This window comes from Xenopus laevis, chromosome 2S (genome assembly GCF_017654675.1).
Source record: "Xenopus laevis strain J_2021 chromosome 2S, Xenopus_laevis_v10.1, whole genome shotgun sequence".
Taxonomy (NCBI): Eukaryota; Metazoa; Chordata; class Amphibia; order Anura; family Pipidae; genus Xenopus; species Xenopus laevis.
In genome coordinates, this window is record NC_054374.1 from 167,813,913 (window position 1) to 167,923,721 (window position 109,809).

The 109,809-nt window shown below is 42.0% G+C and overlaps 5 protein-coding genes and 1 pseudogene across 5 annotated transcripts; 3 read left to right on the forward strand and 3 right to left on the reverse strand.

The window, feature by feature from the left end:
- The first annotated feature begins 4,191 nt into the window (after nt 1-4,191).
- On the forward strand, nt 4,192-5,205 carry or51e1.S (olfactory receptor family 51 subfamily E member 1 S homeolog). The gene has a single exon (XM_018248763.2). It carries the CDS (start codon nt 4,229-4,231, stop codon nt 5,189-5,191), a length of 963 nt encoding a protein of 320 aa, XP_018104252.1. The 5' UTR covers nt 4,192-4,228; the 3' UTR covers nt 5,192-5,205.
- Nucleotides 5,206-6,221: 1,016 nt separating this feature from the next.
- On the forward strand, nt 6,222-11,588 carry LOC121400813 (annotated as a pseudogene).
- Nucleotides 11,589-23,363: 11,775 nt separating this feature from the next.
- LOC108709058 (olfactory receptor 51E2) lies at nt 23,364-24,429 on the forward strand. Its single transcript, XM_018248688.2, has one exon. The coding sequence runs from the start codon at nt 23,395-23,397 to the stop codon at nt 24,337-24,339; it is 945 nt and encodes a 314-aa protein (XP_018104177.1). The 5' UTR covers nt 23,364-23,394; the 3' UTR covers nt 24,340-24,429.
- Nucleotides 24,430-40,571: 16,142 nt separating this feature from the next.
- LOC108709158 (E3 ubiquitin-protein ligase Midline-1) lies at nt 40,572-48,508 on the reverse strand. Its single transcript, XM_018248764.2, has 3 exons — nt 48,298-48,508; nt 47,015-47,129; nt 40,572-42,387 (listed from the first exon to the last, which is right to left on the reverse strand). The coding sequence occupies exon 3, from the start codon at nt 42,383-42,385 to the stop codon at nt 40,712-40,714; it is 1,674 nt and encodes a 557-aa protein (XP_018104253.1). The 5' UTR covers nt 42,386-42,387; nt 47,015-47,129; nt 48,298-48,508; the 3' UTR covers nt 40,572-40,711.
- An 18,707-nt stretch (nt 48,509-67,215) lies between these two features.
- On the reverse strand, nt 67,216-78,875 carry rrm1.S (ribonucleotide reductase M1 S homeolog). Its single transcript, XM_041584677.1, has 19 exons — nt 78,689-78,875; nt 76,827-76,915; nt 75,835-76,012; nt 75,176-75,276; nt 74,944-75,003; nt 74,229-74,268; nt 73,827-73,989; nt 73,155-73,296; nt 72,679-72,762; nt 72,366-72,527; nt 71,854-71,933; nt 71,289-71,490; nt 70,804-70,953; nt 70,417-70,638; nt 70,206-70,282; nt 69,645-69,780; nt 69,428-69,523; nt 67,959-68,147; nt 67,216-67,675 (listed from the first exon to the last, which is right to left on the reverse strand). Exons 1-19 carry the CDS (start codon nt 78,705-78,707, stop codon nt 67,475-67,477), a joined length of 2,391 nt encoding a protein of 796 aa, XP_041440611.1. The 5' UTR covers nt 78,708-78,875; the 3' UTR covers nt 67,216-67,474.
- A 3,138-nt stretch (nt 78,876-82,013) lies between these two features.
- Nucleotides 82,014-87,232, reverse strand: zar1l.S (zygote arrest 1 like S homeolog). The gene is made up of 4 exons (XM_018250484.2): nt 86,657-87,232; nt 84,994-85,086; nt 83,547-83,621; nt 82,014-82,498 (listed from the first exon to the last, which is right to left on the reverse strand). The coding sequence occupies exons 1-4, from the start codon at nt 87,191-87,193 to the stop codon at nt 82,358-82,360; spliced, it is 846 nt and encodes a 281-aa protein (XP_018105973.1). The 5' UTR covers nt 87,194-87,232; the 3' UTR covers nt 82,014-82,357.
- Nucleotides 87,233-109,809: the final 22,577 nt, after the last annotated feature.

Below are 109,809 nucleotides of genomic sequence, written 5' to 3' on the forward strand. Positions count from 1 at the left end.
ATTGAATGTACATATGAGAATGTAGCCGCTGGGAGGCCATGGGAATGAGTAGCAAGAGTTGCACTTTTTTTTGGGCAGTTGCAGCTCTTCCAACGTGTACAATGCCCATTGCCTCTCAGCGGCTTCATATATAGATCTATGTGCAGAGAAAATAACAATATACTCCGACATTCAACCTAAAATGTGTATAATGTGAGGGAAGTCTATAAAAGGGTGTTAATGCTTCTCCAATATGTCTGTCCCTATATATTAGGTACCTATCTAGTGCTACTAATTCTGATTATCACATGTACTGTCACTTTAAAAATGCACCCTGATGTTGCTAGACTACAGCTCCCATCATGCTCTAAGCCTGGGGTTGTAGAACAGCAACATATAACTGGAACACTACTATGGCAGGTTTATGTTCCCTTTAAATCATTCCATTGTGCAGCCCATGACTTTGTATCTGTACTGGTGCATAAGGGGTTAAGGGACGGCCCATCACATCGGAGCCAATAGAAATCTTTCTGCACAGCATGGGGGCTCTTTCTGATTTGGATTCGGACATAGATGGGGGCAAGTTTCAGGGAATGCTGGGAATTCCCAGTCTGACAAACAAACAACAATGATTTATAAATGGATCTGAGATTTCAACATTTAACTACTGCACCGACTCCAAGCGCAACTCACCCAAACACCCCTGAGTCTGCCCCCCCGCCCCCCCCCCCGAGCTCACGGACCCACAGAACCTCCCAGTGACTTCTAATATCCTTATCATTTACAGTAGGGGGTACATTATCCCTTATAATACATGAGTGATACTCAGAGTTCCCTGTATAACTCAGCCTGCAGCCTTGTGCCTTTATATGGTCACAGAACAACCCCTCAGTGACTTCTAATATCCTTATCATTTACAGTAGGGGGTACATTATTCTTATAATACATGAGTGATACTCAGAGTTCCCTGTATAACTCAGCCTGCAGCCTTGTGCCTTTATATGGTCACAGAACAACCCCTCAGTGACTTCTAATATCCTTATCATTTACAGTAGGGGGTACATTATCCCTTATAATACATGAGTGATACTCAGAGTTCCCTGTATAACTCAGCCTGCAGCCTTGTGCCTTTATATGGTCACAGAACAACCCCTCAGTGACTTCTAATATCCTTATCATTTACAGTAGGGGGTAAAATATAACACATGGGTGATACTCAGAGTGGACATCGGTTATTCAATGTTTTTATACAAATAATAATAGTGATGTAAGGAGATTACATAGTGGGTAAAGAGATTACACAGTGAGTAAAAAGATTATATAGTGAGTAAGGAGATTACATAGTGAGTAAAGAGATCACATAGTGAGTAAAGAGAATACATAGTGAGTAAGGAGATTACATAGTGAGTAAAGAGATTACATAGTGAGTAAAGAGATTACAACGTGAGTAAAGAGATTATATAGTGAGTAAGGAGATTACATAGTGAGTAAGGAGATTACATAGTGAGTAAAGACATTACATAGTGAGTAAGGAGATTACATAGTGAGTAAAGTGATTACATAGTGAGTAAAGAGATTACAAAGTGAGTAAAGAGATTATATAGTGAGTAAAGAGATTACATAGTGAGTAAGGAGATTACATAGTGAATAAGGAGATTACATAGTGAGTAAAGAGATTACATAGTGAGTAAAGAGATTACATAGTGAGTAAGTAGATTACACAGTGAGTAAGGAGATTACATTGTGAGTAAAGAGATTACATAGTGAGTAAAGATATTACATAGTGAGTAAAGAGATTACAAAGTGAGTAAAGTGATTATATAGTGAGTAAAGAGATTACATAGTAAGTAAGGAGATTACATAGTGAGTAAAGAGATTACATAGTGAGTAAGCAGTTTACATAGTGAGTAAGGAGATTACATAGTGAGTAAGGAGATTACATAGTGAGTAAAGATATTACATAGTGAGTAAAGAGATTACAAAGTGAGTAAAGAGATTATATAGTGAGTAAGGAGATTACATAGTGAGTAAAGAGATTATATAGTGAGTAAAGAGATTACATAGTGAGTAAAGAGATTACATAGTGAGTAAGGAGATTACATAGTGAGTAAGGAGATTACATAGTGAGTAAAGAGATTACATAGTGAGTAAAGAGATTACATAGTGAGTAAGGAGATTACATAGTGAGTAAGGAGATTACATAGTGAGTAAAGAGATTACATAGTGAGTAAAGAGATTACATAGTGAGTAAGGAGATTACATAGTGAGTAAAGAGATTACATAGTGAGTAAAGAGATTACATAGTGAGTAAGGAGATTACATAGTGAGTAAGGAGATTACATAGTGAGTAAAGAGATTACATAGTGAGTAAAGAGATTACATAGTGAGTAAAGAGATTACATAGTGAGTAAAGAGATTACATAGTGAGTAAGGAGATTACATAGTGAGTAAAGAGATTACATAGTGAGTAAGGAGATTACATAGTGAGTAAAGAGATTACATAGTGAGTAAAGAGATTACATAGTGAGTAAAGAGATTACATAGTGAGTAAAGAGATTACATAGTGAGTAAAGAGATTACATAGTGAGTAAGGAGATTACATAGTGAGAAAAGAGATTACATAGTGAGTAAAGAGATTACATAGTGAGTAAGGAGATTACATAGTGAGTAAAGAGATTACATAGTGAGTAAGGAGATTACATAGTGTGTATGTGATGAGCAGTTTCCACTGGGCTGGGGGCTGAGGATACAACATGCTGGAGGGTTACCAGCCTTATCTGAATTTCCCAGTAAAATCTTTCCTATCAGATGTTTATGACCCAACCAGCTCGTTGTGCTTTCGGAGGAGTTCAGAGTTGCGCCGCTGCTTCTCATCTGGATTTTATAGCCGAGCAATAAACATTCTCTTCCCATGATTCCCTGGGCTCAACCTTCAGTGAGTGATGAACCAACGGGACGGACAGACTTCTCCAAGGTTCCATGCTCTGGTTCCATGTGTCCATACCGATAGACAAGACATGAGTGGGGCCCATCTGCTTCTGTGATTCATCTTCATTCCCTTTACAGATATTGGGGTGAGGGACCAACAGCAGCCGCTGACGAGAGGCACCTAATGTGGACCAGGAACACGCAGGAGACAAAAGGTAAATCGTTGGCTTTGTCTGACTGTGTCTATAGAATTGTTCGTAGTCTCGTAGGGGAAGCCTCCTGCTACTGAACCCCACCCATAAATGTCACCAGTCTTACTCACAATACGGGGCTCCCAATGTGTAACTGTTTGTGTTGGGGTAACACATGCCCACACTCATCTCCCATGGCACAAACACTACCCCCCAAATCTTAGCCAAATGCTCCCTCAAACACACACAGCAAAGCCTTCAACCCATATACAGAGGTGCAGGTGGGTAGAGAGACAGTAAGTGCCAGTTCCAATGTGACTTTCCTCGTAGCCATGGGTGTAACTACTCAGCCAAATATTGTGTCCTTGGAGTCCAGTTAGAACCAGCTCTATGCCCATTTACTACAGAGAGTGACCCAGTTTGTGGCTGTGATTTATGTTGTTTGACATCATAAAACAAAATCTATTGCCCTTTAAAGAAAAATTCTCTTCACCTCATTTAGCAGAAAGGGGCAAAATAAAGTACAAAGTGACTTTTTTGTAGTGTTTACCTTTTCCCCATAAAATTTGCATCTGGAACCTGCACTTGTAACCTGCTCAGGGGGTTTCATGTGTTGCAGTTTCCTGGAAGAATGTAGCAGGTCTATTAAATGAGTAGTCAGTGGTATTTGGAGAACAGATCTGTTCCAATATGTCACATGGAAGCCCACAATGGCCCTAAATTCCAGATGATCTCTTATCCACGAGCTGCTTAATGTTAGGAGGTGCCATATACATCCCATCATCTGAACGTCCTCCCACCTTCTGGGCCCTAAAGATTAGAGTGAGCAGTACATTGGCACTGAGCACCCAGCACCCAGATGGGTATGTAGCTGGGAGAAATGGTGGAGACAATACTATTACAGAGAAGTCATCAATAGTAGGGGAAAAGGAATGTTTTTAGGCATAGCTGACTGATGCTGCTCATATTTGGGAACTGGTTGGGCCTGGCCTGTCATGGTGGACTGGAAACGTTTGCATAATAAATAACCCTAAATTAGGCAAAACCAAAGTACATTGAATTAACTGCAATTTACTTCTTTACTCCCGACTATGACAATCTCCTGATAGACCCCATACTGGACAGAGACCATGTGTATATTTAATGCTTCCAACTCCAGCACCAGTTTCTTCCTGACCGGGATTCCTCGTCTGCAATATCAGTTCTGGGTCGGGTTTCCCCTGCTCCTTATGTACCTTGTGGCCATTGTAGGGAGCTGTATTATTCTTTACATCATCAAGGTGGAAGAGGATCTCCATAAGCCCATGTATATATTCCTTTTCATGCTCTCGGTCATTGACCTTCTCTTAGCCAACACCACCATGCCCAGAATGCTGGGGATCTTCTGGTTTAACTCTACTGAGATCTTCTTTGATTCATGCCTGCTTCAAATGTTTTTCATCCATTTCCTATCGGCACTGGAGTCTGGGATCCTAATGGCCATGGCTGTGGACCGTTATGTTGCCATCTGTCACCCCCTTAGATACCCTTCTGTTTTCACTGAGGAAACAATCATCAAAATCAGCAAGATCATTCTACTCAGGGGAGCTCTGGTCATGATCCCTCTCCCCGTACTCATCAAGAGACTACCCTTCTGTGAAAACAATGTTCTGACGCATTCCTACTGCTTGCACCAGGAGCTCATGAAGTTGACTTCTGCAGATAATAAGGTCAATGTGGTGTATGGACTATTCATTATTCTGTTAGTCATGGGACTGGATTCCATATTCATCGCCTGGTCCTACTTGTTGATCATCAGAGCGGTGGTTGACCTGGTGGAAGAGGCCAGTCTTAAAGCCTTTAGCACTTGTGCAGCCCATATATGCGCCGTCCTGGTGTTCTATATCCCTCTCATTGGCCTGTCAGTGGTGCACAGATTTGGTATGAATGAGGTTTTCCCAATCTTACATATTTTATTTGGGAATGTCTACCTTCTTGTGCCTCCTATCATAAACCCCATCATTTATGGCATCAAAACAAAGGAAATCCGCTCTAGACTGAGAAAAATATTCTGCAGTAAGAAACACTGGATCAAAACCAGTGGGGACCTGTAATGAAGAAGATGAAACAATAGAACTTTTAATATTTCAAATACTCCAGCTGATCATGTTGGCAAGTTTGATGGAGATGGATAACAAAACAAATTGAGGAATATGCATTATGTAAAGTACTGTTAATTTAATAGCCTGTGGGACATTGATTGGCGTCTGATGGCAGTAGTGGTCAAACCGCCTAATGTGCCATGAGGGTAAATAGGTAGGGTCTTCTTGTTTAGGAAAGAAACACTTTAAGGAACTACAAGATAAAAATAACTGGTTGTCACTGTCGGCACCGTAAATTCAGAACCAATGCTAAGCACCCTGTTCTTGACTCTTGCTTCCGCCTTGGCCCTCAGCCCTCGGCTAACCGAATGCCGCCAGGTATTATTAAGAGAGGTGCAAAGCGAGAGGTTCTGAACAGACAAAGGGGCACGACTGTAATACAAAGTTTTTGGGCGGATGGTCACGGTACAAGGCGTAGGCAGAATTGTAGTCAGATCAGGCCGGGTCGGGGCAGGCAGAATACAAAACAGAGTCAGGCAGGCAAGGGTCAAACCAGGAGATCAATCAGTAGGGATAAGAATAAGTGAAGTCGGATATCAGGCAAGGGTCAGGATACAGGAGTCAGAGGTAGGTAGTCAAAATCACAGATAAACAGAAGCTCAAATAGCACAGAAGCACCAGGAACAAGATCCTATAACGGGCAATGATCAAAGTCCAAATGCGCCTTTTAAACCCTTTAATTTTTGCGCCAATGCGCCTTTAAAACACACAGAGGCGTGTTGCGCGCGCCCTAAGGAACCGGCGCTTGAGGGGAAATAGAGGAGCGGCACCGCTAGACCACCAGGGAGGTGAGTCGCTACACTGGTATCACAACTCATGTGAAGTCTTTTTCATGATGGCATCTCCAATGTGTTATTGTGAATACTGTCAGCCTTATAAGAGATTGTGTCTGTCGTTAGGGAAGAGCCCCCAAAACAATCCAAAGCACGAGATTGGGGTGAATGATAAATTCTTGTATTTATGAACTGACTCCCTATTTCATATGTCTGTTGCCTTGGGGAAAGAGGGCCTTGACCATCACGTGGTGGTTCTCCAACTGGCTTTAACACAAACATCTGCTTTTGGGTAAAGGATATTTGGGTATTAATTAAAGTGAGACTAAATGAGCAGGAGGAGCTACAAGAACCATTAAAACTTTACAAGTCTGATAAATGTAGAGTGGTTTTTTTTTTAAATCTTTCCTGTGAAGTAACCTGTATGGGTGGCCACTGTGTGAAGGTCTAGCCAATGTCATTCCATAGCTTTGCCAGTTGCCTGTCCCTTTTAAAGGAAAAGTATCTACTCCAACATTTCACAGGGGTCCTAAAATAATTGGCTTTTTAACCATCCTTGTGTCATTGATTTCTCTTTCATTCCCTAGTATGAGGCGGGAAAGCACATGCCATCTACATCTATTCAAGTTCATTGTTTACTTGTCCCTGTCATGGTGGCCGGGATGAGTAGGTTTTGCAGGACCCTGTTCCCGTGTCCAACACTGATCTTTGAAGCCGGACGCTGAAGATTTATGGGGGGTTCGAGGCAGGAAACGGGCAAACTGCAGACTAAACAAAGGGAGAGAATTTGTAGTCAATAAACACAGCGAGTGACCCCCCTTAACCCAATGAGAAGAGGGAGACGTTATAGAAATCAGCTGCTCCGCTCACTCCGAGGTGCATGGGGAAAAGATAGAGATGTGGCCCCTTAGAGCCGAGGTGGATCTGCCTGTTCATGTGCCCAATGCCAAATGGCATGAAAGACCCTGGGTTTGAAATAACAACACGGTGGGCTTTGCACTGAAATCTTAGGTTGGTAAAGAACATGCCCACCTGGTCTTAAAAGGTGTTTTAACCCTTTATATACCACTCAGCACCTAGAAATGGAGATCCCCCAGGCTTTGACAACCACCCATAAGGGCAGTCACCAGAAAATCAGTGCAGCCCAACTGCAGGCATCAGATGATTGCTCAAGTGATCCACCAGCCTTATCATCACATCCACAGCCTTAGTTGCCCTTTAATCCACCTGCCCTTCCAATTCCATTCAGAGAAGGAGACCAGGAGGAATTTCACTTCAAACCAATTGGTCCAAACACTGGGTTTTGTCTCTAGTGGGGGACAACTGGCAGAAGGCAAGTTGTTGTCATAGGCAAGCGGCCAAGATGTCATGTATGATGCCACCTAATGTTACTTGAGATGCATTTACTGATCTTATTACTTAATGCCAGTGCCAACCTTCTAATAGCTATGGCTCCATGTACAAGGTTTCTGTACAATATGGCAGCCCCCAGTTTGGGAAGAGGGGTCATTGATGCCACAGCTTTAGTTACTGCCCACACATGAGGCCATTGGAGTGTTAGTGCAAAGGGTGGCATATACCAATGTATAATGGCTATGAGAATGGCAGACTCCAGACAAATGGAATAGAATATCTGTAGGACACAGCCCACAATATATATTTTCTGTGTATTAAAGCACTAGATCCTCATCATCTTGAGGCTGGTGGTATTAGATAGTCAGCCGGCAGTTGCGACAGCAGGCACAGAGGGCAGTACATGGGTTCAGATTCGATGGGGGGGGGGTCAGAACCTTCTAGTCCAGGAATTCCAAGTGGAGGCAGGGGTGAAAAATGATAATTTGGGACCCTTCTATACATAGGGGTTAGTTGATGCTTTGTAGGTGCTGTGACCTCCAAACCAAGGAGAGGAGGTTCAGATCCTCATGTGCCGTGTGTATAGTAACAAACAGTTATGTCCTCTGTACTTCTCTCTGTACTCACAGTGATTGTACAACTTTCACTGGATTTATAGGAACTGAGGGCCCAACCTGCACTCACACTCACTGGAGGAGCCAAAGGCATAACCTGCACTCACACTCACTGGAGGAGCCAAAGGCCTAACCGCTTTATGGAAGTATCACCAGTTAAATATAGTTATACAGCCTGTGCCCAAGAGCTCTCACAACTGGTTTTTGGGGCCACATCACTCCCAAATGAATAGAAACACTAGTGACACTGGAGGGGATTGTGCTAAGAGACCCCAACAGTGATAATCACGGGCCCCTGTGTGACTATGATTTACAAGTTTAATGATAGGAGAGGTGTAATTCCAATATAATGGGCCCCATTCCCAGCCCCTGGGGGTCTGTTCCAAAGTCCTAATAATAAGGATACACAGAGGGGGGGGACTAAAATCAAATGGAGAGTGGAAGGGCCACCTGTGTGATCAGGGTTGGACTGGAGCTTTGGGGCCCAACAAGACTCTAGACTTCCAAACTCTGGAGCCAACCCCCCCTCATACTTCACATTCTTTACTTTTGGGGCAGCTGATTGGGGGAGCAGGCAGAGGACTATGAGCACTGGGGCCCATCAGGTTGTTTCTCACTGGCCCAAAGGGACCCTCTATGTGATCAGTTTATGGCAAGCGCCAGGCTGTACAATATGAGTAAAAGTCAAGAGTAAAACAGTAATTACTTGTAACCCAGTGACTCTGCTGGGCTCTGTACTGAGGTCTCTACACAGTGAGTATCTTCTATAGCGCCTCCTTATGGTGGGACATCCAGTTTTGCCCCAGGAATATTATTCTGCATTGTGAGTGATGAGTGAAACGAGACCATTATATTGACATTCCTACAAATGTATCATAGTCACTGGGAAGGCGGCGACATTTTTCCTGTAGGTTTTCTGTATTTCCACCAGTACAAAAGAAATGAAGAAGAAATTCTCACAATATCATTGCCTTGTTTTGGTGCCACCACTACCAGCTTATTGTTGGCGGTGCCATGGGGGTCCCCCAGTGTTGGGTTCGCTGTACATCAGGCACAGAAGGGAGACATAAGGCATAAGACATGGAGCCCTCTTTATTATTGGTTGTGCATAACATTCACTTCTCCAAGAGTCTAACCTAGTAACCCATAGTGACCAATTAGATTTGCTTTTAACAGGTGATGTTCTACCTGCTGATTGGTTGCTATAGGTTACAAGACCTGCTGAAAATCGAGCTGCATGTATTACACTGACAGAAATGAACCTTATACAATGAGTAATATTCAGTTTACATAGGGCTTTGCAGAGAAACACGGGGAGCATAATGGCAGCTTCTGTATCCAGAAATACAGAAATAAGTTCTGCTCTGTACAGGTTTACCATATAATTATTAATTATTAATTCCCCGAATCCTTGGTGAAAGATTTGGCCGAATACCGAACCGAATTCGAATCCTAAGGGCAGGAAAGTGGGAAAAAAAATTGTGACGAAAAGTAACGTGTTTTCTCTACCCGCCCCTAATTTACACATGCAAATTAGTATTGGGATTCAGTTTGGCCTGGCACAAGGATTCATCCGAATCCGAATCCTTCTGAAAAAGGCTGAATCCAAATCCCAAACCGTATCCTGGATTCGGTGCATCTCTAATACTTGTCTTAATGGGATGAATATCATCAACTTTCAAATAAACAGTAATTCTCATTGTTCCATGGGACGTGTTGCTAAACAAATGATGATAGAGCTGAGCCCAATGGGGGAGAATTTAGAGCTGATGAGATCTCAGGGGCCCCAGTGTCTGTATAATTGGCCTTTAATTGATTTCCATCAGCAGCAGGTACAGATAGCAGTCACGGCACAAAGAGACCAAGGGGCAGATTTACTAAGGTGCGAAGTGGCTAATGCTAGCGACAATTCACCAGCGTAGCCCCCCCCCACAGGTGCAGGCGCCAATTCGCTAGCAAAAGAGACAGACGTTAGTTCTCATTCGCAATCTATCGCCAGGCGATGTTACTCAGCAAATTCACTAAAATGCGGATTTTACTGAACGTTACCTCTTTCGTAAGACTTGTCTTCGCCAGCTCAGACCAGGAGAAGTACAATGGAGTTTATAGATATCATACAACTATGGCAGCATAGGTATTCCCTGTACTAAGCACAATTCAGCAGGAACAGTCCCTAAGTTTGCTCATAGTCTGTACAGAGAGATCCCATAAAACTATGGCAGCATAGGTATTCCCTGTACTAAGCACAATTCAGCAGGAACAGCCCCTAAGTTTGCTCATAGTCTGTACAGAGAGATCCCATAAAACTATGGCTGCATAGGTATTCCCTGTACTAAGCACAATTCAGCAGGAACAGTCCCCTAAGTTTGCTCATACAGAGAGCCCATAAAACTATGGCAGCATAGGTATCCCCTGTACTAAGCACAATTCAGCAGGAACAGCCCCTAAGTTTGCTCATAGTCTGTACAGAGAGATCCCATAAAACTATGGCAGCATAGGTATCCCCTGTACTAAGCACAATTCAGCAGGAACAGCCCCTAAGTTTGCTCATAGTCTGTACAGAGAGATCCCATAAAACTATGGCAGCATAGGTATTCCCCTGTACTAAGCACAATTCAGCAGGAACAGTCCCTAAGTTTGCTCATAGTCTGTGCAGAGAGATCCCATAAAACTATGGCAGCATAGGTATTCCTTGTACTAAGCACAATTCAGCACCACCTTCATTCTGCTCAAGATACCTGGGCTTGAAGCCTTCCATATCTGCATGTCCATCCCATTCTGTTCCATATTCCTTATAGCAGTGATTGGGAACCTTGTGCTCCTCCAAATCATTATCAGAGGTTAGTCTCCATCAGCCCTTGTACATCTTCATCACAGTGTTCCATCATTGACTTGGTTCTGACAAACTCTACCATGCCCAAGCTGCTTAGTATCTTCTGGTCCAACTCCCATCAGATCTCCTACCATACGTGCATGTACCAGATGTTTCTTCTCCATGCATTCTCCTCTATTGAGTCTGGCATATTTGTGGCCATGGCTTTTGATCACTATGTTGCCATATGCAATCCAGTTAGGTATAGAGTCAACCTGGCCACTGGGGCAATCATCAGAACCAGTGCTTTAGCCGTTATACATGGAATTATTTATTTTCTACCTTCTGGCTGAGAGGCTTTCTTGGTACAGATTGATGTATCAATACAGATGTAACATTATTCTCCATTAGTACTGGGAGGACATGGCAGTGGTTGTCTTGCCTGCCAAGATGTTTCCCTCAATGACCACATAGGCTTGGCTTTTGGGTTCCTGGTACGAGCCATGAACCTTTGCTCATTGTATTGTCCAACACAAAGATTCTCAGGACTCTGCCGAGCTTGACTGCCGCCTCAAGACGTCAGCACTTGTGTATCCCATGTATGTGCCATTCTAACATTCTATGTTCCTATCCTTAGCTTTTCCTTGGTGCACAGGTTTGGAAGAAGAAGAACATTGCTCACCATACTCGCATCTTGTTGGCCAACTTCTACCTCCCCCATGCTCAATCCCCTGGTCTATGGCATCAGGACTAATACAACACAACAGAAAGTGAGAAAATATCTTTATCTATTCTAAAGTGATCATTTACTTTCAACAAGTAAAATGTTTGGGTCATTCCCCCTCTTTACTGGATAAGGCTCACCAACCAGGGAACCCAATGGACCCAACTGTTAGTAGGTCACAGCCTAGGACAATCCCACCAGTCCATGTCCACCCGTGGCTCATATACCTGTACTGTTTGGCACTATCTGTATCTAATTGCTGTGAGAGTCGGCTCAGGGTTTTATGGGGGCCCTACAAGACCAATTCCAACAGGGACTCTTTACATTATGTCATTGGAAATGTATCTAACTTGTGTAAAACAATTGTAATACATTATTGTGTGCCCAGAACGTATCTTCTCTGCCATATTCTTTCCACTGTGTGGGAGGGACCTCTAGAAGTGGGTGTGGCCTTGTGAAGTAGTTATGGTCAAAACATCACCAACCTCACAAGTCCTTTCTTGCCCTGTACTGTGAATGGGACAATAAGGTACATAAGTGGGACAGCACTGAAATGGGACATACTTTGCCTTTAATCCAAAAGACAATTTTTGCCAATTCTTTCAGTGGTAATGTGAGGGGCCCCTGGGCTGTGTGTATTAATATTAATATTATCCTGGGGGTTCATGCAAAGTCCAACACAATATCACTGGGTCACGACCGGAGAGACTTTACCACAAAACTGAGAGAAGTTTGTTTCTTGTTTCACTAATTTATATTGAAAATCTCTTGAACTGTTTCCCCTTTTTAGAATTATTATTTTGAACCTGCTGCCATATAAACTCACACCCTCCTGCAAATGTAATGCAGTAACGCAGAAGGAAGGGTGCCCTGAGCACAAGAGCTTACAATTAAAAGGTAAGCAGAGGGGAGTCGAACCTTAACTACAAGTCCAGAAATGCAGTCTGGGAATTAGAAGAATCCTGGGTATAATGGGAGGCATGCTCGGGCTCTATGGGGTTTATTTATCAAAGAGTGAAGTTAGAGATCATCACAGTCCACTAGAGTGAAATTCCACCACTCCTGGGCGTTGGTGGGTGAGATTAACCCATTGATCTATGGGATGGGCTGAAGCTGTTTCTGGGCACTGAGTGTAGTTCTGCCCATTCCTGTGATTATTCTGCCCAGCAATGAAGTTATTCTTCCTATTTCAGAACCACTGGCACCACAAATTATTCTGCAGAAGTGTGTGGGTGAACATGATGCCACTGACACACTCACTAATGCTCCTGGGAGAGACACAATCAGGGTCAGACTAGGGGTCCGGGGCCCACACACACCCTGGTTCTGGCGCACAAAGCAGATATAAGTGTGGGGACCCCAGTGTATGAAGTCAGATGTCATACGGAGAGTGATCAGCAGTGAAACACTTTTGTGAACAGCTCATTTACCAATGCAAAGTGCAAACTGAGTGCAAGTGGTACTCACTATACTCACTATACTCACTATACTCACTGTACTCATTATACTCACTATACTCATTATACTCACTATAGTCATTATACTCACTGTACTCACTATACACACTATACTCACTATACTCGCTATACTCACTATACTCACTATACACACTATACTCACTATACTCACTATGCTCATTGTACTCATTGTACTCACTATAATCACTATAGTCATTATACTCACTGTACTCACTATACTCACTATACTCATTGTACTCATTGTACTCACTGTACTCACTATAGTCATTATACTCACTGTACTCAATATACACACTATACTCACTATAGTCATTATACTCACTATACACACTATACTCACTATACTCACTATACTCACTATGCACACTATACTCACTATACTCATTATACTCATTATACTCACTATACTCATTATAGTCACTATACTCACTATACTAATTATACTTACTATACTCACTATACTCATTATACTCACTGTACTCACTATACTCACTATACTCCCTATACTCACTATACTCATTATACCCACTATACTCACTATACTCACTATACTCACTATACTCACTATACTCACTATACTCACTATACTCATTATACTCACTATACTCACTGCTCTGTACACAAAGGGGACGCTGTAATTGAGGTGATACCCCCGGGAGCCCATTAATTGCACCTACACATGCCCCTGACATGCACCCAAGCAATTACACACTGTTTAGAGTCTGGTGTTTCTACTGTTTGGTCCCATGAAGCAAGTGATTAAACAAAGAAGATCCAGTCCTGTCACAGGTACAACTTTCCTTTATTTGGTGCCAAGTGTGAGAGCTCAGAGCTGCCCAAGCCCATTGGCCTAATCTTATCCAACATCTAATCAATAACATTTCCAGAAACACCTCCCTCCCCTCCGAGCTTTCTTTAACCCCCCATAGTGCAGTGCGGCTTATATAGTCTTCTACCAACTGACAGTTAGTGACTTACAGTAAAGCCCATTATGTCTGATCATGTGATTTGACTGAACTCCCGGGCCCCCCATTTGAGCACTGGTCAGAGACCACTGCCTTATCTGCCCACCCCCCAAATGCCACCCCAGCAATGACCCCAACCTGCTGACCAGCCTTGTTATTGTACAATGACCTCACTAACGAGGCTGCTAATTAGACTTTTTATATCATATCATTCTGTACAACTTACAATTGTCTGTCTGTCGCTTTCTCTGCACTGCTGCCTCTGACTCCTGATACAGTAAGTACAGTAATAATGATGTGCTAGTGACATCTAGTGGTCAATAAGAGATATACAATCATGACATTTGTACAGTAAGTTCCCCCTATTCCCTCTAATCACTGGGAGATACTTCTGGTTATTTACAGTAAGTACAGTAAGTACAGTAAATACAGTAATTACAGTACATACAGTAAGTACAGTAAATACAGTAAGTGCAGTAAGTACAGTAAATACAGTAATTACAGTAAATACAGTAGATACAGTAAGTGCAGTAAGTACAGTAAATACAGGAGGTACAGTAAGTGCAGTAAGTACAGTAAGTGCAGTAAGTACAGTAAATACAGTAAGTACAGTGAGTACAGTAATTACAGTAAATACAGCAGGACTCTACTAGGTCTGGAGACACAAGTGAGATCATTACCAATAGTTACTGCCGGTTGTGTGACGACAGCAGTTTATTTGCCTAAATACAAATGTCTGCAAAGTAACAAACACTTCCCACAGTCACATCCTACAGTTCAGTTTTCCGTGGAATTGATCAGATGCACAAACTGATGTGTAAAAGGCTTGTGTGTGACTGTTGTATAGACGCAGCTTATTGTCCTGTACAGTCTGCAGCGCTGAACCCCCCCCCCCCACACTGTCTGGCCGGGTGCCCTATAGAACTCACAGACGGGGCATTTGCTCCCAGGACAATGTAAAGTCACCCCTACACTATAGGCAGGGGGTCTCCTGCAACTTGTCCTACTGGTGCACTTTACTTACACATCTGAATGACACACAAGCTCGGGGGAATCAGAGAGGCCCCCCACATCTTGTCTAACCTCCATATGTTGCCGTTCTGAATGAACAAAGAAGTGTAATTCAATTGGATGAGCACATGGAGTTGTGGATTTGGGCAGATGCTAATCTTGATGGATATATGATATACAGTATATACAGTATTTATATGAGAGAGTGCGCTCCCCTTATTGCTCATGTTGCGCCCCCTCTACACCACATGTAAAATCCATCAGACAGTGAGGAGTGTCGTGTCCCTAACGCCTGTCGTAGGCCCAATGTCTCCTGTATTCCTACATTGCACCTCAGCATCGTGCACCAGGTAAGGGCTGATTGGGGGGGATACCTGTGTATGTTTCACCCACCTGCCCATTTAGAATGAACGATGTTATAACTTGGGCCACACTCCACTCTAAGCTCAGTCCGCAGGTCTTTGTATTCGGAAACGGAGCAGAGGCAACTGTGGCTACTTGAGGACACCCAGACGTTGAAGCCAATTGTTGCACTTTGCTCTGTGCCTGGAATTGCCAATGAGCCCCAATAAAGGCCTCACTTTTCCGTTATCTACAAATCCTGGATCAGTGATTGTATCTGAGTATCTGGGGCAGGTTTCAGTGGTGTAACAAGTTGAGGCAACGGAGCCCAGATTCAGTATGTGCACCAGCCCCCCCACCCCAAAACCTGCAGCCACTGCATGTACCCCTGAGAAATGTGCCCTCAATATTCTGCTTCATCACAGCTCCAGAGGGCCCCAAGGGGGTGTAGGTCTTAGTTACACCATTGGTAGATGCTGCTCCTGGGTTTCTGACACACACACTTCAATAACATGTCAGTCTGTGAGAATGTGGCCCCACATGTGCCCAATAAGGCTCACCAGGTCACTCTCCATAATCTCTCTCAATATATATATATATATATATATATATATATATATATATATAATACACAAGAGCCATGAATATCCTGTAAATTATATCCTTATAAACATTGAGTTCTGATGTCATCAGTTATAAACGGTGAGTTCTGATGTCATTTCTGTCACATGACTCACTGAAACTTGTGTATTATAATAAATAAAGTTCCCCCAGTTGTAAAATATGAGTATATTAGAAGTTACCTCGGAGTTCCATGACCTGTATAACTCGGCCTTCAGCCTCGTACTTTTATATGGTCATGAAACTCCTCGGTAACTTAATAATATCCTTATAATTTACAAGAGGGGGGGACTTTATTCACTATAAATACCATATAGATATATTCATATGTACAGGAAAGTTTGTCACAATACAGGACCCGGCTACTTATATATATAAAGTTTAAGCCTCTATTTGCTAAGTTTTCTGCCAAACTCTTGTCTGAGTTGACTTTTCATGCTTTTCATTTCATATACTGAGTGTGTTACTTTATTTCATATATACTGTATATACTGTATATACTGTATATAGACATCTGCTCTGTGTGTGGTAGAAGGTGGGCATAGGGGAAAGTGCTGGGAGAGGCCTTGGCACCTCACTCTGGGCACATGTGATACAAGAACCCATGCCAAGGGCAGTTATCTGTGCCCCACACACTATTACCCCTGTCTGTGACAGTTATTGGAGGGCACAGAAAGGGTGTGGAGATTTAATATATTTCGAGCCCCTCATTTGAAACCTGTGTGATATTGATATTGTGCCAGGCATGAGCAGGACATGATGTGTATAATGAGAGTTAGAGACTCTGGAGACGTTGGACTCTGGGCGCCAGTTGAATAATTAAAGTCATTGCAGGACGAGCAGCAGTTAAACACGTTATTCCAACAACAACACGAGCTCTAATTAACCATTCTACTAATTAGAAGCCAAAGGCCTTTGAGGATAACTGACCAAACACCAGAGCGTGTGTTTTCCAAACAACTCAGCACATGGGCCCCTCAGGGTCAGTCCAGAAATAATCGAATCAAACAAGTAATGGGGCAATTATCAGTTAATTGGACAATGAGAGTAACTGCCCAGCAGAACCTCGTCCCAGTAGTTCTCATTAGGCCTCTATTCCTCGACCTGTTTTGTTATGTCTGGCCAGTCATGTTAATTGTCTGAGGTGAGCGGCACAAGGGATGTGGTGCAGAGCGAAATACAAAGTGAGTCAAAGAGGAGCTGATGAAAACAACAGAAACTCCGGCCCTTCTGCTCACATTGACCTCACGAGTAACTTCTCTGCGGCTCATCTACTGGCTCAACACAAGCACTGGCCCAGTGTGTGACCACGAGGAACATATCAAAATGCAACAGAGTTGGTCAAATTATTATTAGATACATGGAAAGTCACCTGAATAAAACTTTTAGACTGGTGGTCTATAGGGTGCTCAGGAGATACATGTCTGATCCATCATGGTTTGCCGTAGAGGAGTCTTCAGTATAGGGTTTAGGACACACTGAGGGTCATAATAGGACCAAGGAACATGGGAGGATGGCTAGAAGGGGAAAAGAGAGTTTAAAATGTTAGTGCAAATGAGACTAAAGACAAGGTCACGGGTAAGGCCATTCTGGTGGGAAGGGTCTAAGGATCACAGGAGAAGGTAGATAACTAAAGGCAGACCCACGTATATCAGAATGGTGATTGGTAGGTCATCAGTAGCTTTTGGATGAGAAATAAAGTATTATACACTGGAATACATTTCACAATACAGTGAGCTTGTGCCAGCCTGGTTTATGTGCCACAAATATTGCCAGACATATGGAATTGGCCTCAGATCTACTTAGACTTTGCTAAAGCATTTGATACAGTGTCACACAGAAGGTTACTGGTTAAATGAAGGAATGTTGGCCTGGAACATAGTATTTGTACCTGGATAGAGAACTGGCTAAAAGATAGACTACAAAGAGTGGTGGTAAATAGGGCCCACAATCGGATCCGCCTGATATCGCCCACCTCAATGTGTGAGAGATCCTCATGTTGGTGAAATTGCTAAATGAGAAGATCTCTCAGTGTATGGCCACCTTATACGTCCCCAGGTTATGTGTGAAAGGGCCAGCAGGTACTTTATTTCTATTCTTTTGTCATATGAATTCTGTTCAGCCCTTTCCTCAACTGGTCAGGAAACATTAGGAGAATAATAAATCACACATTTCATGAGAAGCAAGTTACATTAGATCTCAGAAGAGGGGTCACCAAAGGGCAAGTTTAGTAGAAAAAATACAAGAGGCCCTGCAAAGTAACATCAGGCAAAAGTGGGTAAATAAGAAGAAACAAAGGGGTAAAAAAAAGGCGGGACTGTATAGGTGAGGGTGGAAAGCAGATTTAATGATGTCAAATGAAAAGTGAAATAGAGTAGGAACAGCATAGAAACTAGTAAGCGAAAAAATACAAAAGTAAAAAAGGGTAACATGGGAGACAAAACTAGGGGGTCCGTCCTGAGAAAGTGTCTCTGCTGCAGCTACTGCTTTCTCTTATACCACTCTGAGCTGGTTATAAATACAGGCCAAGAAACATCCCCTCCTCTCGTCTCCATTCTCCTGTATCATAATATTTATCATTGGACTTCAACCCAACGATATCATGAGCTTGCGCAGTCAGTATCCCGTGTTTCTGTTTAATAATAAATAACTGATCACACATTATTCAGTGGTGGATTGTTATAAGTGTGCACTGGATCCTACCACAACCTTCCACTTCAGCTTCTACCAGGGTTCATCCCAAGCTGCTGTTCAACTACACCTCTCAACACCCATAGATATCCAAAGGCATTTAGTGGGTTTTGTCTGGGTAAATGGGAGAACAGGGAAATTACGGTATTTCGCCGATTTACTAACGTTCGCTGGTGTAACTACACTAACGAAGGAGATAGACTCTAGCGGTACTTCGCTCCCTAACGCCTGGTGAAGTTTTGTTCTGGCGAATGGACGTAACTACGCAAATTCACTAAGATGCGGATTTTACTGAACGTTACCTCTTTCGCCAGACTTGCCTTCGCCACCTCAGACCAGGGAAGTGCAATAGAGTAGATAGGGATTGCTTCAAAAATAGTTGCTCCAAAAAACACTAACGTCCTTTCCTTTTTTCAGGGTGATGGGCTGCAAAAGAGCGTAAATTTTTTTGTGGGTAACCCGCTTCGCCCCTACTTTTCCTAACATATGGCACATAAACTATACACTGGGCTCATGTGTAGGGCAATATAAGAACTTTATTTTATTAACTTGTGTAGTGTATTGTATTTGCTGCAACATATACGTCCATTCAACTTCCCGCCGTATGCAAATTAGGCAACGCTGGAGCAACTTCGCTTCGCTTGGCACAGTAACGTTACCGCAACTTCGCCAGCGTTCGGCACCCTGGATTTTAGTGAATCAGCGTGGTCCTGGCGAATCTACGCCTGGTGTTGCGCAGTGAGCGAAGCCGTCGCTGGTGAATTTTCAGAGTAAATTTGCCTCTTAGAGTAGATTCCCAGTGTACAACCTCCTTCTGTTCACTTTGTTGTCAGTGTTTTCAAATCAGCCGTGTGATAAAGGGGAATCAAGGGTAATAATGACTAGACATACAGAACCCAGCAAAGAAGTTTCTTGGCAATTACTTTACTTATCACTGGAGTACTTTGATTAATGACATGCCTTGTGTTTATTGGACATGCAAATAGTCCTGACAGGTAAGGGCTGAATTCCATGGCGCGTTGATGTCCGATTTGTCGCCAGGAGATGACACATACGTGTCCGATGTGCAGAAGATAATGGAACAAAATTCGCAGGTACAAACTACATGTATGCGACTGTTGGATGAAGATGCGGTGTGTCTCTGCCCATACTTAATGGAGGGTGTTGTAAGTAATGTATCAGTGTTTGCAGATGACACAAAACTATCAGCCCAATTAATTCCATCCAGGATGTGGCACTTGCAACAGGATCTTGACTAACTGGCAATCTGGGCAGCTAAGTGGCAAATGAGATTCAATGTTGATAAATGTAAAGTCCTGCACCTGGGATGTAACAATATCCACTTATACCCTTAATGGGACTGCACTAGGCAAATCCATAATGGAGACGGAGCTTGGAGTCCTTGTAGATAATAAACTTGTCTGTAGCAAGCAATGCCAGTCAGCAGCATCAAGGGCAAATAAGGTCTTGACTTGTATTAAATGGGGCAGAGAGTCACGGGAGGAGGGGGTCCCACTGTATAGAGCACTGGTAAGGTCCCATCTAGAATATGCCCTACAGTTTTGGTCTCCATCACTCAAACAGGACATTATTGTATTAGAGAGGGTACAGAGAAGGGCAACTAATCTGGTAAAGGGAAAATCTTAGCTATGAGGAAAGACTGGCCAAATTGGGGATGTTCACTCTGGAGAAGAGGCGCTTAAGGGGTGATATGATAATTATGTATAAATATATAAGGGGATCATATAATAATCTCTCTAATGATTTATTTACCAGTAGGTCTTTCCAGCTGACACAAGGTCACCCATTCCGATTAGAAGAAAAGAGGTTCCAGCTAAATATTGGGAAGGGGTTTGTTACAGTGAGAGCTGTGAAGATGTGGAATTGTCTTCCTGAATCAGGGGTACAGGCTGATACATTACAGTAGATAGCTTTAAGAAAGGGTTGGATTGTTTTAGCTCATAGTACAAGTTGATCCAGGGACTGGTCCCATTGCATCTTGAAGTCAGGAAGGAATTTTTCCCCCTCGGAAGCAAATTGAAGATGCCTGTAAGTATTTTTTTGCCTTTTTATTTTTAAATAGTTTTTATCAGGTTAGCAGGTTATATATAGATCTAAAGGTTGAACTTGATGGACGTGTCTTTATTCAACCCAACTTACTATGTTACTGTGTTACAAAGGTGACAATTGTTCATAAATAGATGATGTTATGTTACCCATAATGTTGGGCATTTTGTTGTCAAACCCATTACCATGTAGGTTGACATTGAAATAATAGTATTGAATGGGGACCTTTATGGCATACACAGAGGACAACACTGTTACTCTATCCCCTGGAGAGGAACCTCCTGACCTAAAAAGCACTTTGTCCCCTGACTTGGAACTTGGCAGGGTTGCCCCTTGTCACCACTCTTATTCTAGCACTAGCACTAGCACTATACATTAGACAGACCCATACCATAACTGGATTTAAATACAACTACCTGGAGTCCAAAGTGGATATCATTACATGCAGCACTCAAAATCCTTTGGGAATTCAGCATTTATTCAGGCCTGACAGTTTATAGAGACAAATCAGTTATACTCCCTCTGGATTGTTGCCCAACCCTTCCAAGTCATTGAATGGGTTGCTAAATTTAAATACCGTAGAATATTAATCTCAGCAGACATACAGTATCTACTTATATACTTGACAATATTGCTCCTGGTATAGGTCAACTTGAGAATACAACAGCAATACGGTCCAGACTTCCACTTATGTTGTCGTGCAGAGTAAACTTGTTCAAGATGATATACCTGCCAAAATTCTTATATAACTCCCCTGTTTGGATTCCCAAGGCAATATTCCAAAAAGTTCACTTAATCCTTATCCCCTTCCTACTAATTTGCATATGCAAATTAGGATTCGGATTCGGTTCAGTATTCAGCCAAATCATTCAAGAAGGATTCAGGGATTCACCCAAATCCCAAAGTGTAGATTCGGTGTATCCCTGTTTTTTCACATTTGAATGTGGCTCACGGGTAAAAAAGATTGAGGAACCCCACTCTACACCATCTGTTATAGGCTTTCAAATGGGAAACTAGGTCTTGAACGTACTACGTATGAACTAAGTAAAAGCAAGTAGTTGGTAAGTTGAGACAGTTCTTTCAATCCATACTTCTAAACTTGAAGATGTTTTGGTAAAGCACTAGGCTCTTCACTATGGCGGTCTCCTGCATGCCTATAGTAAAAGAAGATTGTAACTTCTTGGCCCTCCTTGTCTGGATAAGTAAGATGCTAATGTCTTCTTGTGACCAAAACATGACTGCCCCATAACTACAAAGCTCCAAGGTAGATGGACCACCTAACTTGGAGTGATGTTCCTTGGAGATAAGCTCCCCAACCAAAGTTGGTATGGTATCTGTGATCAAGAGAGTGTAAGAGGGAATCCTCCATGGAAGATCATTGAAAAGACTGAAATTCATGCACCAGGACAGGGATAACTTTACTTAAATGCAGATGCTGATCCATTTCTCCAAGTATTCTTAATGTGGAGTCACTTGAATTGACTCATAAGGACAGACATAGCTTCTCACTTTCTCTTGAATACTGTACATTTTGTCTTGTTGAACTAACATACTGTCTACAAAAGGATCTAGTATAATCCTCAGATCTGGAGACAGATCAGATTTCTTATGATTGAGAAGTCAACCCAGGTGCTAAAGTAATCTCATCATATCAAAAATCATCAGGTTGTCAACTAGGTACTGTATTCTCAACTGACCACCTTTTAAAGACCCTGGGAGATGTAGAATGAAGAGTTGTAAATGTAAGTGTTACATTTCACAACCCTCAGAGACATTTGAAATGGTGTAGATTTATTGGGACATATTGGGACATGTAGATAAGCATCCCGGTGGCTCTCACATTTGTGATACTTTATAGGTTTATGACTTAATTAACACTGTCAGAGGCTTTTGGGATATTTTTTGGAGTGATTTTCAAGTTGGTGGACAGAAATTAAATGATATATTTACCCAATGTGGATTCATAAAATGTGTACTGCATATTCCTGAATATATTTGTATTTATTCTGAATAAATGATAATAGACTGTTCTGCAGTCTAAGCTGAATGTTTCACTTCTCCATCTACTTAGCAAAAAAATATTCATTTAGGACCTGAGTGGATTCGGTGCTGCAGGAAAGTCACAAGTGAGTTCAATTCCAGTGAGACTCCCTCTGTGTATAAATACCCCTTATACCTCCCACACAGAACCAGTCACACTCTCTTATTTCCTTTTATTTCCTCCCAGTGCCCAGTTCTACGCACCTCCCTGACACTTCTACAGTATACTGGTACTGGATAGAGGCTACAGGGGAGAGAAGCTCAGATCTTCTTACAGATCAAGAAACAAAGAACTGTTGGGATTATGGATTTTTCACACTAAGCAACAGAGCAGGTACAGTGTTGGGAATGTTCCCATATGCATTTTGTACAAGGAACTATAGTCCAAAGTGTTAGCTCCCCATCAGTCAGAATTATGCAGATTCCTGTATCTGGTTCTGAGTGGGTCCAACTGATAATCAGGTCCCTTGGAGTCAAACACTCAGGTAGTTACTGTGTTGTTGGTTAATTTATACCAATGTAAACCCAGCACTGGGGAGAAATCAAACCCATAACATATCTGGTCTGTATTTAATTTTCTGTTTTATCAATTTACAGAATATATTTTTAGAGAAACCTTTGTCACCATCCAAATTAAGCTATAAACAAAGTCCCAGCCCCAGCAATGGGAATGTTCAACATCAATGGCTCCTTTTCCCACACAGAGTTTATCCTCTTCGGATTCCCTGGGATCTCCCAGTCCAGACATTGGTTGTTCATCCCCTTTTTCTTCATTTACCTGGAGATCCTGATGGGAAACTTAATGATTATCTATCAGATACTGGTAGAAAGGAGCCTTCATCTCCCCATGTACTCACTTATCTGTCTTCTATTTGCTGTCAACATCTCCTGCACAACTGCAATTGTACCCAACATGTTATTGGGCTTGGTGTTTGGGCTAAACGATATCTCCCTTGGTTCCTGTCTGTTTCAGATGTTCTTTATATACACAGCCCTCATACTTGAGTCCACTATGTTGGTGATCATGGCTTTAGACAGGTATCTGGCCATCTGTAGGCCCTTAAGGTACCACAATATAATGAACAATTGTTTGGTAGGCCAACTTTTCCTCATTGGTTTAGTTCAGAGCAGCCTTTTCTCTGCTCCAATTATCATTGTGGCTTCCCAAGTCCACTTCTGTAGATCCAACATCATCTGGCATTTTGCTTGTGAGAACATGGTGCTCTTGAATCTTGGCTGTGGAGACATCTCTAAAATCCAGCTGTTGGGACTGATGGTGAGGATCTTGGTTATAGCCATGGACATCAGCCTTCTCCTGGTTTCATACCTGTACATCTTCCACTCAACAATGAAGATCGCTAGAGGCAAATCCCTACACAAAACTCTGCACACTTGCAGTACACACTTGATAGTGGTTGTGCTGAACTACAGTTGTGGCTTATCATCTGCCATTTTATACAGGTTGTCCATTTCAGTTGATGTCCAAAATCTTTTCAGTGCAATATACTATCTGTTTCCAGCCACTGTTCACCCATTTATCTATGGCTACAGAATGAAAGAGATTAGAACTTGCTTAGTAAAGTCATGGAGGGGGAGGGGTTGTGTGTGAATAAATTACACAGTAGATGAATGGAAAGAAAAGGCACAAGAAGAATTTTGCATTTCATTTGTATGAAATGCCAAACTTTTTTAAGAATTTGGTACTTGTTCAGTTTAACAAGGTTTTTTTTGTAGGAAAACTTCCATGAAACTATGAAATTTATATATTGTTTTTTTTTTTTTGTAAATTAGGCTTTGACATGCAAGTGAAATTTTACAACTTTTCTGGAGATTAAATGTTTATTTTGGGTGAAATATGTAAAAAAAATTAAGAAATCATGTATATCTTGAGTTTTTTCCATAGAAAAGTTAATTTTACATGCCAAGATTAGTCCCCAAACTAAAGCAGCTTTTTGTAGAATTTTACACCAGAACAAAGTGTAACAGTTGATGCCACATAACTTATATGTAAATCTAAATTATCCTTCAAGTTTGGTATTTTTAGAAACTACAGACCTTCAGGTTTCTAGGGGTGCTGTAGTGTTCACTCAAAAGTCAAATACATTTTACCAGTGCATCGTGAAATTTAGAGCTTTTTTTTATTGCATTTTTAGTTTTTATCTAAAATGTAAACTTAGATGCAGGATCAAACAAAATAACACTGTTATAACTGTTAAAACCACAGCAAATTTGAAAGACAGACTTCTCCTGAATAAAACGATACCCCATATGTATGGATACACATAGGGGCAAATTCACTAAGATCCGAAGTTGCGTCAGCGACAGCTTCGCCGCAATTCGCCAAGCGTAGTTTCGGCAGTGCTACACAAATTCACTAAAATGCGAATTTGCGGTCAGGGAGATGAACAGTAGCGAAGTTGCACTAGCATTAATTCGTCAAGCAAAGCGTAGTTACACTAACGATGCCTAATTTGCATATGGCGCCAAATTAAAGTACAATGGATGTATAAGTAGCAGCAAATACATTACACTACACAAGCCTGGGAAAGCTTCATAAAATAAAATAGAGTTGTTATTTTGCCCTATACATGTGCCCCCTGTTAGGTGCCATATGTTAGGAAATGTAGGGGGGAAGGAGGGTACCCCCAAAAAAATTTACCATCTTTTTCAGCCTATCACCCTTAAAAAAAGAAAAGAAGCCAGCGTTTTTTTGAAACAATCTCTATCTACTCTCTTGCACTTGGCCTGGTCTGAGGTGGTGAAGGCAAGTCTGGCGCAAGAGGTAACGTTCAGTAAAATGCGCAAGTTGGAGAATTTGCGTAGTTACGTCCCTTCGCCATAGCACAAATTTGCCTGCCGTAAGGGTGCGAAGTAGCACTAGAGTAGGTCCACTTCGCTAGCGAATTTACGCCAGTGCCCGTTAGTAAATCAGCGAAGTAACGAAATGACGTCACGCTGGCGAATTTGCGCTAGCGTTAGCCACTTCGCACTTTAGTGAATTTGCCCCATAGAGAGCCAGCCACCAAACACCCAAAAACAGTCACAATGCGTAATATTGGGGCTGCGAATTTATGTGCAATTCTCAACGTTTTCATCCTAAACTCCTACACTGCCCTTTACCTTCTCCCTATTCCAACCGATGAGCTTGGAGGATTCTGTGCATCTTTGTTGCTTCTCTTGCTCCGTGGCTGAAAGTCAGAGAGAGCTCATTGCCTTCGGCACATTTGTTTCACTTTCATTTCTCTGGTTCGGTTTCATATGAAGTCAGACGAGGGGAGGGAGTGACGTGTCCTGAGAAAGACAAATTCCCGCTCATTCAGTCCTTGTGAATCAGAGCTCAGCAGAGAAGCAAGAGATCACACAGTGTGGGCACAATGGCAGCCACAGAGGAGACCCCCCTAATTGAAATCACAGGATTGTCTGGAGCAAATGGATTTTTCAGAGAGAAGGAATTTCTCTCCATTAAAGAAATTTATTATTATTTGGTTTTCCACAGTGGGCAAATGCACAAAGCTGGGAGTCAAATGATCTCAAACATAGAAACAACCCGGTGTGATCTATCTCTCCAGTCGACAGTCCCTTTAGAGGTGGTCTCCCTCCACCACGTCACGACCCAAGAATCTATGATGGAGATTCTGGATTCGGAAGGTTTCTGTGGAAGTGCGATAAAGTATGGGTGCTTTGGGGAGGATCACCCCGATATTGAACTTTGTTACTGGAGTGCTCAGGTCTCAGAGAGTGACATCCAAAAGGTCCTACATGATGCCATCAGGGAAGTTTACCAAAAGCTCCCGATCTACAATGAACGGAAGTTCCGAACAGCAATAAGAGAACAATTTGCCAACTCTCCGGCTTTTGATGCTGCTAAATCTCGATACGGGCACTTCAAGTTCTCCTTCCCACTGTCAGAGATTCTGTCTGCCTACAAGGATCAGTTCTGCTCTGGATCAGAACCGCAGCTTAGGATGCTGGGCACCACCCTGTACAAACAGGAGATTGTTCATACTGTTTTGGTCCATAGTCCTGGAGTGTTCCATGACCTGCCGCTTGTAGAGACCATTGATATGGAGTCAAACCCAATGCCCTTTGTCTTCAGAAAATGGGAAAATGGGACCAAAGTTCTGTACTGGAGACCAGAATCCACATCCAGCACCCTGAGAGTTAGGGTCTCTGATGCATGGTCTGGGGACAATGACTGCCCTGAATACTGTGCTTGGTTTCAGCAATATAGGAGCTGTTGCCACCGGAAGGATCCGTGTGTCTGGAATCATCTGGTCTTTGCTTTCCATGTTCCGGCCAATGGGCTCTTCGAGTTCCCTGAGGAGACACTCAAGGAGAACTTGTCTGCCTGTCTCCATGATGGGCCAATCCCAAAAGAACCACAGATGGACATGGAAGCAGTGGAGCAAATCATCTGGAATGTGCAGAATAATCCGGAGTAACTCTAAACCCATTCCCATTGTAAATTATCTTTGGGCCCTGGGTGGTGCTCCACGCCAACCCCAGCTCTGCCCCCCCAATCAAATATTTCTTTAATAATTCTTATATAAAAATAAGCATCATATGAATGATATAATTATAATGCGAGTTATTTCCTCCGGTGCAAAAAGTTGTTTATCCTGCTCTGCAGCTCAGAATTCAGAAAGAATGTTCTGTATACGTCACTGCATTGAATAAACTGGTTGGTGTGAAGCTTTGAACTCTGTCTTTCTGGGACTCTCTGGATAAATCTGACAGTATTTCATATTGTTATAAAAAGGCGTCTGTATGTGACACGTGGGGTGGAGCAGAATGGGATCTGTGTATAGTATAGAAAGTGGGGGTTAGAGAGGGGTGTGTGGAGCACAGAATGTTATATATAGAGAGAGTGTGAGAAAGGCTGAGTCTGTTTTGTGCTACTCAATCTCAATCATGCCCAAATGATGCCAACTTTCTCTGCCATCACTATCTTATGGACTCGTCTTGTTTAAATGTCTTCATCTTTACTTAATGTCACCACCCTATCCTACTGTCTATATATTGCCCTATTGCTTCTATCTTGTCCTACTGTCTATATATTGTCCTATTGCTTCTATCTTGTCCTACTGTCTGCATCTTGTCATACTGTCTATATCATGTACTACTGTCTCCATCTTGTCCTATTGCTGCTATATTGTCCTACTGTCTCCATCTTTTCCTGCTGTCACTACCTTATTTTACTGTTTCTCCAACCTGTCCTACAGTCACAGTCTTTCACTACTGTCTCCTTCCTGAACAACATTCTCAATCTTTCCCTACTGTCTCCATCTTGCAATGTCTCTATCTTTTGCTACTATCATTTTGTCCTACTGTCTCCATCTTGTCCTACTTTCTCCATATTTCTCTACTATCTCTATCTTATCCTACTGTCTATATCTTGTCATACTGTCTATATCTTGTCATACTGTCTATATCTTGTCATATCGTGTACTACTGTCTACATCTTGTCCTATTGCTTCTATGTTGTCCTACTGTCTCCATCTTGTCCTACTGTCTCCATATTTCTCTACTATGTCTATCTTGTCCTACTGTCTATATCTTGCCCTATTGCTGATATATTGTCCTACTGTCTCCATCTTTTCCTGCTGTCGCAACCTTATCTTATTGTATGTCCAACCTGTCCTACAGTCACAGTCTTTCACTACTGTCTCCTTCCTGAACATCATTCTCAATCTTGCCCTACTGTCTCCATCTTGCACCATTACATCCATCTTACCCTACTGTCTCCATCTTGTCCTACTGTTTCAACCTTGTTCTACTGTCTCCATTCTTATGTACAGTCACTGTGTGTATCCATGTATAATACCCCAGAACCCACAGCAGGATAAATACAGCATCAATCACATGAGTTGGACTTGAACTGAACCAATTAATACAGTATATTCTGTCCCCTTGCTGGGAGGTCTCTGTAGCTGTAATTAGTTTCAGGATTAATGAGAGCAGATCACTGGGGAGCAGCTTGGAGAGGATAAATATGGGGAGATTGCAGAGAAAAGTGGCGCAAGAAGTAGTGGTGGACTCTTGCTCTGCACTGAATACGGGTGAATTTGGTGCATGGGGATTACTCTCACTCTAAGCGGGGATTTGCCTTTATGCAACCAAGGCCTGTGTGTTCGACTTTACTAGAAACAGTAAAAATAAGTTATTGAACATATCCATGGTAACACCCAAACCTTATAATACCCATTGAAGCATCAGCTGATTCCACAATGGAGATCCCTGCACTCAGTCTCTATCCTAGAGCTCAGATACTCCAACCTGTCCTCAAGTCTCACTGAAGGAGGCTACAGACCCATGATTCTGGTTTGGCTGTAACACAATGAAATCTGTGTGTCACACTGGCGTCTGTGAATTGTGCACTTATTTACACACTTTACATCCAGACCCCCAACCAGTCACCTCCAGTTTTGTCAACACTGTATTTGTTCACCCAGCGGCACAAATACTCCTGCAAGTTACACAAGGGATTTGTTCCAGTTAATCCTCTACTTACTGAGGACTGGGTGGGTTACTGTCTGCTCTGCTCTCATGGGGTGTTGGGTCCACTGCTCCTCTGCAGAGAAATAGATCCCTACTCAGCTCCATTTATGTGCACTGAAAAATACAGCTTGTGCTTGAGTGCAGGGACATGGAGAACAAAAATAAAGCCCTCCGTATGCTCTTAGTCTTCATATACAAGATAGAGAACAGTTGCAACATTATATCACATGCCAATAACATGTTTATGTTTAAAGGGATACTGTCATGGGAAAAAAAATTTTTTTCAAAATGAATCAGTTAATAGTGCTGCTCCAGCAGAATTCTGCACTGAAATCCATTTCTCAAAAGAGCAAACAGATTTTTTTATATTCAATTTTGAAATCTGACATGGGGCTAGACATATTGTCAATTTCCCAGCTGCCCCTGGTCATGTGACTTGTGCCTGCACTTCAGGAGAGAAATGCTTTCTGGCAGGCTGCTCTTTTTCCTTCTCAATGTAACTGAATGTGTCTCAGTGGGACCTGGATTTTCCTATTGAGTGTTGTTCTTAGATCTACCAGGCAGCTGTTATCTTGTGTTAGGGAGCTGCTAACTGGTTACCTTCCCATTGTTCTGTTGTTTGGCTGCTGGGGGGGAAAGGGAGGGGGTGATATCACTCCAACTTGCAGTACAGCAGGAAAGAGTGATTGAAGTTTATCAGAGCACAAGTCACATGACTGGGGGCAGCTGGGAAATTGACAAAATGTCTAGCCCCATGTCAGATTTCAAAATTGAATATAAAAAAATCAGTTTGCTCTTTTGAGAAATGGATTTCAGTGCAGAATTCTGCTGGAGCAGCACTATTAACGGATTCATTTTGAAAAAAAATGTTTTTCCCATGACAGTATCCCTTTAATAAGCCGTGGGTTAAAGGGAACATTGACTTATTATAGGAAAGGAGGGACAATGAATTAGTTATGCCCAGTATGTTTCTATTGTCCATTAGGGGTCTGATTATTAAATCTCCCGACAGTTTATAAATCAAAGTTTACAAATGTGAGAACAAATTCATTTTGGTTTTACCAAGTCCAATGTTCCCTTTCCCTTTAGGTCAGGAAAGACGGTAACAACCTGCTGCCTATTTCTAGGTTTAAAGGTTTTACTACAGGATTGTGCCAATTAGGTGGGTACAAGTGTGGCAGGGAAAGGGTTAAAGGCCTGCTGTATGTAGATGCATTGTATGTGCCACATGTATTGGCTTTTCTAGTTTTATTACTAGTGATGGGCGAATTTGCAACATTTCGCTTCGCCGAAAAATTAGCGAAACGACGAAAAATTCGCGAAACGGCGACAGCGTCTTGTTTTCGCTGCGAATTCGCGCCTGCCGAATAAATTCGCCCATCGCTATTTATTACACATTCTGCACAATGGCACAAAACAACAACACGGTATCATTGTTCACATGGTGCATATTATATTCTTTTAATGGGGATGATAATTAGTGATGAGCGAATTTATTCGCCAGGCGCAAATTTGTGGCAAATTCCCGCGATTCGCCGCTGGCAAATAAATTCGCAAATCGGCGTGAAAATTCACCGGCGTCAAAAAAAAATGGACGCCGTCATCCGTTTTTTGGACGCTGGCACATTTTCGACAGCGAATTTGCAGGAAATTTTCGGCGAAGCTAAACGCCACAAATTCGCCCTTCACTAATGTTAACCCAAACATAAAATATTACCTATAGTAATTCTGAGCAACTTCCCAATTTATGTGAATGACTCATTTTCCCTGGTTTTATAGATGTCAGAATACAATCCAGATCCTAGGGAAGTAATAAAACATAATGAAAAGTGTAAGTTTATTTACAGTACAGTGAATATCTGGTCTTCTCCGGGTGGTGTCCCCCTTACAGGCTCTAATACCCAAGCTTGGCCAACGAGATCTTTTTACTGTAGGTTTAGCCACAATAAACATTGTTAGAAAAACACAAGTTTTCCTGAATTAAAATAGCCTCCCACAAAGGAATGGGTCCTAAGGAACATAAAATCCACTTACAGGGACTTGGGTACAGCCACATTTATAATGACTCCTGGAGATCGTCATTGACTTTATGAGAAAATGATAATGCAATGTATCAAGTAGAAGTAATTCTAGAGCAACTGGACTTGCTGAGTAATTATTGAAGTCCTTTCACTTCTCATCCGAGCAGCTTCTTCAGTACAACTGAATATAAACTCTTCCACTAATCCAATCACAATGGCCCATTGTAACTCTTCAGAGAGGTGACACGTGAAACTCACAGAGGTGTAATTGTGTGTAGTTACTGTGATAGGATTAACAATGTGTCATGTGACTACTAGAAACGGGTGTTACTTGTGAGAGTTACATGAATGGAATCAATAATAATCATATACAAAAGGAGGAAGCAGAATCACTCTGACTAATAGTGTCAGATAACCTTACTACACAAGAGAGGAGAGCGCTGACATCTCTTAGTAAGGACCTGAACATCACTATCCTGCCAGAATATAAAGGGCGATACTCAACACAACTGACTATCACTGCAAGATAACCACTCTACTCAGCAGCCTAACAACAGAACAATAGGAAGGTAACCAGATAGCAGCTCCCTAACACAAGATAACAGCTGCCTGGTAGATATAAGAACAACACTCAATAGTAAAATCCAGGTCCCACTGAGACACATTCAGTTACATTGAGAAGGAGAAACAGCAGCCTGCCAGAAAGCAGTTCCATCCTAAAGTGCTGGCTCTTTCTGAAATCACATGACCAGGCAAAATGACCTGAGATGCACCTACACACCAATATTACAACTAAATACACTTGCTGCTTCAGGAATGACATTTTATATTGTACAGTGAATTATTTGCAGTGTAAACAGTGTCATTTAGAAAACGACTCGCCCCAAATCTCCCCCTAACTGGCCTTCAGACTGGGCCCCCTTAGCTCATAACAAGGTTACAGATATATAGAAACATTGGGGTAACAGTCACCCTGCTATAGTTCCAGGGGTACCCAGGGCACAAATAAACACTCACCCCAAATCTGCCCCTAACTGACCTTCAGACTGGGCCCCCTTAGCTCATAACAAGGTTACAGATATATAGAAACATTGGGGTGTCACCCTGCTATAGTTCCAGGGGTACCCAGGGCACAAATAAACACTCACCCCAAATCTGCCCCTAACTGACCTTCAGACTGGGCCCCCTTAGCTCATAACAAGGTTACAGATATATAGAAACATTGGGGTGTCACCCTGCTATAGTTCCAGGGGTACCCAGGGTACAAATAAGCACTCACCCCAAATCTCCCCCTAACTGACCTTCAGACTGGGCCCCCTTAGCTCATAACAAGGTTACAGATATATAGAAACATTAGGGTAACTGTCACCCTGCTATAGTTCCAGGGGTACCCAGGGTACAAATAAGCTCTCACCCCAAATCTCCCCCTAACTGACCTTCAGACTGGACCCCCTTAGCTCATAACAAGGTTACAGATATATAGAAACATTGGGGTGTCACCCTGCTATAGTTCCAGGGGTACCCAGGATACAAATAAGCGCTCACCCCAAATCTCCCCCTAACTGACCTTCAGACTGGGCCCCCTTAGCTCATAACAAGGTTACAGATATATAGAAACATTGGGGTAACAGTCACCCTGCTATAGTTCCAGGGGTACCCAGGGTACAAATAAACACTCACCCCAAATCTCCCCCTAACTGACCTTCAGACTGGGCCCCCTTAGCTCATAACAAGGTTACAGATATATAGAAACATTGGGGTGTCACCCTGCTATAGTTCCAGGGGTACCCAGGGCACAAATAAGCACTCACCCCAAATCTCCCCCTAACTGGCCTTCAGACTGGGCCCCCTTAGCTCATAACAAGGTTACAGATATATAGAAACATTAGGGTAACTGTCACCCTGCTATAGTTCCAGGGGTACCCAGGGCACCCCAAATCTCCCCCTAACTGACCTTCAGGCTCATAACATAACAAGCACATAACAAGGTTATGAAGTATAATATAAGTAACTATTAAGTTTTGTGTAAAGGTATGTGATATTGAGGGCATATAATCTACTGTGGCCCCTGGATTTCCCTGTTCATGTAATACATTTTTATCAGGAAGGTTATGAACCCCCAGTTTTTATTCCCTTTGAATAGTGTTACAAAATCATCTTTGCAAAAAAACACTGAAATACTAAAAATATCCCTAATTCTGATAGAATATTTACTTGGTCAAGTTGTTGCTTATCACAACTAGATTATCTACCAGGCAGACCCAAAAACTAACTACAAAACTTATATGGGGGGATGAAAGCGCTTCCCCAAATTTGTAGGGTCTAAATGAGATCTGTGCACTTGGGGCCACCAGTTCCATACAGCAGTAATAAAGGCCCTATGTCTAACTATTCTATATTATTTAGCACTGCTGTTCCTCACTGAGACCTAAATACCTATAAGCACTGCATAACTTGTCAGCGCTGTATAAATTAATGATGATGATGAAATGATGATAAATACCCCAGGGTCAGGAATAACATTATTCCCTTATTTAAGGAAATTAGAAAACCTCACTCCTTCTAACTGCAGGTTAAATAACTCACAGAGTCTTGTTATTACACCACCCTTTTGGAGGCCCAATGTCATTGAGATCAGGTATCGTGGACTTTGGGACTTTAAATATTTACATTTCATTCCAAGAATGACATAATGGAATCACAACATGGCACCGTTATAGGTGGAATGATGTCGCTAGGTGCTATTATAAGTGGAGTGATGTCAGTAGGGTGAACTAAGGTGGGCATGACCCTACATACTCAAGGTATTTACTCAAGACCAAACCCTACCACTCTCAAGGGAAGTATCCAGTCTGGAGATAACCTCCCCCAGTCCCAGAACATTCCATGGTTGTGAGAACCACTAAACTTCTTTTTGCACCATCCTTCCTAGAGACCTTGATTCTGGGATGGCAGTGGATGTGATTTACTTAGACTTTGCTAAAGCATACAGTGCCACACAAAAGGTTACTGGTTAAATGAAGGAATGTTGGCCTGGAACATAGTATTTGTACCTGGATAGAGAACTGGCTAAAAGATAGACTACAAAGAGTGGTGGTAAATGGAACATTTTCTAATTGGACCAGTGTTGTTAGTGGAGTACCGCAGGGCTCTGTACTAGGTCCCTTGCTTTTCAACTTGTTTATTAATGACCTGGAGGTGGCCATTGAAAGTACTGTTTCTATTTGTGCAGATGAGACTAAATTGTGCAGAACTATAGGTTCCATGCAGGATGCTGCCACTTTGCACAGTGATTTGTCTAAACTGGAAAACTGGGCAGCAAACTGGGAAATGAGGTTCAATGTTGATAAATGCAGGTTATGCACTTTGGCAAAAATAATATAAATGCAAGTTCTACACTAAATGGCAGTGTGTTGGGAGTTTCCTTAACTGAGAAGGATCTTGGGGTCTTTGTAGATAACACGTTGTCTAATTCTGGGCAGTGTCATTCTGTGGCTACTAAAGCAAATAAAGTTCTTGTATAAAAAAAGGGCATTAACTCAAGGGATGAAACATAATTGTGTCTCTTTATAGGTCCCTGGTGAGGCCTCATCTGGAGTATGGGGGCAGTTTTGGACTCCAGTCCTTAAGAGGGATATAAATGAGCTGGAGAGAGTGCAGAGACTAAGTGCAACTAAACTGGTTAGAGGGAGGGAAGAGTTAAATTATGAGGGGAGACTGACAAGGTTGGGGTTGTTTTCTCTGGGGGAAAAAAGGCGCTTGTGAGGGGACATGATTAGACTTTACAAGTACATTAGAGGACATTATAGACAAATAGCAGGGGACCTTTTTACCCATAAAGAGAATCACGTACCAGAGGCCTCCCCTTCAGACTAGAGGAAAAGAAGTTTCATTTAAAGGAACAGAGTAGGGGGTTCATCACAGTGAGGACAGTGAGGTTGGGGAATGCACTGCCGGGTGATGATTCAGTTAATGACTATAAGAGGGACTTGGATGATTTCTTGGACAGACATAATACAAAGGCTATTGTGATACTAAACTCTATAGTTAGTATAGGTATGGGTATATAGAATTTAATTAAAAGTAGGGAGGGGTGTGTGTATGGGGCTGGGTTTTCATTTGGAGGGGTTGAACTTGATGGACTTTGTCTTTTTTCAACCCAATTTAACTATGTAACTATGTAACTATGTAACCCACATCCAACCTGACTTACAGTAAATGATTCCTACATGATATGGATCAGCCACCATAGATAAGGAGTCATCACTATTACTGAGGAGCTCATCTTGATGTTTGATCATCCACCTGCCTTAGTCTGCACCTACTTGACCATAACCCACTCAATCTGTGAGTAAATCCCACCTGCTCTTGCTCATTGGTTAATCAATTGATTAAAAATTGTAGTTTACCATCAGTAGTTTGGGGTTATCATCACTAGCAATCCTGTCTAGCACCTCCACTAGGATAGTGAGTGAAATATACAGTGAGTGCTGGTTCCTATATTGTGGGAGAATTGCTATAAATGAGGAATGATTCACCTTGTTATATCATCAGATTTCAGTTATTGGAATTGATTGCAAGGAGACACTCACAGACCCAGTTCCTATAACTGAGGACATTTCAAAATAAAAGTCAAAGTACATATTCTTTTTTTTTTTTTCTTCGCAACGAGCCCCATAATCTTAGTTTTACAACATTGACCTTCAACTATAAATATGTTCCCAGCAATCACCTTGTCCTTACATTGTGTACTTGGCACCCTCCCTGCACAGGAGCAATGGCAGCCGCTCAGTCTGTATATGAACTAAAAGAACTTCGTGGTTTCAAACGATCCGTTGGTAACTTTGTAGATGACAAATTCTTGTCTGTTGGTGACATCGATGGCTGTTTAAAGCATAACGAACATCATTTAAGTGAAGAAAGGAAGAAGATGATTAGTTACATTACAAGAACAATTCCAGATGGATTCCTGCAGTTAGGAATAACCTTCCCCATCACCAACCTGCAGCACGTCACAACTCAACATTCTATGATTCAAATTATGAAGTCTGAATTCTTCTCTGCAGAGACCTCTATTGATTTACCATGGAGACACCCCAGTGCCAGACTTTTATACTGGAGTGTACAGGTCCCCCCAGATGAAATAAAGAAGGGACGTCAGAAAGCCTTTCAGAAGGTTCAGAGTAAGGTGGAGTCAGACAATGCCAAAGCCAACGAAGAAGACTTTAATCTCCAGTTTGCCAACTCTCCTGCATTTAATGCTGATGCTTCTCGTTATGGAAACTTCAAGTTCTCATTTTCCCTGTCAGATCTCCTCTCTGCATATAATAAGCTGAGCCCAGGCTACAAACAAGAGTTCAAGGTGTTGGGCACTGCCATGTACAAACAGGAGATTGCTCATATCGTATTAGTTCACAGTTCTGACACTACACAATTCAATGACCTGCCGTCTGTGTCTGAGACAAATGCCAAACCCTTTCCTTTTGTCTTTCAAGAAGATGGAAAGTTGTATTGGAGACCTGAGTCTACTGCAGCCAACTTAAAAATGAGAATAACTGCAAATCAGTGCCACATACGAGAATGTCCTGTGAGTTGCTATTATTTTAGGACACAGGGAACCTGTGACCACTATAGAGATACCTACACTGTTTGGAACCACCTGGTATTTGCATTCCACCTGCCTGACAAGAAGAACCTGAGGATCCATAGAGAGAAGCTGAAGGAGGGTCTCCGTGCCTGTGGCATTCTGGAGCCGTATCTTAGAGAAAAAGAAACAAAACTCACCCAACAAGAAGCAGAAGATATCATCTGGAGCTTAGAGTAGCTAAATGTCTCTTACTCAGGTACAAATTCACTGTAATTTGTTTTTTAAAACAAAGAGCCTGCGGCAAATGCCACAATGCAGGTGCAAAGTGCACAAAAATGTCTAATTGGGGCTTTTTTTTGCACTTAGCAAACTGCTCCCTCCATTACAAATGACCCTTTTACATTGTTGCTTCTATCCCATTTCATTGTTCTTTTTCATGATTCTATTTTGTTTGGGCTTATATATTGTAGGTTTAGCTGAGGATCCAGATGAATACGCAGCGGCCCGATCTATACTAACATTTATCAAACAGTTTTTTAGCCGATTTCTACATGTGCCAATTCACCAGAATGTGACTGTTTTCAGAAGTGACACCATTGTGTTTGTAGGGATGTTAGCGTTCAGCATCAGGACTGAGCACTAACACCCAGCCAAGTCCTTGCTCCCTGCTGTTTATGGCATGCAGTGGGAAAAGACTGGGATGATTAAATAATGATTTGTTCTTCCATGGAAAATAAATTGTTCAATAGAATCTAATTGTCATTGTTTTCACGATTGCCCCTGTATAAATAAAATGCGATGTATGAATCAGCCCAGAACATGCCGGCAGACTCCCGTTATATCATCTACCATTGTCTTCTGTGTCGCTACAGAACCACAATAACTGGACCTGCCCCAGGGAATGGCAGTGATACAAAGGGATTGCGGCGCAGAACCCTGAAAATTAAGTGTGAAGTCCGTATTCATTGTACAAAAACGCAATAAATGCTGTAGATTTACTGTTTAATGTTTTCTTCCGCTTCCAGTATCATGGGGTAGATTAAATAATAATAATAACTGAATTATTAAAAAACACACTAGGGGTCATTTAGAAGGAATTCCTCATGTTTTTAGCACTTTGCTCCCTCTTGGCTGAGCCTTCCATGCCCTGTCACCTCTCCTCTCCTGTCCTGCCTCCCCCCGACCCCTTGGCATTATCTCTGCTCCACTGATTTAGATGAAATCAAAGCACTTTGGGTTATTATGACATTTTTTGGTGTAAATTCACTGACAGTTGGAGGCAAACTGGGGTGTAAATTGTGGAGATTGGGCACCTGGGCCTCTTCCAGTTCTTGGTGAGTTGTGTGAATCCACTTTGGGACCTTGTTTAATTCTCTATATCATTTAAATTGGGGAGACTCCCAACCAACGAGTTGACATGTCGCCTGATGAAGGACAAGGACCTGCACCCTCCCTGATGAATCCAGAGCTGCCTTTGTGGAACAATATCAAACTGTATCTCCCTATAAAAGACACTGTACATCTCTCATGTGTGGCAGCAACGTGACACAAAGGGTAAGTAAATGATATTTTTGGCAGAACAGACCTTTTCCCGTATAGAAGAGATTTATTTCGTGTTGGTAAATGTCTTTGTGTTTTGGCCAAACCTCTGAGTTTGTTGTGGGCACCGATATCCTTTTGTAGTTTGTTCTTTCAGAGTGGAACAATCAATAAAGAATGCAGTGAATGTCAGGAACAGAAGTGACACTTATCTCAGTTTATAGGTCAGGGGTGAGTTATAGTTGCGCAACACTGAGCGGCACCAGAGAGATCCATTCCCTGCTCATATCTTTATTACAGTCAGTGTTTGACTCCTGGTTAGTGATGGGCGAATTTGCGCCGTTTCACTTCGCCTAAAAATTCGCGAATTTCACTTGAAATTCGCAAAACGGTGAAAAATTCGCGAAACGGCGCGGGCGTCTCGTTTTTTCACCTGTTTTTTTGACGCCGGCGCCCGTTTTTGACGCCGGCGTTCGTTTTTTCAAAAAAAAATTATTCGCTGGCGGCGAATCGTGCAAATTCGCCGCAAATTCGCGCCTGGCGAATAAATTCGCCCATCACTACTCCTGGTTACTAACCCAGCAGCACATTCCCCCGTGCTGATCCACTTTATATTGTAAATGACACAGGGACCAGAAATACCCCTAAAAACAAGACCCATTAAATACCGAGCGGCATTTTCCTTCCCATAAACCACTGTGTCCTATTATCCGGAATGCTCAGGACCTGGGGTTTATCCAAATAATGGATCTTTCCATAATTGAAGGAGATGGGGAATATTTAAATAATATATGTAATAATCCTTGTTTATTATAAAGTCTATGCCAAAAACAATATAAGAATATTAATACTTAATAATCAGGATCATGATACAGGGTTTCAGTACAGTCGCATCTAAGGGGACCTACGGCCAATGTGGGGGGGGGGCCAGGTTACACCAAGTTGTATAAACTGTATCTTATAATTAGAAACTGAGGGAACACGTGATTGAAAAGAACTTTCATTGGCGGAAGAATTTATACAATAACCTTGATCTCACAATGAATCAATATCAATGATTTTTCTTATTATAAATCAGCCTTAGAATAGACTCTGCCCTGGATTTGAACATACAAGCCATTAAAGGGGAACTATGCTGTACAATAAAAGTGAAGTGCAGGAATAAAAGACCCACTTTTTATCCTAATAAAAGTGGTATCAACCAGTGGCAAGGAAATCTTTCCTTATAATTACATTTTCTTTCTTTAAACTGCATTTTATCTATTTATTGTTGATATGAGTTCCCCTTTAATGTTTGGAAGGTATCAGCCACTTCTCTGTTTCCACATTTCTAGGCACAACTGGATCTGTCATGAGATTCACATTCCGGTTCACCCAGAGCTCCTTTGTTTCCATAAAACACAAGCCCGTGGCTGATTTACACAAGGAGAAATAATGGAGAATGGTGGAAATCCCAATGTCTAAGTCTACGTAACTCAATGGAGAGTCTTGGCATTGGCTTTGCTTGGGTTCAGCTAGAAAGCTTTCCAATTCCGAGACTCACACAAACACCATTTTGGCTTCCACTTTTTTCCTCTAGATGACAATTTTGAAAGGAGACAAATAAAATATATTCTCTTAAATAACTATATATTTATATATTTTCATGTAAATGTAAATATCCTCAAGTGTAGCAATGGGAAGCAACAAAATAATGTGTAAAATATAAAGACAAAATATTGGACCACCTCTGATATTATCCTTTCCTTTATCATTCTGGTTCTTGGAAGAAACAGCCGAGCAGTTTTTTAACAATATTGGGAAATTGTGTCAGTGTACGACACCACTGCTACAGTTCACACCAATGGTAACAATGTGGTACTGCTGAGTAGTTACTCCACCATGTTGCTACCACTGTCACATGCAGAAAACAAGGTGTGACCTTAAGGCAGGGGTCCCCAACCTTTTTCACCCATGAGCAACATTCAGATGTAAAAAGAGTTGGGGAGCAACACAAGCATGAAAAATGTTCCTGGTGGTGCCAAATAAGGGCTGTGATTGGCTATTGGTAGCCCCTTTGTGGACTGGCAGCCTATGGGAAGCTCTGGTTGGCAGTACATCTGGTTTTAATGAAACCAAAACTTGCCTCCAAGCCTGGAATTCAAAAATAAGCACCTGCTTTGAGGCCACTGAGAGCAACATCCAAAGGGTTGGGGAGCAACATGTTGCTCACGAGCTACTGGTTGGGGATCACTGCCTTAAGGCATAGTATAAAAATGGAATTATTTTCATGGGTTTCCCAGTAGACAAATCAGTAGGCAATGAAGTAGGCAAAGGAGTAGTTAAAGCAGGGTTCCTTAGCTAATAATTTTCACGCTACAGCTCTTGTCTACATAGAATGCAGCATGGAGGGGCTCAGTGAAGGAGGCAGTGAAGGTGTGTAAGTGTCTCAATGGGTCACTCAGTTCATAAAAGGACAGACGTCCGGCCTCATAGTCCAACGTGATCCTGATTCTGGTGTTTAATGGTTTGTGGTGTAAGTTGGTTTGTTGGCTGTTGTGTATGACTGAATATGTGTTATTCTCCCTGCACAAACACCAGGACTTCTCATTATTTCCCAAATAAGACTTTTCTCCTTTCTTTTCTATACTGTTATAAGCCACCCCTACCCTCCAGCACCCTGATCCACTAACCGCCAATTCCCAGTAATGGTGCCCTAAGGAGAAGCTGCCCCTGCTTAAAACCTGGAAGAGCTTAAATCTCTGCGGTGTTTTGGGGCGCCCTTTGTTATTTGATGAGAAGGATAGTTTTTTCCTACTCCAAGATAGGGAAACGTTATTGGCAGCTGTGTCTATATCCAGCAACATGTCTGTAGCCTTCTCCCAACTAATCTTTCTCTTTATATTTGCCATAATATTGGCTAAACCCGTGAGTAAGGTGCCTGAGATCAGATCCTCATCCAGTCGGCCATGTGAGCACATCTTAGTATCTTCTTGAACAATGCTCCTAACATACCTGGGGCTTAATAAAGCTTCCATGGCCAGTAATGTTCCTACAAGAATGTAAGTTGAAAGCAGAAATATAGGAACAGTTCTTTCATTCTCATCATCTTCTGGGTCACAAGAATCCATCCCTTCTGATTTTAATTGCTGTAAGAAGTTCAGTGGATCGGCAATGTTGCACAGCTCCTCAATGTGGTGGATCTGATTGGACACCTCGTTGTTCTCCGTTTCCAGTTTCTCAATTACCTTAGAGTGGTGGCGAGAAACCTCCTCTTTGTGATTGGAGATTTCAAGTAGGATGTTACTCTCTAGGGTGTCCAACTGTTCCCTCATGTCCCTGAACAAGGTGATTACTTGCTTTGTATCACTGTCTGATTTCTCCTCCATATCTCTCCGGTGATCCTTTTCCCTCTGAAGTCTTTTATCAGCTGCTTCTACCTTTGGCTTCACCTGCTCCAGAAGACGCTGAAGTTTCTCCTTCTTCTTCTCAGAGGCTTCTTTGAGTGTCCTTATGTTGTGCCCCTTGTGCCCCCCAACATGGCAGCAAGATTCACAGATACAGACAACATCATTGCAGCAGTACAACTCCAAGGGTTTCTTGTGTATTGGACATAGTTTGTTTAGAAATGTAAGTGTGGGCTCAGTTAAGACATGTTGTGGTGATTTACTGTGGGCAGCAAGGTGGGTATCACACAGAGAAGCCTCACACAGGTGACAGGACTTGGCAGCAGGTACAGGGGAGTTGGTACAGTAAGTACAGAAGATCCCGGTCGTGTCCTGCTCTGGTTGAGTTGAAGGCAACGAGGCTGTTTGGATACTTGGTATCTTATTTGTCTGCAGGGCTGGGCGCTCCTTGTACGTTGCTTTGCATGCAGGGCAGGTATAAGCCTTACATCCCTTCTGGGTATCCAGCACCCCCGAAATGCAGGTTCGGCAAAATAGGTCTCCACATGGCAGTTCTACTGGATCCGAATACTTGTCCAAGCAGAGGGTGCACTTTCCCTTGTCTCTCAGCTCAGCAGACGCCATGGCTGAATATCAGAAGGAAAAGTAAAAAGTGAAACTATTTTATAAACAGGTAGGACTTGTTTTACATTTTATCTTTTGCCCAAAGAGAGAAATATTTCCACGGTAAACAAAACTGGTTTTTTTTTTTTTTTAAATTTTAACCCTCAAATTCCTGGTGAGCGTTCATTGGGAAATAGAGATGTTTGTGGAGGATTATATGTCTTTAACCCTATATCCAATTACATTGGTGACTGTGTGAGTAAAAGAATGATAATCCTCTGCATAGCGAGAAGCAGAATGACAGTGACAAGTCCTGGGTGAATATTTTCCTGCCCTAATAAATAAATAAATAAATAAATAAATAAATATTAAAAAAAGGAAATGTTATGCCTTAGTAACAGGATTCAGATTGGGAATTTATAACCCAGCAGGTGAGTATATGAAATATGGAGAAGGAGCACAGATAATAGCAAATAAAACCCATTAGTTGATCAGTGCAGTGTGTTTGGCAGCACAGAGTTATCCCTTATGGCAGTGATCCCCAACCAGTAGCTCGTGAGTAACATGTTGCTCTCCAACCCCTTGGATGTTGCTCTCAGTGTCCTCAAAGCAGGTGCTTATTTTTGAATTCCAGGCTTGGAGACAAGTTTTAATTGCATAAAAACTAGGTATAGTGCCAAGTAAAGCCTCTTGTAGGCTGCCGGTCCACACAGGGGCTACCAAATAGCCAATCACAGCACTTATTTGGCACCCCAAGGGACTTTTCCATGCTTGTGTTGCTCTCCAACTCTTTTTATATTTGAATGTGGCTCACAGGTAAAAAAAGGTTGGGGACCCCTGCCTTATGGTAACTCACAGGTAACTGACACAGGGTATTATATAAGCAGCCCCACAGCACAGAGACGCCTTTACATAAAGAGTGGGAGCCCCTTCGTTGACTATAGGATCCATTTAGCAGATAAACTATAGGAGAACTGAAGCTTAGTTGCACCCCAGACAAGCACCTACCTGAACACTTCAGTGGAACCGTTGTGATGTTGGGATGTTGTATCCACCTGTTAAGCAAAAATATTTCCCCTAATAGATCCATGTAGTGCAGAGTGTATGTGCAAGATGAGCGTCTGACATACCACACGTGTGTATAACAGGCAAGTTGCGGCATTCACTCATTATGTGAATGTGCACCAACGTGACCATCCAAACTAGGAGCTCCCCGGATGTCCCAGCGCTGGCAGTTTTTTAAAAAGAACTTCTGTTACCCCTCAATCGGAGTGTGGGCTCTATTAACCTGCATCTTTGGTTTGGGAAAATATTTTTGGCCAACAGATGCCCTTCAATGTTTAAATGCCAGGGAATTCCCTACCAATCAGCTGACCTGAAGAAGCCGCTCGGAAAAGGGTAACATGTTTTACAGAATAATTGGAAAGTCTTATTTCAACCAGATACTGTAAATCATGACCTGAATCAATGAAAATATTCATAAACACCCCAAACAAAATAGCAGAACCCTCCTCCCCCCACTTTTGTGCTATTTCGAGCCTCCATCTGGGAGGCTTTGCCCCTAGTCCATCCCCTAGTGTTGGAAAGGCTGATATTGCTGCCCTGAAAGACCTCACACCCAATTAGCAGCAGTCCTGCCAAATCCTACTGGTATAGAAGTGAGTTTGCAGGGCTGGTCCAGTACCCGGGAATCCTATCAGCTTCTTTGTTTTCTTGGAGGTCAACAAGGTGAAGATACAAGTGTGTATTTTGTGTACTAGTCAAGTAACACATAGGAAAGGAGTCAGATCTCACAGGGTTGTGGAAATGAGGCTTTAGCACCGCACTCTTGTCACATGACCGGGCAGTTAATATCGGTGGCTGTAATTTGTTTCCCAGGGACAGAGGCAATAGAAAAGGAGGAGGGGTATGTCTGTATGTTAGGCAGGATTTAAATCTAATATAAAGGAGGAGGTTATGTTAGAAAATGAGGGGGCAGAAGTCTTATGGGTGGAGTTCTTCACCAATTGTAAAGAATCCAGCAAATTAATCGTAGGAGTCGCTATAGACCCCCTAATGTAAGTGACGAGGAGGAGGCAAAGCTCCTGATGCAAATAGAAAAGGCTGCTAGTTTAGGTAAAGTAATGATAATGGGGGATTTTAATTAGCCAGATATTGACTGGAGCAACAGTACTGCCAGATCAGTTAATGGGAACAAGTTTATAAACTGTTACATGACAATTTTATGGCACAGGTTGTTGAGGAGCCAACCAGAAAAAATGCTATTGTGGATCTAGTGATCTCTAATGAGCCAGAACTTATAGCAAATGTGCAAGTCATTGAACCCCTGGGTAATAGTCACCATAATGTTATATCATTTAATGTCTGGTGCAAAAAACAAATATATACTGGGGCAACAAAAACCAGGAATTTTGGAAAAGCTAATTTTAGTGCCTTGAGGGCTGCCCTACAGAGCATTGATTGGGGCATTAGGTTTTCAGCTAAAAACACAGAACAGAAATGGTTGTCCTTTAAACTGATATTAAATCATTACTGTTCTCAATTTATTCCCTTAAGGACTAAACGTAGAAGCTCTAAGAATCATCCTGTGTGGCTTAATACAGAAGTAAAGATGTTAATGGGAAAGAAGAGAAAGGCATTTAATAACTACAAATCTGTAGGGACAGAAGCTGCATTTAATGAATATAAACACTGTAATAAATGTTGTAAATCAGCAATCCGGAAGGCTAAGAAAGGAAATTAAGATTTAATTGCGGTGGAGGTGAAAACTAACCCCAAAAAGTGTTTTAAGTATATTAATAGTAAAAAGATGCAGGTTGAGAGTGTTGCTCCATTAAATAATGGTACCAGTATGGTTGTAACAGATACAGATAAGGCAAATGTGTTAAATCAGTTCTTTTCTTCAGTGTATACAATAGAGGAGTCTGAGTTCCCAGGCTCACTTTATATCTGCACTAATGGCTCAGCTCAATCTAGTCAGTGGCTGACTCAGGATATGATTCATAAAGCTTTAATACAAATGAATGTAAACAAGGCTCCAGGGCCTGATGGCATACACCCCCGGGTTCTAAGAGAGCTTAGTTCAGTTTTAGACCAGCCCCTATTTCTGATTTTCTCAGATTCGCTTTTATCTGGTATGGTGCCTATGGATTGGAGAAAAGCTGATGTTATTCCAATATTTAAAAAGGGATTACGATCTCATCCTGGCGATTATAGGCCAGTAAGTCTGACATCTGTGGTGGGCAAATTATTTGAAGGCTTGTTAAGGGATCACATTCAAAATTCTGTCCTAGTGAATGTCATTATGAGCAACAATCAGCATGGCTTTATGAAGGATAGGTCATGTCAGACGAATTTGATTGCATTTTATGATGAGGTAAGTAAGATGCTGGACAGTGGGGGGGCAGTAGATGTGATCTATTTGTGGGGCCCAGTATCAAATGTTTTGGCAAAATCCAAACGACTGCTTTCTAAATGAAAGTCTGTTGGGCTTAATGAAGTCGTTTGCACGTGGATAGGAAACTGGCTACAGGATCGGGTACAGAGGGTGGTTGTTAATGGGACATTCTCTGCTTGGAGTAAGGTTCTTAGTTGGGTCCCTCGGGGCTCGGTATTGGGGCCAATTTTTAATTGAACTTTTCATTAATGACTTAGGGGAGGGGATTGTAAGTAATGTATCAGTGTTTGCAGATGACACAAAACTATCAGCCCAATTAATTCCATCCAGGATGTGGCACTTGCAACAGGATCTTGACTAACTGGCAATCTGGGCAGCTAAGTGGCAAATGAGATTCAATGTTGATAAATGTAAAGTCCTTCACCTGATAGCTCATAGTACAAGTTGATCCAGGGACTGGTCCCATTGTATTTTGGAGTCAGGAAGGAATATTTCCCCCCTCTGAGGCAAATTGGAGAGGCTTTAAATGGGTTCTTGCCTTCCTCTGAATAGACTGGTAGATAGGCAGGTTATATTTAGACTTATGGTTGAACTGGATGGACTTGTGTCTTTTTTCAACCTAACTATGTATGTTGAGGCAACCTTATTGGCATGTGACAAATAGTTGGGGCAGACTCTTGGCGATATCCTAATTATTCCATCTATTTAGCCTCTTTGTTCTCATAGAACAGACGCACTATTCCTCACAAAATGAATAGAAATGTCTTTAGTATCCCAAACAGTATAGAATTAAGGCAACAGAAGAGGTATGTGCCTGACTACCAGTGGCCCAACTATAGTGGAAGCAGACCCCACAGTCATAGGGGGGCCCGGGGAAAAAGGGGGGTCAGACTGTGGGGTCTGCTTCCTCTATAGTTAACAAGAAAGCCCCCTTCCCTAGCCGGTCGCTTACCTGCGGTGGAGAAGCAGAGCACAAGTCGAGATGAGGCAGAGAGTGGGTGGAGTCAGGCAGGGTCAGGGCGGAAATTGGGCGGAGTCAGGGCAGGAAGTGGGTGGGGTGTGGTAAGTGGGTGGGAGGATGGGGATTGGAGTGCTCTGGGCATCTCTGAAGATTTTTTTGCAGAGGGGCCCGGCATATTGTACTTACCCCACTGCTGGCACCTCTCTACCCCTGCACCCTAAGCACATGCCTCTTCTGCCTGCCCCTAGTTCTGGCTCTGATAGGGCCACATTCACTTACACTTGGCAATTACCTGTCGCAATCCAGCAAATTTGGCCTTTTCACTTGAGAAAGATACTGGGAACTGGGACTACAGCAAAGTGCCTCCACCTAGTGGACATTCAGGGACGCGCCATACAAGGGTTTCACTAGGAAAATAAAATAAACAGAAATTTGATGTATAATAAACTTTATATAGAAATAGAAACTTACAATGGCATGTAATACAATGAAGAAATCCTGCAATGGGCACACGGGGGGGGGGGGGTGATCTGTTTCACTAGCAGATAAAACAGCTAACAGTTTAACCAGCACCGACCTTTGACTAGAACATCTGGCAGTTTCACTCTGGAGGGGATAAAGGAAACACTAAACCCCAGACAAGCAAATAAATCACTAAAACATGAGCGATGAACAGTAAGTGTCAGTCACTTGGTCTGTGATTGTCAGTAAAGCAGAGCCGAGAGAAGCAACTCTGAGAAAACATAAATCTGATTAAGTGGCGAAACTGTGGAAGTGGAGGATTGTTCACCTTTAAATTAACTGTTAGTCTGAAGTAGAGAGGGATATTCTGAGACAATTCAAAATTAGTTTTCATTTTTTATTATTTGCTGCTTTTAATTATTTGCTAAGGTCCAAATGACCCTACCACTGATTTCAATGAGAAACTGGAGTACGAGTAGGAGAAACCTAATTAGAAGAATAATAATAAATACCAATAACAACAAACTTTAGTATCTTAACAAAACAGCCCATAGTACAATAGTTTATGGACTACGTGGGGACTACTCTGTGACCCCTATTTGAAAGTCAGGTCAGAAGAAAAAGTACCCCAAAACTAATAGCAGAACGGCACTGGGGCAACTCCATGTACAGTGTCGGACTGGCCCACAGGGATACCAGGAAAACTCCCGGGGGGCCCAGGTATCAGGGGCCCCTCATGCTGATAAACATTTGGCCTATTTCATGGCCATTCCCTATTTCTATGAGAACAAAGAGGCTAAATAGATGAAATATTAGATTATAGTCTGTAAAGAAAAGAGACTGGGAGAATAGAGGTTGAGTGAGGAGAGGAAGAAAATTTTTGGTGGGCCCCTGGTCTAAAGTTTTTTGGTGGGCCCCTGGTGTCCCAGTCCGACACTGTCCATGTATATACCTCAACTGTTAAGATTCAGACAGACTAATGAAGGAGTTAAAGCTGAGAGAGTTAATAATTGTTAGAGAAAGGGAGGGGACGCACCAAGATAAGGGGAGTAAGAACTAGACAGTGTAAAAACCCCAAGTGAGGAATAATAAAGCTGGAGCAGTGATTCTTACCAACATTCTCTCTGTCCTGATCATTCGTAGAGGGGAGCCTTCGAGACACGAGCATTTACCATCGGTCAGTCAGGAACAAAGTTCTTTCTCTCCGTTTCCAAAACAAAACCAGTATGGGGGGGGGGCGCAGGAAATTCAATGTAATCTCTGCCTCTGCACTTCTGCTTCTGACCTCCTCCTTCTTGCGCTCTGCTCCGCCCCTACCTGTCAAAAAAGTCTGCTGCGCAGGCCCAAATAAATGACGCGCGGTGCGGCCAAAAATAAATAAATAAAGTTAAAGTGTCAGTGGCGCTGGGCAGATGCCCCTTTTGCCCTTTTATTAAAGTGGCCCTGCACTGTGGCACCGACACCTCCTGGATCTGTCACAGTTTGGCACAAACAGAATGGGCTCTCTCTGTACAGCTCACGGTGGCCTCCTCACCCCTTTAATACTGAACACATATGGAATCCACAGCCGGCCTGGCTAATTAGCACTTCATTTACATACATGATGTAGACTGAACTGATTAAGGGTACAACTACACGGACGACTTGCAAGTGAATTCGGCAGAACCGACACGCTGCGCCAAAACACAGGCGTCAAGTCTGATGCGACGGAAAATAAGGTAAGAAATACAAATGTCGGATGATGATGTTGCAGCGTTCATCTGATGCGACTGTTGGATGCAGATGCTGTGCCTGCATTCCACAGTTGTCCCGTCAGATGAACGCTGCAACATCATCATCCGACATTTGTATTTCTTACCTTATTTTCCGTCGCATCAGACTTGACGCCTGTGTTTTGGCGCAGCGCGTCGGTTCTGCCGAATTCACTTGCAAGTCGTGCGTTTAGCTCTACCCTTATGTGCCGCCATGTATCATGCAAGAAGATCTTCAAGAAACAGTTTGCCAATTCTCCTGCATTTAGGGGCCAATTCATTTACTTCAAGTGAAGGATTCGAAGTAAAAAAACTTCGAATTTCGAAGTGTTTTTTTGGCTACTTCGACCATCGAATGGGCTACTTCGACTACGACTTCAAATCGAAGGATTCGAATTAAAAATCGTTCGACTATTTGACCATTCGATAGTCAAACTACTGTCTCTTTAAGAAAAAACTTTGACCCCCTAGTTCACCACCTAAAAGCTACCGAACCCAATGTTAGCCTATGGGGAAGGTCCCCTAAATTTTTTTGGTCGAAGGATAATCCTTTGATCGTTGGATTGAAATCCTTCGAATCGTTTGATTCGAAGGATTTAATCGTTCGATCGAATGATTATTCCTTCAATTGTACGATTGCAGTATTTGCGCAAAATCCTTCGACTTCGATATTCGAAGTCGAAGGATTTTCATTCCCAGTCGAATATCGAGGGTTAATTAACCCTCGATATTCGACCCTTGATGAATTTGCCCCTTAATGTTGATTCTCACATACCTCCCAACTGTCCCGTTTTGAGCAGAACAGTCCCGCTTTTGACAGCTGAACCCGCAGTCCCGGATTTGTAATATTTCCCAGCTTTTTCTTTGATCTGCTGCACTGAACAGCTGGAGAAAGATACAGCATTTCTAAGTTACTTGTTATATAAGATAAGAACGAAAACCCACAGCTGAAAACTGTAATAACATACAAAAACCATAGAAATGTGTTCAAACTTTCATAACCTGCCACATTTTATAAAATGAACATGGTAATTAGGGGGTGTGGCCACAAAAATGGGTGTGCTCACGCTCTGCACAGCAAATCTTTTTGTCCCTCTTTCTGTTGCCAAAATGTCGGGAGGTATTTATTATGGCAACTTCAAGTTCTCACTTCCCTGTCAGATCTCCTCTGTGAGTATAAGAAGTTCAGCCCAGGCTCCGAGCCAGAGTTCAGTTTGCCCTGTACAAACAGGAGATTGCTCATTAGTCCACAGCCCTGAAATTAAAGAATTTGATTGCCTGCCCTATGTGGCTATTGTTGAAACAAATGCTGAACATTTGCCTCACGTCTTCTGCTGCAAAAAAAAATATGGCAGTTTCTATTGGAGCCCTGAGTCTACTTCAACCTTGTTAACAACGAGAATTTTGGAAAAACTGCTGCAAAAGAAGAAAATGTTCTCAGAATAGTTTTTCTTGTGATAATGGAAGTTGTAAAGACTATGGAGAGAAGTGTGTTTGGAACGAGCTGGTATTTGCTTTCCACCTGCCTGGCAATGAGAAGCTGGAGATCCATAGGGAGAAGTTGCTGGAGAGTCTCTGCCTGTGACTGGACCATATCAACTCAAATGAGCAGAAGCAGATGCAATAATCACAAGCATCAGAAGTCTGTACAGAGTATGAGCTGCCCCAAAGCAGGTACATTTATTAATTCTCGGTTTCTTATTTTTTTATTTATATCCAGAATTAGCAATAGTCATGTGCAGGACAGAGTTCTAGTTCAGAGCTAACACATTCTCACTCTTTCCTTATATACAGTATCAGTTCTTCTCTTGCACCCAGACCACTTTTCTCTCTCATTCCACAGGTTTCTTCTTCTTATTATTTTCTATTTTCTTGGCGCTTTCTCCCTCTTCTGCTTTCCCCTTTGCACTATAAAATCCCCCTCTTCTACTATAAAATCATGTAAACATTAAATAAACCCGATAGGCTGGTTTTGCTTCTGATAATTATATTTTAGTTGGGTTCAAGTACAAGTTACTGTTTTAGAAGATCCTTATTATAAATGTGGACTATTTGGATAAAATGGAGTCTATGGGAGATGGCCTTTCCTTAATTTGGAGCTTTCTGGATAACGGGTTTTCGTATAACTGATCCCATACCTGTACAAATTATGGCTGGAGCCAAGGGTGGGAAATGGGATGCCTATGTGCCACCCCACCTGCCCTACTTGTCTTGCCTGACTCTAAAATTGTACACAGAGGCCAGTTGCATAAATACCGTCCTCCAACCCCGCAAAAAAATTTCCAGATGGGTCCAGCCTTTACGCAACACCCCACCTCTGTTTGCCCACCCACCCGCTTGTGAGCCTTGCATTTCTATGGGCCCCCATTTCGTGGGCACCAGGCCTGGACTGGCAATCTGTGAGTTCTGGCAAATGCCAGAGGGGCTGCTTTAAGGTGCCATAGAAAGTCAGTATTTATTGGGCTGGTGGGGGCTCTTTGGGCCTCTATGTGGGCTGATCTGTGTACCTGAAATGCCAGGGCCTATTTTAATTCTCAGTCCGGACCTGGTGGGCACCTACAGTCTATAGTTATGTCCCTGGCACTGGCCTCCGGTCTTTCTGCAAGAGCAGAATTCAATGTGCAAACAATACACATTCAGCCCTGTACATGACCCCTATGGAGAAAAACTAGAGGCTGCATTTACCAACTAAAGTGCAGACTGCAAAACTGTGCAGAAAAATTACAGAAGAAATGTTATTTGCAAAGCGACTTGTGCCCAGATTGGTCACTTGAGTCTTATACTGGTGCCAGTCTGTGTGAGATGGTGCAACATACAAGGCAGATGCAAGGGAGCCCTATTAAGCACCTTGAGGAAATGTTATTTCCAGTGTTACACAACTCACTTACATACAATCACACCCTCGTGCCTTTGTGACACTGGGCACCCGTGCAACTGACTGCAACTATCACACAAGTTACCAATACAGATGCTAATTAGTGTCCCAATTGGAATTTCCCAAACAAGTTGCAACTTATAGTATTTTACAGGTGCCTCTTGTTATGGGGGACATCTGGGGAAACACTGCTTTGTGGGTAAAGGAGCCCTTAGGAGTGTCCTGAGATTTGGATAATAATGTTCCGTTATAAACAATATATATTTGCTTCAAGTTACCTTTCCTTATACTTATCCAATAAGGAAGAGACTATAAACACATCTTTCTGATATAATTGGGAATGTGTTACTAAACTGTGTTGCTACCACTGTGGTCCATCCATGAGGGACTTTTTCTCACATCAATGCATTAAGTTCCTTGCACCAGATTAAAACAGTTTGTTACTCCCTAGTTTTGAGTCTCAATAATGTCCAAGCAAGGAGTCATTCCAGGTGCACATTTGTTCCCCCCTTCCCTAACCCTAAAGCCCAACATGCCAGAGACTGCAGGCTGAATATTGATGGAGGGACAACTTTTTGGAATTGCACAAATAAATATCCAATTGGGCACAACCCAGTGTAAAAGAATTATTCCCTTACTGCATGAAAACGCAGTGGATGAGATTCACATATTTACCCATAGATTATACTTAATAGGCCAGTTCACCTTAACAAAATGTATTGTAGGGGATATGATGGAGTTAATATCAAAGACATGCACAGTTTCACGCTTAAAAACATTTATTGGTGCATATAAACCACAAATAACATGTTAATATTCAATTCACACACACCACAAAGCAGTGTCTCCCCCCCAGTCTGCCTACCTGTTGTTAGCCGCACCCTCCAGACGCGTTTCGCGCTATTGGGCGCTTCATCAGAGGAGGTGTGGCTAGTGCTGGTCATGTCCCTTAAATACCTGCTAGATTACTTAATGCAGGTTCTAGGGTTAGATACTTGCACACTTGTATATTAATTACCTGCAGAATTATTTTCTACAGGTTCAAGGGTGGCATGTGTGTTACATACAAATCAAAAGGTCTATTCAACTTCCACTGTGTACCCATTAACCCCAATTTTCTACTCATATTATATTTCATTTCAATCCGCATTGTAACATTATTTCCATCCAAATCACCTAAAAATTCACTGATATTGGAGACATGACCATGTGATTGTAGTGACAAAGTGAACAAAGTGCAATTGTGCAAAAATTCATAATAAATTAATAAAGTGTTAACAAAACAATATATTATCAAATTACAGTAAAACTTTTTTATAAAAATTCATTCACTTTAATCCCATACTGATGTAAGAAACGGTTTTAGTTCAAAATGGCAATTCATTCCCTCAGGTATAATTGTCCCTAACTTAAAAATCCAGTTAGATTCTAATCTTAATAATTTAGTAGTTAAATTGCCCCCACTATTTTCGTTTATTTTGTCTATACCAAACATCCTTATTTTCTGGGGTATGCCATCATGGGCCATTATAAAATGTTTCAGAATGGGATTATCAACATCTTTATTGTCAATACCTCTTAGATGTTCCCCCAGTCTGACCCGTAGCTGTCTGATTGTACGACCAATGTATAAAGCACCACATTCACACTGCACTGCATATACTACATATCTAGTACCACAAGTAATCATTTTTCCTATTTTTATCTCCTGGCTTTTACTTTTATCACTGAATTCTATTACTTTTTTGCTTTTATTGTTTTTACAGACCACACATTTTTTACAAGGAAAAAAACCTTTCAAATCAAGCCACGTTTTTTTCTCTGCTTTTTTATTTAGACGATTAGGAGCTACTTGATTTGCTATGGACTTGGCTTTCCTACTGATTACCATTGGGGTTAAATTTAATGCTTTTATTGTAGGGTCAGTATTCAAAATATTCCAATTTTTGACTATACTTTTTTTAACCGCTTTATATTGTAGTCCGTACTCTAAAATGCATCTTACTCCTTTTTCCTGCTTATTAGTTATTTTTATACTGCCCTTAGTCTTTTTTAAAATTTTCGATTTCTCTAATTTTTCCATTGCTTCTGATATGTCTCTTTTGCTATACCCCCTACTTCTTAACCTATTACATTCTTCCTTAGCCTGTTGAGCAAAGACTCCCTTGTCTGTACAGTTCCAGTAAATTCTCACCAATTGAGCATAAGGAATAGATTTAACTGTATGTAAAGGATGATAGGAGTCTTTTCTCAAAATGGTATTTCCTGCTATCTTTTTTCTATATAATTTAGACATTATTATGTTGTTTTCTACATAGAAAGTCAGGTCTAAGAAATCGATCTGATTCGCATGACATTGCATAGTAAATTTGATATCATACGGGTTGTCATTCACATAATTTAGGAAGCCCTTTAAGTCATCTTCCGGGCCACTCCATACCATGATGACATCATCTATATAACGATGCCACCCTACTATGTCGTCATCGTATGGATTGTCAGCCCCAAAGATGTACTCATCCTCCCACATTGCCATAAACAGGCCGGCGTATGAGGGCGCAAATTTCGTTCCCATTGCCGTGCCTGTTATTTGGCGAAAAAGCTGACCATTAAAGGACATGGTGTTGTGAGACAGAATAAATTCAATGGCTTCCAACAAAAAATTAATTTGGGCATCTGATTGTAAATATTGTTTTAAAAATTTGTAAATAGCTCTCAATCCATCTACATGATGTATCCTGGAGTACAAAGATTGAACGTCAAGTGTTACCCAAACATATTGTTTTCTCCATACAATAGTACGAATTTTATGCATGGCATCTTGGCTATCTCTTAAATATGCTGGCATTTTAACCACTATTTCCTTCAGGAAATAGTCAACATATTCGCTCAGACATTCACTCAAACTTCCGATTCCGGAGACTATCGGTCTCCCGGGTGGTTTGAGTGCATCTTTGTGCACTTTTGGTAATGCGTATATATGTGCCATAACCGGATATTCACGCCATATAAAATTATATTCTGTCTCATCAAGCACCCCGCAATCTTTTGCATACAATAACATTTCTTTCATTTCCTTTTTATGTTTCTCCAAGGGATTTTTCTTTAGACATTCATAGGTACTACCATCCTTTAAAATCTCTTCAACCATATTAATATAATAATTTTTGTCCAAGATAACCACTTTGCCTCCCTTGTCAGCTTTTTTATACATATTGATCATTTTTTGTAAATTCAATATTGCTTTTTTTTGTTTATAAGTCATGTTCCCTTTATACCTATAATTTAATGAACTGTGAGAGAAAATCTTAGCTAGATCTTGTTCAACTGCTTTTCTATACATTAAGATACCGCTTCCTGGGGGAACATTTGGCTGGAAGGTTGAATTTTGTTTTAAACCACTGTGCATAATGGAGTCCTGGTGTTGTCTGTCCTCTCTATTCATTTCATTACTTTCTCCTTCCCTCTGACATTGCTCCATAAATTCAATAATCTCCAATTCCTGTGCATTGAAATTCAGCTCCCCAACCTTCACACAGGGTGAGGTATCAGAGCTTGATCCCTCTTTTTTATCTGCAAAAAACTTTTTTAACGCAATTTTTCTGATAAATTTCTGTACATCCACATAGACATTAAATTGATTCATTTGCGTAGTTGGACAGAAATTTAGTCCTTTTTTTAACACTTCAATTTCATCTAAATGCAGCTTATACTGTGATAAATTCAAAATTTGTTCACTATACAAATCACCTTGATCCCCTTTAGAAAATTCATTTTTAAACAGGTCATCATCATTACATTTATCACCCTCCAAATCACCCGTAATCGATGTTTGTTCAAATTGTAACAGTTCATTATTGGTCATTTCATTGCCGTCATCCATTGTAAATAAATTAATTTCATGTTGAGTTAAAATTGAATTATCATCCCAATCTGTATCATTTGTCATTTCATTAGAAGCATATTCAGCGGAAGCCAGTCCTTGTAATTTCATTGGTTTGTTCTCATACTCAATTAATTCAATATTATTTGTGGTAATATCTGCAGGCATGTGTATTTCATACTTATGGTTTGACCAGTTGCCTTTAACTTCTTTGTGCATGGATATATCTATATGGAAGTCCACTCCATTTTGGCCATTCGTAAACATAGTGTCAGTATCTGCGGATAAACATTCATTAATGCCATTCACATAATTATGTCCGCACGTCAGCTCAGCGAGATTAACAACTTGAGAAGGTAAAATACTTCCTCTCTCATTACTCACCGTATCGCATTCGGTTTGGGTTGCCGCATTGATCTTCGCGGTTCTCCGTAATTGTTTTCGCCACTTACTGGTCTGTCCCCCTTGTACCGCTGATTCCAGACTGTGCGCTTTTCCGGTTGCCGATATCCCCGATCCTCCGGGTAAGGCATCTCCGTTTGGCGGTATCTCCGGTCCTCCTGATACTGCGCATCCATATTGGCGCTGGTGGCTCCCGGTCCGCCTTGCATTCTGGGTATTGGTTTCCCGCTGGTGCTTGCGGGTCCCTGTTGCGCCACAGTCTCGCGGTCTTTCGCTACTTCCACCATCTTTGTTTGTACAGGGGACGCCAGGCCCTCGTGGCTTTCTAAAAAACTCGCTGAGCTGGAAAAAGAAGAATCACTTTGCACAGTAATCGTATCATCTCTGTAATTGCTATACTTGGCTTTTCCATAATTACGATTTTTTAAAATTGTTTTGTTATTAAAGTTATTTCGTTCAGTCCGTTCGATTCTCCACCAATAAATGTGTCCTGTTTTATAATCCATTTGGTCTCTTTCAAATTTGTTTTGTCTTTGCACAATCTCTCTCCTTTCAAAAGTTTGTATATATTTCTGCAACTGATCATTTAAACCATCAAAAAATTCACTGGTTTTAAAGTGGGACAAATCTTTCTGTATTTCATTTATTTCAGCATTGATATTACTTAATTCCTTTTCTTTTTGTTTTACTATCAGCTTTATCAGGTTCATGGAGCATATGATGGAGTTACCCATTCCTTCACTCTAATCTTATCCCCAGAGGTAATGTGACCTGTCCCTAGTGTATATAATATGAGGGAGCACATGGTTTTGTTTCTGGACTCCACTTTAAGTTGAGGTTAGATTTACAGGAAAGACGGAGGCAGAAGACCATATTAAGGAGAAACCCAAGGGTCCCTAAATGCAATTTATTTAGTAAAGCAACACAACACCCCAGATTATTCCTTAAATTAATTACGCCAAAGGCACATTGGCCCCACTGCTCTTAATCTGGGGGGGGGGTGCTCCCTTCTGCATCTCCCTTAAGGGCAGATTTATCACAGTGTGAATTTATCGCTCACCACAGTAAATTGCTACCACCCAGGCCTGGGTTTGTGGGCAAGCAACGAAGGCCAAAGACTAGGGTGACAAAAATTGGGGGGGGGGGCTGCATGTGTCCTGCTGGCTGCATCACCACTGGGTGTTGGACGGGAGATTACAATGAGCAAGAAGTCAGCAGGTGAATTAGGTTGGTACAAGGATTGTAAATGGCAGTTGGGGGAGTTTGGGGTGATGAAAACAGGGGAACGTTGGGGAGGGGCGAGCGGGGGGGTATGAGTGGTATTAGATACTACATTGGAGGTGGAGTTGGTCTTGAAAGGTTTGGGGGGCTCTACCGATGGAAGCAGCTACACCCATTGGGTGCTGACATGGAAGGGAAAATCAGAGCAAGTATGATATTTTCCTTTTTTCCCCCCATAGTGTTATCACAGGTGTAATCGCCCCATGAAAAAGAAGCTGATCTGTGTATTCATTGTCTTTCTTTTGGTTGACTTTAAATGTTTTTCTGTCTCCAAATAACCACCAAAATCTACCAGAATAATCGTCCCCTGAATAACTTTGCCTTCTGCCCTGAGAGAGAAACCACTTTTACCTCCTGTGGCCAAACAACACAACACAGGTCCATCCACAGCTGTGTGTGACGTTACTCATTGCACCAGAGATCCCCGGGACATTTTAACCAAATCTATAGACACATTTGTAGCTTGAGTTCTGATAAAACCTCCATTTTCCATTTAGATCCTAAATTACTCAACCTCACATTCCCATATAATATCAGATCCACACTTTATGATCCTCTCCAATTGACTGCATTATAGTGAGCACACATGTATATGTATTCTCGGTTCACAGAAATGCGGTGAGTCCCAAAGGGCCCACATACAAAAATGATTTGCTAAATTACGAGCAAGTGCAAAAATAAACAAAGAATTCCTTGGCCCATGTTTGGAACAAGAGAACTTGTTACTTGTTGAATAGTTACCCTTTGATAAAAGAGCCTATGATGGACGCCTTCAGCCCAAAGCTCAACACATGTTTCCCTTTCGACCCCTTCGGCAGCAACCATGAGATATATTTTGTTCCCTGACTGGTAGGACAAGCAAAAAAAGAGTTAACAACCTCCTAGCCACACCTATAAGTAGGAGTTACCTCAACAGTCCACAGTGTTTTTCTTGTCCTAGATGGTAGGTAAGCAGAATTACTTCTAATCCTGTTGTTTTTTCTCCTCTTTCTTTAGGAACAGCAGAAGGAATGTTTCCAGGTCCCCAGGGGACTTGAAGACCGTAGGATCGACTGCCCAAGGGGCAGGAGATCCGGGGAAGGCAGGACGCGTCCCCAGGTTGAGCCGCACTAAAAGTCCGGGTAGCCTAGGGCTGCCCTAATCCAAGATGGCGGCCGTGTAACGTGGCGCGACGCTAAGAGCGTGCGCGGAGTGACCGCTGAATCCTGTCGTCAGACGCAAATGCGGAAGTGAGGGGATTTAACCGGCGGTTTGAATTCTAATGGCGCCTAAGCTGGTTGCGGACTTAGAATTTTGGCGTGTCTCCCTGCCTAGGCTGCAGCCTCCTGGTTAGGCTGTAAGGTAGTGTGAGTGAGGGTGATGTTGGATAATGAACTTATTTTACTAACCAGATTCTTACTGAAGCATGTTTTTTTCTGTTACAGATGTCCACTCCTGCTAGAGAGGATTCGAATGCTAAAAGACTTAAGAAGTCTAAACATTTGCAATGTAGAGCATGTGATCAACCCTTCCCTGAAGGCTATGACAAGAGATTGTGCATGGACTGCATGACGTGTATTGCCAAGAAACAGGGTTCGGAATCTGTACCCTCTACTACCTGGATAAAAGATTTTATAAAATCTACAATGCAGGAGATGATGGCAGAATTACAGGATTCTAGACTGCCAGAAGGTCCTATGGATTCTCCAGTATTGTCAGGAGAAGATTCATCCTCGGAGGAGGAGTCTCTAGCATTATTTGCAACAGATAATACGGCTAGACTAATTAAGAAAGTTAGATCCACTATGGATTCTTTTGAGGAAATAGAAGCTCTACCCTCGACTTCTCAGGTTACAAAGAGGTCTAAAACTTTTCCGGTACATTCGGTCATGAAAGAGCTTATGAAAAGAGAATGGAAAGAGCCAGAAAAGGCACCTACTATAACTAAGAGACATAAGCTTCTATTCCCAATACAAGAGGAGGAACTGCAGTCCTGGGAAGCTCCTCCCGAGGTGGATATAGCGATAGCTAGGCTGTCCAAAAAGACTGTCATTCCTGTAGAAGACGGATCAGGATTAAAAGATCCAATGGATAGGAAGGCAGATAGTATTCTGAAAAGATCTTACACCGCTGCGGTGGCAGCATGTAAACCAGCTTTGGCAGCTTCGGGAGTTGCAGGCTCCGCTAGATTCTGGTTGAAGCAGCTGGATGAAGATATCACTAACCGCATAGCTAGAGAAGAGTTATCTAGTTCTCTTTCCAAGATCAGTATGGCTATTGATTTCCTATGTGATGCTACTGTGGAAGGTGTTAAGTTATCTGCTAAGGCTATGGCATTATCTACGGCAGCTAGAAGAGCCTTATGGCTAAGAAATTGGTCAGCTGACGCAGCTTCAAAAAATAGCCTCTGTACTATGGCTTTTGAGCCAGGACATTTGTTTGGTGCCGAATTGGACAAGTTACTGGAATCTTTGTCAAGTTCTAAGGGTAAACGTCTGCCGCAGGAGAACTTTAGAAGGAACAGGAGATCCTTTTTTAGAGCTAGAAGATCTCCAGTTCGTGATTCAGAATCCCAGAAGGATAAAAGAAAAAGAGACAATGATTCCTTTCGACCCTTCAGAAAGACTCCATTCAGAGCAAACAAGGGAGGAGATAGACCATCCTTCCAGAAAAAGAAGTCGTCTTTCTGACGCCAGAAGTGCTCTTCCAGTGGGAGGAAGATTACGGGAATTTTTTCCAGAATGGGAAGAGACTATTACAGACAGTTGGGTCCTTCAACTTCTGCAGCTAGGATATCAGATAGAATTTCAACGGTTTCCACCACAAAGATTTATTCTCACTTCCTTAGCCCAACCAGAAAGACAACTGGCTATCGAAGAAGCAATTCTAGGATTCCTAGATTCAAGGGTACTCGAACCAGTTCCTTTTGGGGAGAGGTTCCAGGGAACCTATTCAAAGGTGTTTTTAGTGCCAAAACCAGACGGTACTTTCAGGACCATCATAGACCTACGGTTCGTAAACCAGTTTATCAGGAAAAAATCTTTTCAGATGGAGAACATCAGATCGATAAAGAGTATCATAGAGCGGGGAGATTATATGGTTTCTTTGGACCTCAAGGATGCCTATCTGCATGTACCCCTCTGTCTGGCTCACAGGAGATTTCTACGTTTAGCGGTAGTAATCAGGGGGTCAATGGTTCATCTGCAATTCAGAGTTTTGCCTTTTGGAATAACAACAGCACCCCGAGTGTTCACCAAGATAACAGTATCAGTAGTAGCGATACTGAGGAGGAAGGGAATATCTATAATCCCTTACCTGGACGATTGGTTGATTTCAGCGGTATCAGCCTCTCTATTGAAGAAACATCTGATACAGACTATAGAGAGGTTACAGAAGCTGGGGTGGATAATCAATTGGAAGAAATCAGTCCTGGTTCCATCAAGGACAATTCAGTTCTTGGGATTCATCATCAGTTCAGAAGAGATGAAGATATACTTACCTGCGGACAGAGTAGAGAAGCTTATGGATGCAGTCCAAAAGATTTTCAAGAGTCCTCAGTCCTCCCTTCGCGAGTTGATGAGGGTAGTAGGCCTTATGACAGCATCTATAGAGGCAGTACCCTGGGCAAAATTCCATATGAGACCTCTGCAGTCAGAAGTTTTAAGGAGATGGGACCGTCATTTGTCATCCTTGGAGAAGAAGGTTATACTCAGCAGGGATACAAGAATCCATCTGAAGTGGTGGCTCCAGAGGAACAATCTCTCGACCGGGTCTTATTTCCATCAGGTGGAATGGACGGTTCTTACCACAGATGCCTCACAGACAGGATGGGGAGCCCATATGAGAGAGATGACAGCGCAGGGTCTATGGAGTTCAATGGAGAGTTCCATGTCTTCAAACTTCAGGGAGATGAGAGCAGTGTTCAGGGCCATCCAGGCTTTTCAACATCACTTGAGGGGTTCGAACCTGAAGATCATGTCAGACAACTCCACCACAGTGGCATATTTAAACAAGCAGGGTGGGACCAGAGCCCCAGTACTCAGTCAGGAAGTGTACAGAATTCTATCTTGGGCAGAGAGATGTGTAGCCAGACTGATGGCAGTCCATATAAAAGGGGAAGACAACATCCTGGCAGACTGTTTGAGCAGGAAGACCTTCACTCCAGGGGAATGGTCTTTAGATTACAACATTTTTCAGACGATAATAGATCACTGGGGGATTCCAGCAATAGACCTGATGGCGACAAGAGAAAATCGCAAGATGGAGATGTTCAGTTCGATCAACAGGATGGACCGGTCGGATTTTCTAGATGCCATGTCCTTCAGGTGGGAGTTTCACCTAGTATATATATTTCCTCCGATTCCAATGATACCCAGGGTGCTTCAGAAGATAAAGGCGGAACAGGTGAGAACTATTCTGATAGCACCATTCTGGCCCAAGAGAAGTTGGTTTGCACCCTTGATGAGAATGTCCAGACAAGAATTCTGGATTCTTCCCCAGATACCTACATTGTTGACTCAGGGACCAATACGATGCAAAGATCTAGCTCGGCTTCAGTTGACTGCGTGGAGACTGATAGGTCCATTCTGACATCACAGGGGCTATCATCTGAGGTAGTAGATATTCTGATTCAATCAAGGAAAGAATCCACTAATAGAGTATATTCTAGAGTGTGGAGGATTTTCAGAAGCTGGTGTTCTCATCATCAGATTGGCTATAAGCAGCCACCGATAGAGACAATTCTTAAATTTCTACAGGAAGGATTTGCAAAAGGGATCGCAGTGAATACCATTAAAGTCCAGATCTCGGCTCTTTCAGCTTTGATGGACAAACCTCTTTCTTCACTGCCTTTAGTGAAACGATTTGTAAAGGCGATATCGAAGATTCGACCTAAGGTGATGCAGCCACTGCCTACTTGGGATCTTTCACGTGTGTTAAAGAAGTTGTGTGAATCTCCGTACGAACCTATACAAGATTGTTCTATTAAATGTCTTTCTTTTAAAGCTGCATTTCTAGTAGCAATTACATCTGCTAAACGCATTAGAGAGCTTCAGGCTTTGTCATCCAAAGAGCCATATATTTCTTTCCTGCCAGATAGGGTAGTGTTGAGAACATTACCTTCCTTCAGACCGAAGGTGGTTACAAATAGTAATGTTAATCAGGAGATTGTGCTTCCTAATATGAATCAAGACTCTCAGTCTCAAGACAATAAATTGTCTCTTCTAGATGTGGGTAGAGCTTTGAGGGTCTATCTGAAAAGCACTGAATCTTTCAGAAAGGAAGAAAACTTGTTCATTACCTTTGCGGGGAAAAACAGTGGTCTTAAAGCTTCAAGACCCTCTATTGCACGTTGGCTGAGAGAGACTATACAGATGGCTTATATCAAGGATAATCTTGTACCACCATTTAAAATAAAAGCACACTCGACCAGGAAAATGTAAACTTCATGGGCAGAGATTGCAGGAGTTTCCATGGATAATATTTGCCGTGCAGCTACGTGGAGCAATCCTAATACCTTTGTTCAGCATTATAGAGTGGACATTTTGGCCTCCCAGGAAGCTTCCTTTGGCAGTGGTATAATCCAGAGGGCGGTGTAACTACAGACCCACCCTAATTACTCGCTAACTCTCATGGTTGCTGCTGAAGGGGACGAAAGGGAATTAGTAAATTTATACTTACCGAAATTTACTTTTCCCTTAGTCCCTTTTCGGCAGCAAACTATTACCCTACCCTATTAAAGATATTAAGCATGGTTTTTTTGTCTGGGTTACTTTTTGATTACACTGTGGACTGTTGAGGTAACTCCTACTTATAGGTGTGGCTAGGAGGTTGTTAACTCTTTTTTTGCTTGTCCTACCAGTCAGGGAACAAAATATATCTCATGGTTGCTGCCGAAAAGGGACTAAGGGAAAAGTAAATTTCGGTAAGTATAAATTTACTAATTCTCCCACACAGAGTTTATCCTCTGGGTGGAACCAAACCTTCAGTATCTCATGTATTGGCCCATCTCTTTTCTACTGGCTCTTGCCTTTGGCCTGAATAAGGTTTCCCTGGTTGGTTGTTCTATTCAAATGTTCTTCTTCTACTCCTCATTAGTGTTTGAGTCTGCGCTAGTCTTGATAATGGCCTTGGACAGGTTTGTAGGCATCTGCAAGTCACTGCACTACCACACCATCATGTCATTCTTGTGTCTCCAGTTGTTCTAACCCTTTCTAAGGTCCACTCCTGCAAATCCAACGCCATCTTAAGCTTTGCTTGTGAAAAGCTGGAACTCATAAACTTAAGCATATGGAGATCTCAAGTATGCAGATGTTGGGACTGCTGGTTCGGACTGTGGTACGACCCTATCTCAGTTCAGAATCAACTAAAACACTGATTCAGTCTCTCATCATCTCCCGCCTTGATTACTGCAACTTACTCCTCACAGGTATTCCAACAAGTCACCTTTCACAACTCCAATCTGTTCTAAACGCGGCCGCTAGACTCATTCATCTAGCTCGCCGCTCAACATCAGCTGCTCCCATATGTATGTCCCTTCACTGTCTCCCAATCTCTTCTAGAATCAAATTCAAATTACTTACACTCACATTCAAGGCCCTTAATAATGAAACCCCTCCCTATATTTCATCTCTAATCTCCAAATACTCTCCTTCACGAAACCTACGCTCTGCTTCTGATCTTCGCCTCACTTCTCCTCTGATCACTTCTGCCCATTCTCATCTACAAGACTTCTCTCAGGCTTCTGCTTTTCTCTGGAACTCTCTGCCACAAGCTGTCAGACTTTCTCCTTCCTTCCAAACTTTCAAGCGCTCCTTTAAGACCCATCTGTTTAAAGAGGCCTATTCGATGTACCTTAATTAATCATTGCTGTATCAAAAATGACAAAGTGTTTATATAATCCTAATGTCTCAATTGTACCCTAACCTTTTAGTTTGTAAACCCTATTGTACTCTGTAATCCTTGTCTGTTATCCACCATTTATTCCGTTTGCTATAACTGCAGTAAAGCACTGCGTATCTTGACAGCGCTATATAAATAAATGATGATGATGATGGTACAAGTGGTAGATGGAGGCATCCTCCTGCTTTCATACGTTACAATTGAATACCAGCGGGACACACCTGATGGTAGCTGCACTCATCTATATCTGTGGCGTATTATCAAGATTAGGTTTGTCTGTTTCTGTTCAGAATATGATCAGTGCCTTGTACTAACTGGTTCCACCTGCTGTCAACCTACTTGTATATGGCGTACGTGTAAAGGAAATCAGAGTCTGCTTAACAAAATCTTATGGAAGGAATGTAGCAAAGAGACAGTTGGACAGGGACTCGCATAACTGACCAACATCAGGTGACATGAGATGAATATAACCAGAGAAGCCTGGTCAGTTTAGAACTCTATCGGTATTTGGGGTACATTTATAGCTTTTGCAAAGGAGGCTTCACTTTCTCCTATATATAAGTGTATATAAGTATCTGAGTGCTTTGGTTTTTTTTTATATAAACTAAGTACCAACATGTTCTGGACACTGCTCCAAAGAGCTTAAACTCCTCACAACGTAGGAACAGAACATTTGATCGTTTTTCCTTTCTGGAAAAAGTGATGGAAATACTGAAATAATTCAATTAGATAAGTTTGTCAGCTCATGGATAATTGGATGGGAGAGACTTGGGTAGAAGGTTGGGAGAGACTTGGCAAACCCATTTACTTGTACAAAGCTCCAGGATTCCAAGCATCTATAGGTTTGTTTGTGCACCATGAGTCAGGACTGCCCTGTCAAGGGTGAGGTAGGGGACACTGTGGAGGCAGAGAGTAATTTAGGCAAGAACTGGCCGTACCCAAGGAACAGGGTGACAGATGGAACGGATGAAGCGGGCAATGAGTCAGACTGGAAAGGATGATGAGGGCAAGGAGTCAGAACAGGAGCAGACTGGGTAAGAGCAGGATGGAGTGGACATAGCCAGGAACAGACTGGATCAGGAGGAGACTAGGCAGACAAGATTTAGACAGAAGGAAAGATAGGGCAAGGAAGGTAAGGCAGATAAAGGTCAGAACGAGGCACAGTAAACAAGCCAAGGCAGAATAAGGAAGCGGGCTAGAGCAAGGCCCTTTAGCTAGGGGAAATGCCACAGTGCGAGTGTAGGTCAATGCTCAGGCAAGGAGTGTGAGGAGGGGAGGCTTTATATAGGGCAGGGTCAGACCTGGTTGGATGACCCCAAACAGGCTGCTGCTGGGCTAAGACTAGAAATGCTGTATTTTGTATACTAAACAAACGTACTGCACCGCAAGCCTATGCTCTCTCTTCATTGGCCGTTAGACTGGAAGGTGTGTTTAGTAACCTGAGCATGCTCATAAATCAACAGCCAAAGCAAATTCCTGAGGGAGGGAGCAGAATGGATTAGAGGAGAAGAAGAAATTCTAAGTGATTAACGGGATGCTGCAGCCTTACTGTTAACCTTTTCCCAACCCAAGTGGCAGGTATCTAAAGATTTCAAAGAGGCTGTTCACTGAAATGTTTTGTGCAGCGGGGGGGGGTTTACATGTCCTTTAAAGGACCAACCTTGAGGGGACTTGTAAAGTTTTGAGTTCTGGGGAACCCCGACAAAGTATGGGACAAACCTCCATTTAAGTATTGGGGGTTGCAGATTTTTATGTAGTAGTAGAGAAATCTGAAGAACTTTAGATCAGGGTGAAACGGACAGAGGGGGTAGAAATAATGACTAGCTGCGGCTTTTGATGTGGGAAGTTCTACAATACAGGAGTGCCGAACAGGTTAATTGTAATCTTCTACTTTCTCAACATCAACAACTGTCTCATACTAGTAACTTCCGAGACTTTCCCTTTACAGCAGCATCACTATGAAACTGTTATGTAAGAAGGGATCGTCAGATGAAGTTGTGTTTTGATATTTGGTGCAATAACTAAAAATAGAGAGAACCCATTTGGAACACTCCTATTACAAGATTTACTACATGGCAAAATAAACTCACTCTATGGAGATTCAAGTTACAGAAATATCCCTTGTATGGAAAGCCCCAACGATTCTGGATAACTGATCTTATACCTGTACTGATGAAGGGTTTATTGACGAGGGCTTTTTGAATGACTAGCCCATCCTCTCAGTCACTAGCCAGTTTTCTAGGCAACTGGAAAGGGCAAGTAAAGAAGGTGGGAAAGGGCACAGGCTCAGATACTCATTTATTCCCATTGGAGACAAACACTGCCAGTAATATTGCCCACAGCAGCCAATCAGATCTTTGCTTTTATTTTCTAACTTGTGACTGTACAAATCTAAATGGCCGATGAGGTTTGTCTCCAATGTGAATAAATACATCCCAGGGAGTAGATTTAGTAATGGCCGGCTGTGGATACACAAACATGGTGTACAGTTGTGATCATTATGCCATATAGTTCTTGTGCCTTGTTTACATTTCCAGTCAGGAACAGGATATTTAGACAGAGACATGTACATGACCATAAGTAAATGTAAAGTAAAAAGGGCAAACTGCTACAGTGGGAGTCCTTTGGCTACATAGTGCAAGGGGGGGGGGGTCCCTATACTGAAGGCAGAAAATACATTGCTCCTTTGAGAGACTCATGTTGCTTTATAGGAATGCAGAGAGACAAGCCAAACAGTGAATGGATAAAGGTTATTTGGTAGCCATTTACAGTATGTATTTACCTACTACTGGCCAATGAGTCTATTGCTCCTGCAGTGCCTTCCCTATAATAAGTGGTGGGCACAGTTACACTTTATATACACTAGGCATTGTAGGTAAAAAGCATTTTGCACACAGTAAGCACCTTGGATGAATTTGATCCTGTATAAACAAAAAAAACAGCCAAAGCCTTACAGGGTATTTTTTTTTTTTTTTTTGACTTTTTAATTTTTTTCTGAAAAAAAAAAACAGGCTCTGGTTAATCAATATTTTAGATTTGTGATTGGCGTCACGGTACACAGTAACTTGTAACTCTCTCCCCACAGGCCCTAGAAACACTTGAGAGTCCAGGAATAACAGCTACCCTCAGGGAAGTGTCTAACAGGCCCAGAGAAACAGCACAGGATTTTCCAGTCTCTTATCAAATCAATACAAAGCTCACTGAAGCAGAGCAACTCCCCTATGAGCCGCACATAAGGCACTCATCTCTGTTCTCCAGCGAGCAAACCATAGCTGCCTTGTTCTTCTCTTTCTCCTCTTTGTCCTCCATATTCTCCATGGCCATCAGCTCCTTTTCTTTTATCTTCTCCTTATTAAGGGTGAACTGGATGGGATTGGCAGCAGGCCTAGTGCGCAGGTAGTACATGCCAGTCTTTAACCCCTGCAGAGAGAATATGGGAGATGTTAAACAATCTATTCACAGAAAACCAACCAAAAAACTGGACTGGTATAACAATGATAAGTTTAAATAGGACAGGTTATCATGAGTAAGCTCTTCGGTACAAAGTTTGTACACAAGCAGGAAATCTGACAAAACTCAGTTATTAAGATCTTGTATAAGAGCCATATGATTTTCACTAGGATATGGTACAGGTTTAAAGAACACACCCACATTTATTCACATGACCGTAAATTGCATTTGAACCAGTCACTAAATCCATTACCTGCTTCCAGCCATAGAAGTGCATACTGGTCAGCTTGCCATAGTTGGGTTCTGCTACATGAATGTTCAATGACTGGCTCTGATCAATGAAAGCTCCTCTGTCTGCTGCCATAGTAATGACCGTCTTCTGAGATATTTCCCACACGGTCTTGTACAGCTCTTTCAGATCAGCAGGAATATCTGGGACGTTCTAGGGAGACAGAACAGGTGATCAGACAATTCCACAGCAGCCAAAAGCAATGCAAAAAGAGAAGCATATCCCAGTGACAATAGAGCAAATAATCTGCACTATGACCAATGCAGAGTTAACAAAACCTTACAAGCTTCTACAATAATATTATTAACTAGATTTCAGCCCAACCATATTGGCTTAACGTAACAGTAGACTGGATAAGATTCCACTGAATGCATAGAATCACCAATTGCTCTTTTTTTTTCCCTCAACAAGGCATTACATTATTTAACATACATCTGTTAGTAACAAATATATAATTTCCCAGCCAACATAAGTGGGGTGTTCACCTTCCAACAGTTCAATTGGTTTCAGACAGTTCACCAGAAATAAAGACTTCTATATTTCTATATTCTACATTGAAGTATAAACTTTTTTTTCACCTTCTAAAGCCGTTCTGGGAGGGGGCGACCCTGTAAACTGAAACTAGATTTAAACATTTAGTTGATACATTTCTTATTTATCCCTGCTGAGCAGAATACCCATTTCATTAAAGGCAGCTTTTAGAATTGATACAATAGTTACTAATACTACAAAAATACTGCTGAGAACTATCAATTAAATGTTGCAAAGTTGTAACAATTCAGAATCAGCACCTGAATTACTAAACTGCCAGACTCAAACAGCAGACATTCAACTTTAAATGGGCTTTTCACCTTTAAATTAACTGTTAGTATGATGCAGAGTGATATTTTGAGACAATTTGCAATTGGTTTTCATTTTTTATTATTTGTGGGTTGAGTTATTTAGCAACGCTATTTCTGCAATCAGGTTGCCAAGGTCCAAATTCCCCTAGCAACCATGCATTGATTTGAATAAGAGACTGGACTACGAATAGGAGAGGCCTGAATAGAACTATGAGGAATAAAAAGTAGCAATAATAATAAATGTGTACCCCTGTAGATGGGGTCAGTGACCCCAATTTAAAAGCCGAGAAGAATCCAAAGAAAACGACAGATAAAAAAAACTAAGTAAATGAAGGCCAATTCAAAAGTTGCTTAGAATTGGCCATTCTATAACAATTAATTTAAAGGTGAACCACCCCTTTAAAACCCATAAGTGAAAAATAAAAAATGGAAAGTATTTTGAAAGTGTCTTTATTTGTGGTAAACTATCTGAAATTAACTGAACAAAAACGGTTTGGGAGGTGAACAGCCCCTTTTACATGTGCATATACACGTCTATAAAAAAAAAAACCTTAAATATGCCTAATAGTCCAAAGTGACCCAGAACCAGACCTGTATGGAGCCGTTGTTGGCAATAATCTGATTTTTCATTTCTTCATTCCACATCCCTCGCTCAGTCAGGTCTTTCATTAAATGTGGGTTTACAATCTATAAGAAAAAAAAAAAAATTATGAATAATGAGGCCTCTCCCAGGGCCTTTGTTTTTATTTACACATAATTGCATCTCTTTACATCCATTAACATTGGCTGTATGGTAGCAGAGATTTACCTGGAACTCGCCAGAAAGGACTCTGCGTGTGTATATATTGCTGGTATATGGCTCAATAGATTCATTATTGCCCAGGATTTGAGCAGTGGAAGCAGTGGGCATAGGAGCCAGAAGCAAACTGTTCCTGATGCCATGTCTGCAGAAACAAAAACCAAACCTTACATTCTGGAAAGTCTTAGCATATTAAAAGTTAGTGCAAACAGAAGTGTTTAAAAGTCAGTAGCATACACATGGGGAAGTGGGTGTGTTACAGGATTAGCATGGTAGCACTGATTATATACACTGGTAGCACTAATTATACACACATCATTCCCAAAGGAGCACGCTTAGAAAGCATCTTAAGTCTAACTGGCAATTATCCATTAAAGTAAACTATTGAGCCAGATGAATATGAGACAAGGTGTTTTAGCATGTAAAATGTTCTTTTAAAATCACGGGCTCTTGAATATTTCATGTATATGAACCCATACAAGTAACCACAAATAAGCACTTTCAAAATGCCATGTTTTTCACTGCATTATCAGGATTATTATAAGCTGAAGACAAAGAATGTCTACTAACTTTGCAATCTTCTCCTTTAAGGCAGCCCAGTCCCAGAGATCTGTAGGCGTTACGTTCCACATGTCGTACTGTAGGATCTGCAAGACAATATGCACATATATAATAAACTCAGCTAGAGTAGAACTCCATCCACCAGTTACAAGCAGTGGAGTTTGTTTCCTGGTTTTAGCTACACTGTTCTGGTGTATCACACATTTTAGGCAATGCTTACCCCCTTACTGACAGGGCATCCTTCATACGTTTCATATGGACCAAGCTCCTTGGCCAGTTCACAGCTAGATTCCAGTGCAGCATAATAAATGGTCTCAAATATTTGCTTATTTAGCATTTGAGCCTTCTCACTCTCAAATGGGTATCTCATGAGGATAAAAGCATCTGCCAGGCCCTGCACCCCAATCCCGATAGGCCGGTGCTTCTTGTTGGAATATTCTGCCTGTATAAAAAATGAAATCCATTTAGAAAAAGCCATAAAATTGCACAAAACAGTGCATTAGCTACATGGGATAGTACGTGATTGTTAGAGACAAGTCCCATACAGTGCAAACATCTCCATAAACAAATGCCCCCCCCCCCCCCGCAAAAAAAAAAAGAAGCTTACCTCTGGCACAGGATAAAAGTTTATTTCAATGATTTTGTTCAAGTTTTTGACAATGACTTTGGTAACGTCAGCCAGTTTCTTGAAGTCAAAACTTCGCTCTGGAGTCACGTACATGTTCAAGGCTAAAGAAGCCAAGTTACAGACGGCAACCTACAGAAGGGGTGAGAAGTGTTCAAAAGATTAATAACAGATTAAATGTGGCAAATACACTTTCAGCACAAATGCCGGCATGGGTGTATTGTGCAATTGTTTCTCTGTAAGCCAAAAACAAAATAAAAATGCACTATACATGCGCTACGCATGTTCCTAGAGAAGACAACTAGAAAACAAGCTCAAATATTTAGCCAAACCTGAATGTGGTTTCCAGACTTCGACAAGTTAAATTTAATCATAAGAAACTGGTTTTCCACCAATAATATCGCTTAAGACAACATCCTTATGCTCCATTTAAACAAATGCAAGGTTAAAAAGGACACTGCCATTACCTCTTTTTCACTGGTGTACTCCACAATCTCTGTGCACAGGTTACTGCATTTAATGGTGCCCAGGTTCTGCTGATTGCTCTTGCGGTTGCAGGCATCCTTATAGAGCATATAGGGAGTGCCAGTCTCAGTCTGTGACTCTATAATGGCATACCATACCTGCTGTGCTTTCACCACCTTACGGGCTCGTCCCTCTCGCTCATATCTGTGGAAAGTGTAACAGTGGAAGGGATTTTACGGCAATTGCATTAGGAAATAAGTACATCAGCATTAAAGTTTAAAGGAATTCTGTCATGGAAAGATGTTTGTTCCCCCAAAATGCATCAGTTAATAGTACTGCTCTAGCAGGATTCAGCTCTGAATTCAGTTTTTCAAAAAAGCAAACAGATTTTTATAATGTTTAATTTTGAAATCCAATATGGGGCCAGACATATTGTCAGTTTCCCAGGTGCCCCCAGTCATGTGACTTGTGCTCTGATAAACTTCAGTCACTCTATACTGCTGCACTGAAAGTTGGAGTGATAAGAGACAGAATTTGAAACACACACACAGAGGAATGGGAGTTTACTTTTCATAGAGCTCCTCAAACTTGTCTCCCCAAACTTCTTCCAAGCCAGGACACTCATGAGGACACATTAATGACCAATCCTGAAAAAAAAAAAAAAGTTATGAAGTTTTATTTCTGGCCCTCAGATGGATAATTTATTGAGAACACGTTAAGTCAAAACCACTCCAGTGTTGAAGGTACGGTTACCTAGGATACAACAGTAAATTAGGTGGTCTAGTTTGGCAAAGAAAAGGATGAAATCTATTACATTTGTTCGGAGATTACTTGCAGTAATCAGGAGGAATACATACAAGACACTACTTCCTGATTCTCCAGTAGCAAAAATTCTAACAAGAGTTCTCTTTAGTGTGAAATTAAAAAGGCTATTAGACCAGTGCATCATTAGCATTATACAATTTAGCCAAATTCTTTTTATATTAAATGCTCACTGCATTATATGCAAGCCCATTCCTTCCAAAGCATATTTTAATCAAATAAGCACATCTTGCATGCATATGAAGGTATTCCCTTACCAGATTATTCTCTACACGTTTCATAAAGAGATCCGGTATCCACATGGCATAGAATAGATCCCTGGCTCTCTGCTCCTCCTTTCCAGTATTCTTTTTTAGGTCCAGGAATTCAAACACATCATAATGCCAAGGTTCCAGGTATATGGCAAATGCACCAGGCCTCTGGGGTAAGAAACAAGCATATGCAGTCATTACACTGCCAGTGCTAAGGATAAGCAAACTCATGTTAGCAAAAGGTTTTTAAAGAAAAGGGTGCCACTCAGAACAAACTTCAGTTCCTCCATCGCTGTAGGGTTCGTAAAAAGGTACCAACCTTGTTTCCTCCTTGATCCACATATCGTGCAGTGTTGTTGTAGACTCTCAGCATTGGTACAAGACCATTTGAGTTGCCATTTGTCTAAAGAACAAGAGACACAGTTTCACCAGCCTGTCTAACATCATCATCTTTTGTAGGAGATTAGTTTAACAGCTCATTGAAAGTCAGTGTCAGGAAGCCTAAGAAAGCACACTTTATTCAGTTAACCCTTAGGCTGCTCAGAGAAGCGTGCTAATTTAGATGTTTTGGTTTAGACCTTTAATGCAACAAGCCTTTAAGAAAAACTAACATTAAAATACCAAGTTTTTTAGGATAACTTAATGGCACATTACTTAAAGAAAAAAAAAGCAGCACATTTTTATAAAAATGGCTTAATATAAATGACGTAGGGTTTTACACAACAATTTTGTAGAGTCCTACATAGTTCAGGGGGTGTTTTCCCTCTAGCATTATGAATATATATAGAAACTCACCCCAGCAATGTAACTACCAGTGGCACGGATACAGCTGACTGCAACACCAATACCACCAGCAGACTTTGAGATCAGAGCGCACTGCTTCAATGTGTCGTAGATCCCTTCAATGCTGTCATCTTTCATACAGAGCAGGAAACAGCTATAAAAAGTTAAAGGACATTCAAGTCAACAATTGTGGGGCAGGAGGAAAACAAAGAAAAAAAAAAACCTACATTTTGCAGCAGGATAGTACAAACAAAGCCTTTCAAATGGGATGTAGGTGATAGTATTTGCTCAGCATCAGTTCCAGCTTTAAACCGATCATTCCAATCTAATAGCACTTCCAAGCTAACGCAGATGAATTTTAAGAACTTACACTTTCAGCTTCACAAATGAGGCAAAAACCTACAAGGATCAGTCTCTGGATTTTCAGAGCAATTTGAAAAGTGCCTTTAAATTTTATAAAGCAAATACATTTCTTGAGAAAAGAAATGCTATAATATGCCTCATCTTTATATATTCCAGAATACATATTAAAGGGTCAGATTTGTAAAGAGGGGGCATATTGTAATGCATCTTCCCTATAGAAATTAGTTGCTTCATACAATTTAAAGGCATGTTTTCAAATTGCTATGAAAATCCATTGACAGATTTGTTAATACGACAAACTGTCTTAGTAAGGAAACATACCTGGAGAGCTGTGGGCGGTTGGTACCAGCATTGAACAGTGTAGGAGAAGCATGCGTGAACCATTTTTCTGACAACAGATTGTAGGTTTCGATAGCAGCATCAATATCAGTTTTATGTATACCAACAGATACCCTCATCAGCATGTGTTGTGGCCGTTCAGCAACTGTGGGAAGAAAAGCCATAAAGTCATTTCATCTTCTCAAGAAACATCTTTTCCATAATGTTGAAGTCCATAATCTTTATAAGTGTCATTCTATAAGTACACAAATTGCATGTGCAATTCTTATAACAGAGCAATCCTCCCTGCCCCTTGCGCCATGACTTTCAGCAATGTTCTGTTGCATAAAGCTTTCAGCCCTCCACAGAACCCAATAATGTCCACCAACCTTGAGGTTTAATTACCTTTTCCATTTATTTTCAATAAGTAGGACCGTTCTAGTGTCTAGGAGAGAATAATAATAATTGTTCAGGTTAGGTTAAAAAAAAATTTGTAAAGAGAAGGCATATTGTATAATTTCTCTTCACTCTAGAAATCAGCCGCTTTGTTCAAAAAAAAAATAAATAAAGAAATAAATATAGGATGACCGTTGCCAATCTACAGGTCAATAGTCTTCCTTATTCCCAACTGGTCAAAAAAAATAAAAAAAAGTTGCTTCAGCAGTAAGTTTCAAGAAAAAGTATTGAAGACGTTTAGCTTGCAGTATAATTACACCCTAGATATTTCACACCAGCTACAATAGCACCAATCGTCTAGACATTTGAAGCAGAGAAAGCCTCACAGCTGCTTTTTCTTTCCTAAAAAGAACAATTTATAAAGTAGTAGAAGTCCCCTTTATGGTCTACCTTTCCTCAACCACAGAAAAGAATCACCAAAGGACTTGCACATTGGGATTGGCATATGCTAGGAGAGGATACTCGTCTACTGGTTTTGTGCGGACGTGACCTGGTCTGTGACTGCTGCCAGAGCAGAGAAATGGAAGTGGTTTGTCATGGCAGCCACTAACCCTGCTGGGCAACTTTACATTTCAAGTCTGGTATTGGGGATCTTGATCAATAAAGGTCAGAAGCAAGTCCATTTTACATTTATGTATTGAAATTATAATTTAGATTTGCTTACCTTAAAGCCAAAAAAGTTGTAGGAGAAGTCACGGTCATAAATAATGGAGGAGTTGAGACGCTGGTGAAAACAAGAAAAGCATTTAACAAAACTTTAAATAGCTTCCACAAATCCCCTTACCTCGGCTACTCATTTATAATACCAGGAAAAAAGGTAATAAAAATAAATAAAAAAGTTTAAAGGTTTACAGCAAAATGAATGTTAAACATGCACCAAGCCCCATCAGACTCACATCTTTATTTGCCAACACAAGGTCAAGGGTTTCCTTTGAGACCATGGGCGAGTGTTTGCCATTTAGAGGATTCACATAGTTGTACAGATCTTCCATCACATCTAAATAATGCAGAATATAAAACAGAATCGTGAAACTGTGTGCAATCTGTTACAAGAAGGCTTTTTCATTTAAACATGTGTTGTGGAAATACTAAGACTGCCAGTGTGCAGCAACCGGAGGGCAGAAAATGATGCGACAGTCACCCAAGGGGTCCTATAAATGTATGGCATAACCTCTGCTTGTGTGGTTTAGGATATTATATTTCCTTGGCATTTGTCTTTATTAGGTTTAATTTCCCCATTCATTCTCACTTCCTCCTGTATAGGATGGAGCAGCCAGTGCAGCTTGCCATGTTATAAATAAATTAACCAGGAGTTCCTATTCTTGTCTGCCTCTAGTAATTAAATTAACCCAGTACTTGCCAATCAGTTCATTACAGTGACAAGGGTTTAGTTTACTGGACAGAGAATTTAGCTACACAGCAAACTGTAGGCTGAGATTAAATAATTCCCTTGGAAAGTGTTACCAGGACCTTCTGAAGAGCTGGATTGTGATTACATTGTATTACAGTGCTGTACTTACACAACACCAATGAACACAAGCGAGTACATACTTACCACTAAATATTTTCTTTGTCTCCTTGTGCAAGTTAGAAACAGCTATGCGAGCAGCCAGAATGGCATAGTCTGGATGTTTTGTTGTCAGGGTGGCTGCTGTCTCCGCTGCCAGGGTATCCAGCTCTATAGTTGTGACTCCACTGTAAAGACCCTGAATTACTTTCATAGTAATTTGGGCCTGGAAAACAAAAGATTGTGTTTCAGATAACCACCTTAGGGCCATTTTTCATATCACATAAGAATTAAACAATTTAGTAACACAAGCATATTCTGCATAGTTATTAAAAATTAAGTAATCTTATAAGTAAATGTAAGATCGATGAAGGGGATATTCTAAGCACCTTTGTAATTTATGTTTATTAATTTCTTTTAATTCCAAGATATTAAGGGATACATGTACTGTTAATATGAATGAATTTTGTTACAACAGCAAAAAAAATTAGAAACCTCACATATTTCCTAAGCAGAAGAACATCAGAGCAGCCTCCCTTTCTCCTGACAACTTCCTTGACTACTAAGTCAGACTTGTGGGAAACTGACCAGCAGGTGGCGCTGTTGTAACAACATTCATTCATTTTAACAGTACATGTATCCCTTAATATCTTGGAATTAAAAAAAAATAATTAAGGTAAATTACAAAGGTGCTTAGAATAGTATTCTTATTCATTTCACACACTTATTTTAAAGGTTTACTTATCCTTTAACCAATTCTTGAAAGCAAATTTGCGAAATAAGATAGTGTGAGGTTATTAGTCACAAGCTTTTTTTTTTTTAGTTGCCACAACTGGGCAGTTATGTAATCATTACATTTTGTGAAAATCCAAGAAAATTATATTTCACCACAGAGTATTGACTTAGGCCTGTGTTCCACTATTCACACTGCACAGAATTTGTGAAATGTCTTGTTTTGATAGTTTAACGGCCATAATCAGATAAAAAAGGCATTGGATTATACATGTTAAGAAAGGACGTGGTTCAGAGCAAGTTCTTACTGGGTCAACAAATTCCAAGTTGAGTCCATAGCACAACTTCTGGATTCGTGAGGTGATCTTGTCGAACATGACACGCTCCTGCTTCCCATCTGTGGGGTAAAACACGCAATAGTTTAATAGTAGCTCTGCGTTGTCATCTCTTTCCTTACAAGAATTAAGACTCCAAATAAAAAGCTAAAATGGAACATGTCTGTGCGCACATATGCCGAGATGTTCCAAACTGTGCCTAGCAAATTACTGGCGGCATTAACAGAAGAGAAGTGACAGTCACAAATGAACTGCCAAGGATCAGCTAAATTCTTATATTGCAAATATTTGGGAGCATGCGATGAGGCCTGGACCAACCAGTTGCTAGATGTGTGCAGACCAACTAATCCAACTTGACTGCAAACCCCCAAGGGACTCTTCACAGGTAACCAGCAAGTGCCAGACTTGGTACCGAGTTATTCTCTAATATTCTTTGTTCTTTGTGTTTCACTCCCTCGTCTGCCCCTTCCTGCAGCCCCCAACAACACCTGGATACAACCACAGCCCCCAAACTCACCCCAACACCCGTCCCCCCTTCAGTCCTCTCCCCCAACAGATCACCTCCTGCAGTCCCCACATTATGAAGATGGCCGCTTCTGGAAATTATTATTAGCCTCCCAATCTCAGTCTACACCACCACCTCAGGCGCATCAATTAGGCAAATAATATGGAGTTACTGAGAGAAAAGCCACTGAATCAATACTAGCTGCTATAGTGGATATAATTGTGCTTCAGTGGTTTTTCTCTCAGTAACTCCATATTATATTCCCCTCCTGCAGGCCCCACCCAGATACAACCCCTTGTGCAGCCCCTCCCAGATAAATGCACAAACTAGTTCAGTGTCCTGTTTATATTGTACTGAGTGGCTGATGCACTCCCTGCAACCTGCTTCTTCCACTCCCTGCCACCTGCAAACTCCCTGCCCATCCCTGCCCCTCCTACTCCCTGCCCATCCCACTCCCTGCCCCTCCTACTCCCTGCCCATCCCTGCCCCTCCTACTCCCTGCCCATCCCTGCCCCTCCTACTCCCTGCCCCTCCTACTCCCTGCCATCTGCCCCTCCTACTCCCTGCCACTCCCAGCAACCTGTGAGCACATGAGAATGTAAGAGAAGAAATAAAGTGCAGATGGGGTGTGTAAGGGTGTGGCCAGTATAAAGTGATAGAGGCAAAATAGAGACATAAGAGAATTACACAATATCAGGGTTGGGACAGACTATGGGAAAGTGATAGAATAACACAGGGCACAAGAATATGTGGGTAACAGGGGGGCACAAAGTCTAGTTTATAGGCCTCAGCAAGTGAGTGAGTGTATCAGTGAGTGAGAGTATCAGTGAGTCAGTCAGTGAGTGAGTGTTGGCAGAGATTAAACACAAGTGAAGGAGAGGACACAGGGGGAAAAGAGAAAAATAAACAAGAGGAGTGTATGGGGGGTAAATAAGGAGTCAGAACTGGACACAGACTGGGGGAAGTGGGTAGAGAAGACTGGGCACAGACTGGATATATAGTGGGACACAGAGGACACTGGGAACAGACACTGGACAGCAGAGAAGGGACAATAAATAAAAGAGACATGAGGAGGAGAAGTGACTGGAGTGAATGAGGGACACAGACTAGAGGAGACACAGTGAGGAGACACAATGAGGGGAGACAATGAGACAATGAGGAGACACAGGGAGGAGAGAATGTGAGAATAAAGGGTAAATAAAAGGAAAATGGCGGTGGATAAAGTGAGACAGGAGAGTAGGGGGAAGGGAGAAGAGCCGAGGATATCGCTCCAGACAGGAGGGAATTATTAGCCCTATTATTGTTATTATATTATTATTAATATTCTCACCTCGCTTGATGACGTGCATGGCGCCGGCTGGGGAGACAAATAACGGGGAGAAGACGCGGGTCTCACACAAGTTCCAGGGGCTCCAGACAAGCGGAGACAGCGCAGGACTGAGATTGACGCTCACAATCCTGTCAGGAAAAGGCGCGAATGCTAAACAATTAAACTACGCGCCAATTCGACCCTCATTAATGACGTGCGGGGGGAGTGGGCGGGGCCTCCTTCACAGAAACATCGCGAGGCACCAGCCCTGACTGACACTTATTCCATTCAATCGCGTTGCCTGGGACCCTCTGATTGACACTGGGGGAGGAGCTATCAGCGAGACACAGGGCGGAGTTATATGAGTAGTTAAAGCGGCGGGAAAAGCACAACTTGTCCTGAGGTGACTCGGAAAGAGAAACCCTGGGACGGGGCAACATTGAGCTGCAAAACATATTTTTCTTCTAGTACTACTGGTCTCTAGCGTCCTGCTCCGTTATACAGTTATATCCAGGGCCGGGCTGAGGTAGTTTTGCACCCGAGGCAATGGTTCCTCTCAGCGCCCCCCCTACTGTCCTGCTTTGGTATTTCCCAGCTTCTCATTATGGAGGCGAAGTTGAAGTCCTGGAGTCATGAGTTCAATTCCTCTCAACACCAATTTGTGGTTTTTTTTTTAAGCCTCTGGTCACCAATGTATTATTTGAATACTCTATAGGCCCTTGGCGCCAATGTTTTGTTTAAAAAATATTCTTTGGGTCCCCAATTTTTTCTTTTAACTTGTAAGGGGGGCCCTGGCGCTAATAGTTTTTTATAACGTGGGGAGGGGGGGGTTACCTTTTTAGCGCTGATGTCCGTGTGGTCTTTTAACTGTCATGTGGAGTGGGCAGGATCTGGGCTGGGCCGGGGTTGGCGGGGCCCTGAAAATGTTGTTATTCAGGTCCCCGTGATGGTGGCCCCTCAGCTGATCTAATATTCATCAATATTGCCCCAAGGTTCTGAGCCACCATAACTGTGCCAGTAGCCGTTATGTATCAATATTGCCCCAAGCCCCCCGTCTGTACTTGCGCTAGCCCAATAGCCGTTATGTATCAATATTGCCCCAAGGCCCAAGCACTTTCCCATAGGAAAAAAACGCTATATACATGATTCCCCTTCCCTATGTAACCAGCCCTCCTGCCATTGCTACACAGGCCTCTCCAGCACTTGCTAACGAGATACATTACTTTCTCATTATAATTACATTATACCAAAGACCTAATACACCCAACATATAAACCTGGTCCAATCACAACCCATGCCTTCTAGTACAAAACTCCAAAAATGTCAAATAAATACAAAAAATGCATTTCAGCTGTAGTAGAAAAGGCCCCACAAGTCAACAGTATATACAGTAGATGGATAATGGTAGAAAATTAAAGGAACAATTCAGTGTAAATAAAAAATACCCCAAATAGGCTGTGCAAAATAAAAAATGTATCTAATATAGTTAGTTGGGCAAAAATGTAATGTATAAAGGCTGGAGTGAGTGGATGTGTAACATAATAGCCAGAACACTACTTCCTGCTTTTCAGCTCTCTAACTCTGAGTTAGTCAGTGACTATAAGGGGGGCCACATGGGACATAACTGTTCAGTGAGTTTGTAATTGATCCTCAGCATTCAGCTCAGATTCAAAAGCAACAGATATGTCCCATGTGCCCCCCCCCTCAAGTCTCTGATTGGTTACTGCCTGGTAACCAATCAGTGGATAGCAGGAGAGCTGAAAAGCAGCTTAGTCCCTGGGGTTCTGACAAGTAAGTTACACCCAGAACTCCTGAGTTATAAAGGGGTTTGTGTGAGATTTTAGTGGCTGCTCCTTATACTGGGCATGAATGAGCACAAGCAGCAGATACTGGATAACTCGCCCTGCTGTCCATGTAACTGAATGGAAAGGAACGTGGGTTCAATACCCCAATGGGCAGTTTGTTTGCCCTGCTTATTTTCTGCCCAAGATGTAGAATTTATTTACAAACCCATAGATTTCATAGGCATTGAACTCAGCTCAGATTTCATTAATTCTAGTCACTTCTATCAATAACCTTTAACTAGTCCTTTCTCTGTAAAACAGCAATCTGATTCCATCCTGTGGGGCTGCTGCACTTTATGGGGCTCGTTCACTCACTGCCAGAGTTAAAAGGGGATTTTACTCAATGACATTTTGCATTAAAAATTTTCATTTTAAGGATTTTACAGTCATAAGAAAAAGTTTGGGAACCCCTCTTAATTCTTTGGAGTTTTGTTTCTCATTGGCTGAGCTTTCTAAGTAGCAACTTCCTTTTTATATAACTTGCCTTATAGAAACAGTAGTATTTCAGCAGTGACAAAGTTTATTGGATTAACAGAAAATATGCATCATAACTAAATGAGACAGGTGCATAAATTTGGGCACCCCAACAGAGATATTCCATCAATACTTGGTTACAAATGTAACAGCCTCTAGACGCCTCCTATAGCCTTTGATGAGTGTCTGGATTGTGGATGTGGCTATTTGTGACCATTGGTCCATACAAAATCTCTCCAGTTCAGTTAAATGTGATGGCTGCCGAGCATGGACAGTCTGCTTCAGATTATCCCATAGATTTTCCATGATATTCAAGTCGGGGGACTCCAGAATATTGTACTTGTCCCTCTGCATAAATGTCTTTGTAGATTTCCAAGTGAGTTTAGGCTCATTGTCTTGTTGGAATATCCGACCCCTGCAGCGGAACTTCAACTTTGTGACTGATGCTTGAACATTATCCTGAACAATTTGTTCATATTGGGTTGAATTCATCCGACTGTGTTCGGGTTTAGCTATCAGCAAAAGTGGCAACCCTAACCAGGCAGTAACCAGAGACTTGAGGGGAGGGGCACATAACCGTTTCTTTTGAATCTGAGCTGAATGCTGAGGATCAATTACAAACTCACTGAACAGTTATGTCCCATGTGGCCCCCCTTATAGTCACTGACTAACTCAGAGTTAGAGAGCTGAAAAGCATTTTTACATTTTTACATTTTTGCTTTAACTATATTAGATACATTTTTTATTTTGCACAGCCTATTTACCCAGTTTTTAATTTTTACACTGAACTCTTCCTTTAATTATGGACCCTGGCCACCAGTGTTTTAGTTTTTAACCACTAGGCGGGGGGGACTCCCATTACCCAGATCAAGGCAGTTCTCTGAGCAGTTTGGGGCAGATACTGTGCTGAAATAAATTTAAACCACCCCAAACATTCATGGATTTCATCTGTTACCTGCACCCCCTTGCCAGACTCTCCCATGACTAACTAGATGCCAACATGAATAAAGTCCATGGAAACAGACAGCAACAGCAAATTACATTTTTATTATGAGATAAAGTGCTTTTTGGGGTCATTTAAACATAGAATAAGGCTTGTGTGCAATACAGATAGCTCATATATATATATACATAAGCCCCCACCCTTCCCTCCCACAGCAGCCATATCTTACATTAGTTTGTGAGACACACAGTAGTTAATGGAATCTGGTTCCAAACAAAGAATCTATTTACAAAAAACATTTTTACATAAAGAAAAAAAAGATACTATAGTACAAAAAAACCTATTCTATAGCCATGAGCCATTTCTAAAGCCAAAAGTAAATTCTCTTACGCCGGAGTCGCAGCCTACAGTGCAGGTCTGGGGGCGGGGCTAGATGATGTATTTGAAGCTGAAGGTTTTGTCACAGGAGAGTCTCTGGCCCTTACATCGGCCGCACAGGTCCTGGCAGTGAGGTCTTTTTAGGTCAATGTGTCTCCTCTCAGGACATGAGCACCAGGCCTTCTTGCACCTCTATAGGAACAAACACATTCATGAAGCCACACCAGAAACACTGCATTTAATCCATAATGTGCATGAAAATACCTAATCTAAGGTCATAAAGAACAGAATTCTTCTTACTGCAGATTGTATCCAAGTCACCATCCCGGCCAAGTCCCCAGAGTGCAACACACCTGGAGTCTACACCCTTTCCACAATTGTGTGTCAGTCTATAGGCATTTATTAAATGGCTCAAGTGGAGAGCAGACATGGGAATTTGGGGTAACAAGACAAGGACATAGCAAGGGGGGTGATGCAAGAGACAGGAATGGGTGAGACCTAATGAGAAATGTAGAGAAGAATGAGAAAGTGGATAAGTAGAAGAGATAGAAGGATTGAATAATAAAATATATATGGAGCAGAGGCAAAAATAAAAGTGTGAGAATCAATAAGGGAAACCTGGGATGTGGGAACAAGAGAAGAGGAGGATTCAGAAAGGGAGAAGAGGAATGGAGTGGCTACAATAAAAAGAAAACCAGAGGAACAACAAGGCATGGAGAGTGTAAAACAAGAGCAGTTACAAAAACAGTTTCTGATCTGTCTGAACTTGTACCATTGTTTTCTCTGGAAAAAAGGCGCTTGTGAGGGGACATGATTAGACTTTACAAGTACATTAGAGGACATTATAGACAAATAGCAGGGGACCTTTTTACCCATAAAGAGAATCACGTACCAGAGGCCTCCCCTTCAGACTAGAGGAAAAGAAGTTTCATTTAAAGGAACAGAGTAGGGGGTTCATCACAGTGAGGACAGTGAGGTTGGGGAATGCACTGCCGGGTGATGATTCAGTTAATGACTATAAGAGGGACTTGGATGATTTCTTGGACAGACATAATACAAAGGCTATTGTGATACTAAACTCTATAGTTAGTATAGATATGGGGATATATCATTTATGTGACAGTAGGGAGGGGGTGTGTATGGGGCTGGGTTTTCATTTGGAGGGGTTGGACTTGATGGATTTTGTCTTTTTTCAACCCAATTTAAACTATGTAACTAAGCGACTGTGTGCTGGGCTCACCTTACACTCTATTGACTCCACGTAGTACGGATTGTGCCCCTTCTGGCACTTGTGGCAGAACTGTTTGAAGTAAACCTGATGAGAAAGTGAAAATTAAGAGACTGACAGAATGTCACATACCCTTCTATAAAGTGCAGAGAAAAATGTTTTTATCTGAGGATTAAGGCCAACTTTTAATTCCAATATTTCTTCAGGGCCCCTTAGATCAGGTTACAGATATATAGAAACATTGGGGAGTCACCCTGCTATAGTTCCAGGGGTACCCAGGGTACAAATAAACACTCACCCCAAATCTCCCCCTAACTGACCTTCAGACTGGGCCCCCTTAGCTCATAACAAGGTTACAGATATATAGAAACATTGGGGTAACAGTCACCCTGCTATAGTTCCAGGGGTACCGAGGGTACAAATAAGCTCTCACCCCAAATCTCCCCCTAACTGACCTTCAGACTGGGCCCCCTTAGCTCATAACAAGGTTACAGATATATAGAAACATTGGGGTGTCACCCTGCTATAGTTCCAGGGGTACCCAGGGCACAAATAAGCACTCACCCCAAATCTCCCCCTAACTGACCTTCAGACTGGGCCCCTTAGCTCATAACAAGGTTACAGATATATAGAAACATTGGGGTGTCACCCTGCTATAGTTCCAGGGGTACAAATAAGCACTCACCCCAAATCTCCCCCTAACTGACCTTCAGACTGGGCCCCCTTAGCTCATAACAAGGTTACAGATACATAGAAACATTGGGGTGTCACCCTGCTATAGTTCCAGGGGTACCCAGGGCACAAATAAGCACTCACCCCAAATCTCCTCCTAACTGACCTTCAGACTGGGCCCCCTTAGCTCATAATAAGGTTACAGATATATAGAAACATTGGGGTAACAGTCACCCTGCTATAGTTCCAGGGGTACCGAGGGTACAAATAAGCTCTCACCCCAAATCTCCCCCTAACTGACCTTCAGACTGGGCCCCCTTAGCTCATAACAAGGTTACAGATATATAGAAACATTGGGGTGTCACCCTGCTATAGTTCCAGGGGTACCCAGGGCACAAATAAACACTCACCCCAAATTTCCCCCTAACTGACCTTCAGACTGGGCCCCCTTAGCTCATAAGGTCCCATGGGCAGAGAGGGATTATTATCTGTACAAACACTAAGTTACACATGATTTACACTTTGTATTGCACTTTAGCCTTGGCAGTGGGAACAGAAAAGCCTCAGAATACAATACTTAGGACTGAGTGACTTTAGGGTCCCACTACACAAATATTAAAAATGATCTTCAGCCTCATGGAAGATTTCCTTCAGAGTTCCTCTGTGAATATCCAGACATACAAGGCCCAGACTATGGAATGGAAGTTGTGCTGAATGTGATGGGGGCACCAGACTGTGGGACTAAGTGTAACCAAACCTGGTGCTGAGGGGGAGGAGATGCACTTACCTTGTTGGTTCCAGATACACACCACACGTAGGCACTTTCCCATCGAATCTGACAGTCTTTGCATTGGAAGAAGCCATACTTCTGCTCCAGGAACTGAAAGGAGATTAAAGGGGAATAAGCCTGTGGGAGACAGGGCCACCAATCAGCAACTTACTCACCTTGTGTATATGACACTCCGAGAACTTCGTATGGAAACACCCCTCCTACATACTGGCAATTGCCTTTTACTACTTTTATTTCAGCAGAAAATGTGGCACAAGCTTTCTGGGGATACCATTCCTCACTAATATTGCCATTCAGCTCTCATGCTTACAACTAGATCAGACAGCACAGGTTTAATGCTTCTGCTCATATGACTGAATCCTGGTTGTTATGGCATTTGACCCTAGTAACCAAGGAATGTAATAGAATAGATAGGGAAGGGAGACTGAAGCAGAGGCCACTACACAGCCAACTGGAAGTAAATGCCCATTTACAGCTAGAGTTGAACAGGCTGAGCTGCATGGCTAATCACACGTCTTCTTTTTGTACAGAGCAGTGCAGTCTGCAGCAGGCACCCAATAAAGGCCAAGTGAACATTCATGAAGCAGTTGTGAAATACAAATGTGGAAGTCATGTGATGTCTCTGCTCTGGCTGTATTTTTGGTTGATTGAGTTGACTGCCCCAATACTTATAACCCTCCATATAACTTGCCACAGAGGCCTCCCCTGCCTTAGACCTGTGCAGTGTATTATGTCATTGTATTCATGAATATTATAAGGGAGCATTAGCTACTCTCTACCCCCAACATTTACACTGACCAAGCAGAATTTAACAGCCACCCCCAAGCCATACCTTAAGGTGGGGAGGGGGGGAGCACCTTTAACCTTTAGTATGTTATGGAGAGGCTAATTCCAAGAAACCAAAAAAAAAAAAAAATAAATAAAAAAAAAAAGTTTAATTTTCTCTGACTTTTTCCAGCTTTTAAATGGGGATCACTGACTCCATCTAAAAACAAATACTCGGTAAGGCTTCACATGTATCGTTATTGCTACTTATTACTCAAGTTCTATTCCAGTCTCTTATTCACATCAATGCATGGTTGCTGTGGTAATCTGGACCCTAGCAACAAGATGGCTGAAATTGCAAACTAGAGAGCTGCTGAAGAAAAAGCTAAGTAACTTGTAAACCACAAATAAATAAAAGCCAAAAGTTAACCCAAAGGTAAACAATCCCTTCCATCATCAGTTTTGGACCACTTAATCCAAGTGATGCGGGGGCCACACTTTCAGTCGTTGCCACCTCACCCCGTTAAAACTGAACACATATGAAATCCACAGGCTGCATGGCTAATTAGCAATTCATTTAGATGCCTGCTACATGGCTGCACATAAATCAGTCCAGTCTGCATGTAAAATAATTGCTAATTAGCCATGCAGCCTGTGGATTCCATATGTGTTCAGTTTTAAAGCAGTGAGGTGGCAACCCTACTTCCCAGGGATAACATTGCAGTCGGTAGAATCCAGGCATCTCATGCGCTGCAATAAAGGGGAAGTACAACCACCTAGTCCCTATTAATTACTAAGCTGCACCCACCCAGTCCATCAGGCACCTAGAGAAGGAGAGAACTAATGACAGGTGCGCATATAGGTGCCCATCCGAGTTTCCCCCAATCAGTCTCACCTGGAAGGTCGGCCTCTTCAATAACAAATCCTCTTCTACAGGATCCATTTGGGTCCCACCTTCCTTCTTTCCCCCATAGGTTGGGGTGGGCAGGGTGAAGAGCCTACGATCAGACAAGCGGGAATACACCGCAGTAGTACGTGGGAATCTGACTGGCGCTATAATGCCCAAACCAGCATGTTGCCCTGGCACAGCATGAAATAGGAAGGGCCCACCCTTGCAATTCTTCAGGGTCCGGGGCCCCAGAGAGCACTGAATACACGCATCCACCCGGGGGTTCACCTGCACCCCCACCTCTTTAGTGAAACGCCTGCCCAAGCCAAACTCTGGGCCTAGTTGACTAAGCAAAGCCTTCAGCTGAGCCCACTTGTACCCATCCAAACAGTCCAGAGGATTAGTGGGCTTCATAGGCCCTGGGACCCCTTTGTATGGAGGCTTCCAGTAAGGCTGTTTGGGCTTGTAGAATGGGGGTAGTTGCCTATAGGGCTGTCTGTATCCTGGGAACACAGGGTATTGAGGATAAACCAGCCCAGCCATGATCCAACCTGTCTCTTTCTCTCAGTAAAATGAGCCTCAATCAGCCCTCCACCTTTTATTGCCAATTACCTGCCTTAATTAATGTGATTAGTGACTCTCAGTGGGGCAGGAACTGCTTAACCCCTTCCTGTACCTCTCACATCAGCTGGGGCAAAACGGTGTCACATTCCAATTGTCTGGGTAAATCCCCCTTAGAATGGGGTTACATTTCTGCCCCCCACATTAGGTGTCTCCCCCAACATTCCCCTTTATATAAGGACTTATGAGAAATGCGCTGAAATCTCTGCCCCCACATTAGGTGTATCCCCCCAGCATTCATCTTTCTATAGTGATTTATAGGAAATGGACTTTGCAGGTAGTGCTCAAACCTCACGTACATTAAATGTATCCCCCAACATTCCCAGTTATAAAGGGACTTATGGGAAATGTACTACGCAGGGCTGTGCTGAAATCTCTGCCCCCACATTAGGTGTATCCCCCCCAATATTCCCCTTTACATAGGGGTCAATAGAAAATGTACTGTGCAGGGCTGTGCTAAAATCCCTGCTCCCCACCAGGGCTGGAACTAGGGGTAGGTAAAAGAGGGACTTGCCTAGGGTGCAATGATAGGGGGGTGTTTGTTAGGTACCTCTTCTGTTGCCTACCCCTAAACTGGGCCTTTGTTCCTCCACCATTCATTGGTCTGGTTGTTCTCCTTCCCCCTAGTACATGGGGATTTCCTAGGGTGAACTACAATATTCTTCCAGCCTAGTATTAAACTGCATCAAGGACAAGATATTGCACCCTACAGAAGTATCCAGTAGGAACCTCCTTCTGCTCACCTCACCTTACACTCCTGTCTGGGAAGAGTATATTCTACCTAAACACTGGGTTGGTGCTCATATTTCACATTTGCCTTATGTTGAGCTGGCCTGTCCAGATGATTCTTTTTAGGTTCCATTATTGCTGGGCTTCTAGAGTCACAATCAGTGTAAATCCACAAAGAACACACTCAGACCTAAGTTTACTTATAAAATCAAAATGGAAAATATTTTATTGACAAGACATCTCTACTTATGATGTAGGACATTCAGCTTGAACGGGATCTTGTTGGATGTGTTACAGTAAGTCTGACCATCATCCTCCCCCAACACCTTCAGCTCTGAACTTATGTGCAGACTCCTTGCTCTGCTCTCCTCTAAAGGAAGTCACAAAAGGGTCTGGGTCAAGCAGGAACGAGGGAGTAGAGACTGGAGACAAGATTCTCATTGGTGGGAGAAGAAACAGTGAATAGCACCGAACATTATAAGAACAATCTATAATTTTTATCTTAAGATCAAAAATATTACAAAAACTCCTCATTAACTTTCTCATTATTTGATTTTGTATATGTATTTTTTTATATACAAAGGACATTGGAAACATGCCCCCAATCCTGCTTATTGTTTTGTCACACCCTGTGTCGCTGTACAATTATAGAGAATAGTAGAATGGCTTATACTTTAGGGGACCCAGAATAACATCAGAGAGCTGGAGATCGTACACAGTGAAAAACAACCATGAAAAATAAGAGCTGGATGCTGGGGGTTTCTCTTTTGAGCGCCCATAACTAAAGAGAGTCGGATAACTCCTACTATGGTGGGATCTACTGTAATAAAAGACAGTTAGGAGACCCACACTATAGGGAAGAAATCTATAGTACAAGATGAAGTTGGGTGAATCAAACTATAGGGGGAACAGCCATAACCATAGAGATGTGGATGAATTGCAGCCTACGTGGTGGAGGGCTGATAACGGAAACCAGTGTTAATCATTCCCTGTTTTTAAACCACACCCATGTTACCACAAGACCACATTTATGGTTCATATCCATAGAGAGTTGGACAGCTCATACTGTAGGGAGAGCATCCATAACCATAAAGAGTTGGACAGCTCATACTGTAGGGAGAGCATCCATAACCATAGAGAGTTGGACAGCTCATACTGTAAGGAGAGCATCCATAACCATGGAGAGTTGGACAGCTCATAGTGTAGGGAGAGCATCCATAACCATAAAGAGTTGGACAGCTCATACTGTAGGGAAAGCTTCCATAACCATAGAGAGTTGGACAGCTCATAGTGTAGAGAGAGAGCATCCATAACCATAAAGAGTTGGACAGTTCATATTGTAGGGAGAGCATCCATAACCATGGAGAGTTGGACAGCTCATACTGTAGGGAGAGTATTCACAACCATAGAGAGTTGAACAGCTCATACTGTAGGAAGAGCGTCTAAGCACAGAATCTCATACAGTAGAGGGAGCTGTCACAATAATAGAGGGTGAGTTCTACAATAGTAACATACCAGAGGTGCAAACAGGAACATCTCGCTTTTCCTCTACAATGAGAAAGAGAGTTACTAGCTACAGGCAACTGTCCTTACTGATGTGTCAGTATAATGTACTGTGATACTAATATATTCTTGTGAGGGAGCCCATATATCTCTGTACTCGTAAATTATGACATTCTAGACATGTAACTGTACTGTAGAATAAAAGGAAGGAGCATGGGAGTCATTATAATATCTAATATTCTGTTTTTATAAAACCTGTTGCTTTGTCTTATCTGCCTAAACCAACAGCTCATGGATAGGGGAAGGAAGGGAGGTAGGAGGTTGGTTCCACCAATTTAATCCATGCCAACATTCAAGTAGTGTAACAATCCTCATAAGTAGACATTAATAAGTTTTTCTTAATGAACTTGTTGCTGTAGGCTGGTGTAACATTCATGAATCTGGAACTTGCACCACTTTGGTTGATCACCGGCAAGTGGAAACAAAAGAATCCAACAAATTCTTCCTGGAGCTCTGGCTAAAAAAAGAACTGGTTGAGTCTAACCTGTCTCCTACTTTTGCCATAGAAAAGGCACATAGGATTCCCACACGCCTGCACCTCCGGGAGGGCCCGCTAGACCCCTGATTGTTAAATTATTGAATGTTCGGACTACGACAGCATCTTGAGTCTAGCCTGCACTAAAGGCCCGTTACAATACCAAGCACAAACCATATCTATTTTTTCTACTGAGGTGCAAAAACAGAGGGCCAAGTTCTACGAGGCAAAGAAGCAACTCAGGGACACAAAATTGGATTACCCATGCCATACCCCGCCAGGTTAAGGGTTATCCCTGACGGTAAAATCTTTTTCTTTACTTCACCGGTGGAGATTACTAATTGGCTGGACACTAGAGGATGACCTGAAACAAGGAGGGAGCCGCAAGTGCTTTTCCATTTTGGGAACTCTATGTTTGTGGCTATTGTTAACAGTGGCGCGCAATATCTCTGGTGGTTCTAGCTCTGGTGTACCACTGCAGTTATGGTCAACGGTTGGTTAAGATGCTCAAATCTAAGGATTTCAACTCTCAAATATGGGAATTTATAACTTTATGTTCTTGCAAAGAGTCTGCTACACAGGGACAGTAGTAGAGCACATCTTCATGTCGCCGCTTTCTCAAGTACCTTGAAGTTATTGTTGTCTGAATGGATAATGATGGTCAAGTATGTGGCTGGGAAAATGTTTGATGTGTACGGTTAATCTACATGAATAGCCTGGGAGTGAGAGCAAAAGTGTTAAAATTATTTAAAGTTATCTCACAAGCCCTTAAACAAGGGTATTGCAGGCAAGACAACCCTGCAAGTATAAATGTTATTCCACAGGTTAAGGAGAGAATTCTGCCCAAAGTTGGGAACAGGTGGAAGGGGGCCAACGGCCGGGGTAATTACAAAGTTAAATCAGGCAATGTAAAATTGGACTCAAGTCAATTCAATGGCTTAAGTGGAAGAGCGATACCAAATATTTTTCAGGCATGTCATATATTTTCCATGCAAAGGTTAAGGGGTATTTCATTTTTCATCACCAGTATATCTTTATGCAATTGGTCACTCAATATTAAGCTGGAATGTAAGAGGGCTTAAGGATCCAGTAAAATGTAGATTGACACAAGATTATATTAGAAAGTGTAACTCAGATATTTGCAAGAAACACACCTCGCGGGTAGTAAACTGAGTTCGCTAAAAAAGCCCTGGGTAGGGTGGTGCTACCACTCGGCTTATTCCTCATACACTGCAGGGACTTCGATATTGGGTAAAAAAAAACATTTGTTTTAGACCCCTTTCTATTAAGGCTGACACACGGGGCAGATTTGTTCACTGCCAAATTGCAGCAAAGGAGTTAGTCTTAGCCAATATTTACATCCCCTCGCCCAGTGGCATAACTAGATGTTACTGGGCCCCATAGCAAATTAATTTTAGGGCCCCCAGCATATTCAGAGGTTGCCCCGTTTTGCCAAAATATATAGAAACTGCTCATTAGTTAGGGCCTCATGGGGCCCCTTTTAAGTCCTGGGCCCCCCTGCAGCCGCAGGGTCTGCTTCCTCTGTAGTTACGCCCCTGTCCCCGCCATACTCTGATGAATTCACCAGCTTCTCTCCTTTATAATATCTTGTCCTCAAGCTCAAGTTGTGTGTGCAGGGGACTTTAACACGGTTTTGCATCCTCATTTGGATAGGCTGCATAGGCAATACCCACAAGTACCTCCATCTACTTATAATCTGGTTAATTTAACTGAGGCAATGGGTTTTACAGAGGGTTGGAGGCACTCACATCCTACGGAACTTCAATACTCGTGTTTTTCTGCTTCCCATTTATCATTATCTAGGACAGACCTTATGTTTCTCCCAGGAGGTCTATTATTATTATTTCAGATAACGCTGCACTTGTAGCCTCATGGCATGCGCCACAGATTAACACAAGTAAAGATGGTCTCTTAATCCCGCATGGTTAGATACTATTGATGATGATGATGAGCAAATCACTGGCAGTATGAGGTAATTCTTTGGAATTAACGTCAATTCCGCTAACCCGTTAATTGTTTGGGAAGCCTTTAAAGCCCACCCTAGAGGGTTCTTTAATAGTGAAATTATTGCCATCAAACGCCATTCCAAAATTGAGGAGAATCAGTTAACCAACAAAGTGTGAAGCTGAGGTGGTGCAAAATCCTATACCTCAACATTATCAGAACCTCAAAATCGTCTGATTATTCCACTTACTTGACTTCCAAAGCTAGGGGCAAATTACTGTTCACCAAGGCTTCCTTTTTTGAGCACTGGGAAAGAGAAACTTTTAGCATATATATATCTAGAGCTGAAAAACCTCCCCCTGTTATAACAGAGCTGGTTGACCAGCAAGGGACTCAGCACCAACAGCCAGATGTTATTCAAGAATTATTGACTGCATATTACACTGAAATATATGACACCAAAAAGTAATACTAATAGTGAAGTTCCGCCACTAGAGTGAAATTCCGCCACTCTCCATTCATTTCTATGGGATTTTTATAGGCGTATTCATTAAAGGGTAAACTTTCACTTCACCCATTGATAAATACGCCTTTGAAAATCCCATAGAAATGAATTGAGAGCTGCGGAATTTCACTCTAGTGGCGGAACTTCACTATTAACTTCACTCTTTGATAAATTTACCCCAAAGTGTCCCAGCATCTCATCCCCACCTGTGTGATTGGGTTCCATTGTGTCATTATCTAGATATTTTGTGAGAAGTGAAGTACAGACCCAGGAGCAGAGAAACACAATACTCATTGCTGGGACTGCCATGGAAAAAAAAGACAAACACCCGATAGCAAAACATTTACAATGAGCTGCAAAAACCACTTACTGTACCATGAAAACCAGACGACCAAGCAGTTGATAAACTATTCTGCCTCCACTCAGCACCATTATTGAGTTCTATTTATTCAAGTGTGACAGAAACATTGGCTACAGAAGCCCATCCCAAATTATTACCTGGAAAATCTGACATAATCTGATGACTGAACATCATTTCAACTCTGTTGGATTTGTTATCCCAATAGACATTTAGTCCATTTCATCCGTTTAATGACATTAACCTCAGAGATTAGAGTTTAAAAAGTCTAGTTCCCTTTAATATCCCAGAGAACATTGGGAGACACCATTGCTCCATCTGCACTTGCTTTTTGGTGTATTTTGCATTCCATTTTGTTTACCCGGCCATTGTATATGGGCGTCCAGCCAAACAGACAGAGAATGGCCTCAGTGGAAGAGTCCATGGCTACAGGCTAAGGCTTTCAGCGTCGTACTGGGGCATTGGGGACCCACCAGGGCTTTAAGACAAAGACCCCCCATTGTAACCAACAGATCCCCCTGCTCCTGATGATCACTGACCTGTGCACCCCACATCATGTCAATGTTGCATCATGTCCCATATCCCCATCCTTCTTTATAACTTGTGCTGCTGATTGGGGGAGTGGGACTGAGCCTGTTGGGCCCATGAGGACCAGGTACTGATGAATGAATCTGTCCAGTTTTGCTTCGTTTAAAAAATTGCGAAATTGTGAAATGTATTTGCGAAATGGTGAAAAATCCGCGAAAGAGATTGATGTCACTGTATGTCAATTTTTTTTACGCATGACCAATTTTTCCACGTACAACAATTTTTTATCACTCCAAATGCATTTAAGCCAATGGGCCTTTTCCTTAGCGTCCAATTGCAGCACACAAATGGGATTTAGTCCCATTCCCTGTTAATAGGACAGTAGGAACAATAAAGTTTAGCACACATATAAGGATCACCCCTCCCCTCCAACCCTCATGTTTTTTTCTGTCCTACCTTTGGTAGGATAGTAGGAACGAAGATTTTTACTTTTTTCTGATTTCAGCTCCAAGAGAGCTGTGGACATACAGGGAGCCAGAGAGTCTGGTGGTCCTTGTGGGTTAGGACATGTTCGCACTGCGATTACCCCTTGAGCAGTAGACGCGTTTATTGCCGATTATTCTGGCACTTCCGCGTTCCAGCCGCATCAGGTGACGTCAGCGCGGTGGACGCGATGCGTCTGACGTCATCACGCTCGTCCGGGCCGGAGGCGCCCTATAATGATGTCATGGCGCTCGAAGCAGCGCGGAAAATTATAAAACAATAGCGCTTTACAGCGCAGATTGCCTGCCACTTGTCACTGACAGAAGGACCAGGTTCTAGGGCTGCTGAGTGCTGCAGAAAAAGCCTGAAGGTATGTTCAGGTCCATTATGCCTACTTCTCTCTCTCTCTCTTATGAGGATTAAGGTTGTTTTTTTCTCCATGTATTACAGATGTCTAGTCAGGAAGCTCCCTCTGGGAAGAAAAAATCCAAGACCAGACATTTGATTTGCCGAGAATGTGAGGTTCCATTACCTGATAATTATGAAAGGGGGCGCTGTGAAGATTGTCTTGCAAAAGTACAGAGTGTACCACAACAACCTGAAAGTTCTCTATCCTGGCTTAAAGATTATCTTGAGCAATCTTTTACAGAGATTAAACAATCACTCATACAGAGAGATTCAGGAGAGAGGGAAAAGTCTCCGGAGTCCCTGGATGGGGCAGAATTTACAGTACTTGACGAAATATATTCGTCTTCCGATGGAGAGGAGACAGAGATGGCAGTATTCCATGAGGAATCAGTCTCGAAGTTGATTAAAGCTGTTAGATCGGCTATTGAAGACCAGGAAGGAAAAGATTTGACTACAGTAACTGAAAAAGGTTGGATGCAAAAGAAACAAAAAGTTTTTCCTGTACACCCGGTGATTAAAGATCTCATAGAATTTGAATGGAAAAACCCAGATAAAGCCCCGGTAATTAATAAGAGATTTAAAACACTTTTCCTATTAGTGAAGAAGCTAAAGTTTGGGAATCACCTCCAAAAGTAGATGTCGCGGTGGGTCGCCTATCCAAGAGAACTACTATCCCTGTGGAAGATGGTTCAGGTCTTAAAGATGTCATGGACCGTAAAGCTGAATGTTCCCTCAGACGCATTTATTTCACTTCTTCTAATCAATGCAAGCCACTGATTGCGGCATCAGAGGTTTCCAGGGCCCTCAGGAACTGGGTAGTCCAGTTAGAAGAGGATATACAGGGAAAAACTCCTAGAGAGAACCTGATTAAAGATATAAAGATCATTAAAACTGCATCTGAATTTCTTTGTGATTCATCGATTGAAGCCTTGAAGCTTGCCTCCAGAAATATGGCACTGGCTACCGCCGCTAGGCGGGCTATATGGCTAAAACCTTGGAGAGCGGATTCTACATCTAAGATAAATTTATGTAATATGGATTTCGAGCCTGGACATTTGTTTGGATCCAAACTAGATACTTTAATGGAAAAATTGTCTGACGAAAAAGGGAAATCTCTGCCACAAGATAGAGCAAGAAGAGGTAGAAGCTTCTTTTTTCGTAAACAAAGAAGATCTTCACCCAGACCGCGGTTGTCCAAATATCCTGAGAGGGAGAAAGAGAAAGAGAGACCTCAATCTTTCAGAGGACAAGGAGCTAGAGCTACAAGAGGTAAAACGAGGGGTTTTTCAGGAGGATATCGATTCTCTTCATGACGCCAGAAGTTTGGAGGTGGGAGGCAGACTAAAATTTTTCTATCCCCAATGGAAATCATTTATCACCGATTCATGGGTTCTGCATCTTATAAAAGAAGGTTACAGAATAGAGTTTCTGAGACAACCACCTCAAGAATTTGTCGTTACCCAAACAGATTTTTCAACTCAAAAACAGCAAGCACTAGAGAAGTCCGTGATAACATTTTTACAAATGAATGTACTAGAGGAAGTTCCCCAATTAGAAAGAGGTTCGGGAACATATTCCAGAATTTTTTTGGTCCCAAAGCCAAATGGAACATTCCGAATGATTATCGACCTAAGAAGGTTAAACAGATTTATAAGAAAGAAGCATTTCCGAATGGAATCCATAAAATCAGTTATACAGATTCTAGAAGAGGGAGATTTTTTGGCCACTCTAGATTTAAAAGACGCATATCTACACCTGCCGATATTTGCAAAACACAGGAAATATCTAAGAGTGGCAATAACGGTCGACAATCAACTTCGACATTTTCAGTTTCAGGCTCTTCCCTTTGGAATAACCTCAGCCCCCCGTGTTTTCACGAAAGTGGTAGTATCCGTAGTAGCCGTCTCAGGGAAGAAGGAATTCATATTGTGCCGTATTTGGACGACTGGCTAATAAAGGCAAAGACAGCTTCTTTACTATCAGAACATCTTCAAAGGACACTCGAAGTTCTGAAGACCCTCGGATGGATAGTGAATTACGAAAAATCCTCTCTCCAACCTTCAAGACAAAAACAATTCCTGGGGTTTGTCTTAGATACAGAAAAGATGAAAATAAGTCTGACAGAACAGAGGACGAGGGCTCTTCAAGTTCAGATCTTGGAATTACAGTCACATGCCCCGGCATCCCTTCGTCAGATGATGAAAGTATTGGGCCTTATGACATCGTCCATAGAGGCAGTGCCTTGGGCACGCTTTCACATGAGGTATCTCCAAAACGAGATACTATCCAGATGGGATCGAAAATTATCTTCCCTGGATTCAATGATATTCATCCCGGTGGGAGTAATGGAAGCAATGAATTGGTGGCTCCAGAGGGACAGATTAAGACAAGGGAGATCAATAACAGAACAAAATTGGCTCCTTGTCACAACAGATGCCTCCAAAATCGGCTGGGGTGCGCATTTGGGGTCCCTTATGGTCCAGGGGAGATGGGATCTGATGGAGAAGTCTCTCTCTTCAAACTTCAGAGAGCTAAGGGCAGTATTTCTAGCCTTGAAAGCATTCCAGCCAAGGATCAAGGGACATGCGGTCAAAATTCAGACAGACAATATCTCTGTAGTGGCTTACCTGAACAAGCAGGGAGGGACAAGGTCCAGAATTCTCCTAACAGAGTCCCTAAAGATCCTCAGATGGGCAGAGGACAATTTACAGGATCTCAAGGCAGTTCATATAAGAGGAAAGGACAATTGTCTGGCAGACAGGCTGAGCAGGGGGAAAGTGTGCCCAGGAGAGTGGTCTTTAAACCAAGTAATGTTTCAGAAGATCATACACAGGTGGGGGAGACCAGTGGTAGACTTGATGGCAACACGCCACAATGCAAAGACAACCAAATTTTGCTCCCTATACAGGGAAGACAACCCTTGGGTTCTGGATGCTTTTTCCATAGAATGGAAGTTCAGACTGGCATATATTTTCCCTCCAATCCCCTTAATCGGCAGAGTTCTGAAGAAAATCAGACGGGAGCAATCTTCAGTGATAGCCATAATACCTTTTTGGCCAAAAAGGAACTGGTTCTCGGGCCTGATGGAGATGTGTCAGGGAGAATATTGGGTTCTTCCATTAACAAGAGATCTGCTGAGCCAGGGACAGCAGTTTCCCTTGGACCTACAACGCTGGAGACTGACAGCGTGGAAGTTGATAGGCCCCTATTAGAAAAATTGGGTCTATCGGAAGAGGTTGTAAATACATTACTTCAGTCAAGGAAGCCATCAACATCTAAAGTTTATGCCAGAATTGTTAAGGCTTATAAGAAATGGTGTGTTTCTCAAGAAATTTCTTGGTCCAATACGAATAATAACCAAGTTTTGGAATTTTTGCAAAAAGGCCTTGAGAAAGGTCTTAAGCCTAATACCCTCAAGGTTCAAGTATCGGCGTTATCTGCTTTTTTGGGAATTAGACTTTCCGAGAATCCTCTCTTTAGAAGGTTTATTAAAGCTGCAGTAAAGCTCAGACCAACAGTAATACACCCTATACCACAGTGGGACTTAAACGTGGTCTTAGAAGGTTTGTGTGGAATTCCTTTTGAACCACTGGATAAATCAGACATAAAACACTTATCCTTTAAAGCACTATTCCTCACGGCCATAACATCAGCTAAAAGGGTCAGTGAGCTACAAGCATTGTCGGTCAAAGAACCTTACATCAGGTTTTTTCAGGATTATGTTTTATTAAGAACAACTCCCCACTTCAGACTGAAGGTTGCATCCTGGTCTAATATAAATCAAGAGATTTGCCTTCCTACTTTTTTACCAGAACAGAATACGGCGGAAGAAGTTCGGTTGCATTCCCTCGATGTGGGGAGGATTCTCAAAGAATACATCAGAAGAACTCAAGATTTTAGAGTATCTGAAAGCTTGTTCATTTCTTTCTTTGGGAAGAACAAAGGGAAGACAGCTTCAAAATTATCTCTGGCCAGATGGTTAAAGGATACTATTCAGACATGCTATATCGCAGATAATCGTTCTCCTCCTTTATTTGTCAAAGCACATTCAACCAGAGCTACAGCTACATCTTGGGCAGAAAAATTTCTAGTCCCAATGGATCAAATATGCAGAGCGGCTTCTTGGTCGAATCTTCACACTTTCTCCAAGCACTATAGACTAGACATACAGGCTTCCCAGGAGGCAGCTTTTGGAAGAACTATTATACAGTCAGTGACGAAGAGTTCCTGAAATCCCACCCTTTCTTGCTATATCCCATTTGTGTGCTGCAATTGGACGCTAAGGAAAGTTGAAATTTTACTTACCGTAATTTCTCTTTCCTTTTCAGTCCAATTGTCAGCACAAATAAGATTTACCCTTCCCGATTAAATTACTATGCATTCAGTGTTTGTTATATTTTTTTTTTTTTTTTTCTTGGAAAGAACATGAGGGTTGGAGGGGAGGGGTGATCCTTATATGTGTGCTAAACTTTATTGTTCCTACTGTCCTATTAACAGGGAATGGGACTAAATCCCATTTGTGTGCTGACAATTGGACTGAAAAGGAAAGAGAAATTACGGTAAGTAAAATTTCAACTTTTCTTGTGGCAACTTTTTGTGTCTTGGCAACTTTTTTGTCCAAATAAATTAAAGTCAATGGGTATTTTTTTTTCTTATGGCAACTTTTTTGTCTCGGCAACAATTTTGACTCGGTCGCTTTTTTGTTGCGGTGAAATTTTTTGGTGCACTCAGCTCACTGCACTGTAAGACAGGAACCAATCAGCAGCTAGCCGGACCTGATCGGGATCTGAAGCCTGTCTGTGCTTGTGTGTTTGCAGGGCTGTGATTGGCCCCTCCTACTGTGTTTCTGGCAGGGCCTGTTAGGACACGCCCACCCCTCATTTGAAACACAGACAGGGACCAGAGAACATCTATAGGGAGCACCAATAAAGGGGCTATTTTTAAAGATAATATAAATTTTTAGCCCCAAGGTAACACCAACACCACATATTATTCATAATTGCCTACAAGATTCATTATTTTTTGTTTATACTTATGTCGCCTTTAAAGGACCAGTAACACCATTTTTTATTTTTAGAAAAAAAAATGCATATACATTACTTACCTCCAATATGCTGATCTTTCCTGCTGTTTGGGTAAGACATCAGAAAAAACTAAAACCGGCACTGTCCCACGACGTCCACAGGGTCTCCGCCATCTTCTTGCTTGTTCCCTTCTTCTCCCTTACGTGCTCGCTGCTGTGTCTCTCTTCCGGCACCCGACTTCCTGGTTTGTGGCGTCACTTCCGGTTTTGTGACAGTCTTTAGCCCCCAGTGTTGTACTCCACACAGCCCTCATTGGTTTTGTCTCTTTCTCCCACCATTCTCTGCATTTCTCTCTCTCCCTGCTCCTTTACCCAGCCGTTCCTTCAGATTGCCTGCCTCTCCATGCATCTCGCTCTCTCTCTGCCTGCTCGTTTACCCAGCCGTTCCGTTAGATTCCCTGCCTCCCCCTGTATTTCTCTCTCTCCCTGCTCCTTTACCCAGCCGTTCCTTCAGATTGCCTGCCTCCCCGTGCATCTCGCTCTCTCTCTGCCTGCTCGTTTACCCAGCCGGCAGTTTCACTAATCACCGCTCTGGCTCCCACGCTGTATTTGGACTTCCGGTTACTGACTTCCGGTACTGTGCGGCGGATCAGCGTCGGGGACGCGCACAAAGTGGTCGCCTTTTCGCCGTTTTCCATGGCAATGGAGAATAGGTATTCTAAAAATTTTTTTTAAAAAAATGCTAGGTATATTATATTAATGTAGTACGGCATGACCATTATTTTTAACATGTAGAATGGATTTCTTGAATAAAAATTTTTGATGTTACTGGTCCTTTAATGCATTTGCAATGAAAAAAAATTGTGGCTTGCGGAAAAATTTGTTGTCCGTAAAAAAACTGATTCCCATTGACTTCAATGCGTTTCACAAATTTTTTGACTGTTTCGACAGGGACAGATTTGCTCATCAATATTCATTTGCTGATACTGGAATACGATTCTGTGCCTCGGCCAAATTCTCTCCTTTTTTAATCTATTGGGGCAAAACTACACGAGATGTTTTAATAAGATCTTGTGAAGAAAATCACTGCCTTCTTTTTTTCCCTAACATTTTACACCGTGTCCCTAATCTTTGTATGTATTTCAATTTAAATGTATCGTAATTTATTCCAATGTAATTACACAGATTTATAGTGCACATAATGACAGATGTAATAACAATTGAATTGTTACCGCGAATCAAGTAGTTTGTGGCACAAATAGCAAATTTGAGTTTCTAAAACTGGAGTTTTCCAGATTTATTAAGTACAGGTATAGGACCTGTTTTCCAGAATGCTCTGGGCCTGGCGTTTTCTGGCAGTGTCAGACTGGGTGGGTTCTGGGCTCCCTCAGACCCTCTCCCACGGTACCATTAAATAATAGTACCAGTATGGTTGTAACAGATACAGATAAGGGAAATGTGTTAAATCAGTTCTTTTCTTCAGTGTATACAATAGAGGAGTGTGAGTTCCCAGGCTCACTTTATAGCTGCACTAATGGCTCAGCTCAATCTAGTCAGTGGCTGACTCAGGATATGATTCATAAAGCTTTAATACAAATGAATGTAAACAAGGCTCCAGGGCCTGATGGCATACACCCCCGGGTTCTAAGAGAGCTTAGTTCAGTTTTAGACCAGCCCTTATTTCTGATTTTCTCAGATTCACTGTCATCTGGTATGGTGCCTATGGATTGGAGAAAAGCTGATGTTATTCCAATATTTAAAAAGGGATTACGATCTCAGCCTGGCAATTATAGGCCAGTAAGCTTGACATCTGTGGTGGGCAAATTATTTGAAGGCTTGTTAAGGGATCACATTCAAAATTTTGTCCTAATGAATGTCATTATGAGCAGCAATCAGCATGGCTTTATGAAGGATAGGTCATGTCAGACGAATTTGATTGCATTTTATGATGTGGTAAGTAAGATGCTGGACAGTGGGGGGGGGGGCAGTAGATCTATTTGGATTTTGCCAAAGCGTTTGATACTGTGCCCCACAAACGACTGCTTTCTAAACTAAGGTCTGTTGGGCTTAATGAAGTCGTTTGCACATGGATAGGAAACTGGCTACAGGATCGGGTACAGAGGGTGGTTGTTAATGGGACATTCTCTACTTGGAGTAAGGTTCTTAGTGGGGTCCCCCAGGGCTCAGTATTGGGGCCACTTTTATTTAACTTGTTCATTAATGACTTAGGGGAGGGTGTTGTAAGTAATGTATCAGTGTTTGCAGATGACACAAAATTATCAGCCCAATTAATTCCATCCAGGATGTGGCACTTGCAACAGGATCTTGACTAACTGGCAATCTGGGCAGCTAAGTGGCAAATGAGATTCAATGTTGATAAATGTAAAGTCCTGCACCTGGGATGTAACAATATCCACTTATACCCTTAATGGGACTGCACTAGGCAAATCCATAATGGAGACGGAGCTTGGAGTCCTTGTAGATAATAAACTTGTCTGTAGCAAGTAATGCCAGTCAGCAGCATCAAGGGCAAATAAGGTCTTGACTTGTATTAAATGGGGCAGAGAGTCACGGGAGGAGGGGGTCCCACTGTATAGAGCACTGGTAAGGCCCCATCTAGAATATGCCCTACAGTTTTGGTCTCCATCACTCAAACAGGACATTATTGTATTAGAGAGGGGACAGAGAAGGGCAACTAAGCTGGTAAAGGGAAAATCTTAGCTATGAGGAAAGACTGGCCAAATTGGGGACGTTCACGCTGGAGAAGAGGCGCTTAAGGGGTGATATGATGACTATGTATAAATATATAAGGGGATCATATAATAATCTCTCTAATGATTTATTTACCAGTAGGTCTTTCCAGCTGACACAAGGTCACTAGTGATGGGCGAATTTATTCGCCAGGCGCGAATTCGCGCGTTTCGCCGCCAGCGAATAAATTCGCGAAAAGCCCGCGAAAATTCACAGCAAAAATTCGGCGGCAAAAAAATTTTTACGAAAAAACGGACGCCGGGGTCAAAAACGGGCGCTGGCGTCAAAAAAATTTTTTCGCTGTTTTGCGAATTTCGCGCAAAATTCTAAGCGAAACGGCGCATATTCGCCCATCACTAAAGGTCACCCATTCCGATTAGAAGAAAAGAGGTTCCGTCTAAATATTGGGAAGGGGTTTGTTACAGTGAGAGCTGTGAAGATGTGGAATTCTCTCCCTGAATCAGTGGTACAGGCTGATACATTAGATAGGTACAAGGAAGGGTCGGATGCTTTATTCACCAGTAGCTCCTCCCATCAGACAGGAGGGAGCCAATGAGATTAGAGAAGGGAAAGGGGTGTTACAGGGAGAGCTGGGAAGTGAATCAGGGGTACAGGCTGATACATTAGATAGGTACAAGGAAGGGTCGGATGCTTTATTCACCAGTAGCTCCTCCCAGCAGACAGGAGGGAGCCAATGAGATTAGAGGAGGGAAAGGGGTGTTACAGGGAGAGCTGGGAAGTGAATCAGGGGTACAGGCTGATACATTAGATAGGTATAAGAAGGGGTTGAATAGCTTTTTAGCAAGTGAGGGAATACAGGGTTATGGGAAATAGCTCATAGTACAAGTTGATCCAGGGACTGGTCCCATTGCATTTTGGAGTCAGGAAGGAATTTTTCCCCCTCTGAGGCAAATTGGAGAGACTTCAGATGGGTTTTTTTTGCTTCCTCTGGATCAACTGGCAGATAGGTAGTTAATAAAAAAAAAAAGAAAAAAGGTTGAACTCGATGGACATGTGTCTTTTTTCAACCTTACTTACTATGTTACTATGTTACTATGTTACCTGCTCCAGCCACAAAGCCCCCTCAGTTCCCCGCCCCCCAGCACATACCTTCTTATTCCTTCATGCGACCGCATTCAGGGTGGGGAAAGTCAAGAAACCACAAAGTTTAATGGCGGCTATGGGGAGCCAGTCTAGGCTAGCGGGGCCTAGTATCCCACCGCTCCAGTCCAACCCTGTTGGATCTTTCTGTAATTTGGATCTTGATACCTTAAGTCTACTAGAAAATCATATAAACCCAATAGGCTGGTTTTGCTTCCAATAAGGATTAATTATATCTTAGTTTGGATCAAGCACAAGTTACTGTTTTATTATTACAAAAGGAAATCATTTTTTAAACTTTGAATTATTTGATTATAATGGAGTCTATGGGAGATGACCTTTCTGTAATTCGGAGCTTTCCGGATAACAGGTTTCCTGATAACGGATCTGATGGCTGTACGAAAAATTCATAAACGTTGACAAAATCGGATATCTAAAAGTAAATGGTAAGGTCGTGTACAAGTCAAAGAGATTTGTAATTTCAAGTTTTAAGCTATTTTTCAAAGCAGGTTTTTAAAATGGATTCAAAATTTTACAGACTAGTTGAAACTGAAGGGTAGAATTGGGGTTTGCTGAGTTTGTGTGAGATTTTCACATTTTTATGCAATGAAGTTTTTTAATAAAGTAAATTGAGTAAATTTTATACTTACTGAAATTTACTTTTCCCTTAGTCCCTTCGGCAGCAACCGTGAGATTTATCTCCCTCCCTGTTAGGTAGGACAAGTGGTCAATCACAATTTAACTAACCCCGCCTATAATTACGAGTTAACTCCCCCTCCTCACCAGTGCATCAAAAAAGTATACACACAGAATGCAAGAATTTTATTAGGATGGGACAACTTTTGCTGCCGAAGGGACTAAGGGAAAAGTTAATTTCGGTAAGTATAAAATTTACTCATTCCCTTAAATCCCATACGGCAGCAACCGTGAGAGTTAACAAGGTAAGGGCGGGATCCAGTTACACCGCCTTCTGGAGAACTTTCCTACCAAAGGAAGCTTCCTGATAGGGTAAGATGTCTACTCTTTAGTGCTGAATGAATGTATTCGGGGTACTCCAAGAGGCTGATCTGCCGATATTGTACATAGACACCCCTGCTACTTCTGCCCACGATGTGGAGATGTTTCTGGTGGAATGGCTCCTGATCCTGAAGGGAGGCATGTGACCAGCTTTAATATACACCATCTGAAATGTCTCCTTAATCCATCTAGAAATGGTAGATTTGGCTGCCTTCCTACCTTTGTTCTTTCCAGAGAATAAGACAAACAGATTCTTACACTTTCTAAACTCCTTAGTGCGATCAATATAAATCCTGATAGCTCGACCAACATCTAGGAGGAGCAATTGTGTTTCTTGTTCTTCTCCTGTTTGGTTAATATATGGAAGCACAATCTCCTGATTGTTGTTAGAAAAGGAATTTACCTTCGGACTGAAAGATGGAAGAGGTCTCAGGGTTACTCTGTCTGGTAAAAACACCATGTAAGGTTCCTTGAAGGATAAAGACTGCAATTCTCCAATTCTCTTAGCTGATGTAATAGCTACCAGGAATAAAGTCTTGAAAGAAAGAAACTTTTCTAACACCAGCGATAAATCCCACGTAGGAAAAGGTTGGAGCTGTCTGGGCCGAATCTTGGATATGGCCTTGAAAAACCTCTTAATGAGGGCCAACAAAGACAGTGGCTGACAGAGAGCTGACAGAGCCGAAATCAGAGCCGAAATCTGTACCTTGAGTGTATTTACAGCCAGCCTCTTGTCAAACCCCTCCTGTAGAAATTTAAGGAGTGTATTGGTGGAAGATAATTCATTCCCAAACTCATGTTTAGCACCCCAATTTTGAAAGATCTTCCAAATTCTTGAGTTATCTCTGTTCGTTGATCTCCGGTCCTGTCTGTTCAGAATCTGTCTATCCTCCGATTCTGTCTGGTTGCCATCAGATCTATACAAGGGTGACCCCAACAATGAGAAATTTCCTGGAAAATATTCTGATCCAGCATCCATTCCCCCGGCCTCAGAATCTTCCTGCTGAGTTGAACTGCCAGGATATTGTCTTCCCCTCTTATATGGACTGCTGAAATTTTGGGAACATTTATCTCTGCCCAAGAGAGGATCTTTGAAACTTTGGATCTGGTTCCCCCTGTTTGTTGATATATGCCAGTGTTGTGGCATTGTCTGATCTGATTCTCAGATCTTTCACTCTCAATCGATCCTGAAAGACTGAGATTGCATTGTAGACTGCCCTCAACACCCTGAAATTCAAAGACATAGAGGCTTCCGTTCGGTTCCAAAGACCTTGGGCTGTTTTTTGTCCCCAATGGGCTCCCCAACCTGTTTGGGATGCATCAGTCATTAGTACTGACCAGACTGTCGAAAAGAGAGACCCTGTGATAGCTTGTTCCTCTGAATCCATCACTCTAGTTGTATCTTGGTCTCCCTGGAAATGATGATCTCTGTATCCAGAGAGGGCAGCTTTTTGTCCCATCTCAACAGGATTTCTCCTTGAAGCGGTCTCATATGAAATCTGGCCCAAGGTACGGCTTCGGGACCAAAACAACTCTTGAGTAGGTTCCTAGACCAATTTCTGGAGTAGGTGAATTCTGAGATGTCCTGTTCTAATGCCTTCTGCTTTTTGAGATCTGTTAAAGAAGTAATTGAAGGAGGTTTGGATTCGAATTCTATTCGATATCCTTCTGCAATGAGCTGCAGTATCCATGATTCTACGACTATTTCTTCCCATTCTGGAAGAAAATAGGTTAGTCTCCCCCCCACCGGCAGGGAGAACCTGGCGTCAGAAGGTACTCTCCTGGTTTAATTGTCCATCACTTCCTCTTTCATTCTTCCCTGAGGGGGTATTCCTGAATGGACGAAAGGCATTCTGTATAGCTCTGCTTCTTGGTCTCTGAAAGCTAGATTCTCTTTTAGGAGAATATTTCCTTGAATGAAAAAATTGATTTCTCTGTTTTCTAGCTGTCTCTGGGTACTTTATTCTTCACATCTTCTGCCAACTGCTTGATCCAGAATTTAGATGCCTGAGCCACACTGGAAGCTGCTAGGGCAGGGTTACACAGGGCTACTATTGTGGAATAACAATGCTTCAGGATACCTTCAGCTTTCCTATCCAGGGGATCCTTTAGATCAGACCCATCCTCTACAGGAATTAAAGTCTTTTTGGATAATCTGGCCACCGCCACATCTACCTTGGCAGGCAACCCCCAGGCACTCACCTCTGTTTCCTGAATGGGAAAAAGTAATTTATGTCGTTTAGTAATCAAGGGCCCTTTTTCCGGACTCTTCCACTCTCTGGTCATAAGATCTTTCATAAAAGTATGAACAGGAAAAGTCTTAGGTTTACCCACAAGTTCTGATGAGGAAGTCTTAGGGTCCTCCCCCTCCAATGCTTCCATGGTGGTTCTGACCCTCCTAATTAATCTAGAGGTACTGTCAGGTGGAAACAGAAAGATAACTTCTTCTTCGTCTGAGGATACTGCAGAATCATTATCTGACTCTTCTAATTGAACTGTGCTGGAAAAGAAAGAATGCACTGGACTTGAGATGCTTTCTAAATTAGTCGAATGTTGAGACTGGGATAACATCTCCTTCATGGTGGATCTTACAATATCCTTAATCAGGCAGCTGATCATCACAAGCTCTGCATTGCAAGTGTTTAGATTTCCTGAGCTTCTTTGCAGGTGGTTCACTATTTGCAACAGTGGAGATCTGCAACACAAGAACAACACCATTAGTTTCCATGAAACATATTAACAACAAGGGGGGTTCACCACAAGGTACCTTTTAGCCTATTTAGGAGGCTGCAATCCAGGCAGGAATCAACACGGCTCTCAGCGTGTACTCTCCTCCACATCTAGCGGGTAAACAACGTCATGATTTTTATTCACGGGACGCGCACTTTTTCCCACGTGCGGCAATTCTCAGAGCGCACAACTATTTCCAGCAAATATTTCCGCCGCGTGACAATTTCCACGCTCAACTTTTGTGCACTTGCCCATCAGAATGCTCCTGACTCTTTGAGAATCCTGCGTCCTCAGACCACCAGTAACTCCTCTCCAGAGTCTTAGACATCACTGTGAGGTGCCCACTCACCTCAGAGAAAATCATACTCCTGGAAGGAGTTAACTGCTGAACGATCCATACGTCTCCATCTGCCATCTTTGGGACTGGCAACCCTAAGGCTGCATAACGCATAATTAGGCAACACCTAAGGCCAGTAATCTACCCCCGGCAATTTACCCCTTGGGTGTCATGGCTGCGGTCATCAAGCCCCCTTGGGACCTGGACAGCTGCATAATGAAATGAGAAAAGACTTACTGAAAACCACTTACCTACCGCAGGTAGGACAAGAAAACACTGGTGAGGAGGGGGAGTTAACTCGTTATTATAGGCGGGGTTAGTTAAATTGTGATTGACCACTTGTCCTACCTAACACGGAGGGAGATAAATCTCACGGTTGCTGCCGTATGCTGAAGTAAGGGAAATTGAAGATTTTTGAGTTTTGGCATTTATTCGAGTTTTTCCACAATTAAAAAAATCCTCAATATTACATTTTTATGTTGATAAAGCTGCCCCTAAATTAGTTACACATCAGCTTTTTCCATCGCTTCCATTTTGTTTTGACCTGTGCAACTTTATCCGACTTGTAGGAAAAGATCTGTTGCTCCAACTCCATCCAACAAAATCTCCCATGTCCAGTAGTTCTACCCTTTCAATAAACAGACATAATAGGACTTTCCATTCACATGGAAGACATATCTGTCATTTTATATTTCATAAATCCCTTAGAGACCCTGGTTTTCTTTCCTGCAGGTGACTGGATCCTCGATTGGAGCAGCTTTACATTTTGTGCAGCATTGGTTCATTTTCTCCTCAAAATCAGCCATTTTTTGTTCTTGATCTGAGAGTTGAGATCCCCACGGAGATGCCGTCATGAGGTTCAGGGAGAACAAGATAAAAGAAACAGAATAAACAGGGGACACAGTTATGATCTGCAACCTAAACACTCATATTAATAGAGGAACAAAGAGAATGTGGAAGAGGGAGAGACATGAGTTAAAGGGATTAGACTGGGTCATAAATACATGGGGGTATATTTATCAAAGAGTGAAGTTAATATTGAAGTTCCGCCACTAGAGTGAAATGCCGCCACTCTCCATTCATTTCTATAGGATTTTTAAAGGCATATTCATCAAAGGGTGAACTTTCACTTTCACCCATTGATAAATACGCCTTTCAAAATCCCATAGAAATGAATTGAGAGCCTCAGAATTTCACTCTAGTGGCGGAACTTCACTCTTTGATAAATTTACCCCATGTATTCCCTGGAGCTGGACTGAAAGCCTCAACTAAACATATAAATAAAGTTAGTAGGGGCCTCGATTACACTCCCTTACTGCCCTGTAGTGATGGGCGAATAAATTCGACTGGCACAAATTTGCGGCAAATTATTGCGTTTCGCCGCTGGCAAATAAATTTGCGAAAACTCCCACGACAATTCACAGACGATAAGTTGCTTGTGTCAAAATTGACACGCCATTGAATTTTCGAACGCGCATCCAAAATTGACCTAGGCGTCAATTTTCGAGTTTCACAAATTTTTTGTGAATTTTTCGCCGTTTTGCAGGAAATTCACAAATTTTTCGGCGATGCGAAACAGGAGAAATTCACCCATCACTACTGCCTGGCTTTATTACCTTTTAATCTCTTTAGAACTCCTTCCAGGTTTATGTTGTTCCAATAGTTTTTACTGAATGCACCTTCTAGAAATGAGACTTTCTTGGACTTAACATTCAGTTTGTGTAACATTCGGTCCATCCCAGTCTCAAAGTCTTCCATTTGTGCTTCTTGTAGTCTCTTGAGCTCTTGTAGTTGGAGAAAAAATAGAAAGAAAAATAGATTTGTGTTCAGTGGTTACTGAGATTGTTCTTCATTCTAATCAATGCCTAGGTCCAAAGAGCTCTCAATCTAATTTCACGAACAGGTAAACTTTTCCTTTACAAATAAGTAAACCACACAAAATATGTCCTAACAATTTATTTGAAAGAAATACTTCATGCATGGGAATAAAAAGGTCATGCAATCATTTTGTTGAGTAAAATAATTAAATGTGAGTGTGTGTATATAGAGGGCGAGTGTTAGAGAGTTTCAGAGTGGAGAACTACACCATATTTATCACCCAGACATTCCCTGTATAACCCAGCCTGCAACCCTGTGCCTTTATATGGTCACAGAACAGCCCCTCAGTGACTTCTAATATCCTTATCATTTACAGTAGGGGGTACATTATCCCTTATAATACATGAGTGATACTCAGAGTTCCCTGTATAACTCAGCCTGCAGCCTTGTGCCTTTATATGGTCACAGAACAACCCCTCAGTGACTTCTAATATCCTTATCATTTACAGTAGGGGGTACATTATCCCTTATAATACATGAGTGATACTCAGAGTTCCCTGTATAACTCAGCCTGCAGCCTTGTGCCTTTATATGGTCACAGAACAGCCCCTCAGTGACTTCTAATATCCTTATCATTTACAGTAGGGGGTACATTATCCCTTATAATACATGAGTGATACTCAGAGTTCCCTGTATAACTCAGCCTGCAGCCTTGTGCCTTTATATGGTCACAGAACAACCCCTCAG

Excerpts from the sequence above, each read along its gene's own strand:
- or51e1.S (XM_018248763.2), top strand. The coding sequence starts at position 4,229 with ATGTGTATATTTAATGCTTCCAACTCCAGCACCAGTTTCTTCCTGACC.
- LOC108709058 (XM_018248688.2), top strand. The coding sequence starts at position 23,395 with ATGGGAATGTTCAACATCAATGGCTCCTTTTCCCACACAGAGTTTATC.
- LOC108709158 (XM_018248764.2), bottom strand. The coding sequence starts at position 42,385 with ATGGCGTCTGCTGAGCTGAGAGACAAGGGAAAGTGCACCCTCTGCTTG.
- rrm1.S (XM_041584677.1), bottom strand. Across the intron at positions 72,528-72,678 it reads TGGATCAAGGAGGAAACAAG|AGGCCTGGTGCATTTGCCAT; the intron begins GTTGGTACCTTT and ends TTCTTACCCCAG. Across the intron at positions 70,283-70,416 it reads GATGCCCTGTCAGTAAGGGG|ATCCTACAGTACGACATGTG; the intron begins GTAAGCATTGCC and ends ATTGTCTTGCAG.
- zar1l.S (XM_018250484.2), bottom strand. The coding sequence starts at position 87,193 with ATGGCTGGGCTGGTTTATCCTCAATACCCTGTGTTCCCAGGATACAGA. Across the intron at positions 83,622-84,993 it reads GTGTATCTGGAACCAACAAG|GTTTACTTCAAACAGTTCTG; the intron begins GTAAGTGCATCT and ends CTTTCTCATCAG. Across the intron at positions 82,499-83,546 it reads TGGAGTCAATAGAGTGTAAG|AGGTGCAAGAAGGCCTGGTG; the intron begins GTGAGCCCAGCA and ends TTGTTCCTATAG.